Source organism: Macaca mulatta, chromosome 5 (genome assembly GCF_049350105.2).
Source record: "Macaca mulatta isolate MMU2019108-1 chromosome 5, T2T-MMU8v2.0, whole genome shotgun sequence".
Taxonomy (NCBI): Eukaryota; Metazoa; Chordata; class Mammalia; order Primates; family Cercopithecidae; genus Macaca; species Macaca mulatta.
Window position 1 is genome coordinate 137,512,794 of NC_133410.1, and position 129,297 is coordinate 137,642,090.

Genomic DNA, 129,297 nt, shown 5'->3' on the forward strand with positions numbered 1-129,297 from the left:
ATATCTCTCCCTGGATGTGCAGCTTTCTTATTTCATTCCTATCTCCATTCCTGTTCCCCTTGCCTCTTTGTCAAATCTTTTGCTGCCTTTTTTTTTTTCTGTTAATCACTCCTCTGCCTCTGCTTTTCCTCTGAATTTCTATACCTTAGTCACTCTGAAACTCTGTGCCTTGTTCTCTTCTTGCCCTTGTCCCCTCTAGTGCATATAACGTCCATGAAAGGATTATGCAGCCGGAAGCTCTCAGAGTAAGGTCAGAGTGTTCTGATGTGGAAAAGCTTCTATAGTGACTGCACTTTATTGGTGGAGGTTGTTGTCCCTTTTCATCCTCCTGGAGCATTTACTAGGTATAATGTCGGGATCTTTCTTTGTTTTGCTCATAAAAATCTCTCAGGACTCTGAAAGTCGGGTTGCTTTTTCCTTCCTAACTTGTGTCTCAATTTTATTATCACCTTAAGTGGCATCTGGTTGACAATGAGAAGAAAGAATTCAGAGAAAGAAATAGAATGGGGGAAAAAATGACCTGTGTCACCTACCAAAAGCTGGCTTGGGCTTAGCTTAGCTAATGTTTTTCTTGGGAAATTGTGGTACACCAACACAGTAATACATTTTTATAACGATGGAGATCTAGAACTGTTCTAAAAAGGAAACAACAACAACAAAAAAACTATATGAAAGAAAAATTTTTAAAAATTAGTATACCAAGTGGTAGACCCACAAATTATTTACTTGGATAGCAATACGTAAACTTACTATGTCAGCACCATCCTACATATTTTCTATATATTCACCCATGGTTTTCTCAACAGATTATGGGCCAGGTACTATAGGCCCAATTCTGCAGGTGAGAAAAATGAGGCACAGAGAGGTTAAGTTTTTTGTCCATGGTATTACACAGTTAGTAAGTAGTAGCCTCAGATCTGATCCCAAGCCATCTCACTACAGAGTTCATGGAATTCACTGCTGTAGCGTTTTGAATTTTTATAGCAATTTTTACTTGCTTTCATTAGTAAAGCTCTAATTGAAGTTTAGCGCTCCAGTGTTTCAGTAAGAAGATGAGTTTCAGGATTTGGACCACATAAAAATTTTGTAATAACCTCATCACATTCCAAAGACTTCTACCTGATATCCTTAGGTAACAGGCAGTGGGAAGCCAGAGGGAAGCCAGAGAAAAAGGTGTCCAACAATAAGGCAATCTTCAGGCCGGCCGCAATGGCTCACGCCTGTAATCCCAGCACTTTGGGAGTCCGAGGTGGGCGGATCACAAGGTCAGGAGTTCGAGACCAGCCTGACCAACACGGGTTCAACAACATGAACCCGTCTCTACCAATAATACAAAAATTAGCCAGGTGTGGTTGCACATGCCTGTAATCCCAGCTATTCAGGAGGCTGAGGCAGAAGAATTGCTTGAATCCAGGAGGTGGAGGTTGCAGTGAGCCGAGATCGCACCGCTGCACTCCAACCTGGGTGACAGAGCGAGACTCTGTCTGAAAGAAAAAAAAAGAGAAGAAGAAAGCCTTCAGTTCCTTTGTTTATTTGTTTGTTTTTGAGATGGAGTCTCAAAACGATCACCCAGGTTGGAATGCAGTGGCACCATCTTGGCTCACTGCAACCTCCACCTCCTGGGTTCAAGCGATTCTTGTGCCTCTGCCTCCCAAGGAGCTGAGGTTACAGGCACCTGCCACCACACCGGGCTAATTTTTTTTTTTTTTTTTTTTTGTATTTTTTAAGTAAAGACAGGGTTTCGCCATGTTGGCTGGGCTGGTCTTGAACTCCCGACCTCAAATGATCTGCCTGCCTCAGCCTCCGAAAGTGCTGGGATTACAGGTGTGAACCACCGTGCCTAGCCAAAATCCTTCAGTTCTTAAAGTACTTTCTTTCTTTTTTCTTTTTTGAGGCAGAGTCTCACTCTGTTGCCCAGGCTGGGGTGCAGTGGTACAGTCTTGGCTCACTGCAACCTCTGCCTCCCAGGTTCAAGCAATTCTCCTGCCTCAGCCTCCCGAGTAGCTGGGATTACAGGCACGCACCATCATGCCTGACTAATTTTTGCATTTTTTGTAAAGACAGGATTTCACCATGTTGGCCAAGCTGGTCTCAAACTCCTGACTTCAAGTGATCCTCCCCCATCGGCCTCCCAAAGTGCTGGGATTACAGGTGTGAGCCACTGTGCCTGGCCCAGTTCTTAAAGTGCTTTAAGTAGTTAGTTGTTCCTAATTATTCACCACTAGACATAATGCTAATATATTCTTATGGCTTAATCTTTGTTTATATCCATGATTCTAAAAAAATTATAATAAAGATAATTTAAAAATAAGTCATATAATTTTCACCAGTATCAGTCAGAAACATCATAAGATCATTGTTAAATGATAGTTTTCAGAGAAAATTATTTTATGTGAAAAATTCTAAGTAGAACTATTGCATAGACTACAATTCAAAAATTTTAAAAAGAACAAGAAGAGACTCTATTAAGGTTAAATTTTAATGTAATCAGAAATCAGATTGTATATGCTGGAAGTAATACATGATTTTAAAAATCAACATGCATGACCAGGCGTGGTGGCTCTCACCTGTAATCCCAGCACTTTGGGAGGCCGAGGTGGGCAAATCACAAGGTCAGGAGTTTGAGACTAGCCTGGTCAACATGGTGAAACCCCATCTCTCCTAAAAATACAAAAAATTTGCTGGGTGTGGTGGCATGCAGCTGTAATCCCAGCCACTCAGGAGGCTAAGCAGGAGAATCACTTGAACCCTGGAGACGGAGGTTGCAGTGAGCTGAGATTGCACCACTGCACTCCAACCCAGGCGACAGTGCAAGACTCCATCTCAAAAAAAAGCAAACAAAGAAACAAACAAAAAAACAAATCAACATGCACAACTTATTTTAGAGGAATTTTAATATAGAATGATATAAAAAATAGAAAGATGTAGCTGTGACATGAACGTGCTATTCATATATTGCAGGCGAATTGTCAAGATGATATGGTAAATTTACATATGCTGGTGGTAGCAAGTATAAAACCCAGATATATAAGTCAAGGTAGGAAATATCTATCATTTGAGAAGGAATTATCTACAAAATGTAAGATTTTGACCAGGAGCCAAGAAAAAGGCTGTTGAGCCTCACTGTTAGCTCTTGCTCCTATGAGACTACAGAAAAGCTGTCTCTCTTCTGTTGTTTACAGTGAATTGTCTATAATCTTTTAATAGTTGGCAATGAACTTGCTGGAATAGCTGAGTGATTATCAATCCTTATACTCCACAGATCAATACTCCATCATTAAACTTTGGACATAGCTTTCAGTTGGCTGGGAGGAGGAAGAAGCCGACCAAGTTGCTTTTCCAAGATGCGTCATAGCAGGCAGTGTGGGAGACTAAGCTGAGATTTACCGTATGCCTTAATATCCTTTGGACTCCAAAGTTTTGAAGATTACTGCAGGACATTGAAGGTGACTGAGACCCACACCTTCAGTAACTAGTTTCTGGTCTGCCCTATTTATATCAATGTATCATATCAATGATACGTAGCCTGGAGGTTTTGATAACTGACTTGGAAATTCTGCCATAGTCTCATCCTTTTATTCCCCTTACTAATATAGGGTTGAATTAGTGGCATTGTGGTACCAAATTCTCTAGATGCATTTGTGCAAGTGTGTACACATGCATACTCACTACTTCTTTCTTTTCTTTTCTTTTCTTTTTTTTTTTTGTGTGTGTGTGTGTGTGTGTGCGCGCGTGAGACAAAGTCTTGCTCTGTTGCCCAGGCTGGGGTGCAGTGTTGTGATCTCAGCTCACTGCAACCTCTGCCACCCGGATTCAAGTGATTCTCCCGAGTAGCTGGGACTACAGGTGCCCACCACCACAACCGGCAAATTTTTTGTATTTTTAGTAGAGGTGGGGTTTCACCATTTTGACCAGGCTGGTCTGGAACTCCTGACTTCATCTGCCACATCCAGCCCATACCCATTATTTCTATTTCATATCATACACATTCTGAAAATTCACTTTTCTTTTATGTACCCATCAACTTTAAAGTGTATTAATCTTTAAATAGATAATTTACATGATTCAAATTTTAAAAAATATAAATGTATACACTAAGAAGTCTTTTTCTCCTCTCTGTTCCCATTCTAACCTATCAGTTCTTATTTCTGCAAACAACCAATGTTGTTAGATTTTCTATATCCTTCCAGACATATTTAAGGTATGTATATATAAGAAAAAATAAAGGCCGGGCGCGGTGGCTCAAGCCTGTAATCCCAGCACTTTGGGAGGCCGAGACGGGCGGATCACGAGGTCAGGAGATCGAGAGACGATCCCGGCTAACATGGTGAAACCCCGTCTCTACTAAAAAATACAAAAAAATAGCCGGGCAAGGTGGCGGGCGCCTGTAGTCCCAGCTACTCGGGAGGCTGAGGCAGGAGAATGGCGTGAACCCGGGAGGCGGGGCTTGCAGTGAGCTGAGATCCGGCCACTGCACTCCAGCCTGGGTGACAGAGCAAGACTCCGTCTCAAAAAAAAAAAAAAAAAAAAAAAAAAAAAAAAAAGAAAAAATATATAGCTGCATTATTGGTTTGGTTTTTTTTTTCCTTTTACTCAAGTGGCAGTCTATTTTACATACTTTTGAGCTTACTTTCATCAGATAAAATTAAATTTTAATGTGTTCAGATGCTTTATCTATCCTGGTTATCTCTCTTGTCCTACTGTCCCATTTCTCACTCCCAATATGCATTTACTCTGCACTTGTATGCTAGAAACACATTAGTTCATTTCCTGATTAGTCTAGGTTTTTTTGTCTTTTTTTTGACGGGGTCTCACTCTGTCACCCAGGCTGGAGTGCAGTGGTGCGATCTCGGTTCACTGCAACCTCCATCTCCCAGGTTCAAGCGATTCTTGTGCCTCAGCTTCCTGAGTAGCTGGTATTACAGGCGTGTACCAACACACCCAGTTAATTTTTGTATTTTTAGTAGAGATGGGGTTTCACCACGTTGGCTAGCCTGGTCTCAAACTCCTGGCCTCAAGTGATCTGCCCACCTCGGCTTCCCAAAGTGCTGGGATTACAAGTGTGAGTCACTGCACCTGGCCATATGAAACTGATTTTTTAATTTATTTGCCACCCGCTTAGTGTTCTGAAACTAGTTCTATCTACTTTGGTGACTATTCAATTAAATTTCAGCTTGTTAATATACATGGATTGGCCAGATACTGGTAGAAGAGATATAGGACCATGCCTTTATTGAGTCAGTATGTTATAAAAAGAGATATAAAATAATTATAAATATCTGAATTCTTTAGAATTCTACCTACGAACTTTATACAATCCAAATCGAAATACCAGTTAGATTTTTTTAGGGCATTAAAAATACAGTTAGGCCAGGCATGGTGGCACATGCCTATAATCTCAGCACTTCGGGAGGTTGAAGTTGGAGGACTGCTTGAGCCCAAGAGTTCAAGACCAGCCTGGGCAACATACTGAAACCTCATCTCTAATAATAAACAGCAACAAAAAGCATAAATAATAAAAAATAAAAATTTAATTGTATAAAAAATGAAATATATAATACATCATTATTTGTGTAAGTTAATAATACCTGAGCACAAAATCATATATATTTTGTACCTACAACCAAAATAATACACATTAGAATGTGGGGCTTGTGGGGAGGTAAAAAGAATCAAAATAGAGTATTGGGGTAAAGGAAAATAAGTAAGTAGAATAAAAGCAGATACTTGCACAATCCAATGATGGTCATGGACCATGAGCTGAGAAATATAATTACGTCATCTTTCTATGCCCAGGCAAGGGGCAGGATTACGAGGTGGATAGCAGAGACTTTATGTCTTCGGGTGAGCCTAAATTGATGGGACCCTTCCACATAAGATTTGAGACACTAGACCCAGATACCTTAAAAAAATATATATCTCTTGGCCGGGCGCGGTGGCTCATGCCTGTAATCCCAGCTCTCAGGGAGGCAGAGGCGGGAGGATAGCTTGAGCCCAGGAGTTCGAGACCTGCCTGGGTAATATAGCGAGACCTCGTTCTCCACAAAAAGGAAAAAAAAAAAAAAAAAGACAAAAAAAAAAAATATATATATATATATCTCTTACAGCCTGAATCTCAATACTGGAGACTGATTACAGATTCTTTCTTAGAATAAAAAGGGGTCATGAAGAGATCAAAGAACAAACAAAAACAGACCAAAAATCTGCCCTCATTGATGGGAGGATATCAGAGGCACATAGGAGCCAGCTGTAGAACTTCCAGTAGCCAATGGGAAAACAATTTAAGCAACTAAATAACAAAGTAGTATTGGACTATAACTCAACATATCAGAGGCTGGGCGCGGTGGCTCACACCTGTAATCCCAGCACTTTGGGAGGCCGAGGTGGGTGGATCACAAGGTCAGGAGTTTGAGACCAGCCTGGCCAAGATGATGAAACCCCATCTCTACTAAAATAAAAAAAAAATTAGCTGGACATGGTGGCATGCACTTGTAATCCCAGCTACTCAGGAGGCTGAGGCAGGAGAATTGCTTGAACCCTGGAAGTGGAGGTTGCAGTGAGCCAGAGGTTGCAGTGAGCCAAGATTGAGACATTGCACTCCAGCCTGGGTGACAGTGCAAGACTCTGTCTCAAAAAAACAAAAAACTCAACATATCAACATTCATGAGTCCATACTGATAAAAATAAATGATTGAATAGATTAATAAATTGAGGAGAACAGACAAATCTTTCATGCTCTCCTGCAGAAGAATGACAAATAATGTATGTAGATACTCCACCCATAATGAGGGGAGAATAACTCCGTACTCCTTGAGTGTGGGCTGCACAAGGAGTGGGGAGCTATGCTTCCCAAAGGGTAGAGTGCGCAAAACGGGATAAGGAGCAGCTGCCTGCTGGGGAAAACAGACACTCCCTCAGCCAGGTGATCGAGTGTCACATCAGCAATAATAGATCGTGTTAATAGATGTGCCTTTGTGTGATGTGATGAAATGGCACTGTATCTCAGTGATCTTCCCAACACCACAGAACCCCAGGATAATCAGGTGAAAAACATCAGAGAAATTCCAACAGAGGGGCACCCTACAATATACCTGACCAGCACCCCTCAGAACTGGTAAGATCGTCGAAAATAAAGAAAGTCTCAGAGGCCAGACAGGGTGGCTCATGCCTGTAATCCCAACACTCTGAGAAGTTGAGGTGGGAAGGTGGGAGGATCCTTTGAGTCTAAGAGTTCAATACTAGCCTGGGCAACATGGCAAAACCCCATCTCTACAAAAAAGACGAAAACTTGCCAAGCCATGGTGGCACGTGCCTGTGGTCCTAGCAGCTCAAGAGGCTGAGGTGGGTAGATCACTTGAACCCAGGAAGTCGTGGCTGCAGTGAGCCATGATTGTGCCACTGCACTGCAACATGGGCAACATAGTGAGACCCTGTCTCAAAAAAAAGAAAGAAAAAACTTTTTTTTTTTTTTTTTTTTTTTTGAGACAGAGTTTTGCTCTTGTTGCCCAGGCTGGAGTGCAATGGAGCAATCTGGGCTCACCACAACCTCTGCCTCCCGGGTTCAAGCAATTCTCCTGCCCCAGCCTCCCGAGTAGCTGGGATTATAGGCATGTGCCACCATGCCTGGCTAACTTTGTATTTTTTTTAGTAGATAAGGGGTTTCTCCTCGTTGGTCAGGCTGGTCTCGAACTCCCGACCTCAGGTGATCTGCCTGCCTCAGCCTCCCAAAGTGCTGGAATTACAGGCGTGAGCCACCATGCTGGCTGAAAAAACAGAAATTCTGAGACTATCATATCCAAGAGGTGCCTCAGGAGACATGAAAATATAATGTACTATCCTGAAACCAACAAAAGACATTAGGTGAAAAGTAAGAATATCTAAATAAATATGGACTTTAGATATTAATCGTGTTTCAATATTTATCATTAATTGTAATATACAGTAATAAGTGAACCTGAGGGAGGTGGTAGAAGTGATATGGGAACTTTCTCTACTGTCTGAATTTTTCTATAAAACTGAAACTGTTCTCAAAAAAAGGGTCATCACACAATAAAAGGGCGGGTCATGAAGTCACTGGTCTATGAAACCTTGTAAAAATGTGACTCATCCCCCTCTATGTATAACAAAAAAGTTTTCTTTTTTGTCTTCCGGCTGAGGAAGTATTTGGTTGGTTCGGTTGGTTTTTGCTAAACACAGAAGAGGTCTTTGCTCCGAGACACAGAAAGTGTTTCTCTTCTCTTCCTTTGGTGTTATGAGTGAGCTTGCCAAATTTGAAGACAGATGTCTTAGCACCCTTCAGTGTTAATATAACTATATATCTTGTTGGAACCTGCCCCGAGGCTCCCAAGGCAGCTAATAAATGGCCAATAATGAACACTGGTGGCCAGAGGCTTCTAACCATTAGGACAGTGGACCCATTCTTTCCCAGTCCTCAAAGTTCAACCACATGCAATGAGAAAGATAGTTTTAACCAAGCCAAAGTAACATTGGTTACAGCATCTCTAAGAGGACACCAGTGCTCAGACAGGATTACATGTTGGGGTTCTCATCTCCTGATTCTAGCATGGTACCTAACACTTGGTAGGCACTTAACACATGTTCATTAAGTAAATGGCAATGTGTTCCTAGAGTTCAGGGCAGAATTTTAATATTTCATATACGGGTCTAATAAAGCAAAGATCCATATAGCCTGGCTGGCAAAATAATTATCACCTTAAAAATTTATTAGGCATTTTCTAATTCATGAAATGTATCCGTTATTAGTTCATCTACTGTAAGTTTCAAGCCTCTGAATAGCAGAACAGTTCGTGTTGTTATGGGAGTGTTGGGTCATATGTCACTTGAAAGGGATCTTTCCCTAAGTATGTATTAATGTGCTAGCTTGGACTCAAAACTGGCCTATCAGGAATATTTAATGTTTCTCTCATGACGAGCCTTGAAGCAGTCAAATTTTATAATTTTTTGTGTATTTTTTTATTAGTTACAGAACCTCACCAATTCACTCATGCTAATCTGCAAGTCCTGTAATTATCACAAAAAGGTACTCTGGCAAATTAACCCCACTTCTCAATGCAGGCTTAATAGGAAAGAGAGCTATTTTGAAAGCTCAGTGGATTACAAGCACTACTTTACAAAATGTACTGCAACACACTAGACTGTGAGATACAACCTTAAATAGTTAAGCAAGTCCATCGACATAAACTGGGTACATTTCCATCCTTGATTCTTCCCTATTGACTTCATTACTTAAGATGTACCTTACTGGAAGCCGGCAAAGACCTCTGGGGAGTGAGCAGCCCTGGTGGAGGGGAGCAGAGGGAGCCCCCTTGTTTATGAGGGAGAGAAGACATCGTTGGAAATGTGTATGATTTGAACAACAAGCTTCACTGGAATATTATTGAGAGAGCAATACTTGGTTATATAGTTGTAATGAATCTGTGGAAAGGTAACCAGTAATTGCTTAGTATAATCTAAAACTCTGAAAGGCTGGTGATAAAATAACTACAAAGAAATCAAATCAAAACACAGTCTCAGACATTTTGATCATTGAAGTTGGAACAATAAGGATAGCCATGAAAGCTTATCTCTAAAATAAGTTCTTACAGAACTCCGTGAGCAGAGACCAAAAGCAGACTTTTAGAAGAACTAACTTCAAAAAAGATTCCCTATATAATAAGAGTCATTTTAAACTGAAATGATCAAGACCTCCTAGGGATTCTAGGTCATGCCTAAACCATCACGGTCAAGTTGGACATGTATAGAGACCTGGTACTCTCACTCTTCCACCTTCGGCCCCACTTATATCCCAGGCTAGGCATTGAAGTTCCCTGCCAGTCAGTTGAACAGGGGTACAGGACAGGTCCCTTTAAACACAGAACTCCCTCAATACTGCAGAACACTGGAAGAGCTCTTGTTCAAGTGGGTAAGTGAAGCCTGAGTGTCTGGTGAGATCAAACCTGAAGAGAGAGTGAGATAAGGAGAGAGTTGAGTCATTAGTCATCTCTTTTAACTAACTCTGAAGTTGGACGGCTTCACACTGGACCTGGTGATTAATGGTAAAGAGATAGCTCCTGCAATTCAACTTCTGTAAGTAGAAAGAAATTTAAAGCTCCCCCTGAGCATTTGCTTCCTCTTTGAATGCTTCAAAACAAATCTCAGCATCGGTAGGCTGATGCCAGTTCTCATCGTGCCCCACAGGCCTTGATGAGGGATACGGAGAGAGCCTGGTGTGTCCATTGAACAGACCCCAATGGTTCTCTGCCTTTTCATAGCAATCTCTTGAAGGGAGAACCAGAGTCACCAAATCTCAGGACAAAATGGCAGCCCTAAGAGGGCGATCCACGGTCAGAAAGCATGCATAAGCTATTACTCTGAAGAGAAGAAAATTACTTTCCATTCACTATAGGGCTAGTCTGAAGCTTGCAAAGAAGTCCTTTTCATTCAGTTATCCCTTGTAGGAAAGTATGTATGTAAAAGTTAAGAAAATTCAATATCAAAAATAGTTTTTGTTTTGTCTTTGAACATTTTCTTGATATGTAAGCAAAATTCTTAGTTCTGGAGTTGCAGTTACTCAGTTATCAAAAATGATACACATAAGATAACCAACCCCATTAACCACCCAGTTGCTCAAACAGAAATCTAGGATTCATGTTAATTTCTTTCTTTTTTTACCCCTCACACCCAATCCATTTGCTTCCTTAGTTCTTCCTTCAAAATACCTTAATTCATCCACTTTCTCCATTCCCATGGCACCATTCTAGTATAAATCATGTCTCACCTGAATTGTTATTATAACCTCTTAAGCAGAACTAACTCTTGCTTCCCTATCATCTATTTCATGGCAGCCAGAGAGAGATTTTTAAAACATCCATAAGATCTGGCCAGGCACGGTGGCTCATGCCTGTAATTTCAGCACTTTGGGAGGCTGAGGCGGGTGGATTGCCTGAGGTTAGGAGTTCGAGACCAGTCTGGCCAACATAGTGAAACCCTGTCTCTACTAAAAATACAAAAAATTAGCTGGACGTGGTGACCGGTGCCTGTAGTCCCAGCTACTAGGGAGGCTGAGGCAGGAGAATGCGTGAACCTGGGAGGCGGAGGTGCAGTGAGCCGAGATCGCTCCATTGCACTCCAGCCTGGGCAACAGGAGTGAAACTCTGTCTGAAAAACAAAAAACAAAAAAATTGGCTGGGTGTGGTGGTGCATACCTGTAATTCCAGTTACTAGGGAGGCTGAGGCAGGAGAATTGCTTGAACCCAGGAGGTGGAGGTTGCAGTGAGCCCAGATGGTGCCACTGCCCTCTAGCCTGGGTGACAGAGCAAGGCTCTGTCTCAAAAAAATAAAATAAAATAAAATAAAAAGATCTATTGTGTCAGTAAATCTTTAATGGCTTCCTCACAGGCCTTACATAGTTTGGCCCCTTGCTACCTTTCAACTTCATTTCTTACCTTTTCTTCCCCTGCTAACACCACTGGCCTGTTTGGGGTTTCATGACTAAGCCAAGCTCTTATTTCCCCTTGTGTCCTCTGGCTGTAATGCTGATCTTTTCATAACTGGTTCTTCTTCATTCTTCAGGTCTTAGCATAAATCATCTCCACATTTAAGATCTTCCTGACTGGACCTGATGCAGTGGCTCTCACCTGTAATCCCAACACTTTGGGAGGCTGAGGTGGGAGGACCACTTGAGCCCAGGAGTTTGAGACCAACCTAGGCAACATAATGAGACCCTGTGTCTACCAAAAATAGAAAAAATTAGTTGGGTGTGGTGCTTTGTGTGTCTAGTTCCAGCGACTTGAGAGGCTGAGGTGGGAGGATCACTTAATCCTGGGAAGTCAAGGCTGCAGTGAGCCATATTTTTACCACTGCATTCCAGCCTGGGGGACAGAGTGAGACCCTGACTCAAAAAATAATAATAATCTTCAGGGCGGGCACAGTGGCTCACACCTGTAATCCCAGCATTTGGGAGGCCGAGGCGGGCAGAGCACCTGAGGTTAGGAGTTCAAGACCAGCCTGGCCAACATGGTGAGACCCCATCTCTACCAAAAATACAAAAATTAGCCAGGCATGATGGCAGGCGCCTATAATCCCAGCTACTTGGGGGGCTGAGGAAGGAGAATTGCTTGAACCAGGGAGCAGAGGTTGCAGTGAGCTGAGATCATGCCAGTGCACTCCAGCCTGGGCAATAAGAGCGAAACTCCACCTCAAAAAAAAAATCATCATCATCATCACCATCTTCCTGACCAACCCATAGCCTCTCCTTCCCTGGCTATCTTCTCTTTGTTACTATCATCCCCTGTTTGCTTTATTCACAGCACTTACAATCTGAAATTGCACTGTTTATTTAACGAATATGCCTATTGTTGGTCTTTTCCTACCCACAACAAAATCTAATCTCCTAACCACATCTGTCTTGTGACATCACCACATCTCCAATATGTAAAACAGCACCTAGAACGATGAAGAGTCATTAAATGAATGAAAAAAGAAAAGAAGGAAATATATCACCAAGAGCAGATTGGCAAGCTCTTTTTTTTTTTTTTTTTTTTTTTTTTTTTTTTGAGACAGAGTTTCACTCCTGTTGCCCAGGCTAGAGTGCAGTGGTGCGATCTCAGCTCACCGCAACCTCCGCCTCCGGGGTTCAAGCGATTCTCCTGCCTCACCCTCCCAAGTAGCTGGGATTACAAGCATGCGCCACAACGCCCAGCTAATTTTATATTTTTAGTAGAGACGGGGTTTCTCCTTGTTGGCCAGGCTGGTCTCGAACTCCCAACCTCAAGTGATCCACCCACCTTGGCCTCCCAAAATGCTGAGATTACAAGTGTGAGCCACCGTGCCTGGCGGGCAAACTCTTTTGGCAAAAGGCCAGACAGTAAATATTTTAGGCTTTACAGGTCACTTAAGATTTTTGTCGGCCGGGCGCGGTGGCTCAAGCCTGTAATCCCAGCACTCTGGGAGGCCGAGGCGGGCGGATCACGAGGTCATGAGATCGAGACCATCCTGGCTAACACGGTGAAACTCCGTCTCTACTAAAAAAAATACAAAAAAAAAAAAACTAGCCGGGCGAGGTGGCGGGCGCCTGTAGTCCCAGCTATTCGGGAGGCTGAGGCAGGAGAATGGCGTAAACCCGGGAGGCGGAGCTTGCAGTGAGCTGAGATCCGGCCACTGCACTCCAGCCCGGGCGACAGAGCGAGACTCCGTCTCAAAAAAAAAAAAAAAAAAAAAAAAAAAAAAAAAAAAAAAAGATTTTTGTCACCTATTCTTCATTTACAATAATTCTTGGCTCTTACAAAACAAAACAAAACAAAACAAAAAAACAGATCAAGGGCTGGATTTGCTCCAAGGGCCGTAGTTGCCAGTCTTGATCTAGATTAAGGAAGAAGTTTATCTATAACCCTAGTTACCTCTAATGTCTAAATTCTGCAAACCTGCCAGAGTTCTAGGTTGTAGTATAATAGAAATTGGAGTAGAAGGCCAGGCACGGTGGCTCACGCCTATAATCCCAGCATTTTGGGAGGCCGAGGTGGGAGGATCACCTGAAGTCAGGAGTTCAAGACCAACCTGGCCAACATGGTTAAACCCATCTCCAAAAAAATACCAAAATTAGCCAGGCATGATGGTGGGTGCCTGTAATCCCAGCTACTTGGGAGGCTGAGGTGAGAGATTCACTTGAACCCAGGAGGCAGAGGTTGCAGTGAACCGAGATAGTGCCACTGCACTCCAATCTGGAGAACAAAGTGAGACTTTGTCTCAGAAAACAAAAAAGAGAAAGAAATTGGAGTAGAAGTGCCAGTCATGACTTCCTTACCCATGATCCCTTCTTAGTGAAACAGTTCCATCCACCGTTCCTGGAAAGGCAGCTCTATATACCTCCTGATTCCTCAACATGTCTTACTTGCTATTCATGACTGATTGTACCAGATCACCCAATCAGATAACCTCTCTGTGGAATTTGAAATTGGGCCACTGAAATAGAACTAACTAGATGATGATGGACTCTTGAAGTAAAATATGTAGTTGGGTAGGTCCGTGACAAACCAAAGTCAAAGGTAAACTCGTATTTTCAGAGAATGAAGACAGCACAATAAAAAAGAAGTCAGTTTGCTCAAGGAAGCTTGAGAAAGGAGACACACAGATAGAAGCACACACCTGTTGCCACAGAGCCCCAAGAAGGGTGAAAGGACTAGCCTTGGGTCCTGAATGTCCAGCTCCATGTCCTATACGGTCTAGGTGTGCTTCACTGATGTCCTTGTATATCTGAAAAGTATTCTGTTGTATCTCTTCTTTTATTTTTGAGACAAGGTCTCGCTCTGTCCCCCAGGCTGGAGGGCAGTGGTGCAATCCTGGCCTGCTGCAGCCTGGACCTCCTGGGCTTAAGTGATCCTCTCACTTCAGCCTCCAAGTAGCAGGTACTACAGGCCTGTGCCACCACACCCAGCCAATTTTTTAAATTTTTTGTAGGGAGGGGCTCTCATTATGCTGCCCAGGTTGGTCTAAAACTCCTGGGCTCCAGCAATCTTCCCATTCAACCTCCCAAAGTGCAGGCATGAGCCACTGTGCCCAGATTCTCTTCTTAACTTACTTAATTTGAGACAGTTTCTATTCCTGACCAGAGGAATGGGTGTTTCAAGTTACCGTCAAACCTATCAATGAACACACACGTGTTTAGTGGGTGCCTGCTGTTTAAGACACTGAGAGACAAGATGGGGCAACAAATACATGCGAAAAACAGTAATTGTTTCCAGGAAGAGTAAATCTGGTGGAGGAATGAGACATAAATAACATAAAATGATAATTAACGGTATAAGGCAGTGCATGGTAAGTACCACGTATCAGGGTTTTATGTGTCTAAGATGTTTTAAAATTTAATTTTAATGGTATTTAAAACAAAATGAAAATAGATGCTGAGGAAATAATGACTACTATTTCAAAAGAACCACAACAGTGAATTTTGACAAATAAAATTATTTTGATCAGAATTAACAGAAAATTGTTTTGATCAGAATCATTAACATTTTAACAGAATTTCAAAACTGCTAAACATGAGTCAAATCTATTCAAATGAACCGAGAATAAGCCATTCTAGTGTTCTTTCTGAAAGAGATAATGACTATCCTCAGAGTATCTAAAAAGTGTTTGGTCTTAACAACAAAGGACTAGATGAAGTCCCTGTTGTGTCAAAGTAAAGTCCCCAGTATTTCATCAATACAGACATCATGCTACCAGTTGCTTTAAAAATGCACTGCCTGATACCATCTCTGTGCTGACAAAATATTCACTAGGAAGAGCGATCTCTAGAGATCTATGTCTGATGTGAGTTCGCATAGGAATTAATTTTTCCTGAACCAAGATTTGTAGAGATACCATCTTCTAGAGATGCTTTCTGCAAAATTTGCTCAACCTGAAGTGGAAATAAACTTCATGGTAAAGGCAGTAAATTTACCAGGATTTGTTATTTTTTTAAAGTAAGTTTGTAAGGGCAATACATTTATCAGGATTTATTATTTTTTAAAGTAAGTTTATATAAAAGAATTATTTTAAAAGGAAGTAAAGATGGTAGGGAAGAGAAAGAAAATGGGTTGCCTGCTCTAGCAATGCACAGAAATTCAGCATATGTATCATAATCTGCTATTTAACCCCTAAACAGTATTTTTATTCAACCACTGGGCATTTACACTTGACACAAAGAAGGTATGAGTCAGTAATTAATTTATGTCCATGTGCCAATATTGATAATACTATACCATTAACTAATCAGTGACTCTCAAGCTTAAGTGTAGATCAGAATCACCTAGAGGCTTGTTGAAACACAGATTACTAGGCCCCATTCTGAGTTTCTGATTCACTAGGCCTGGAGTGGGGCCTAAGAATTTGCATTTCTTTTTTCTTTTTCTTTTTGGGACTAGGTCTTGCTCTCTCACCCAGGCTGGAGTGCATGCAATGGTGCAATTATAGCTCACTGTAACCTTGACTTCCTGGCCTCAGTGATCCTCCCACCTCAGCCTCCCAAGTAGCTTATGACCATAAGTACCTGGCTAATTGTTTTAACTTTTAAACTTTTTGCTATAGACAGGGGTCTCACTATGTTGCTCAGGCTGGTCTCAAGGATTACTGGGCTCAAGCAATCCTTCCCCTTGGGCCTCCCAAAGTGCTGAGATTACAGTCATGAGCCACCACCCCCTAGCTGAAAATTTGCATTTCTAACAAGTTCCCCAGGTAATACTGATGCTGTTAGTCTGAGGACCATGGAGAGAACCAATGAACTAAAAACTAGTATACTGACATCAGTCCTGTCACCAGTCTGGTCTTTCCTGCTGTATATACCTAGGGAGACAACTACAACTGTATGAAGAAACAGTCTAAGGTGGTTTTCTTATGAATTCTATTGCTGAAAAGTCATACAATGGTCTGGGGGATTCTATCTCTAATTCTAATTAATTTTTAATTTCTTCTTCTTCATATAAGGTCAAAGGCCAGCTGCCAGTATTTGCTTAAGAAGCACATATAGCAGGCACAAGCAAGGAATGAATTCAAGTGAAAATCTCACCAAAGTGAAACCTATTGGTTCACACTGATTGTCCAGTGACAGTGCTGGGACTGTTCAGTTTTGGTGCTTGGGAAGGATTATCCAAAGGAATAAAATACTGACACATGCTACAACACAGATGAACCTTGCAAACATTCTGCTAATTGAAAGAAGCTAGTCCCCAAGACCACATTTTACATGATTCTGTTTATCTGAACATCCAGAGCAGGAAAATATATAGAGACAGAAAGTAGATTGATTAGTAGTTGCTGGAGGCAAGGGGTGGTTCATTAAAGGGCAAGAGTATTCTTTCTGAAGTGATGAAAATGTTCTAAAATTGTGGCAATGGTTGCACATATCTGTGAATATACTAAAAACCATTGAATTGCATATTTTAACTGGGTGACTGTATGCTATATGATTTATATCTCAACGAAGCTGTCTTTTAAAAAAGGATTGAGCCAGGAGTTCACGACCAGCCTGGACAATATAGTAAGACCTCGTCTCTACAAAAAAAAAAAAAAAAAAAACTGGGAGGGATTGCATTGGGAGTTATACCTGATGTAAATGACGAGTTGATGGGTGCTGACGAGTTGATGGGTGCAGCACACCAACATGGCACAAGTATACATATGTAACAAACCTGCATGTTATGCACATGTACCCTAGAACTTAAAGTATAATAATAATAATTTTTTTAAAAAAACTGTAAAAATTAGCTGGGTGTGCTGTACACACCTGTAGTACTGGCTACTCAGGCTGAGGTGGGAGAAGCCCTTGAGCCCAAGAGTTTGAGGTTGCAGTGATGGTGTCACTGCACTCTAGCCTAAGCAAAAGAGTGAGATCTTGTATCTAAAAAAAAAAAAAAAAAAGGATTGTCCATGTGCATACTTTGTTCATTCTCATACTTCATACCGTGCTGTCTTCTTTCCTTAATACTTGTACAGGAACCACTATGATAAAAGACACTCTGGAAGCACAATGAGGGCTCAGAGGCAGCTTCCTGTAGAGAGTGACTCTCAAGTTGAACTTTATTTATTTATTTATTTATTTATTTATTTATTTATTTTTTGAGACAGAGTCTCGCTCTGTCGCCCAGGCTGGAGTGCAGTGGCGCGATCTCGGCTCACTGCAAGCTCCGCCTCCCAGGTTCACGCCATTCTCCTGCCTCAGCCTCCTGAGTAGCTGGGACTACAGGCGCCCGCCACCGCGCCCGGCTAATTTTTTGTATTTTTAGTAGAAACGGGGTTTCACCGTGGTCTCGATCTCCTGACCTTGTGATCCGCCCGCCTCGGCCTCCCAAAGTGCTGGGATTACAGGCGTGAGTCACCGCGCCCGGCATTCAAGTTGAATTTTAAATAACTAGCATAAGTAGCTAGCTAGAGAATGAGGGGATAGGGTGTGTCAAGTGGGAGTTAAGAGCATTACCAATGGAAAAGCTGTGGAAGGCACCATTGGCAGTATTGCCCCCTTCCTGGTCCCAGCACCTGCAGAACAGGCCCATTCTGGTTCTAGATTTTCCTGGGTAACCTTGACCCCTGGGGTCTGGTGACTTCATCTCCTTCTATTCCTTCAGCCTTAGGATTTGCTATTGATGGTGGTTTGCTGTTGTTGTTAATTTCTGGATTGTCTTAGCATCCTTACTGATTTCTCAGCTCTTTCATCTCTGCTCTGAAGACAAAAGAAAAAAAAAAAAAGAAAAAAGAAAGAAAGAAAATGCAGCCTGTGGGAGGCATGGAATAACCAACACCATTTCTGATGGGAAACTTGGATGAACTGTGAATGGCTGGGGTGAAGGATGTGTGTAAGAGGAGAGGAACAAATAAAATTAGAGAAGTAGAGTGTTAGGTATTAAGCTAAAAGCTGCAGGGAGCCATTGAAGGATTAAGTAGGGGATCTGATTAGCATTTAGAAAGATCATTCTGATAGCAATGTAAAGAATGGGCTTATTGCAGTTGGCCATGAATAGATTAGCAATAAGAAAACAAACAAACATGTAGGAAACTGTTTCAGTGAGGGAGGGTGGACTAGTCAGCAATTCTCAATCATTTTATCCTTAGGTGCTCTTCATACTCTTGAAAATTAATAAAGGCACCAAGACTGGGCTCAGTGGCTCACGCCTGCAATCCCAGCACTTTGGGAGGCTGGTGCAGATTGATCACTTGAGGCCAGGAGTTTGGGACTAGCCCGGACAACATGGTGAAATCCTATTTCTACTAAAAATACAAACATTAGCTGGGCGTGGTGGCTCGTGTCTGTAATCCCAGTTATTTGGGAGGCTGAGGCAGGAGAGTCGCTTGAACCCTGGAGGCAGAGGTTGCAGTGAGCCGAGATCACGCCACTACACTCCAGCCTGGGAGACACAGCGAGACTCCATCTCAAAAAACAAACAAACAAACAAACAAAGGCGCCAAGATAGCTGTACAGACACAACAATGTGATAGAGGAGAAATTTTTCCATTAATGAATATTTCTGTTTAAGAGCCAGGATAACCTTTTTCAAAAATTCCTCAGCTGACTCCCTCCTAGTGCTTAAATCACAGAAAAAGGAAAATGAGCTGTGTTTGGTTTAAACCAACCATGATTCACTCCTTGGAGCCAGGGTTGGGCATGGGGCCAGCCTCTTCTGAAGCTTATAGGGGCTCCTGCTAGCAAGGAAGAATATGAAGAGGGTAAGTGCTCTTGGGTAAGGAGCTGTCAGCAGCTGCTACAGGATTCATCAATGCAGAAGTTGTCAGTGTAAGTCCGATGTCTACTGATGATTAACCAAAGAGTACTGAAGTCAGAAGAGCTGAGGACAGGACTCTAAGGAATGCTGACACTTAGGAAAATGAGCAAAGTAAAATGAAGATCTGGAAGAAACTGACCCGGGACAGACGAGTGCAGTGATTAAGAGCATGCGCTCTGAGGTGAGACTGAGTTAGGTGCTACTAACGTTAGCTGTCGGATCATGGGAAAATCACTTAGTTTTCTCATCTATAAAATGGGGAGGAATTATACCTACTTCATTAGTGCTGTTAAGAGGTTGGATTAAATAATAGTAATATGTGTACTTCACACAGAACCCTTAATAAATGAAGGCTACTCTATTATTAGTTTTAATATTCATGAGGATCTGCTTCAGAGATGGAAAGATAATCAGATGGAACAGAAGACAAGAGAAAACAATTTTTTAAAGTGTCTATAGTGATAAATACTGGAAAGAAGTCAAATAAGGTAAGGACCATCATGAAATGCTTATAAGTGGTCCTGTTCACGTTTTTGGCATCTACTATTGGCTTATATTAAACTAACAGCTAGCCAAATCCACAAAACTGCTTTTACACAAAATCCAGCCAGACTAGTTGCCTTTCTTTCTGTACCCTTATAGCTAACTGCAGGATTTCCATTTTATACACTATGCTGTATCTAGCTCTTGGTTTTAGTCTAATGTTCTAGCCTCAGAAGACCAGTTTGAATCTTTGATCTATCTTTATTACATTAAATGGCTTTTCCATTGATAGTGTCATCTGTATATTTGATGTGCGTGTCTTGTATATTTTTATGTAATCTTTTTATAACAAGTAAGTGGTAAGAATACTTAAAAGGAAAGTCACTTTTCTCCAAGCTCCATTCAGTTTTCTCATCTGTAAATTGAGTATAATTAACAGGCCAGGCACAGTGGCTCATGCCTGTAATCCCAGCGCTTTGGGAGGCTGAGGCGGGCGAATCACGAGGTCAGGAGATCGAGACCATCCTGGCTAACACGGTGAAACCCTGTCTCTACTAAGCACCTGTAGTCCCACCCATCTGGGGGGCTGAGGCAGGAGAATGGCGTGAACCCGGGAGGCAGAGCTTGCAGTGAGCCAAGATCATGCCACTGCACTCCAGCCTGGGCAATAGAGTGAGACACCGTCTCAAAAAAAAAAAAAAAAGAGTATAATTATATTTATTTCAGATAAAGTATCATAAATAAATAAATGCCTAAATGTTCAAACCTCAACTGAAGCCTGTATCGGGCACATAGAAGATGCTCATGAATTCTTTCTTGTCACCTCTCTTTCCTCCTCCCTGTGTTACTCCTTCTCTTCCTTTCTCTTTAAATTTCTTTAAACATTGCTTTAATATACTGTCTTGCCTAACAAAAGAAACTGCATATAGAAGGGTGCATTGAGATTCAACTGGACAGAATAGATTAAACTGAATTTCATGCTTTAAGTCGGTGGCAGCTCCCTAAAGTGAGGATAGAGACACAAATAACAAAGATACTTCTGTCTCTTTTAAGGGAGAATCTTTAATTCCCACTCATATACTGTGGTCTTCTCCAGGTCCAGCCCTATACCTAACATCTCCTCTGGGTCTCACATCCCTTCTAGCCCCTCAAAGCAAACTATAGTTATTTCACTACTAATAGAAAAATATGAATTTAGTATCAACAATAGGCACAGCAGAAGGCCGGGCGCGGTGGCTCAAGCCTGTAATCCCAGCACTTTGGGAGGCCAAGACGGGTGGATCACAAGGTCAGGAGATCGAGACCATCCTGGCTAACACGGTGAAACCCCGTCTCTACTAAAAAAATACAAAAAAATAGCCGGGCGAGGTGGTGGGCGCCTGTAGTCCCAGCTACTTGGGAGGCTGAGGCAGGAGAATGGCGTGAACCCGGAAGGCGGAGCTTGCAGTGAGCTGAGATCCAGCCACTGCACTCCAGCCTGGGCGACAGAGCGAGACTCCGTCTCAAAAAAAAAAAAAAACAATAGGCACAGCATTAAATTAGGACCAAAGATATGATTCTAGAGACAGAAAACAACCTCTGTGCCATTTAGAACCTAATGAACTCTAGTACCTGGGTTTAATTCTTTTGGTCTCCATTTTCCTGAAAATCTACTACCTCATCCTAACACCCTGGGGAAATAAAGAAAATTTGTTTCTGAATTGCTGCCCCCTCTCCCAGGTAATATGGTCATGCCATTGATGTATTTGGTCACGCTGTCAGCAAACATTTATTAAGCCCTTACTATGTTTTGGGAACATTTATAAATACTAGGGATACTGTGATGAGTAATACAGACAAGGTCTCTGTTCTAATGGGTTTTACATTCTAGAGGGGGAGACAGACCATCACGCAGAAAAATATACCAACAAGGCAACAGTAGAAATAAGTAAGCTGGGTGCAGTTGCTCATGCCTGTAATCTCAATGACTTGAGAGGTTGAGGTGGGAAGATTGAGGCAGCTGGGCAACATAGAGGTGGAGACTAGCCTGGGCAACATGACAAACCCCATCATTACAGAGAGGTTAAAAAAAAATGTTAGCTGGATGTGTTGACATGCACATGTAGTCCCAGCTACTCAGGAGGCTGGGGAGGGTGGATTACTTAAGCCCAGGAGTTCTAGGCTGTAGTAAGCTGTGATTGTAATCATGCCACTGCACACCACCAGCCTTGGTGACAGAGTGAGACCCTGACTCTGAAAGAAAAGAAGAGAAGAGAACAGAACAGAACAGAAAAGAAAAAAGAGATAAGTAAAGCAAAAACAAATGTGATTTGGGCATTTGAACAGATGACATGCTAGAGTGGAACCGTACAGCTCCTTTAGAGTGGGTAAGCAGGAAACCCTCTGAACAGGTGACATTTCAGCTGAGACCTGAATCACAGGAAAGAACAAATCACAGTAAAATGTAAAGAACATTCCAGGCAGAAGAAACACCAGCACAGAATCCCTGAGACAGGGATAAAATTGCTATGTTCAGAGGATTGAGAGGAAGAGGAGAGTGGTGTGTGATAAAGTTGAAGGGCCAGGGTCAGGTCACACTGTCAGGACCTCACAAACCTGAGGGCTGTTTAGAATTTCCTGCGGAGCTTTAAGAAACATGTGGGGCCTTCCTCCAGAGATTCTGATTCACTTAGTCTGAGGTGGGGCCCAGGCATCAAAAGATCCCAGGGGATTGCTGTGTGCAACCTAGTTAAGACTTGCTGATGTCTGGGGTTCACACGCCATGGTAGGCAGCCTGCATTTTCTCCTAAGTGGGATGGGAAGTCACTGAAGGGTATGGAAGCAGAGAAGTGCTGAGATTTGAGTGATTTATTTAAAAGATCCCTCTAGCTGCTGTAAGGAGAATGGATTGTAATGGATCAAGAAAGAAAACAGGCCATTGCTGTTCAAGTCTTTTTGTAGACATATGCTTTCATTCCTCTTGGGTAAATATTTAGGAATGAAATTGCTGGAAATACCCCAGTGTCCATCAAAAGGTGACTAGATAAACAAATTGTGATATGTTCATACAATAAAATATTACTCAGCAATAAACATAAAGAACTACTGATACACAAAATAACATAGATGCATCTCAAAACCATTATGCTGAGTAAGACCAGCCAGACACAAAACAGTATATGCTGTACTATTTCTTTTATGAGGTTTTAGAAGAGGTAAAACTAATCTCTGGTGATAGCGATAGAAGTGGCTGCTTCTAAGGGCACAAGGATTGACTGAAAGAGGGTTATTAGGGAATTTATGAGGGTAATAAAAATGTTCTGCATCTTAATTATATGGGTATACATGTTTATAAAAATTCTTTGAATTGTACACTTAGGATTGGTACATTTCAGTGTATGCGAAATAAAAAAAAAAAAGAACTACTACACACATAATAAAATGACTTAAAAAAGAAAAAAAAAATACCAAGTGTTGGAGAGGATATGGAAATCCCATATGTTACTGATGAGAATACAAAATGGTATATCTGCTTTAAAAAATAGTTTGGTGGCCGGGCGCGGTGGCTCAAGCCTGTAATCCCAGCACTTTGGGAGGCCGAGACGGGTGGATCACGAGGTCAGGAGATCGAGACCATCCTGGCTAACACGGTGAAACCCCATCTCTACTAAAAAATACAAAAAACTAGCCGGGCGAGGTGGCGGGCGCCTGTAGTCCCAGCTACTCGGGAGGCTGAGGCAGGAGAATGGCGTAAACCCGGGAGGCGGAGCTTGCAGTGAGCTGAGATCCGGCCACTGCACTCCAGCCTGGGCGACAGAGCGAGACTCCGTCTCAAAAAAAAAAAAAAAAAAAAAAAAAATAGTTTGGTATGGTGGCTCATATCTGTAATCCAAGCACTTTGGGAGGCTGAGGAGAGCCAATGGCTTGAGCCCAGGAGTTCGAGACTAGCCTGAGCAATATGGTGAAACCCCATCTTTACTAAAAACACAGAAAATTAGCCAGGCATTGTGGTGCACATCTGTACTCCCAGCTACTTGGGAGGCTGAGGTGGGAGAATCACCTGAGCTGGCGAAGTCAAAGCTGCAGTTGAGCTGTGATCACGCCACTGTACTCCAGCCTGGACAATGGGAGTGAGATCCTGTCTCCTAAAAAAAAAAATGTCTGGCCTTCTCTTTTTTTTTGAGATGGAGTCTTGTTCTGTCACCCAGGCTGGGGTGCGGTGGCGAGATCTTGGCTCACTGCAACCTCTGCCTCCCGGGTTCAAGCAATTCTGCCTCAGGCCTCCTGAGTAGCTGGGGCTACAGGCACGTGCCACCACGTCCAGATAATTTTTGTATTTTTAGTAGAGACAGGGTTTCACCATGTTGTCCAGGATGGTCTCAATCTCTTGACCTCGTGATCCGCCCGCCTTGGCCTCCCAAAGTGCTGGGATTACACGCATTAGCCACCCCGCCCAGTTTCTGACACTTTCTTATAAAATTAAACAGTACTTATCATATGATAGAGCAATCTCAGTTCTTGGTATTTATCCAAGAGAATAAAATATGTCACAGAAAGACCCCTATGTGACTGTTTATAACTGTTTTAGTCACAACAGTAGATTTTTGAAAACCAGAGAAAAGCATCAGGGATTATAGTTGGAAGACTATTGCAGTAGTCCTGGCGAAAGACGGTACCTAAGTCTAGGCTGCTAGGAATGAAGATGAAGAGAAGTCAATAAATCCAGGTTGTATCTGGAGAGTCTGAGGGCATTGCCAATGGTGTAAGAAGAAAGGAATCCAGAATGACTCTAAGGTCTTTGGTAAGAGCAACCAGATGGATGATGATGCCGTTTATGGGGCTGTGAAAGACTGGGGAAAGTAGGTGAGTATAGACAAAAATCCAGGGTTCTCTTTTAGCCATGTTAAGATGGTTTATTAGACTTCACAAACAGTGGAGCAGTAGATTTGGGAAAAAGATGCCTCCATCTTTTATTGTTAGAACATAAACTGTCAATCTGGTCACTAGGAGGAGGCTGTGATGATAGGTGGCAGCAGAACGCCATGGTTTGGAGTTGTGATAGTGTGTTAGGAATAGGCTGACAAGCCAGAGAATTAGGTATGATCTAGAATCTCTGTAGAATTGTGGACCTAACAGATAGAAGGAATAGAAAAAGAATTCAGGATGGGATGAAACAATAAATAGCTTAATCCAAACAAATGGTGTAATCACTGAATGGAGGTTTATAGGAGCTAATCAGGCTTGGAAATTAGATAATGATATGATGAAGGTTCAAGGATGTGGGCTAATGTGATCATTTTTTATTAGTTATGTATTGCTATGTAACAAATTACTCCAAAATTTAGAGGCTTGAAACAATAATAAATGTTTATAATTTCACAGGGGTTCTGCGGATCAGGAATTTAGGAGCTGATTGGTGTTTCCGGTTTTTCGTTGTTGTTGCTTTGGGGGAGGAAGAGGGCAGAATGGAGCGGCTCAGTTGTAATTCAGAATCCCTCATGAGGTTGTCATCAAAATGTTGGCGTGGGCTGCAGTTATCTGAAAGCTTGGCTGGGGCTAGAGGATCTGCTTCCCAGATGGGTGATTCATACTCATGGCAAGCTAATGCTGGCCATTGGTAGGAGGACTCAGTTACTTACTATATGACTGCTCCATAGGACTGCATGAGTAGCTGGCTTTGTCCAGAGCAAATGATTCAAGAGCGTACAAGGTAGAAGTAAAAATGTTTTTGATGACCTAGCTTCAGAAGTCACTCTACATCATTTCCACACTGTCTTGTTGATTTTCCAGGTCAGCCCTGTTCAGAGTGGAAGTATCTGCCCAAGGGAGTGACTATGAGGTGTGAGAATCTCTGGGGGTTATTTTGGAGTCTGGCTACAACTCCTTTTTAAGTTCTAAAGTTCATGACATATTAAGAGTAAAAAGGAACTCATCTCTTGGTAGTGGTGTTATGAACAAAATTCCCTAGGTATTTGTTTTTGTTTGTTTGTTTTGAGACGAGGTCTTCCTCTGTAGTCCAAGCTAAAGTGCTGTGCTCACTGCAGCTTTAACCTCCTGGACTCAAGTGATCCTCCAACCTTAGCCTCCCAGATAGCTGGGATCTCAGGCCAGCACTACCACACCCAGCTAACTTTTAATTTTTGTAGAGATGGGGTCTCCCTATGTTGTCCAGGATGGTCTCGAACTCCTGGACTCAAGTGATCCTTCCACCTTGGTCTCCCAAAGTGCTGGGATTACACGTGTCAGCTACCACATCCACCCCCTAGAAATATGTGGCTCTAGATGTCATGCAATACCAGCTTTGGAAGGTATATTCAAAAGAATTTGAGAAAAACTTCTGTTATTTAAAGCAATAAGTATTTTATTTATTTATTTTTTTTTTTTTTTGAGATGGATCTTGCTGTGTCACCCAAGTTGGAGTGCCCTGGTGCAATCTGAACTCACTGCAACCTCTGCCTCCCGGGTTCAAGCGATTCTCCTGCCTCAGCCTCCTGAGTAACTGGGATTACAGGCACGCACCACCATGCCCGGCTAATTTTTGTATTTTTAGTAGAGATGGGGTTTCACCATGTTGGCCAAGCTGGTCTCGAACTTCTGACCTCAGGTGATCGGTCCACCTCGACCTCTCAAAGTGCTGGGATGACAGGTGTGAGCCACCACACCCGGCTTAAAGCAATAAGTATTTAAAACCTGGTTAGGTTTACAATTAAATATAGAAATGATTAAGAAAATCAAACATGCTGGGCGTGGTGGCTCAGGCCTGTCATCCCAGCACTTTGGGAGGCAGAGGCGGGCGGATCACAAGGTCAGGGGATGGAGACCACCCTGGCTAACAAAGTGAAACTCCGTCTCTACTAAAAATACAAAAAAAAAAAAAAAAAAGCATTAGCGGGCGTGGTGGCGGGCGCCTGTAGTCCCAGCTACTCAGGAGGCTGAGGCAGGAGAACTGTGTGAACCCGAGAGGCGGAGCTTGCAGTGAGCCAAGATCGCGCCACTGCACTCCAACCTGGGCGACAGAGTGAGACTCCATCTCAAAAAAACAAACAAACAAACAAACAAAAAGAACGAAAAGAAAAAAGAATCAAACACACTGTATTCGTATTTTTGTGTAAGGGAATCTGTATATGTATATTTAGTGTCTTAGGTCTTTATAGTGTTTAAGAGAATGCGATCTATTAGAAAAGCATATTAGGGCCAAGCGCAGTGGCTTGCGCCTGTAATCCCAGCACTTTGGGAGGCTGAGGCAGGCGGATCACGAGGTCAGGAGATTGAGACCATCCTGGCTAACACGGTGAAACTCCGTCTCTACTCAAAATGCAAGAAATTAGCCAGGTGTGGTGGTGGGTGCCTGTAATCACAGATACTAGGGAGTCTGAGGCAGGATAATCGCTTGAACTCGGGAGGCGGAGCTTGCAGTGAGTTGAGATTGTGACACTGCACTCCAGCCTGGGTGACAGAGCGAGACTCAGTCTCAAAAAAAAAAAAGAAAAGAAAAATGAAAAATATATTAGTCATGTAGTACTTATTTAAAACATATGATCTAAGTAATTGACTTACGTTTGTGACTTTAAGTGGAAATATTTCAAAATGTAAATGTAATATTAGACATCTAAAATAACCTAAAATTAACACATTTTTAAGATTAATCGATTGCATATATATGAATCACTTAAGTACTTGAAAAGGAATTTTTGCCATACAACTGAAGTACTTGACAAAATTAATTACTTTAAGTTTACAAATGCAGATAAAAAACTTTAAGTAGGTTAAGTAAATTTTATTTATTTATTTATTTATTTATTTTGAGATGGAATTTCACTGTCGTTGCATAGGCTGGAGTGCAATGGCGTGATCTCAGCTTACCGCAACCTCCGCCTCTAGGGTTCAAGCGATTCTCCTGCCTCAGCCTCCCGAGTAGCTGGGATTACAGGCATGCACCACCACACTAGGCTAATTTTGTATTTTTTTGGTAGAGACAAGGTGTCTCCATGTTGGTCAGGCTGGTCTCGTACTATCCACCTCAGGTGATTCACCCCCCTCAGCCTCCCAAAGTGCTGGGATTACAGGCCTGAGCCACTGCACCTGGCCTATTTTTTATGTTTTTATTTTATTTGTTTATTTTTTTGAGATGAAATTTCGGTCCTGTTGCCCAGGCTGAACTGCAATGGCATGATCTCGACTCACCACAACCTCCGCCTCCCGAGTTCAAGTGATTTTCCCGCCTCAGCCTCCCCAATAGCTGGGAATGCAAGCATGCACCACCACGCCCGGCTAACTTGTATTTTTAGTAGAGATACAGTTTCTCCTTGTTGGTCAGGCTGGTCTCACACTCCCAACCTCAGGTGATCCTCCTGCCTCAGCCTCCCAAAATGCTGGGATTACAGGTGTGAGCCACCACACCCAGCTCTTTTTATTTTTTTTGAGACAGAGTCTTGCTGTGTCGCCCAGGCTGGAGTGCAGTGGCATAATCTCAGCTCACTGCAACCTCTGCCTCCCCAGTTCAAGCAATTCTCCTACCTCAGTCTCCCAAGTAGCTGGGATTACAGGCATGTACCACCATGCCCAGCTAATTTTTATATTTTTAGTAGAGATGGGGTTTTGCCATATTGGCCAGGCTGGTCTCAAGCTCCTGGCTTCAATTGATCCATCTGCCTCAGCCTCCCAAAGTGTTGGGATTACAGGCGTGAGCCACCACGTCCCACCAATTAAGTAAATGTATAAATTTGACCAAACATTAATCAAAACCCTCCTCAAAAGTGATTGTTTAAATTTAGCTATATCTATACAATTTATAAGTTGAATTTTTAAGCTTACAGAAAAAGCCTCTTGGGTTTTGATTTTGTAAAGTCAAATATTAATTTTCAAAGCCAGGCAACTTCTAAATAATTTCTTTCTTTTTTTCTTTTTTGAGACAGAGTCTCACTCTGTTGCCCAGGCTGCAGCATAGTGGCATGGTCTGGGCTCCACTGCAACCTCCATCTCTCAGGCTCAAGCAATCCTCCCACTTCAGCCTCCAGAGTAACTGGGTCTACAGGTGCACACTACCATGCCGACCCGAATATTAATAATGTTTTCTATTTCCAAGAGCCGCCTTTGAGGGAATATATTGCATTGGATGGCAGATAAGGAAGGGGAGGTTGGGGAGATATTTTGGCTGATGGGTCAGGCCCTGACTGAATAATCTGGGTCCTGTCTCTAGCTGCCTTGAGAGCCTAGCTGCTCCACTGCTATGAGCCCCTCATTGCTGAAGCCGGGGGAAGGAGGAAGGGAAGCAGGAGCCATGCCCCTGTCTGGGTTTGTCTGCCCCCAGCAACCCCTTGTCCTCACTGTGCTCTGTGCATGTAACAAATGATGCACTGGCCTTAATACCAATTCACAGCATGATTCTTGTCTCTCCAAAGGAGCTGAGCGCATGGTATAATGGTCTTTCTTTATTAACTTGCTCTTTGATTGTCCAAGGGACTCCTAACTGACCTGCAGAACTAACTGTGGCTGTATTAACCCAAAGAGGGTCCTGAGCATAAAAGCTGCAAATTCACCACATTGTAGTGATATGACTGATCAATATAGAACGAAGACATAGCCAAACACTGATTAATAGTGAGTGGAAGAGCCTCACATTGCATTTTTGGTTGTAATATATTGTAGTTTTAAAATTTGCTGTAACTGGGCCGGGCGCGGTGGCTCACGCTTGTAATCCCAGCACTTTGGGAGGCTGAGATGGGTGGATCACTTGAGGCCAGGAGTTCGAGACCAGGCTGGCCAACATGGTGTAACCTGTTTCTACTAAAAATACAACAAAAATTAGCCAGGTGTGGTGGCACATGCCTGTAATCCCAGCTACTCATGAGGCTGAGGCAGAATTGCTTGAACCCAGGAGGTGGAGGTTGCAGTGAGCCAACATTGTGCCATTACGCTCCAGCCTGGGCAACAAGAGCGAAACTCCAACTCAAAAAAATAAAAAATAAAAAATAAACTTGCTATAACTGGTCTTATGCCTAAACTCCCTACCCAGCTTGGATGTGGGGCAGGAGTGTTCTTAAATTTCCTATTAACTGTATTTTTTTGTCTCCTATCAAAGTCCAACTCTCAGTCGGTGCTCTTGGCTTGGGATGGTATCCAGATGCAGGAAGGGGGTCTCAAAAGCCTGGAGTGCTGGAGTGAGGTGGCCTGCTCTCCACACTGGCATGTGCGAGGTTCCCGACTTTGCTGCCCAGTTTTAGCATCCAAAGATGAGCTGCCCTGACCTCTGGGTTGCAACTTTTCTCTGCAGGCCTCCTATTCCCCACCCAGGCCCTGTCAGACCAGCAGTCCAGGGCACAGCTTCAAAGCACAGCTCCGACATTCAGGGCCCGGATACAGTACTGCGGTCTCCAGCCACAGCTGTTCCTGGCTGGCCCAGTGGATAAGGCTTCTTCTCAAATCCTACCCAGCAGGCCCAGGTCACGAGTCCAGGAATCGCTAGCCGATCAAGGCTAGAGGTATTACTTGTCTGATAAGTGACCCAGACCATGGGTGGAATCTTGGCTTGATAAGATCTACCGCCTTTCTCCTCCCCCAACTTCATTTTCCCAGTCTAACTGTACTTGATTGGGTTCACCATTTGACAGTAAAACTTGTGCACTCAGCCCCGAATCACTGGTCTCTTAGCATTTTTCTCTGTAACACGGGCAAAAGCTCCACAGCTCTTGTTGTCTCTTGTATCCCAGTGGGCGATCTCCCCTCCTGATCCTTGGCATTGTGCCAAGGCTCCTTTTTTTTCCCTGCTTCTGTCTCTCACTCCTTCCTGTAGTACTCAGGGCCTGAATGGATGAGCTTCCGGCAGGATGTCTTTCCTCTGGTCACTAACCTCCAGGGCTCAGCCACGATGGTAGACTAGGGGTCTTCACTACATTATGCAAGAAGGTGTGATACAAAAAAAATAGCCAGGTGTGATGGCGGGTGCTTGTGGTCTCAGCTACTCAGGAGGCTGAGGTAGGAAGATTGATTGAGCCAAGGAGACAGAGGTTTCAGTGAGCCATGATCTCCACTGCACTCCAGCCTGGATGACAGAACAAGACCCTGTCTCAAAAAAATAATGAAATAAAATAAAATAAGGGGTGTGGTTTCCAGCCTGGCCAATATGGTGAAACCCCGTCTCTATTAAAGATACAAAACATTAGCCGGGCGTGGTGATATGCACCTGTAATCCCAGCTACTCAAGAGGCTGAGACAGGAGAATCGCTTGAACACAGGAGGCAGAAGTTGCGGTGAGCTGAAGTCGTGCCATTGCACTCCAGACTGGGTGGCAGGGAGAGACTTTGTCCCAGAAAAGAAGGTGTTGTTTGAGCCCCTCATGTGAGTTGAGAATAGTAGAAACTGGGACCTATACTGGGACTCAAAATACATTAGCATTATATATGCAATTATATTTCCATTGAAACTAACTTTACATATTATTAATAGGACTTTTGAGGGGGTGGGGAGGGGGAATTATGTTTAACAAAGAGTTACTGCCTGACTGTCATGTGCAAAGTACTGGACCCTGTCTACAATGACCTGACACCTTGGAGAGGAGGGGAAACATGTTTAGAAGTATCTTCAAAAAAAAGACAGGGCCGGGCACAGTGGCTTACGCCTGTAATCCTAACATTTTGGGAGGCTTAGGCAGGTGGATCACCTAAGGCCAGGAGTTCGAGACCAGCCTGGCCAACATGGTGAAATCCTGTCTCTATTAAAAATACAAAAATTAGCCAGGCAGGGTGGCACGTGCATGTAGTCCCAGCTACTCAGGAGGCTGAGGTAGAAGAATCGCTTGAATCCAGGAGGCAGAGATTGCAGTGAGCTGAGATTGAGCTACTGCACTCCAGTCTGGGTGACAGGGCAAGACTCCATCTCAAAAAAAAAAAAAAAAGGGCCGGGCGCGGTGGCTCAAGCCTGTAATCCCAGCACTTTGGGAGGCCGAGACGGGCGGATCACGAGGTCAGGAGATCGAGACCATCCTGGCTAACATGGTGAAACCCCGTCTCTACTACAAATACAAAAAACTAGCCGGGCGTGGTGGCGGGCGCCTGTAGTCCCAGCTACTCGGAGGCTGAGGCAGGAGAATGGCGTGAACCCGGGAGGCGGAGCTTGCAGTGAGCCGAGATCGCGCCACTGCACTCCAGCCTGGGTGACACAGCGCGAGACTCCGTCTCAAAAAAAAAAAAAAAAAAAAAGACTCCATCTCAAAAAAAAAAAAAAAAAGGGCCGGGCGCGGTGGCTCAAGCCTGTAATCCCAGCACTTTGGGAGGCCGAGACGGGCGGATCACGAGGTCAGGAGATCGAGACCATCCTGGCTAACACAGTGAAACCCCATCTCTACTAAAAAATACAAAAAACTAGCCGGGCGAGGTGGCGGGCTGCTGTAGTCCCAGCTACTCTAGAGGCTGAGGCAGGAGAATGGTGTAAACCCAGGAGGCGGAGCTTGCAGTGAGCTGAGATCCGGCCACTGCACTCCAGCCTGGGTGACAGAGCAAGACTCCGTCTCAAAAAAAAAAAAAAAAAAAAAAGAGAGAGAGACAGAAGATGTCAAGAGCTACAAAAGATGTTCAAAGAAGTTCATAGAAGCCTGGAGATGGGTGGTGGGATGAACTCTGAATTGGTAGACCCAGGAAGGCTTCAAGGAGCATCCACAAACATGTGAGGCTCGCTTAGGGAAAGAGAATATGGGAAGGAATAAGACATATTTTATCTGCTTTTGAGGATTCATGATCTAGTGACAAAGACTGACATGTTTTGTGGGAAAGGTGATGTTTAAGCCAGACCTTGAAAGACATGTACAATTTCAGCAAGCAGAGACAAAGAATAAGAGAAAGAGAGATTTCCAGAAAAAGGGAAGCATGAATATCACAGACCTATGGTTTCTTTCCCTTCCCACCCCAGCACCACTTCATCCACAGGGACGAATCATCTTCTCCATACCATGAGATCCCACCTCCTGACCACATAGTACTGGCTAGTGAATATTGGCAGAATTCTTACCCAGCAGACCAATCAGTTCTTCCCTGAGACTTTTGGAACTGAAACTGAGAAAAAGTAGTGAATTTGCTTTTGGGTATGAAAGGTAAACCTGGAATTTACTGATAACTGTGACTGAGAAATGCAGGGAGAGAGATGAGAGAGAAACGAGAGAGAGAGAGAGGAGTGAGAGAGAGGAAAAGGGAGAAAAAATTGAGGCAGATACAAAGGGGAGAAATGTCATAGAGAGAGAACACTGGTGGCCTGTGTGTCTCTGATTCTGGACGTTCATGAATCTTAGCTGCACTTCTGACCTTGGGTTCCCTGGAATACAGTAAGATCTTTATGATACATTTTTCTAAATTGAGGTTTTTGCTTTTTCTTCTTTGTCACTAAAAAATTCCTAACCAATTGTATTATTTATTTATTTATTTATTTTGGTAAAGGGTCTCACTCTGTCACCCAGGCTGGAGTGCAGTGAGCTGGATCATGGCTCACTGCAGCCTTGACCTCCTGGGCTCAAGCGATCCTCCCATCTCACTCTCTTAAGTAGCTGGGACGAGAGGCATGTGCTACCAGGCCTGGTTAAGTTTTGATTTTGTGTAGAGACGGGGTTTCACTATGTTGCCCAGGCTGGTCTCAAACTTGTGGCTCAAGCCATCCTCCCACCTCAGCCTCCCAATGTGCTGGGATTACAGGTGTGAGCCACCGCACCCAGCCTGTGTTAGTTTTCTACAACTACTATAACAAATTACCATTAATTTGGTGGCTTAAAACAATAGACGTTTATTGTCTTATAGTTCTAGAAGGTGGAAGTCCAAAATCAAGGTGTCCACAAGGCCATGCTCCCTCTAAGGTTCTAAGGAAGAATCCTTTCTGGTCAATTTCTAGCTTCTGGAAGCTGCTGGTAATCCTTGGCATTCCTTCGCCTGTAGCTGCTTCACTCCATTTCTACCTCCATCTTTACATGGCTGTCTTCACTCTGTGTGCCTCTGTCTTCAGATGGCCTTTCTTTTTCTTTTTCTTTTTTCTTTTTTTTTTTTTTTTAATTTGAGTCGGAGTCTCTGTTGCCCAGGCTGGAGTGCAGTGGCTTGATCTCGGCTCACTGCAACCTCCGCCTCCCGGGTTCAAGTGATTCTCCTGCCTCAGCCTCCCAAGTAGCTGGAATTACAGGTGCATGCCACCTCACCCAGCTATTTTTTAAAAATTATTTTATTTTAGTAGAGACAGGGTTTTACCACGTTGGCCAAGCTGGTCTCAAACTCCTGACCCCAGGTCTCAGCCTCCCAAAGTGCTGGGATTACAGGTGTGAGCCACTGCACCCGGCCATGGCCTTTCTTCTAAGGGCACCAGTCACTGGATTTGGGGCCCACACTAATCCGACTAGACCTCATCTTTTTTTTTTTTTTTTTTTTGAGACGGAGTCTCGCTCTGTCACCCAGGCTGGAGTGCAGTGGCCGGATCTCAGCTCACTGCAAGCTCCGCCTCCCGGGTTCACGCCATTCTCCTGTCTCAGCCTCCCGAGTAGCTGGGACTACAGGCGCCCGCCACCTCGCCCGGCTAAGTTTTTGTATTTTTAGTAGAGACGGGGTTTCACTGTGTTACCCAGGATGGTCTCGATCTCCTGACCTCGTGATCCGCCCGTCTCGGCCTCCCAAAGTGCTGGGATTACAGGCTTGAGCCACCGCGCCCGGCCCTAGACCTCATCTTAACTCCTGACATCTGCAAAGACACTATTTCCCAATAAGGTCCCATTCTGATGTTCTGGGCAGACATACATTTTGGAGGAACACTATTCAACTCGGGACACTGCTTCAATGCACAAAGGCACCAGGGCTGCAAGTTCAGTTCCTGTTTAGAGCCAGGTCCTCAGAAACCTGGAGTGTTGTGCCGGGGAATGGGGTTTGCTCTCTACCTAGTGAGGAGGCATCAAGTGTCCTGGACAGGACGGTATCATGGTCGTAGTTTCATGGAGGACTGCTGATCACAGCGTGTAACCTAACTTGGAACATGGAGGGATAAAGAAGCAGGAAAACTGGCCAGGCACGGTGGCTCACGCCTGTAATCCCAGCACTTTGGGAGGCCGAGGCACGTGGATCACCTGAGGTCAGAAGTTCGAGACCAGCCTGGCCAACATGGCGAAACCCCGTCTCTACTAAAAATACAAAAATTAGCTGGGCATGGAGCCTGTAGTCCCAGCTACTTGGGAGGCTGAGACAGGAGAATCACTTGAACCCGGGAGGCGGAGGTTGCAGTGAGCTGAGATCACGCCATTGCACTCCAGCTTGGGTAACAAGAGTGAAACTCCATCTCAAAAACAAAACAAGACAAAAACAAAACAAACAAACAAAAAGAAGCAGAAAAACCAGTTACAATATTCGATGTCAGGTGAAAGGTAATACAGTGTCCAGTCAGGACAGCAGGTGTAGGAATGCGGAGAAAAGGACAGGTGGCAGATCCAGAGTTAACCAGACTTGGTCATTTTTAACATAAATGTATGATGGGGTGGGAGGAAGAGAGTGAAGAAAGGGAAGAATTTAGATGCATTGTACAATATGGGGGTCCATAAACATCATTGAATGGTTACCAGATGAGAGATGGTATGACCTGAAGGGCTGGTATATAAAGAGAAGGGCAAGGCTTGAGGATCACGGAGTTGGGCCCCCATAGACATTGTAGGAGGGGTCAAGGAGTTCGAAATAAGTTCTCTCCGTTTTGATTATTTCCATGAAAATTATTCTGTGTTTTCATATGAGGAGTCTAGAGCATAGTCCTTACTTGCTTTTATTTTTTTTAGGAAAAAAATTTTTGATACTCTTTGATTACATCAGGCTTCTTGTTTGAATAGTATATTTCTTATTTGAATAGATATTGCCAGATTACTTTTCTAAAAGGCTATAACAATTTACTTTTCCACTGGTATCACATGAATTTCCTTTCCTCCTTTTTCCTACCATTAGTAGGTATTTCCACTCTTTAATTTTCACTATTTGAAAATGTGACTTCTCTTTTTTTTTGGAGACGAAGTCTTGCTCAGTCGCCCAGGCTGGAGTGCAGTGGCACAATCTTGGCTCACTGCAACCTCCATCTCCCTGGTTCAAGTGATCCTCCTGTCTCAACCTCCCAAGTAGCTGGGATTACAGGTGCCTGCCACCACACCCAGCTAATTTTTTGTATTTTTATTAGAGGGGGTTTCGCCATGTTCGCCAGGCTGGTCTCGAACTCCTGACCTCAGGTGATCCAGTCACCTCATCCTCCCAAAGTGCTGGGATTACAGGCATGAGCCACTGCACCGGGCCGAAATGACCGTTTTTATATATAAATCTTTGTCCATCCAGTGGTGCTTACAATGATGTTTATAACTAGAAAGATGACATAGGTGAAGTTTTCTCAGATTCTTTACTTTGTTGTTTGTCTTCCTGTGTGACTTTCTCTCACTTCTTTGCTAATATTTTAGGTGGAGAGGGAGAGATATGAGAAAGGGAAAGGGTTAAAGCAAATAAATGTTTTATTATTTTTGAATTCTACTTATATATGCCTTTCTTGTCCTTTATTACAAAGTGATCTAGAACTGCTAGTAAGCCGTTATTCGTTCTCTAATTTTACTTTATGCATAAATAAAATTTGTCATTTTATTGAGGGAAGAACAAATGCAAAAAAATTCTAACATTATCTGTAACCTACAAAAGCAGCTTGACTCTTTCTTTTCTTTCTTTTTTTTCTTTTTTTTAATTAATTAATTTATTAATTTATTTTTTTGAGACGGAGTCTCGCTCTGTCACCCAGGCTGGAGTGCAGTGGTGCGATCTCGGCTCACTGCAAACTCCGCCTCCCGGGTTTACGCCATTCTCCTGCCTCAGCCTCGGAGTAGCTGGGACTACAGGCGCCCGCCACCTTGCCCGGCTAGTTTTTTGTATTTTTAGTAGAGACGGGGTTTCACCGTGTTAGCCAGGATGGTCTCGATCTCCTGACCTCGTGATCCACCCACCTCGGCCTCCCAAAGTGCTGGGATTACAGGCTTGAGCCACCGCGCCCAGCCTTTTTTTATTTTTTGAGACAGAGTTTTGCTCTTATTGCCCAGGCTGGAGTGTAGTGGTGCGATCTCAATCCACTGCAACCTCTGCCTCCCAGATTCTAGAGATCCTCCTGCCTCCAGCCTCCCGAGTAGCTGAGATTACAGGCATGTGCCACCATGCCTGGCTAATTTTGTGTTTTTAGTAGAGACAGGGTTTCTCCATGTTGGTCAGGCTGGTCTTGAACTCCTGACCTCAGGTGATTCACCCACCTTGGCCTCCCAAAGTGCTGGGATTACAGGTGTGAGCCACCACGCCTAGCCTGACTATTTTTCTCAGACAAAGAAATTCTGCAAAGCGTCAACTTTTTTTTTGCCACAATGAAAAAAAAGATGAGATTTATATCTCAATACCATGGGTTTATATAATAGTATGTGAGTGGATAAATAAACATCCTTTTCTACAGTTTTCTTTAAACTTTAGCTATTAGAGTCAGAATGCTTCGATTGCAGAATTCCCACTTGAGCAAGGTTTTTGTATAACATTATTCATATTCTTGGCCTTGGATAGCAATTAAGTCTCTCAAGTCTAAAATTGCTTTGTTTGCTTTTTAAAGAAATCTGCCCACCTTACAGACCTACAAGTTAACTAACCAATCTGTTTTTCCCCCAAGAGGACTTTGCTCTGTTGGTTTCCTGCCAGCTCTTACTTTCAAATTGAAATAGTTCAGTTTCACTGTTTCTAGAACGTAGAATTCATTACCCCTGGATTTTTGCCAACAATGTCCCTCTCATGTTTTTTAAAACTAAGATGAATGTTACAGAGTGACCTAAAGGACTGGATCCACGACTAGAAGTCAGGCAGTGATATATTAGATGTGTGCATGGATGCTCCCTTCTGGGTAGTGGGGTGGCTTGGGGGGTGGGATTCTGGGAGGGTGAGGAGGGCATTCAGGGTGAAGCCTTGGGGACTAGAATGGAGGAATATGTGCGAGAGATTAGGTAAGATTTGGCATATGTGAGGCAAGACTTAGATTCTTCCCTTGCCCTCGGGTCTCTGGTGGGTCTCTACCACAGAAAGGGCACAGTCATTTATTTCTTTTGGTCATTTGGGTAGAAAACAGATAGGTGACAGAGAATATTTATAAAGGGCTCTAAGAAGAACCATTCTCTCTGCTGTTTCCATTTTTTCTCTCTACCTCTGCAACTCTGCTTATCCCTCTGTTTCTACTAGTACTGAAAGGGCCTGCCTTCCTGCAACAGAACAGAAGTCTCAGGAATGTATACATCAGCACAACCTATGGCCAACATGAATTTTTCATTCATGTGGCTCTGTTGAATGAAATAATGAAATTCCTTTATCTTTTAGGTTACTTTCTAGGAATATGTTAGTGTTTAAATTTTTTTCTCTTCTAATTCACTATATATATATTTAGTTAAACTTTTAATTGTGAGACAATTGTAGATTCACCTGCAGTTATAAGAAATAATGCAGGCCGGGGGTGCTGGCTCACACCTGTAATCCCAGCACTTTGGGAGGCCGAGGGGGGTGGATCACTTGAGGTCAGGAGTTTGAGACCAGCCTGGCCAACATGGTGAAACCCTGTCTCTACTAAAAATACAGAAATAAGTCAGGCATGGTGGTGCACACCTGTAGTCCCAGCTACTCGAGAGGCTGAGGTGGGAGAATCACTTCGGCTCGGGAGGTGGAGGTTGCAGTAAGCCAAGATTGTGCCATTGCACTCCAGCTTGGGCAACCGAGTGAGATTCTGTCTGAAAGAAAGAAAGAAAGAAAGAAAGAAAGAAAGAAAGAAAGAAAGAAAAAGAAAGAAAGAAAGAAAGAAAGAAAGAAAGAAAGAAAGAAAGAAAGAAAGAAAGAGAGAAAAAAAGAAAGAAAGAAAGAAAGAGAAAGAAAGAAAGAAAGAGGGAGGGAGGGAGGGAGGGAGGGAGGAAGGAAGGAAGGAAGGAAGGAAGGAAGGAAGGAAGGAAGGAAGGAAGGAAGGAAGGAAGGAAGGAAGGAAGGAAGGAAGGAGCTGAAGCCAGAAGCTACCTATTGGGTGAGGAATGCTCTCAGCACTTAAGAGGTTTAAAAATAATAATAATAATAATGCAGAGAAATCTCATTTACCATTTACCCAGTTTCCCCCAATAGTAACATCTTCCAAAACTGTAGTACAATGTGACAAGGATATTGACATTGATAGAGTCAAGATTTACAAAAATTTCATCATCACAAGAATCCCTCCTGTTGCTCTTTTACAGACGTGTATACTTCTCTTCTTCCTGAGCCCCTGGTTATCCCTGGCAACCACTAATCTATTCTCTATTTCTATAATTTTGTCATTTCAAGAATGTTAATTAAATGGAACCATATGCAGTGTGAAACCTTTTGGTATTGGCTTTTTAAAAAAAAACTCAGCATAATTCCTGGATTCATGTATATATCAATATTTAATTGTTTTTTAGTTCTGAGTAATATTTTGTGGTATGTACTACAGTTTGTTTATTCACTCATTGAAGGATAAGTGGGTTATTTCCATTTTTTTGGCTATTACCAGTAAAGCTGCTATGAATATTTGTTTTGTGTGTGTGAGAGAGACGGAGTCTCGCTCTGTCGCACAGGCTGGAGTGCTGTAGCATGATTGTGGTTCACTGCAACCTTCGCCTCCCGGGTTCAAGTGATTCTTGTGCCTCAGCCCCCTGAGTAGCTGGAATTACAGGTGCCCACTACCATGCCTGGGTAATTTTTGTATTTTTAGTAGAGACGGGGTTTTGCCACGTTGGCCAGGTTGGTCTTGAACTCCTGACCTCAGGTGATCTGCCTGCCTCGGCCTCCTGAAGTGCTGAAATTACCTGAGCCACTGCGCCTGGCCTGCTATGAATATTTGTGCACAGCTTTTATATGAACATAGATTTTGTATCTCTGGAATAAACATCAAAGAGTACAATTGATGGGTCATGTGGGAGTTGCATGTTTAGTTTTATATGAAACTGCCAAACTGTTTTCAAGAATGGTTGCACCATTTTAAGTTTCCACCAGCAACTAGGAGTTACCCAGTTTCTCTACATCCTTGTCTGCATTTATTGTTCTCACTATTTTTATTTTAGCCATTCTGATAGTAAATGTAGTGATTTCTCATCGAAGTTGAAATCTGCATTATTTTCCTGATGGCTAATGATGTTGGAGATCTTTTCATGTGCTTAATTGCCATCTGCATATCTTCTGTGGAAGTGTCTGTTCACTTTTTTAAATCAATTTTCTAACTGAATTATTCCTTTTTTTTTTTTTTTTTTTTTTTTTTTTTGAGACAGAGTCTCACTCTGTCGCTCAGGTTGGAGTGCAGTGGTGTGATCTCTGCTTATTGCAAGCTCCGCCTCCTGGGTTCAAGTGATTCTCCTGGCTCAGACTCCCAAGTGTCTGGGACTACAGGCATGTGCCATCACACCCAGCTAATCTTTTGTATTTTTAGTAGAGATGGGGTTTCACTGTGTTAGTCAGTGGTCTCAATCTCCTGACCTCGTGATCTGCCCGCCTCGGCCTCCCAAAGTGCTGGGATTACAGGTGTGAACCACCGCACCCTGCCTATTTGGTTTTTCAGTTGTTGAGTTTTGACTGTTCTTTCTATAGTCCAGATAGAAGTTTTTTGTTGGATTTGTGGTTTGTGAATATTTTCTGTAGCTTGTCTTTTCATCTTCTTAACACAATCTTTTGGAGAGCAAAGTTTTAATTTTGAGAGATCCAATATATCAGTATTTCATTTTATGGGTTGTGCTATTGCAATCACGTAAAAGAACACTTTGCCCAGCTCTAAATCCTAAAATTTTTCCCTTATTTTTTTCTAAAAGTGTTATAGCTTTGCATTTTACACTGAAGCCCATGGTCACATATTTTTAAGTAGGTGTTTAGATCCTGCTTGACATGTCTGATGTTTGAAGTAAGCCTTAGCATGTGGAGTTCTTTCTGTCCTCATTTTTTTCCTCAAGCATCTACTGAGTGCCAGCTATGGCTCAAGTCACTGATACCAAATCCTGTGTACAATTACTCGTTAGGTAAATGTTTCAGACTTTGCAATGAGTCAATTGAGTGATGTACTTCAGGGTGTGGGCTTTGGAGCCCAACTATCTTGGTCAAACCTGGTGCCACCTCTCAGCAGCTTTGTGATCTTTAACAAGTTACTTAATACCTCTGAACTAAATGTTTCACATCATTCACATCTGGATGAAAATAATAATACCTACATCACAGGATTGTTGTGAGAAGTAAATGAAACATTATGTGTAAAATTCTTAGCACAGTGCCTAGCACATACATAGAAAACATTCAATAATTTTTAGTCCTCCTCCTTCCCATCCCCGCCATGCAAAGATTTTCTGGATACCTTCTCCAACTCATCATCTGTTTCCCAGAGTTTCCATTTCTTTCTCTCTACTTCTGGTCTTAATTATTCTACTTTGTTTACCAAACATTCTCAACAGACTTTGGCATTTGATAGGATTTCCTATCTCCAATTTGTTTGTGGTATTCTTATATGCATCAAACTATTGTTTCCTGTATGTGTTATGTATCTCACCAACGACGTATCTCCTCAAGGGCATGCCATGGCCCTAGTCTTCCACAGAGTCCAACCCTATGTTGGGCAAGTGGCCCCTAATACACTGATATGGAGAATTTAAATTAAAACATGTTTGTAGAAAGCAATTTGGCAAAATGAATCCAAAACATTAAATACTTTGACCTAGTAATTTACCTATTTCAGAATCCATCCTAAGAATAGTCAGATACTTGAATAAAAAAATGTATACATGGCTGGGTGCGGTAGCTCATGCCTGTAATCCCAGCACTTTGGGAGGCCGAGGCAGGCGGATCACCTGAGGTCAGTAGTTCGAGACCAGCCTGACCAACATGATGAAAACCTGTCTCTACTAAAAATACAAAAAAAAAAATAGCCAGATGTGGTGGCCCGTGCCTGTAATCCTGGCTATTCAGGAAGCTGAGGCAGAAAAATGGCTTGAACCTGGGAGGCGGAGGTTGCAGTGAGCCAAGATCGCACCACTAGGCTCCAGCCTGGGTGACAGAGCAAAGCTCCATCTCAAAAAAAAAGAAAAAAAAAAGAAAAAGAAAAGAAAAAAAAATACATATATATGAATTTTTCCTACAGCACTATTTGTAAAAGTAAAAATTTAGAAAAATGAGGCCAGGCGCAGTGGCTCATGCCTGTAATCCCAGCACTTTGGGAGGCTGAGGCGGTCAGATCACGAGGTCAGATCACGAGGAAGTTGAGACCATCCTGGCCAACATGGTGAAACCCCGTCTCTACTAAAAATACAAAAAAAAATTAGCTGGGTGTGGTGGTGGGCACCTGTAGTCCCAGCTACTCGGGAGGCTGAGGCAGGAGAATGGCATGAACCCGAGAGGCGGAGCTTGCAGTGAGCCAAGATTGTGCCACTGCACTCCAGCCTGGGCAACAGAGCGAGAAAAATAATAATAATAATAATATTTTTATTATTATTTTCTCAAAAAATATTATTATTATCTCAAACTAATAAATAAATAAATAAAAATTTAGGAAAATGTAAATGCATACTAATTTTAAAAATCAGGAATCAGGGGTCCAGCACAGTGGCTCACGCCTGTAATCCCAGTGTTTGGGAGGCCAAGGTGGGCCGATCACCTGAGGTTAGGAGTTTGAAACCAGCATGACCAACATGGTGAAACCCTGTCTCTATTTGTATTTTTGTAAAAATACAAAAATTAGCCAGATGTGGTTGCACATGCCTGTGGTCCCAGCTACTTGGGAGACTGAGGCAGGAGGAACGCTTGAACCAGAGAGGTGGAGGTTGCGGTGAGCTGAGATCACACCATTGCTCTCTAGCCTGGGCGACAGAGCAAGGCTCTGTCTCAAAAAGAAAAAAAAAAAAAAAAATCAGGAATCAAGGTAAATTCCATTTATAGATGGAATATTATACCATCAATACAATTCTGTAGCTAAAGGTGCTGGGTAAGGTGTCAGAGCCCCGACACTGGAAAGTGGCGGACTACCAGGTTGATAAAAAGAATGTACCGACAACAGTATAGGTTTGAAAAAGGAAAGTTTATTAGAAAGAAAATGCTGCAGAAGAGTGCAGCTGGGCACCTCAGGAAGAGGACTGAGTGCAGTGGTGGATTTTTCCTTAGGAGCATTATAGGTTATTTGGACCACATTAGCCATGTAGGTCATGATAGATGATTCCATTTGTAGACATTTTGGTGCCTTAATGTCAGCAAGGCTTGCACAAGGAGTTTCGGCATGGCATTCTGGAGATGTATAGAAATTCTAGTTACTTATAAATTTTTTGAGGGAAAGAATCTGAAACCAGATGCCTGCTTTAGATAATAGGGAAGTCGAATTACTTCTAATTTTCCCCAGAGAAGGAGTTTTGCCCCTGGATGGCCTGTTTGATAGTCACCAGGTGGTCTTTGCTGCCTTCTAAATTCCTCAGGTAAGGAGTTTTTGTCTCCCGGGCCTGTTCAATGGCCACCAGGTGATTTTGCTCTCTTCAATAAGGATATTCACTAAAGCACTCTTTTTTTTTTTTTTTTTTTTGAGACGGAGTCTTGCTCTGTCGCCCAGGCTGGAGTGCAGTGGCCGGATCTCAGCTCACTGCAAGCTCCGCCTCCCGGGTTCACGCCATTCTCCTGCCTCAGCCTCCCGAGTAGCTGGGACTACAGGCGCCCGCCACCTCACCCGGCTAGTTTTTTTGTATTTTTTTAGTAGAAACGGGGTTTCACCGTGTTAGCCAGGATGGCCTCGATCTCCTGACCTCATGATCCGCCCGTCTCGGCCTCCCAAAGTGCTGGGATTACAGGCTTGAGCCACCGCGCCCGGCCTTTTTTTTTTTTTTTTTTTTTTTTTTTTTTTTTTTTTGATACGGAGTCTCGCTCTGTCGCCCGGGCTGGAGTGCAGTGGCGCGATCTCTTCTCAATGCAAGCTCCGCCTCCCGGGTTTACCCCATTCTCCTGCCTCAGCCGCCGGAGTAGCTGGGACTACAGGTGCCCGCCACCACCCCAGCTAATTTATTTTGTATTTTTAGTAGAGACGGGGTTTCACCGTGTTAGCCAGGATGGTCTCCATCTCCTGACCTCAGGATCCTCCCGTCTCCGCCCCTCAAAGTGCTGGGATTATAGGCTTGAGCCACCGTGCCCGGCCTAAAGCACTCTTTATACTAGCAAAAAATGTAGAAATAATCTCAAAGCCCAACCCTATGGATAAATTAAATGATCACAAAATAGAATTACAGTATAATCACATTTGTTTTAAAAAAACTTAGGTACATATAGATACACTTACACAAACATACAAAAACCAGGAAAAATATACAACAAAATTTGAGTGGTGATAGTCTGTGAGTAAAAGATTTTTGGTGATTTTCATTTTAACTATGGCTTCTTTAAAACATAATATTTGGCCGGGCGTGGTGGTTCATGCCTGTAATCCCAGCACTTTGGAAGGCCAAGGCAGGTGGATCGCTTGAGACCAGGAGTTTGAGACCAGCCTGGGCAACGTGGAGAAAGCCTGTCTCTACTAAAAATACAAAAATTAGCTGGGCATGGTGGTGCATGCATATAATCCCAGCTACTTGGGAGGCTGAGGAATGAGAATTGCTTGAACCTGGGAGGGGAAGGTTGCAGTGAGCCAAGATAGTGCCACTGTACTCCAGCTTGGGCAACAGAGCAAGATTGTCTCAAAATAATAATAATAATATTTATTACTTTTAGCATGAGAAAACAAGAATGAAAGTTACAATCTGTTTTTAAAATAATGTTTTAGAGACTAATTACACGGATATAATGATCATTCATCTCATTCAAAACATTTATTAAGCGCCTATCAACTGTTAGGACCAATACTAGGTACACAACTGGAGGGCACAATTGACAAAATCTTTGAATCACAGATAGTCTAATGAGGGATATAAAAAATTTACAAAACAGTGAGAGAAGCGACAATACAGATATAGTGCTGAGTGTCATGGAAGCACAGAGAAGGGTGGGGGTTAGGGAGGTAGGATAAGGTTTTTTGTTGAAACTTGAATGAGCCCAAAGAAACATTGTAAATAGGGAAGAACTACCCAAGCTTAGGTAGGGGTAAGCATTTTCAAAATTTCTCAAGGGATTCCATGAAGAAAAGTAAAAAGGCATGGGACTGGAGGAGAGTTTGGAAGGAAGGCTAGCGAAAGTGAGTAGGAATCAGAAAATCAGTTCTGTATAGTCTGTGTTGCTGAGTTTGGAGTTTCTATCCTTAACAGTAAAAAGAAAAAAAAAAAAAAGGAATTAAAGGCTTTAAATGGGAATAGCATGATCATTTATGATTCTGACCAAATGACATGGTTTTTGCTCTAAAAAGATCACACTGACTACTGAGTAGGAAACGAATTGGAGGAAGATAAGTCTGGAGGCAGCAAAGCCAGTTAGGCAGTGGTTTAGGTCGCTGAGACGATGACCCTGTCTGTAGGGATAGGGAGATGAAACCTGATGTAGAAGAGACTTGATGATAGTTTGAATTGCTGACAGTAGTGGAGGAGGTGTCAGGGAAAAGCAAGAGTCAAGAATGATGTTTTGGCTCTCGGGTTGGCAATTGCGGATGGTGGTACCACTAACTGAGACTGGAGACAGATGAAGAGGCACAAAGTGGGAGGGAAAATGAGTTCAGATTGGGATACACTGAGTTTGAAATGCCTGTGGGAAGTCTAAGGGAATATTCGGGAGACTTTTAGATATACAAGTCTGAAAGCCAGGTGTGAAACTGGTTGTGTAGACATGTGTTTGGGGGGTCATGGGAGTAGATGAGATCACACAAGGGATATATGTAGAATTAGAGGATGGCTTAGGACAGAACTCTAAAGAAAACCAACGTTTAAGAGACTAAAAGTGAGAAAGAAAATGGACTCAAACCTGGTCTGGGACAGAAATTTTTTGTGTGATGTAATTTACAACTCCTTCTGGGAAGCAATTAGCATTCCTGATAAAGTGCGTGAACAGTTTTCTGACAGACTTTAATAAGACTGAGAACTCCTTCTGGGAAGCTAGGGTTACCCATCCAGCTGATTGACTAGCCTAATAATCTTTAACCAGATGTTCTTTTTTTTGTGTCCATTCTAAACATGGTTAGGGAACCATTCTTTTTTTTTTTTTTCTTATAAAATATCTCAACCAAAATTACTCCTTCAGTTGGATTTTCAAAAAGCCTCTTCTCATGTGCTCAAAGCCAATTTGTCAGAAACACTACTTTAACAAAAGAGAAACAGAAATCTGCAAGGGAATGAGCGGAAGTCAGACAGGTAGGAGAGAAATCATCAGAATGTTGGTGTTATGGACGCCAGGTGAAAATAAGAAAACAGGGCATGAATGGACAACAGTGTGAAATGCTGGTGAGAGTTCAAATAAAACAAGGGTGAGAAACTGCCATTGGGTTTAGCAATAAGAACATCAATGGTGATCTTGGCAAGAGCTGGGTGGGGTGATGGAGAGCGTAAGTCAGATTTCAGTACATTCAAGTGTGAGCGTAGACCATTCTTTTTAAAAGTCTGGCTGTAAAGGGGAGGGGGCTTTTTCAGTGGGGAACATAAGTATATTTAAATGTGTTTGAGAAGGAGTGAGTAGGAAAAGAAGTAGAAGGGACCTGAGAGAGAAGGGCTAATCTTGAGTTTGAGACCAGCATCTTGAGTTAGGGTGTCTCAGGGACTTGGGAGGGGAATCTGGGCACAAGTGGAGGGAAGGTCATCTTCCCACAGGAAAGAAGAGCAAGGACAGACCTGTAAGGAAGACTGTCTGCAAGTTTGGTCTGAGAAGGCTGAAGGCATTCTTGTCTATTGGCTTGTTACCTCTGTGATAGTGATGTAGGTTAGGAGCTCTAGTGAAAGCGCCGAGGCAGGTGGCAGTAAGGGAGGAGACCACCCCTCATATCATCTTATACCCAATTTCTGCCTCCAAAGAAAGAAGTAGTAAAAACTAAAAGGCAGAAATGAAATCCACAGGCAGACAGCCCGGCGCCGCACCCCGGGCCTGGTAGTTAAAGATCGACCCCTGAGCTAATCGGTTCTGTTATCTATAGATTACAGACCTTGTATAGAAATACACTGTGAAAATTCCTATCTTGTTGTGTTCCGATCTAATTACCGGTACATGCAGCCCCCAGTCACATACCCCCTGCTTGCTCAATCAATCACGACCCTCTCACACACACCCCCTTAGAGTTGTGAGCCCTTAAAAGGGACAGGAATTGCTCACTCAGGGGGCTTGACTCTTGAGACAGAAGTCTTGCTGATGCCCCCCGACCGAATAAACCCCTTCCTTCTTTAACTCGGTGTCTGAGGAGTTTTGTCTGTGGCTCGTCCCTTCTTTAACTCGGTGTCTGAGGAGTTTTGTCTGTGGCTCGTCCTGCTACAGCAGGAGAATGCAGACTGAACAGACTAGGAAAACAGAGTGATTTCAGGACATTGTGGAGGTGGGGGATAATAAGTATATCCTGGAACAAATCAGCACAGGTCTGTGACTTTCTCCAGTAGCTTAGAAGTCCAAATTCAGGCATGAAGAAGGCTAACATGTTTGAATTATTCTAGGACTGCCTTCAAGGAAACTATTGCAGCTTTGCAGCTTTCTTTGCCCATTCTTTAAATACTTCTTTTTAGTTTCTAGCCTAGGCTCTGTTTTCTTCTCACTTTATAGAAACGTCCTGTTGATCTCATCCACTCTGGTGGCCTCAGTTAATCTCTCTATGCTGATGGCTCCTAATCCAATATTTGCAACCCAGCCTTTCTCTGCAGCACCAGACTTCTTCTGGTTCCCATCTGCCTTCTGGGGCATCTTCAACTGGGTGTCTCCTGGGCACCTCAAATTGAATTCATCATATTCCCACTGTCTCTGAGAATAAATGTAAGCACTAGAAAGACAGGGTTTTATTTGTCTCTACCATTATAGATCCTGAACTCAGTGCTCAATGAGTAACTGTTGGTTGAGTAAAAAAAGAAATCCACTCAGTTCTCTAAGCCACAGACTTTGAATTCATCTTTTACTCCAACTTCTCCTTCATCTCTGACATCTAACCCATAAAGTCTTGTCTACATTTAAATATGTTTCATGGCAGAAACACACACACACTCCCCCCGACATGCACACACACACACGCAAAAGTGAATTTTCAAGCAGTTTTAACACAGAAACTTAGCTGCTTTACCTCCTTTTTTTGCTTCATTAACATTAGAACTAAACGAGTGGGAGACTACCTCCCTCCCTGCTTCCTCTCGCCCCTCCCCACCAAGCCAGCTCTGCCTTAGAGAAAAGTGAACCCGGTTTTTCATTTGCTAATGATTTGGGCTCAGGTTATAATGGGCCATTAAGGTGCATTGTGGAAGAAAGTGGGGAAAAATGAAGCTTTCAGGTGGAGGGATAAAGAAACTACGGGGTGGTGACCCCAGCATGCTAGGGAGGCCTGGGATCTGATCCAGGCCTTTCGGAAGAAGGGGGTTGGAGAAGAAACCCTATGAGGGGCCCTAGTCCTCCCCAGGCACCATCAGGGACACCTCCTCTGCTCAGCCGTGCTGCTTGAGCCTCGGCTCTGGGTGCTGGGCGGGGACTTGGATCCCACCGTACCAGGGCTTCCACCTACTCACTGCCCATCAGGAGCTTTGCTTGATTCCGCTACATGTTGCTTTCTGCCCAAAACACTGCCTCTGCCTTGTGGACACCCTCCTGACATGCCCCAGGGACTCTGTAAACCCCAGAGACATCCCCCAGGTACCCCTTAGAGGAGCAGCTCCAGAACTGGGGGAGCTGGAGGCCTCTGAAGAGCTGAGAGTGTTAACGATGCCTTCATCGCAGGGTGGTTTGTTTGCCTGTCTGCACTCCACAATCAACGACGACAGTCCAACCTGCTTTCAACTGTCACCTAGCCTCCTAACGAGCTCTACTCTCTCCAGTCCCCAAACTCACCACCCTCCCAACCCATCCAGTTCTCTACCCTGAAGCCAAAGGGCTTGTAAAAAGTCAGCATTTGGCCCCCATCCTCCTCCTCACCTGGTTGATGCCTTCAGGTTTCAGCTTTAGTGTCACTTATTCTTAGACCGATGTCTTCTCTGACCACCCTCTTCCCACCACGCAGATCAGGTGCATGCTATATGCCTTCCCCAAACCCTGGAGTTTATTGTAATCACTTTTTAATATTTTCTACTGGCCTGTGGACAGAGAATAGGCCTACTTACCTGTTTTACCTTGTTTCCAGTGCCTAGCCAGCCCTGTCCCTGGGACATACTAATTGCTTAATACATTTGTCTGAGGAATGAAGAAACATTAGACAAGAAAGTTCAGAAAACAGTTGGTTAGAGGTGGTGGATGGGACTGAGACCTACATAAGTGTTTTTCTGATTGAGTGCGGATCAGAACTACCAGGAAGGGTTGTTAAAACACAGATTGTCGGATCCCACTTTCTGCTTCAGTAGGTCTGAGATGGGGCTGGAAATAATGCAGTTCTGATAAGTTCTCAGGTGCTGCTGCTGATGATTAGAGACCTTATGAGTTACATCTATTCTGTTGTTGGTAAGAAGAGAAGGCTGGAGGGGTAGATTAGAGGACTTTCAGATAAAAAGAAGGGTAGGGTGGGATGTATAGACTTTGGAAATCTGAAAGGTAGTGGTCAAAGTGGGAGATCTTTGAGTTTGATAATAAAGATGGCAGAAATTTCCAATAGTTGACAAGGTCCAGGGAGAGTAGCTATGAGGATGCATAGCCAAAGTAACCTGTGGAGGAAGGTATAACATGGAGGGGGTCAAAGACCTGAAATGCATAAATATTGCATAAAAGTATTTAATACCCAATGGAAAATTGAAAGATGTAAGTGAAAAGGAAGGATGTAAAATGGAATGTGTGGCATCATTCCAATTTTATGAAAAATGCATAGAAAAAAGACCAAAAAAAGACATTGTTTATAATAGTTATCCATATGGTTGAGTTTTATTACTTCATTTTTCTAAATTTTCAAAATTTCATTATCATGTATTCCTTTCATGATTAGGGAAGAGCTTCACTTATTTTGAACCTCCTCAGCTTTGGTCATTTCCATCTGGTGGAATTATCTCCTCTTATCCCATTTCATACTTATTTCTCGTTGACATCTTTACTTTCACTAAAAGTATGGAAATCAACAGAATTAAAATAACCAAAATGAAAAACAAGCAAAGGAAAACAAAAAGAAGGGCAAGAAAGAATCTCAAGAAAAAAATAATTTAGTTGGTACTGACACCAACAAGAAACAATCATTCCATATATTTGGAGGTTGTAATGACTTACCTGGAGGAGCTAAAATGTTGCTGAGGACTGGAGACCTCATCGACAGGTCAGACAGGGAATTCTAGTCCTAATCTCTTACCCTACATCTCCTGTGTCACAGAGTTCAGATAGGTGTTGACTGTGGCTCTCGACTTTTCTTGTTTAGAATTATATGTACCATGCATTAGGACAAGGGGTGTTAAAAAAAAAAAAAAAAAGAATTATATGTACTTATTCCTCTTTCAACTACATTCCTCCCTCATACAATATTACTCAAAAAAGTTAATAAAAAGTTATTATTATCATTATTTTGAGATGGAGTTTTCTCCTGTTGCCCAGGCTGCGGTGCAATGGCACAATCTCGGCTCACTGCAACCTCTGCCTCCCGGGTTCAAGCAATTCTCTTGCCTCAGCTTCCCAAGTAGCTGGGATTACAGGCATGCACCACCATGTCTGGGTAATTTCTTTCTTTTTCTTTTTTTTTTGAGATGGAGTCTCGGTCTGTTGCCCAGGCTGGAGGGCAGTGGTGAGATCTCAGTTCACTGCAAACTCCACCTCCCGGGTTCAAGCAATTCTTCTGCCTCAGCTTACTGAGTAGCTGGGATTACAGACATGTGCCACCATGCCCAGCTAATTTTTGTATTTTTAGTAGAGACAGGGTTTTACCATGTTGGCCAGGCTGATCTTGAACGCCTGACCTTGTGATCTGCCTACCTCAGCCTCCCAAAGTGCTGGGATTACAGGCATGAGCCACTGTGCCTGGCCAATTTTTATATTTAGTAGAGATGGGTTTTCACCACGTTGATCAGACTGGTCTCAAACTCCCGACCTCGAGTGATCCACCCGCCTTTGCCTCCCAAAGTGCTGGGATCATAGGCGTGAGCCACCATGCCCGGCCGAAAAAGAAAAAGTTACTTTCTATCATTTAGTTATTAGAATTACTTTTAAAAACGACAATCTAAGCCCTCTTTAGTAACAAGACTTATTTTTGGCACAAAATTCCAAAAAATTAAAGTACATGCAAATAAACTTTTAGGATACAACCCATTTTATCCAGGATAGCCCTTTACAGTTAAAAAAAAAAATTCTTCTCTCTGGGTCCAGGCGCAGTGGTTTATGCCCATTATCCCAGCCCTTTGGGAGAGCGAGGAGGGCAGATTGCTTGAGTTCAGGAGTTTGAGACCAGTCTGGGAAACATGGTGAAATCCTGTCTCTACAAGAAATATGAAAAATTAGTCAGGTGTGGTGGTTTGTGCCTGTGGTCCCAGCTACTTTGGAGGCTGAGGTGGGGGGATTGCTTGAACCCTGGAGATGGAGGCTGCAGTGAGTCATGTTGGGACCACTGAAATCCAGCCTGGGTGACAGAGCGAGACCCCGATCTTGAAAAAAAAAAATTATCTCGTCGGAATGTATACCAACTGACAGTTGTATCTGCCAGTAAGAATTTCTTGCTCATTTCCCTAAAGGAATGAGATAATACAGGGCTTTAGTGTATGCATCCCTTCATTTCAAATATGAACAATTCTGAGTGTCTTATCAAGCAAGGCCTTATAATTCTTTACCTACAGAGAAGTAGATGAAATGAAATGACTAAGTAAACATTCAGAGATTTAATCAAGTCTGGTTTCAAAATCAGGAATGTGAGTATAAATATCCAAATTTTTATTTCATAAAAATCCATTATTATGGAAGAAAATAATTAAACTGTATATGACTACAGCAGAATGTACAGGATATATAGAATTGTAATTATCACCACGAACATTGATGGGATCAGGAAAGACTAGAATCTTGATATTTCTATTACACTGAGTACCTTGTAGCTATTTTGTTGAATGTCTTTTCATCTCTGATAATAAGGTGTGAATTAAAAGAACTATTCCAGAGACTAGGATATGATGATCCTGAATGATTTGGCAAGGTAAGACAGTAAGTGACAGAGTGGAATCAGAAACTCGTTTTCCTAATTGCCAGCTTAGTACTTCTTATTCTAGGCTGTATTATCTGTGCTGCCGCAAGGCAAACCATATCATTGCCTTTCCCATTTTAGAAATAGGTTGTATAGGAGTTTCCTTTGTGGTCTGATGGCAAGAAACACCTATTATTTAAGAAATGCCAACTGCTGATCATTGATGACAAAATATTTTTACATGTTCCTTATGGATTCAAGTTGTCCGCCATTTCTTCAAATAATCATCACGTTTCTAAGTTTGGTAAGAAAATCAGAAATGACTGAATGTTAAAGAGAAAGGGGACTTAGACATTATTTTTCCTGTCATCTCAGTGGGGAAACTAAAGCCCAGAGAGTCATATTCGGAGTTGGTGGGCGTCTCCTGACTTCTTGTCCAGGGCTATTTATAGCACATAGCACTATCTCAGTCGATGAGTATTCTGAAGTCATGGCATAATTGAGACTCCGTACATGGCACCTTCAGTCCTGTTCAGTGTGTCAGTGTGTGAAGTTTGTGTGCCATTTTATCCCTTTGTTTTTGTCATTCATTTTATTCAATACTTTTGTTGGTGCCTAATGTTTTTGATAGAAAAAGCAAGTAAAAGAGTAAGCAGCAAATGTGAGTTAAAAATTTTCTTCAGACAAATGCGTGAAGTAATGCTGTTTGGAATTTAGAAAAGTTGCAATTTTTGATGGAGAGAAAACCAAGAAAGAGACCAGTGGTGGCCGAGGGAATGGACAACCTCCTATTGCCAGGGCCTCTACTCCTGAACTGTTATGAGGTTGCCTGTTTCCTCTTAACAACCCTTCAGGTTAGGGGCCAGCTGTTAACTTCATTTTATTACCAGGAAAGAAACTGAGGCTCAGATAAAGTTCTTTTATCCCACAGGCACACAAAGTGGTAACTGAGAGAGCCAGATCCAACCATGTCTGGCTACAAAGCCTGTGTACTTCAACTTCTACAGAGAGTATGTGCAAGGCGAACCAATGAAAATAGCAATAACTGAAGTGCAATACTAAGAATAGTAATAATGATAGTTAACACAGTGCTTTACATGTGTGATCGCTTTGAACAGGATTAAGTGAACACATGAATAGGACTGGCAGGGACTCTTTCTATTCTTCATTAGTGAAACAGGAGAGGACACATACACTACTTAGGATTTCCACTGGCTTACTTTGTTTTCTGAAAAATAACTGAAAGGCTCAATTAGTTTTGTTTTGTCGCATTTATCAGATTATAATGTTTTGGATGTGGGTCTGAATGTGGGTGGATGGGCTGGTGTGGGATTATGTGAAATCAAACCTGATATATTCAGAAAGGTTCTTCCTGTGGATACATATGCCTTTTGGGTTCGATACTTAGTTTGGTAATTAGTGATCACTGTTCCTATTTACTGAATGGGAGTTTTTTTTTTTTTTTTTGAGACGGAGTTTCGCTCTTGTTGCCCAGGCTGGAGTGCAATGGAGCGATATGGGCTCATCACAACCTCCACCTCTGGGGTTCAAGCGATTCTCCTGCCTCAGCCTCCCCAGCAGTTGGGATTACAGGCACGTACCACCACGCCTGGCTAATTTTGTATTTTTTAGTAGAGACAGGGTTTCTTCATGTTGGTCAGGCTGCTCTCGAACTCCCGACCTCAGGTGATCCGCCTGCCACGACCTCCCAAAGTGTTGGGACTACAGGCGTGAGCCACCGCGCCCGGCCTGAATGGGAGTTTCTAATCCGTACTTTTTTCCTTTTCAAGCTGAATGTCATATACCCCTCTATTTCCCTAGGCGAATCCATGAAAGAAGTATGTTGCCCTCCATATGAAAAAGCAAGTTTGTCTTCTGCATAAAATCAGTAACCACTCATTTTTAACACATTAATACCCCCCAAATGAATCTCTGATGACTGATCTGATACTAGCTTGTAATTCTAGTTTTAGCATTAGGCTCACTGCTCTTATTTGGGAGAAGATGTCCAATTCTGCAGTAATGTGTAACATAAAGTGGTGTCAATTTATAAATAATATCTTCTAATGGATTAATGCTCATTTGCAATGATCACTTCCATACAAATTTAGGTAAAGATGTTATTCAGAATTGGATTATCTATATTAAAAAATGTCATCCTAATGTGCAACTCCCTAAAACTGTTACTACAAACAACTCTTTTGCCACTCAGCCTAAAAATAAAACCTTTCACCCAAATGACACATCTCAATAGCCACATTTTAATCTACATAAATTTTTAAACTATTTTGAAAGAATCCATTTCTAGATGTCAGACAAGAGTTGAAATTGGGACAGCAGTTTGAAGGGGCTAATTTAAAAACCCACTTCCCTGCTTGGAGACACCTCAAGAATTTCTAGGCTCACAAGGTGGGTGAAGTAAGGAAAGAGACTTTTAAGAGCTAAACAGTGCCGTTCTTTGCGAGTCCCGACTGGCGCAGGCCGAGCCGGCTGCGGCGAGGGCTGCGAAGAGTTAACGAGGGACCGAGCCCCCCAAGTCGCGGGCTCCCCGCATGCTCCCTCCGCCCTCCCGTCCCCACCCTCTCGTTTTGGCAAGGGATTAAAGTGCTCCCCCCTGTGGCAGCAGTGACCCAGAAATGAGTTTGATTCACACAGTCCTTCCTCCATAACAAGCCAAACCAGACCGAGAGTGCCTCCGTGCGCGAGTGCCGGGTGTGTGCGCGCCGGCTAGAGCACGGGCCCGCCCGGCTCCCCGCCCGCTCGCCCGCCGCGGCCCGAACTCATGCAGCTCCGAGCGAGCGAGCGGCGCCCAGCCCAGCGCCTCGGCCGAACCCCTCCGCAGCAGGTACGCGCGCGGGCCGCGGGGGGCGCGCGGGGTGGGCTCGCCGCGCGTGTGTCCGCGCGTGGGTCCGTGTGCGCGTCCCGGTCCCGCGGCGGCGACGGCGGCGGCGGCGGCGGCGGCGGCGGCTGCAGGACGAGCCGAGAGGCTCAGCCATATTTGATGGTTTTGTTGCTTTGCTCGGGAGTTCTCGGGAGTAATTTAATGCCGAAGGTCGCTGCCTAGTGGAAATAATATAGTACGTCATTAATATGGCGCCAAAAGATTGGGTTCTCGATATGTAGCTAGGAGGGAGGGAGGCAGCCGCTGAGCGCAGCGTTACTATCCCACCAGTAACTTGGGCATTGCCGGGGCGGGGGCCAGAGGAGGAGGAGGAGAGGATGATTTTTGGATCCTGAGAATTGATCTATGTTGGATCAGTAAGTTTTATTATGATTTTTTTTTTCAAATTTGGGGGGCTGAAGACTTAGAGCTGTTTCTTCTTTTGGATTTGCGAAGAACATGCGGTTTTCAGGTGAATCATCAATTAAACGCGTTTAGGAGCAGAAGCCCAGTTTAAGTTGCTTTTAGTTTATAGGTTTTTTTTTTTTTTTAATAGAAAGCCAAAGTGCATTAGGCTGCATGAAAGTGGAAAGCATAGTAGCAACTTGGTAGACAGATGGCAATGGCAGAACGCAGGTTCGCGTACATATATGAATCCAGAGTGTGTGAGACCGTGTGTGTGGTGGGACTGTATTTGTCCAAACATAGGTGTGTGTAGGTACATTTGTGTGTGGTGGCCGCAGCCCTGGCTCTTGTCACCGCGTCGCCACATGTCCAAAATATTCATTGCATCAATTCAAGGGCAGTGAGAGGGGGGTGGGGGGCGGGGGTGGAGGGACAGCTTGGCAATTCTTCCGAATTGGGCTTCCAGTGGTCAGATCTTTTACTTACAGCGCGACAGCTTGTAAAGTGTAAAACCCCTTCATCGATGAAATGGGGTAGGGGTTGGCGGTTGGTAGAGCAAAGTACCGATTAATCATGAACTTAAAGGGGATTGCAAATTGCAACCTTTGGCACCATCTGCAAATTGTGGGGGTGGGGTCTCTTGGTCTCCTTGCTTCCTTAAATGAACGTGTAGTGTGTACCCCGGGACTGCAAGTTGCAGAGCCCTTCAGTGCACGTGTCTTGTGCCTGTGAGTCTGTGTTTGCGAGTTGGGGGCTGTTGTTCGGTAGCCAGCAGGCTTTCCGGGTTGCTCGGCATTGGCTTGCAAATGCGGGAGAGGGATGGAATGTGGAATGTTGACCGGGGAACCGAATCCTGTCGGAACGGTCCCATTTGCTGGAGAAATTCGATCCCTTCCACCTCCTTCCCGCTCCCCCCCGCCCGCCTTCGGGCAGGAGGCGGGGCTGAGGACGCGGCTGCTGCTCAAAGTGGCGGAGCGCGGCGGCGGGAGGCAGGTGCACGGCACCCGCCAGTGGGGGTGCCTCAACTTCCGCGGGCGTTTAAATAGCAGCCTCTCTCCCCTCCCACCGGTAATAGGTGACCTAGCGGCGGAGGGCGGCGGGGGGAGGGAACCGGGGAAGACCCGGGAGCGAGCCTCCGCGGCACGTGGGCAGGTGCTGGGTGGCCCCGGGGCCAACTTTTGTAGCCCGCCTCTGGCGTTTGAGGAGAGGCGGCCCAGTGTGGAAATGGGGGCGGGCGGCGGCCGAGGCGCTGCTTCTCCGTCGCTGCCGGAGCGTCACCTAACGGTCCCAGCTGCGCCGCCCGGGCCGGGGTGGGGGATTGCGGGGGCGGGGACGCCCGGCCCGCCGCACCCGCCCCGCACAAAGCCCGCGGCGCGGGGGTGGCCGCCGCGCCCCCGCCCCGGGAACGGCCCTAAGCCCGACGCGGTCCCCGCGCCGGTTCCGGCGGGCGGCCGCAGGCGTTTGTTTGTTGGTTCCGCGCCGCCTTCCTCGCCGGATGGCTTCCTGTGACAGAGGTGATACACAGTTTCCAGAACTGTCTGGGGGCGGGAGCGGGAGCGGGAGCCGAGCCCGCTCGGAGCTTCTCGCCGCCGCCGCCGCCGCTCCCATCTTAAAACCGTTTCTCGCCGGCGCATCCGCCCCAGACCGAAGGTGCCGCCCCGGAGGGACTCGGGGAGGGGGACGGCGCGGCCGTTTCCAGCGGCGCAAGTGGTTTCTGGACGCGAGGGAGCGTTTGATTTGCAACTGGGGCCGAGCGGATTGGTGCAGCTGGCGGCGGCGGGGCGGGAGGAGCTGCGGCGGCGGGGGGTGGCCACTTTCAAATGGAGAGGGCGGCGGCGGCGGGGACGCCGCTGCGGAGGGAGCGGGGCTTGGTTGCGCCACGAGAAGGTGTCATCACTGCACCGGGGCTAATTCCGGCGGAGGTGCCGGGAGTTACTTTCCCCTCCTCCCGCGCTGTTGTTTCTGTCGCCTCGGGAGGAGGAGGAGGAGGAGGATTGGGAGAGAGGGAGGGGGCGGCGCCGCGCGGAGCCGCGGCCCTGCGTATTCCCTGGCGGGCGGCGGGAGCCGCGCGGAGTGTTCGCCGCTGCGGGGCGGCGTCCCAGTTCCCCCCCAACCCCGGGGTGCCCCCCTTGCTGGGATCCTCAGCCTTCTCACCTCCCCCCGCACTCCGCCACCCTCCCACGGGAGCTCTTCATCCTCGAGTCCTCAACCCCGGCTCGGCGCGTCCCGGGTCTCACCCCGCCCCCGGTCTCCCCCCCGCCGCCCCAGGCAGTGCTGGCCCCAGGTTTCCCACCCCAAGCGGGCGGGGGCGGCCTCAGTCCCGGCGCCGGTGAATGCTGAGAGCAAACAAAAAAGCGGGCGATTTAAACATGCCTTCGAAACCCGTTAGGAATGCGTCGTCTTCCGGAGACCGTTTAAAAGGAGCTTTAGCTTGCCTTCTAGTAACGAGAAGGCCGGCGCCCTGCCTAGCCTCGGCCGGGGCAAGGGGCTGTCGCCCTCTATTTGCCCCGGCCAAGAGGGAATTTAAATTTTCTTTTGTAAAATGACAGCTGCAGTGAATGACCTAAGACAGCTACGTTTTTAGGAAAGTAGAAGAGGATCTGAGGTTTCCATTAATGGGAATGCTTAGGGGGTTCTTTCCCAAAGGTTTTTATTAGGTGAACTATTTTTCCTTTTTATAATACCCGCCATGGCTCTCTTGCTACTTGTAGCTCAAGGCTAATACCTTTCAAAGCTAATGAACTAGTTTTAAGATAGAAATTATTTCCCTGAAAGCTGATTTAGGTAGTGACTCACCAGTGGTTAGAGATTTTATAGTAAGTAGCATTTTGATCAAATCACAACTGATCAAGATTTAATCATTTATAGGTGGAGAAAGGAAGCATTCATTATGCCCATACTTACATTGACTCAACACTTTTGATGTAGTAATTTGTTGTAGGTGGGCAACATATGTGGGAGGAGTTAAATGGGATGTTCTGTGAGTAACACTCTAGCAAGTACATGCAACCCAGAATTTTTATTGTCCTTTTGTCCCAAAGATCTTAGTCTCATTTACTTACGGTCACTTTTAAATCAGATGGCTTTCTTCTTGGTATTTTGCTGTTTTCCTCAAAGTTTGCATACTTTTGTAAGTGTCTTTTACTTGGCGTTTTCATTTTAATGTGTAGAATAAATGTAATTTTAAGCTGTTTAAGTGTTAGGTTTCCTCCTATTTCCTTTCGTCCCTATTTAGCAGAGATAATGGGAGTGTCTGAAAGTAAGGTAGGACTTGAACTTGATTCTATCTTTAAGACTACAGACTGCTTTCTAGTAAAAGTTGGGTTGGTTGCACATGTACTTTAACATATGTGTTCATTTAAAAGGAAACAAAACACACCTTCTTAGTTCTCCCCGCTTCACTTGACCGGTTTTCTTCTGCCTGTAAACCAGTGCTTTACTTATATTAGTTATCAAGGTTGAAAGAGTAGCTATACAGTGACAACAATGAAAAATAAGTGTGTCTGGGTGAAACTAGAGGGAGAAAACATATTGGAGTTTAAGGAAAGTGTTTTGTTGCTTAGCCTAGGGAGTTGGGGAAGAAAGATGACCTAAAAAGCGAACTTGGAGGACTAGGTGAGAGTAAAAGCAGACTTCCATTGCATCTCACATTGCACGTGATCGATACTGATTTTTGACTTTAAGGAGCTGTTAATTAAAAAGTTATTACACAAGTAGTGTTACATGTACGTTTTTGAAAATTAGAAAATACAAGGAAACAAATATAAAAAATTGCTACTATCCATAGATGACTACTGTATTACTTTTCAGATAATTTTCTATATATATACATGTGTGTTTTAATAAAAAGGAGATGCATGTACATACCATCTGTAAGGACTTTTTTTTTTTTTTTTTGAGGCGATTCACCCTTGTTGCCCAGGCTGGAGTGCAATGGTGCGATCTCGGGTCACTGCAACCTGTGCCTCCCAGGTTCCAGCGATTCTCCTGCCTCAGCCTCCTGAGTAGCTGAGATTACAAGCTCCTGCTACCACGCCCAGCTAATTTTTTGTATTTTTAGTAGAGACGGGATTTCACCATGTTTGCCAGGCTGGTTTGCAACTCCTGACCTTAGGTGATCCACCCGCCTCAGCCTCCCAAAGTGCTGGGATTACAGGTGTGAGCCACCGCACCCCACTGTGAGGACCTTTTTTTTTTTCCTGTCAGCTAGCTTGGTTAGTTTTAATATCATCTATTACTGTGATGTGTCCAGATTTCCCCATTTAGCCCCGGAATGTAATAGAGAAGCTTTGTCTAAACCACTGCTTAATAAAGGACCATTTATTGCATTTGGTTGTTTGCCTTAAGTCGATTCCCTTAAGTAACTTTTTGACAGAATATCTGACACTGAGGAGGCAAACCTTTGGGAATAAAGTTGCCTGGATTTTAAAAAAGCAGGAAGTCAAAATGGTATTTATTGTAATTTGGAAATCTTAGATTTGGAGATCATCTGTTAGAAAAATAAGGAAATTTGCTTACTTGATGTTATTTTCCACAGACTTGTTGGAAAAAGATTTCTCAGATGTTTGTGTTTCAGTACTGAGGTAGTTGGAACAGTAAACATCAGGATATCAAACACGGATTACATCCTGTCTCTTTAGGGTTTGGTCAGAGTGAAGAGGAGGCACAGGAATCTGTCACAGTTCTGCTTGCTTCTTTACTTTCTTGTTTGTGAAGCTCTTCCCTGTCATTTAGTATTATGGGGCACCTGTTACAGCATTACAGTTAATGGTCTGTCAGACTTTGTATTATAAAACTGGTTTTCCCATGAGGTTTATTAAACAGATATCTTGTGGAGGGAAATATGACATATTAGCAAACACACCTTGCTTTTTATTTGGGTTGGCATTAAGAGGTTTAGCTTGATTGTTAAAACAGTGAAAGTTACGTCACGTTTAAACTTATTTCCTCTCTTGTAAAGCCTTTAATTTGTACGAGAATTGGCACCATATTCAACAATACCTTTTTTTTTTTTTTTTTTAAAACATGAAGGGTGGGTTTGCTTGGAGTTTCTGGTTTCTTAGAAGGTATCAGCAATCTTAATTAGGAAAGTATTTTAATTCCTGAGACAGGTAAGTTGTTTCCTTAAAAGTCTTAAATCTGTTGTCTCCATTTTCAAGTCCTTACAGCACTTTATATGACCGTGTGTTTACAATCTGGACAATTACTATGTTTGTTCTTTTTATCTTTGTGGAATGTAATATCTCAGAAAGTTGAGATTTAATTGAGTCTATTGTCCTTTGTCTAGTGTATTTCTCATATGAAAACTTCGGTTTGTGATCATGAGCGTGTATGCATTATTTTGATTTTTTCTTTTTTTGCAGTTCGTAGCCCTGATGAAGCAAGTTACTCTGCGCTCCTAATAAATGCAAGAAAATGACCTTGGAGGGCCTATTTTTTTTTTTTGAAACAGTGTCTTGCTCTGTCATCCAGGCTGGAGTGCAGTGGCGCTATCTCAGCTCACTGCAAGCGCCGCCTCCCGGGTTTACACCATTCTCCTGCCTCAGCCTCCCGAGTAGCTGGGACTACAGGCACCCGCCACCACACCTGGCTAATTTTTTTGTATTTTTAGTAGAGACGGGGTTTCACCGTGTTAGCCAAGATGGTCTCGATGTCCCGACCTTGTGATCCGCCTGCCTCGGCCTCCCAAAGTGCTGGGATTACAGGCTTGAGCCACCGCGCCCGGCCGGAGGGCCTTTTTTAATTACACATAGGAGTAACAATTTGTAAGTTTAAGGCCGGGTGTCATGGAATAGAATGGAAGAAACTGATGCTAAGCTTTGGCTATAATGGGACCTTTCCTAGCGCAGGACTTGAATGATTTATTAAGGATCCTTTCCTCACCTCAAAGCACAAACATAAAGATTACCAGACTTGGAATGGAAAGCCTTTATCATTAGGAAAGGGGCCATGTGTTTTTACGTTTAATCTCCTAGATCCATAGTATACGATGTGCACACAATAAATGTTCAGTGACCAAATTTTGGTTACTCTAAAACAAATTCAGTATTTACTTTTTGCCTTTGGTTCTTCGGGTAGAGGTGAGACATAATGTGATAGAGAGCAATTGAAGAAAGTTAATTTTTTTTTTTTTTTTTTTTTTGAGAGGAGTCTTTCTCTGTCGCCCAGGCTGGAGTGCGGTCCTGCAGTCTTGGCTCACTGCAAGCTCCGCCTCCCGCGTTCACACCATTCTCCTGCCTCAGCCTCCTGTGTAGCTGGGACTACAGGCACCCGCCACCGCGCCTGGCTAATTTTTTGTATTTTTTAGTAGAGACTGGGTTTCACCGTGGTCTTGATCTCCTGACCGTGTGATCCGCCCGCCTCGGCCTTCCAAAGTGCTGGGATTACAGGCGTGAGCCACCATGCCCGGCCGAAGAAAGTTAATTTTTAAAACCTTAGATTCTTTTGGACTTATTTGCTGAGGGAAGTAAACTACAGTTTTCTCTCTCTCTTTTTTTTTTTTGAGACAGGTTCTCACTCTGTCACCCAGGGTGGAGTGCAGTGGTGGGATCTCGGCTCACTGCAGTGGGTTCAAGTGATTCTCATGAGTCAGCCTCCGGAGTAGCTGGGATCACAGGCGCATGCCACCGTGCCTGGCTAATTTTTGTATTTTTAGTAGAGACGGGGTTTCACCATGTTGGCCAGGCTGATCTCGATCTCCCCACCTCAAGTGATCCACCTATCTCGGCCTCCCAAAGTGCTGAGATTACAGGCGTGAGCCAGTGTGCCTGGCCAGTTTTCTATTCGAAAGTGCTCACAATTTGCGTCTGTTTGTCTGTCTGTCTCTCTCTCTCTCTCTCTCTCTCTATATATATATATTTTTTGAGACGGAGTCTCACTCTGTCCCCTTGGCTGGAGGGCAGTGGCGCGATCTCAGCTCACTGCAAGCTCCGCCTCCCGGGTTCCCACCATTCTCCTGCCTCAGCCTCCCGAGTAGCTGGGACTACAGGCAACCGCGCCCGGCTAATTTTTTGTATTTTTAGTAGAGATGGGATTTCACCGTGGTCTCGATCTCCTGGATCTCCTGACCTTGTGATCCGCCCTCCTCGGCCTCCCAAAGTGCTGGGATTACAGGCGTGAGCCACCGTGCCCGGCCTATCTATATTTTTTGTTAGAGAGATGAGGTTTCACTGTGTTGCTCAGGTTGCCCAGGCTCGTCTTGAACTCCTGAACTGAGTCCTCCCACCCTGGCCTCCTGAGTGGCTGGGATTACAGGTGTGCACCAGTGTGGCTGGTGGTAGTATTTTAAACTATTGATCATTTAGTGTCTCCTGTGCAGGAGATTTTATTAATTTGAGAATTCATGGCATTTTCCATGAGAGTTTATAAGCACTTACTTTAACGGAAGAGTTCAGCGGTGTGGGTCCACACTGAGGAATAAAATAATCTTTTTTTCTTTTTTTTTTTTTTCACTTACACTAGGGTAAGGAACAAGAAATAGCAATGTTATTAGCAAGTTGCTTGAAGTTGAACGTCATGACTTGCTTTAGTTTAGCACAAAGTACACTAAATGCAATTTAAAATTTTTATTGATTACTCTGTCATCTTTATGAGTATCAGTTATTTCTGTGTGGAAATGTAATGATGCACTTAACATACAGAGGCTGTGTGTTGATGATTTGTAACTTTTTAAGTTGGGGACACTTGAAACTGAAAGCCATGGATTCTCTCCCCCAGAAAACATGAGTGTTCCCTTAAGCACATCCTTGGATTCTAGTTTAAGTGTTTAAATTCTGGTGACAACTTTTTATGATTTCTCTGTGATCCTTTTACTGCCACTGTTACCATGTATTGTAGTTAAAATGTCTGTTGAGAACAGTGATTTTTCTGCTTATTGGTCATTAACTTGAAAAATAAGAAGCTTGTTAGAAGTTTTTAAAACTTGTGTACACTAGCCCCAAGTAGAAGCCTCAGGGGTTTTCTTTTGAGAAAAACCCACAGGTTTTACTGTGGCCTTTATTTAAGTTGCTTAGAGGTCCCCTCAATGCCCTCCTTTTGATTATTGCCTGCTCTAAGTAGGGGGGAATTTTTTTTTTTTTTTTTTTTTGAGATAGAGTCTCGCTCTGTCACCCAGGGTGGAGTGTAGTGGCACGATCTGGGCTCACTGCAACCTCTGTCTCCTGGGTTCAAGCAGTTCTCCTGCCTCAGCCTCCCGAGTAGCTGGGATTACAGGCGCGTGCCACCACGCCCAGCTAATTTATATATTTTTAGTAGAGATGGGGTTTCACCACGTTGGCCAGGCTGCTCTCGAACTCTTGACCTCAGGTGATGCACCCTCCTCAGCCTCCCCAAGTGCTGGGATTAGAAGCGTGAGCCACCGTGCCTGGCCATAGTTAGGGATTTCTTAAGGAGTGATTGTGTCTGATCCTTAATTTTGTAAGCTTTCGGGTGCTTGTCCAGCACCTGGTAATTGATTCACATTGAACTAAACACACATAATGGTGGTTTAGAAACATCATACTACTGATCTGTTGATTTATAGGAGAGATCAGTTGACTTTCTCTGTAAAGAGCCAGGTAGTCAATATTTTAGGTTTTGTGGGTCATACGGTCTGTCACAAGTCTGCAGCTGTGCCAGAGCAACCATGGGCAAAATGAATGTGACCGTGATATTTATGGATATAGAAATGTAAAATTTTTATAAACTTCATATGTCATGAAATGTTCTTTGGCTGTCTACCCTCAACCATTTAAATATGTGAAAATCACTCTTAGCTTAAAAACCATACAGAAACAGGCTGTTGACCCCTGATTGGTTGGTTGGTTGATTGATTTGAGACAGGGTCTCACCCTGTTGTCCAGGCTGGAGTGCAGTGGTGTGAATTCCAGGGCTCACTTGATCCTTCCACTCAGCCTCCCGAGTAGCTGGGACTGCAGGCATCCCCCACCAGGCCTGGCTAGTTTTTTGTATTTTTTGTTGACATGGGGTTTGCTATGTTTTTTTGTCTGTTCTCGAACTCCTGAGCTCAAAGATTCTGCCCACTTTGGCCATCACTCCCTGGCCTCCCCAGATTTATAGTAAGACACAGCAGCTACTTGATTGTTTCTGCCGGTGGCTGAACTCCCTTCTAGGAACCTGATAATACAAGTTGAAATTAGAAGTTTGTTTGGAGGTAGTTGGCTGTGCTGAGGGCTCTGGGTTGTTTTTGTTTTTTCGCTCTTCTTGCCCAGGCCAGAGTGCAATGGCAGGTTTTTTTTTTTTTTTTTTTTTTCCTTCTCTGGGACAGGGTCTCTCTGTTGCTCAGGCTGTAGTGCAGTGACATGATCACAGCTCAACAACCTCCTGGTCTCAGGCAGTTGTCCTGTCTTAGCTTCCAGAGTAGCTGGGATTCTGATCCTAGATCCCTTTTTAGGATAAAATGTGTAAGAACAAATACCTTGGTCATCTCTCACACCCTCCAGGGGGGTCAAGCTAAGAAGCCCTGTGTAAGAGGATATGTATTGTAAGATTGGGTTCTGCTACAGAGGGAGATAATGTCAAGTAGGGTGTATGTGTCACACCAATCAGAAGTTAATGCCTGCCACTCCGGGAGAACTCATTCTCCTGTGGTAGTGTTTAAGGAACTGCTGACACATTCGTCTTCCAGCTTTACCTTTTGTGTGTTCCACTAGGCAAAATGAATGGCATTTGTGACCATCTTGCCATGAATTTGTGTTTCAGTTTCCAAGTTAACAGACTATTGTTCATTGGTTACATTTTCAGTTTTTGCTCCCTGATAACATATCATGGCCTTAATCATTCACATGACCTCTTTTTAAATCCCAGTGTACATCCAGGAGGAAGAAGCCCATGGTCCAGGAATCTGGGAGGAGGTGGCTGGCCTGCCCTCCCACCTGGGGAACTGGTCTTTGGTTCTGCTACTACCTTTGCACTGGATCTACTTATGTGTGTTTGTGCAAGTTGATAAACATCCAGAATTCCATGTACTCCTCTTTAAAAGTAGGAATGGTGGATTAAATTATTTTACATTGTTTTTGAAATCCTTTCTAGGTCTACAGTTATTTATGATATTATGGGTTTCTTTTGGGAAGATTTCTTGTAGACACAGTCTACATTGTGAGACTTCAGCCTCAGAGAGTGCTTTCTAGACCTTGCTGCTAGGTTTGAGACCAGAGACCATCTTAGGTTTCCATGATCATAATAACAAGGCTTATACAATTGTGATGAAATGTTTGTTTTCATATGTAACTTGGATGATTGTATAAATGCTGTTTTTGTCAAGTGTGTCATCTAGATCTTCAAATATACAACATTGGGAGTCTCTCTCTTTTTTTTTTTAAAAACAGTACTTTAAAAATTTTTGGTGACTTAACATTGTTAGTGGTAACTGATAGTTTCTGACAACCGGGTATAATCAAGGAACAAAGTTCCTGAAAAACAGCTGCATTTCAATCTGTGCACAGTGTAATTGTCATTAGCTGGTTGAGTCTGGTTTCTGCAGAAGCTGCTTTGTATATCCTGTATAAGAGCATCTGGTTTGAGCATTTAAAAATCTTTTAAAATTACCCTGTAGACATTTAGCATTTATTGGCTTATTCCACCAAGGATGGAATAATGGGTTGCAGAATCCTTTCTCATGCTTACTCTTACCTTCGTTCATTCAGAAGCACTTGGTTTTCCTAAAGTGTCTAATGATTAGAGCTTTTAGAGTTTGACATGAAGATTTGGGTGTGTATGTTTGTATTATAGAAATTAGTACCTGGTTCAGAGACCCCCAAGGCAGAATGGAACACAAACTCCTGATTTCAGTGAAATGCTTTAAAAAATAAACATTTCATTTTTATATATTCTGAAGAGATTAATCTGACTCTAGCTCTCCCTGATAAATTGTCAGAAAACTGAGACCAGGAATAAGACATATAGGGCAAATGGGCTTTATTTCTCTGGGTGGTAGCACTGCATTAAGAAGGATCCTGAAGATATATGCCTGGGAGTGTGGAAAGAATGGCCTAATTTATCAACCATGCCTGCCATAGGTGGAAGGAATGGCGTATTTGCCAGCTACCTCTTGAACGTAGCCTTTTTTATTTTTATTTTTTCCAAAGTAGTACTACTGTGGAAATGGATAAGGAGTTGAAATGGATTCTTTTTTTTTTTTTTTGAGATGGAGTCTTACTCTTTTTGTCCAGGCTGGAGTACAGTGGCACGATCTCGGCTTTCTGCAACCTCCGCCTCCCGGGTTCAAGCGATTCTCCTGCCTCAAGTAGCTGCTAGGTTTGAGACGACCAACCTGATTACAGGCACCCGCCACCAGGCCCGGCTAATTTTTGAATTTGTAGTAGAGACAGGGTTTCACCATGTTGGCCAGGCTGGTCTCGAACTCCTGACCTCAGGTGATCTGGCCTGCCTCGGCCTCCCAAAGTGCTGGGATTATAGGCATGAGCCACCACGCCCGGCCTGTGTTTGTTCTTTAAAGATAGCTTAAACCCTAATTTTCCTGTCTGGGTTAGTTTTTTTCTATTATTATTGCGTATATTTTAAGTGACCTCCTACTAATGTTGGCTGTTTTTACCTGTTTCAAAAACTTGAGCTTTTGAAGTATGGGATGACCTAATCAAGCAAATAGGGGATAATAGCATTTTATGGCATTATTACCTTTTCTCTTTTTTTTCTTCTGCACCTTTGCACCAGATATTCTTTTAAAGCAAGACAAGTCTTTGCTACTGCATCTCAGGAAAGAGGTGGCATATACATAGTTTATTGATGGTTGCTCGTTATAGGCTGGTGCTTTGCATTGGGGCAAGAAGTTGTGCTTCCAGGGTCTTTTATATAGTGAGGAGCAGGGAAGAAAGAAGTCTTTACTATTGGCTAGGCATGATGGCCTGCGCCTGTAGTCCCAGCTACTTGGGAAGCTGAGGCAGGAGAATCGCTTGAATCCGGGAGGCTGGGGTTGCACTGAGCAGAGATCACACCGCTGCAATCCAGCCTGGGCAACAGAGCGAGACTGTCTCTCAAAAAAAAAAAAAAAAAATCTTTACTATTATAAGTCTAGTACACAATCATGGTGAAAAGTTAAAATCATATTAAAGATCATGAAGAGAAGGAAAAGTTCCCAACTCAGTCTGTCTTGGAACCCTTTGGTCACATTTCTCAGAGATAACCACTATGAACATTTATGTTCTTGCAGAAATGTTCTGTGAATATACAATCTATTGCTGTAGGTATTTTCTCTCCTCCTGTTATATATAAATGGCTTTGTATTTTGGGTTTTTTCCCTGCAGTTTGCCTGTTTTTCTCTCCTAATATGTCTTGGGCATCTTTCCACATCTGAGCATTTAGATGTAACAGAAAAGAATTCTGAGTAGATGGAAATAGGGATAAAAGCTCAAGATTGGAGACCATGGTGACTGACTGCCTTTTTTGTTTGGTTGTGATTTCATTTACTCCCATGTCAAGGGAAGTTAAAAAAATACATTCCAAGTACAAATGATAGGAATGTTTTGTCATAGCTGCTCTTATTCAGTTGCTGACTCTTAATTGAGTCAGCAATTACAGAGTCCTGGAAGGGGTTTAATAGATTGTCTTAGAGCTCATAAGCTGTGATTGGATTATTTATAAATTGGCAAATGAGAGCTGCTTGTGATTCATTCAGAACCACTCAAATTTATAAATTCCTTAAAGTCTTGAAAAATGCTTTCTTGATTTTTAAATCTGAGTTCAAAAATAACTTAAAGAATTTACAGTGAACTAATGTATTATAGTACATGGGCTTTATGAGTAATGCTCCTAAGAGTAAATATTATAGTTATTTATTATCTGGTCAGTTATCATAATTTTTTCCTTTTGGAGGAGGTGGCTATTTATTGCTAATGTAAACTTGTCATCTGAATATTTGTAAGTTTTACCTCTTTCCAGAGGTTCTGTATTAGCTTGGGCCAGCATTTTCCTTAAATAAGTGATGTATGACGTTATAAAGAGCACTTTTTTTTTGCTTGAGATATTTAGACAAGATTAAAACATTAATGCTTACGATTTAAGCTATTTGTCAGTTAAATCTATGACTTTTTTTTGACTGGATATAACCCTTTAGTTAAATTGAGAATCTGGGTTTGAGTTATAGTCATAGTAGTATTTTTAGATTCTGTGAGCATATGAATTAGATAATGTTGCCAATTTGAAAACTTGATATTTAGGCGATTAACGTTTACTTTAAAAACTGAGGTAAGAAACCAGCTGGGTTTCCTTCACATTCATTTAGGGACAGGTGGACAGATTTTATTGTTAAGTTATAGGTCATTATATTTGGGTATTTAGAACTGTATATTCCATAGAAGACAAAAGTGACCTATTAAGAATGTAATGTATCTTTTTGGGGGAGTGTTCTATCATCAGTAATTTAGGAATCAATTTATTAGGTACCTAGTGTTTAAAAATAATTTGAACTATGTGAACTTAAATAGAAAGGAGTGGCAGGGCGTGGTGTCCACACCTGTAATCCCAGCACTTTGGGAGGCCGAGGCGGGCGGATCATGAGGTCAGGAGATTGAGACCATCCTGGCTAACATGGTGAAACCCCGTCCCTACTAAAAATACAAAAAAAAAAAAAAAATTAGCCAGGATGTGGTGGCAGGTGCCTGTAGTCCCAGTTACTCCGGAGGCTGAGGCAGGAAACTGGCATGAACCTGGGAGGTGGAGCTTGAAGTGAGCCACTGCACTTCAGCCTAGGTGACAGAGCGAGACTCTGTCTCAAAAAAAAAAAAAAAAAAAAAAAAAGAAAACAAACAAAAAACAGGAGTAGCTCATGAAATACTTAGTTTTACATAAGACCACCTGGTTTCTGAAAATACATTCTTTAGTATCTTTAGGTATTTGATTTTAGCTATTTGACAGAATGGAAGAGCATCAATAAATTTAAAAATGAATACAGTAGAAGTTATTCCAGTTAAAGGTCAATTAGATATTAAAGTAAAAGCATCTCAAATTCAGTAAAGTGGATTTGAACGTAAGGTAACAGTACGGGAGCTAAGGCATTCATCCAGTAGGTTATTTTAATACATAGTATTGCATTGGGTGATATATAAAAGTATGTAGAGGTCTTTAATTGAGTACCTTCTAGAACTTTATGAGTGAAATAAATAAAAATGGAAATAGTAGATAAAATTGATACTTTGAGAGAGAAACCAGTCTTTCTGCATATGTGCCATAAGACAGTTAAAATCACTAGGGTGTAATCCTTATTATAGCTATAGAGTTTATGGCCTGATAAATGAGCCCTGTTCCACCACAGAGAGTAAGTAATTCTAGTAACTGGACAGTTTGTTTTCCTCAAATCAGTCCTTGTTTCCCAGGAATAGCACTGAATAAACATCTTCAAATTCTTAATTATCTTGTTCTTTTTTTTTTTTTTCTTTTTTCGAGACAGTCTTGCTATATTGCCCAGGCTGGAGTGCAGTGGTATGATCTCGACCTCATTGCAACCTCTGCTTCCCGGGTTCAAGTGATTCTCCTGCCTCAGCCTCTTGAGCAGCTGGGACAACAGGCATACACCACCAAAACCTGGCTAACTTTTTGTGTTTTTAGTAGAGACGGGGTTTCACCATGTTGCTAGGCTGGTCTTGAGCTCCTGGCCTCAAGTGATATGCCCGCCTTGGCCTCCCCAAGTGCCTGGATTACAGGTGTGAGCCACTGTGCCCAACCCTCTTATTCTTTTGTAAAAGTCCTTCTTTCCTTGTCCATGAGGTTCTCATTCTTTCTTAGAATCATCACATCAGTCAAGACCACGCCCAGGTCACTGAACTTGTTCACTCAAATTCCAGAGCCACCCTAGGGATGGGTTCCTTCAGATAGTCGCTCCTCTCAATCTATTGCGTGCAGATTTCTCCCAGTTTCAGTCAGAGGAATGTGAATTTCAAGGTTTTCAGGTGCCTTGCTGTCTCGTGTGCATGTGAGCAGTAATCTGGTGACTTTTATAGCACTTACTGCACTGAAGCCACTTGTCTGGTTATTTGATGTTTCCTCCAAGTAGACCATGTGCTCCTGCAGCGCAGACATTCCATATCTTGTTCATCATATCTCTGACATCTACCTTGATAACATTTTCCTCAAATTAATATGTTAGCTAATATACTGCATTTTAACCCATATGACAGAAGGGATCCAAGGAGAGAGTGATCCGCATGTAATCTAAATAGGGGTTTGGGCCAGTGGGTAAAGCATGAGTTTGCATTTCCCGAGGAGATAGATGGTTCTCCAGCAGCTGCCACAGATGCTCAGTTGTCTTGATGCATCTCTTCATGCAGTGAGTGGAGTAGAGACACCAGAGGATTGTTAAGTAACTGGTCCAGCCAGGGTCTTTGGCCAGTGGCCTTTCCAGGCAGTGTTCTGTTTTTAATCTAACTTCCTAGGTAGTCTTCCTCTTTTTGGTCAGACTCCCAAATGCCCACTAACTAGCACTTTTGTCTCTGTAGCTATTATGTTTCTCATGGCAAGTGGACACTCCAGGCTCCGAAAAACTGGATAACTTTGCATCAGTTTTGAGGAAATGTAGACACAATGTCAGGATGAGCCGTGTCGACTGGATCCAGAGTTCTGAGGGCATCTGTTGTAGCCACCCTGAGAAGCCTTGTTTCTGACCAGGCTGAGTTGGGTTCAATCTCTGTTCTCTACTTCAAGGTCTCATTGCAGTGCTCTCTGTACCTACCATCATGGTCCCCCTTCTCTGTTATGTCTTTATTTTTTTGAAACGGAGTTTCACTCTTGTCGCCCAGGCTGGAGTGCAGTGGCGCAAGCCCAGCTCACTGCAACCTCCTCCTCCTCGGTTCAGGTGATTCTCCTGCCTCAGCCTCCTGAGTAGCTGGGACTACAGATGCCATGCACCACCACGCCTGGCTAATTTTTGTGTTTTTTCAGCAGAGACGAGGTTTTTCCATGTTGGCCAGGCTTGTCTCGAACTCCTGACCTCAGATAATACTCCTGCCTCAGCCTCCCAAAGTGCTGGGATTACAGGCAGGAGCCACTGCGCCTGGCCCTCTATTCTGTGTTTATTTCATATTTGAGTTGAGAGAATCTGTGTTCTCCAGAAATTGCTGTAATCTTTAGAGACACACACGAAACATTTAAGTCATGATGCAAGGCTTTAGTTGATTGAATACTGAGAAAGACTCCTTTGACCAAAACTTTAGTCACGCTCCTCTGGTCCTCCACGTGAGTGGGCACTACCATGGCCTTCTCTTTGTATTATTGTTGAATCCAGTTGAAGCAAAAATCCTGTTAAAATCAGTTTAGAGAAAATTCTTCACCTGGGTATCTGACTGCTCTGTCCTATCTTATCCTGGCCTGTCTTCAAGAATAGTCCTAACAAATTAGTTTAGCCATAACCCCCTTATCCTTGATATTTCTGTTTAATAATCTTCTATCCACTGGCCCCACCCTGCTCTTTGGTTATAGATCTCCACCTCTGTTGGGATCTGAGTTGCGTTCAGTCTCCGTCCCCCACTGCAGGATCCCACTGCAGTGTTCCCTGTACCTACCACCATGGTCCCCCTCGAGTAAAATCTGCTTTACCATTTCTAACAAGTGTCATGAGTAATTTTTTTCAATGATACTATTAAGGTAACGGTGCATTGAAAAGCAAAGTGAAAAAGTTCTAAAAGAGGAAGAAAGTTGAACTGAGCAGTACAGAATATAAGTGTTTGGAGTTGGAGTGGTTAGTGACTTTGAGCTGAGCCCCAGAAAAGAGGTGGGATTAGGATAGGTAGGGAGCAAGAAGCAACAGGAGCAGCATTAGCAGAGAATGAGAACTGAAAGAAAGTGGAGTGTTCAGGGAAGAGGCCTGGCCCAACCAGTGCGAGCTCTGGGTCTTGGGGCTTGCTAGAACAGATGCCTGAGTAAAGCTGTGAGAAGTCAGAAAACTTCGTTTTTGGCTGGACAGTTTGGACTTAGACCTATTTGTAATGTGGAATGGAGGGAGAGATCTGCATATAGTAGTTTGATGAGGTTACCTCATGGGGTGTAATTAATTTGTTATAGTATTAATTGGAAGTGGGAAGAAATCATAGTTTGGAGAATAGGTGTTTAAAGCTTTCTATGTACACGTAGTTGAAGGACAAACCTACGGGGCATACAGGGACTTCAAAGAGTCATAGTGTTATGAATCAGTAAACCTTGGCAATTGGCTATAAGGTGAGAATGGATGTGTATAAAGATGCTACCCAGAGTAATATGCTGTGTTACACATGTGTTGGTAAGTACAGTGCTCTGCCCCAAACATGCTCCTTTTTCTCGCTACCTCCTCTTTGTTCTTCAGGACTCAGCTCAGTCTTATCAGCCTTCTCTGACTTTTATCCACCTCCTGTATTCCTGTAGAACTCTGTATTTACCACTGTCAGGCACAAACAATATTGAATTTCTGTTGCTTGCCTATCTCCTCAAGTAGGCCAGAAGCTCTATGAGGTCAGGGATAGTAATTTTCATCCAGCACCTCCTAATATATGAGATACTCAAATGTTTGTCGGCTGCATTATGTGCCATTATATCTTCTTGCTACTTTGGGGTGTTGTGAATAGCCATTTTAATTGGTTATTACTTACCTTACTACCGTCTAGATAGTAATTAGCCATTGCCCTAAGAGTCAGCAAAGGTGATGATGCAGATGCTGGCTTTTTTTATTGGGGCAGGTGTTTGCAGCATACAACCACTGTATTGTGTAGCTTAAAGATAGTAACATATATTTTGATTTTCTGATACAGTAAGTAATCCTGGGTGAGATAAATCAGCTTGATGTCAAGGTTTAAGTACTTTAGAGCCACAGAGGAGGAAATTCTGCCGAGCACTAACCCCCATTACTGTGCCAAGTTCCCTGGAGAAGCAAATACAGCACTCTCAAACCCTCATTACTCAAGATCTTCAGGGTGGATGAAAATGGATTTCATTAGAAAGAAAATACTATTTTTACTCTTCTTTTACTTGAATAATTTTCCTTAAGAGAGTATTTATGTTTGTTTAGGTGCATCATTGTATTTTGGCCAATGCTCGCGTTCTTTATTTAGTGACTGTTGAAGTGCTTCCTCAGGGAGTTGTGTTTGAAAGCTGGAAAGTAAGTATTTTGATTCAAAAAGATTTTTAAAACTACTCTATTAGGTAAATCTAATTTTTTATTTTTTTTGTAGAGATAGAGGTCTCCCTATGTTGCCCAGTCTGGTCCTAGGTTCAAGTATAGTCCTCCTGCCCTGGTGTCCCAAAGTGGTAGGATTACAGGTGTGAGCCACCACGACCAGCCTAGTACCAATTTTTTTTAGCACTCTTTTGTAATGTTGGCTTTGGGGAGCTGAAGCTGTTAGGAGTGAGTGGTCCTCTGCCTTTCCCTTTTCCCTTTTACCTCTTGCTGGATCCTGAGGGGACCCGGGGTGCATTCTCTAGAAGGTTGGAGAGCTTAGCTGTCTGCAGTTGGTGTTTTTGACACACACAGGGCAGAGAAAACAGTCGAATAGGGAGTGGACCACACATGTTTCTTGGTTATGGAACCTGAGGGCTGGAGTGGGCTTGCCCCAGGCCAAGTTGCAGATTGCCTGGCTGTGGGTGAGTGGGGCTCTTGGAAAAGGGATGGAGTGGGTTTTAGGATTTGACTATGCCTACAGCATGAAACCCCAGCTTCCAAAGCATGTCCATAATACAGCTCATGACCCATATTGATCAGGACTCATGTTCAGGCTTTCTCTTGGTACATCGTTTTAATGGCTTTTGAAGAATCAATTGATAAAAAACCCACAGAATTTAACTGGGTGAGTTTCTCAGGAAGGAAATATAAAATATTGCAGTTATAGATTAGGGACCTAAATATTTGAGTGAATTGTGTAGATCCACTTTTTAAGTGTAGTATAGGAAAAACTTTTCATCTACTCTTTTAGGTTCAGTTCATGCGAGTCTAAATTAAATGACAAAAGACATTACAGGAGAAAAGGCAAGCAAACTTCATGATGTTGATATTTTTATGTGCCACGTAGGGGTAAAGGGAAGGAGACTTCACAGAAGAGAAAAAACCCAAAAAGAGTTAGACCTGAAGGCTTATATACAATTTTAACAAAGGGTGATAAACTGTGAAATGACCTGTCAAAGGAAAAGGGAGTTTAGGGTTTTTTGACTGCTCTTTTATAGGCCTTTTTAGAGTGGAGTTTTAGTTTTTTAAAATTGCTTTCTTATTCAGTCACAGTGGTTCTCTACATTTTTCTTTCTTTTTTTTTTTTTTGAGAGGGAATCTCACTCTGTCCCATAGCCTGGAGTGCAGTGGTGTGATCTCCACTTATTGCAACCTCCGCCTCCTGGGTTTAAGCGATTCTCTTGCTTCAGCCTCCTGAGTAGCTGGGATTACAGACGCGCGCCACCATGCACGGCTAATTTTTGTATTTTTAGTAGAGACGGGGTTTCACCATATTGGTCAGGCTGGTCTCCAACTCCTGAACTTGTGATCCGCCCGCCTCGGCCTCCCAAAGTGCAGGGATTACAGGTGTGAGCCACTGCGCCCGGCCCGGTTTTCCACATTTTTTTCTCCACACCATTCCTATGTGCCACACTTCTGTTGTTGTTGTTGTTGTTGTTGTTGTGTGTATGTGTGTTGAGACAGGGTCTCTGTTGCCCAGGCTGGAGTGCAGTGGTGTGATCTCAGCTCACTGCATCCTCCGCCTCCTGAGTTCAAGTGATTCTCCTGCCTCAGCATCCTGAGTAGCTGGGATTACAGGCACCCGCCACCATACCTGGCTAATTTTTGTATTTTTAGTAGAGATGGGGTTTCACAGTGTTGGCCAGGCTAGTCTCGAACTCCTGACCTCAAGTGATCCTCCTGCCTTTGCCTCCCAAAGTGCTGGGATTACAGGGGTGAGCCACCACACCTGGCCACGTTTGCATTGTTAACACCACATCACACATATTGTGATGAGGAGGAGGTTAGGATGTACTTTTCTGAGAGGGTGGATGCGTAGGTAGGTGATGAACTACCATACTTTTTCTGACTTGAAAAAGTTCCCTTTCCTCTTTCGGATTCATTGAACTGACAGACCAGTGCCCTGAAGATGTCAGATTGATCAGTAATCTTAATTCGGAAAAGCTTTTTGTATTTGTTTAGAGAGCTGCCCTGTGTGAATGTAACCGTGAAATCATCTGTATACGTTCATTGACTGGCCATTCTGTCTCAGTCCACTGCCTTCTTACCTAAATGCAGCCTTTCTCATACTTGAGGGTAGTGCTAGAATTCTGTTATCATCAGCTACCTGGGAGGAATTGGCCAGGTGCGCTGGGTCTTTGTACAAACTGACTTCTTATTTTGGCTGGATTTGGTTGTATTTGTCCTGAAGGGAGTTGAGGTGAAGTGGAGGGGAAATAGTATTGGATTTGGAATTAGAAGCTCCATTCCCACAACATGACCTTGGGGAAGTTGCTGCTTAACCTTTCTTGGCTTTAGTTTCTTAATGTGAAAGGGAGGGGTCTGGATCAAAATTGTATAATGTCTGTGGTTCCTTCCTGTTCCATCTGTGGGGTTGGAGATGGCTGGAGGAGACATTTGCATTCCTATTACCCCATTTGTTTTGTTTCTTTCGGCTTTTAGGGTTATTTAATATAATTTGCCCGAGAAGCATAATCATGCCCAGTGCAGTGTAAATATTCACACATCCAGGCACAACCCCACCCCCAACATGTACGCATAAAATATGAATCTGTCTGTAGTGAAGAAGCACAGTACAGTGTTCATTGCTGTGGATTTTTTTCTGCAGTGCTTGCTGCCAGTCAGCTAAATACTCCTGGAGTAGTTATAGTAATAATGTCACAGGAATATAGAAAGAAACCTGGCACCTTTGGGAGACCTACTGATACGTGACTTCTCCACCCTTCCCCCTCCTTTTTTAACCTGGTCTGTTAATGATTGTACCTAATTATGTATCTTTGGTCTTTTTACTGTTTACAATTCAAATGCTACTTAAAGCCTTTTGTTTGCTTTTGTTTGCTGTGAATCCTGGGCTGCCATCTGAAGCACAACTTGATGATTGTGTATTATCATCTTGGGTTAAGTGCTGTCTCATTGCTTTGCAGGCTGCCTGCTGTTTCCCGGGGAGATCATGAAACGAGGTCGCCTTCCCAGCAGCAGTGAGGATTCTGACGACAATGGCAGTAAGTCCTGCTTTGTTGTTCTTGGAGCCTACCAGGGTTTGGGTCAGGGTGAAAACATGATTTTTTAATGTAATGCTTTAAATAGCCGAGGCCCTTTGCATATCAGGCAGGTCAGAGAAAGCCAAAGCCTGGAGAAACATACCTGAGTGTGATACTGCAGGTCTGTAACCAGATCTTGCTGGGTAAGGTTGATTGCAAGCAAGCATTCCTGAGGCTTCCTATTTGTTATCCTGGGAGGAATAATCCAGTTCTAAGGGTCACTGGTGTGTCTGGTTTTCCTAAACATCATTTATGGTACTTCGCAGTTGCGCTTTGTGAAAGGGGAACTTAATCAAAGCCAGGTAATCATTAACTGGTTCAACTCAATACAAGGGGAGGTTGAAGACTGCCTAGTGTGATGTGAAAATTATTAAGTACAGGTTCTTAATAGGTCGAAAGTCCCTGCTCTTCACTTGGTTTTCATGTGACTGTATTTAATACTACTACTGTCTGTATCTCAGCTCTCTGGCAACTTCATATTTTCACAGTGCAGCTGAGAACCAGAAGTTAGTTGGCTTCCAGGCAGTCAAAACAAATATCACACAGTGTCTGTGTATTGAGAAGCTAACAGACTACTCAGAGAAGAGCTCCTCTCAGATAACAGGGAAATTTTGTACCTAGCACAGTGCCTGAGCTCTAGCCTGTTAGCTTCTGTTTTACATTACAGATTAAACCCAGTACGCCTTGAAAGAATGCTTGTGTGATGGGAAAGGAGCTGGGCCTGCTTTCAAGGAACTGTGCTTTAGACATATATAAGAACAGCTCTGATGGGAAAGTCATCAGGGCAGTAATAGAGATGTCTTTTTGATGCACTGTGGAAACAGATGCAGATACAGATTCAGAGGAGGGGAGGGCAGTGAATCCTGTAGAGGAGATGAAGGTTGTATGGATCCTTAAAGGTGAAATACTTTTTAGGCAAATAGGGTTATTTTCAGTTTTCTGTGCTCCAAGTTTTCAGCAAATTAAAAGCTGCACATTAGAAAGCAAGGCTTTGCTTTCTAGGTGCGACCCTGTTCAGAAGAGGGGACCAGGAACGTGAGAAACAGAACTCAGAGTGGTATTTCAGTTGGTGTGCTTGGCACAGCCATGGGGCTATTGGGGAGGAGAACTGGCCGTTATGGGAGAGTGTCAGGTGTGAAGGGCTTGCGATGAGGAGCTCTAAGGAATTGAGAGTTTTAGGGCTGACTGCTGACGTTGGCAGCAGGAGAGAAGTGAACTAGTTGAGAGAGGGTGTAGGGGCTCCAGAGGGAAAGACCTTTCCTCTTATTTCAGAGAAAGGTATTGAAGGTCTGTTTCCAAGTGCAGGCAGGTAAAGCCGCCCGTCCAAGCCTTTGGGTTTGGGATGCCCCCTTCCGAACTTCTGAGGCGCTTGTCGTTTCATAATCCTCCCTACCTGTTTTCTGATGTTTACAGTTTTAGGCATTTTACTCCTTGAGGCAAAAACATGCTTTGAAATTTCTTCTCTGCCCCTGTGTGGCGCCTGTCAAAGTGTCTTCGTGAGTTATAAGTACTCCATAAATGCTGTTTGCTTGAGTACATAATTTTGTCCTGCATTAATTTAAAAAAAAAAAAGTCTTGCCTGGCCCGGTGGCTCATGCCTGTAATACCAGCACTTTGGGAGGCTGAGGCGGGCGGATCACAAGGTCAAGAGATCAAGACCATCCTGGCCAACATGGTGAAACCCCATCTCTACTAAAAATTAGCTGCGCGTGATGCTGCACACCTGAAGTCCCAGCTGCTCTGGAGGCTGAGGCAGGAGAATCACTTGAACCCAGGAGGTGGAGGTTGCAGTGAGCCGAGATCGCAGCCCCTGTACTCCAGCCTGGCGACAGAGCGAGACTCTGTCTCAAAAAAATCTTGCTTTTAGAGTCAGAATTAGTCAGAAGACTGCTTGATGAATTACCTCCACATAAAGATAATGCCCAATAAAAGCTTAAGAGCCCTATTTAAATATTTTTCTCCGCGTTGAGCATCAGGTATATGCTCACTCTGTCTGCTCTCGTCACTGCCTCTCTTCCTCCTTGGGAGAGCTGGGTTAGAAAACTTTCTCGTGGATGTTCTCTCAGATTTAGAGCCTTCTCTTTTCTGGACCAGCATTGTTCCATAGGATGAGAATGTCCTAACATAGTGCAACCGAGGAGCTGAATTTTAAACCTTTGCTAATTTTAATGAATTAAAAAATTTGAAGACACGTGGCTAGTGTCTACTGTATTGGACAGTGTAGTTCTGGACCCTGGCTTAGTTTAGTCCCTCTCAGTTGTCCAGAGGCTCCTAGTAGCCCAGAAGGCCCCATATTAGTCAGCTTAGGATGCTACAGAAAAGTACCACAGCCTGAGTAGTTTAAAGCAACAGAAATTTGTTTTCTTACAGTTCTGGAGACTAGAAGTCCAAGGTGGTGGCAGGTGTGGTCTCTTCTGAGGCCTCTTATGGTTTATAGATGGCCTTCTTACTGTGTTCTTACTTGGCCTTTCCTCTGCGCAGGCATCCCTGGTGTGCCTCGGTGTGACTAAATTGGATTACGGCCCTCCCTAATAGCCTAGCCTCATTTTAACTCAGTCACCCCTTTCAGGGCCCTGTCTCCAAATTATAGTCATATTCTGAGATTGGAGGTTAGGACTTCAAAGTACACATTTGGGGATGGGGGGTACAATTCAGCCCATAAAAGCCCTAGAAGACCAAATATTTCTTTCTTTTTTTTTTTTTTTTTTAGACGGAGTTTTCGCTCTGTCGCCCAGGATGGAGTGCAGTGGCACGATCCTGGCACACTGCAAGCTCTGCCTCCTGGGTTCATGCCATTCTGCTGCCTCAGCCTCCGAGTGACTGGGACTACAGGCGCCTGCCACCACACATGGCTACTTTTTTGTATTTTTTAGTAGAGACAGGGTTTCACCATCTTAGCCGGGATGGTCTTGATCTCCTGACCTCGAGATCCGCCTGCCTTGGCCTCCCAAAGTGTTGGGATTACAGGCGTGAGCCACCGCGACCGGCCAAATATTTCATCTAAAATATATATGTTCAGGACAGATACGGTGGCTCATGACTGTAATCCTGACACTTAGGGAGGCTGAGCTGGGAGGATTGCTTGAGCCCAGGAATTGGAGACCAGCCTGGGCAACAAAGCGAGAACGCATCTCTGTTAAAAAAAAAAAAAATTCCACCTAGAATTCTGGTTAGAAATGAAGGAAGAAGAGAGTGTTCACAGTCCCAACCAAAAGTGTGTCTGTCAAGTCACAAGTCTGTACTGGCCTCTGTCAAGAAGCTGGGCGTGGAGAATTAAGGTAAATATAGGTTACCAAAGGGTTAGCCTAGGCTTAAACATGGAAATCTGGTGGTGGAGGAGAGGAATGATAGTTGCTAGTAGAAGGTTGGTCGTCCTTTTGTCATACAGCTGGTTCAATATAAAGTATATGTTGATGCTTTATGGCCATGCTGTCTGTCCACGCTCAATGATTTGATAAGGTGGATGATGGTAGTGGTAAACACAGAGTTCTCATTAAGAACTTCTGGAATGCCAGGCTTATAAAAAGATGCACATGCTCATTTCCATGGAACACACCCCTTTCCATCCCGTCTGAAGGCAGCCGGTTCACAGTGTAGGCCTTTGCCACCAACCCACTCATTTGCATTGGAGCCTTCCTTTTGTATATAACTGGGTGGCCAGCGTCGGGGGGGCATGCCTTCTGTCCCTGCATTCAGGTCCACAAAATGAGCCCTACCTGGGTTAACTACCCATACCCTGCCTGCCTTCAGCCGGGCCTGTGCATTTGGAAGGTTCTGCTTACAAGAAGGACAGGGTCTATGCAGTGGCCACACCTCAGCCTCTCCAGCCTGCAGGCCTGACAGAATTTTGGCAGCACTTCCCAGCCCAGTGCAGACCATGTCCAAGTGAAGGAGAGGCAGCTGCAGACGTCAGCATGGGGCTGCAGCACCAGCCACAGCCATGGCTGGGACTTGCTGGCCTCTGGTCTGGAGCCCTTTGCCTTGTTTTCTGGCCTGTTCCAGAGGAGTACCAGGGTGGTATTTACAGTTGGGGATGGACAGGCATTTTCTGTGCCAGGTGCAAGCCCTTATACAACTGCAGTCATAGTTGAAGCCTTTCTCCAGGTGCCCTGGAGGTCCAGCCCTGCAGTTGGATGGAGTAATGTTGGGGTGTTTGCAGGCAGCGTCTGAAGTTGCTGGGCTTCTGGTACTGGGTGGCTCAGCCAGTCTCTGAAGTTACACATTGCGCCAGAGTGTGGCCAAGGTAAACCCTTAATTTTCTGCTTTCTAGCCCAGGATCCTGTCGTTAGGGATTTGGCAAATGTGGGAATGGGGTCCACTAACTACTTTAAGTACAGTTGACCCTTGAACAACTCCCCCCACCCTGCAAATCAGAATTCTTTGTATAACATTTGGCTCCCAAAAACTTTTTTTTTTTTTTTTTTTTTTTTTTGAGGCGGAGTCTCGCTCTGTCGCCCAGGCTGGAGTGCAGTGGCCGGATCTCAGCTCACTGCAAGCTCCGCCTCCTGGGTTCACGCCATTCTCCCGCCTCAGCCTCCCGAGTAGCTGGGACCACAGGCGCCCGCCACCTCGCCCGGCTAATTTTTTGTATTTTTTAGTAGAGACGGGGTTTCACCGTGTTAGCCAGCATGGTCTCGATCTCCTGACCTCGTGATCCGCCCATCTCGGCCTCCCAAAATGCTGGGATTACAGGCTTGAGCCACCGCGCCCGGCCAAGGCTCCCAAAAACTTAACTACTAATAGCCTACTGTTGACCGGAAGCCTTACTAATAACATAAATAAATATATTTTATATGTCATATGTATTATATATTGTATTTTTACAATAAGGTAAGCTAGAGAGAATATTAAGAACATCATAAAGAAGAGAAAAAATATATATGTGTGTGTGTATATATATATATATAAAATATACTATTCAGTGAGTAAAAGTAGATCATCATGAAAGTCTTCATCCTCGTCTTCATGTTGAGTAGGTAGAAGAGGAGAAGGAGGAAGAGAAGGCATTGGTCTTGCTGTCTTAGGGGTGGCAGAAAGAAAATTCTCACGTAAGTGAACCGGGCAGTTAAAACCCGTGTTGTTCAAGAATCAACTATATTTCTAAAACCTAAAGGACATTTCATTTTATCTTCAGTAAACTTGTGGAGGCTAATTAAGACATCAAGTATCCTTGTTTTTATCAGGAATTATATATTGTTGGTTATCTCAGGCCAATAGTAGCTAGCTCTGATCAACACTGGGGTTTTTTTTTTTTTTGAGATGGAGTCTTGCTCTGTTGCCCGGGCTGGAGTACAGTGGCGTGATCTCAGCTCACTGCAACCTCCACCTCCCAGGTTCAAGTGATTTTCCTGCATCAGCCTCCTGAGTATGATCAGCATCTTTATATATATGTAGCAAATGGTGTTTTTGTTGGTTTTGGTTGTTTTTAAATTTGGTGTCTCTCTAAAGTCCAAAGGGAGATTGGTCTCATTCCTTCCTTCACACAGAAAGAGAGCAGTGTGCTGATACTGTTAAGATTTTCCTAACGTTGTAGAGCAGGGCTTCTTGTTCTTGTCTGACTTCCTTTAAGTTTCAGAGATTTGTTGACTTTCTGTGGGAAGAAGGCCTGGAGCCAGGCTCTGTGTGGGCCCTCTCTGGTCTCCCTGCTTCTACACCTGAGCTAGGGTGAAGTGCTCTGTCTCCCCACCTATCAGAGCCAGGCTCTGCCCCATCACCTGTGATAAGGAATGGGCAGAAAGGAAGCCAACTGAAATTTAAAATTAGTAATTTTCCCACTGACTTGTACTTGGACCTCAGCAGAAATGGTGGGTGAGTGTCAAATGTTTGTGTGTCAGTTGGTTGAAGGCCTAAGTATATTTAAGTATGTTGAAACATTTATGGGCCAGTTCTTTGAATGTATGTATGACGCCTTTGTTTGTTGGAAGTAGAAGTGAGTTGGGCTGTAGAGCTGGGCTATGTTGGGGTAAAAAACTATGGTAGGTATAGGGTCAGCCGCTGATCTAAATGACAGTTATATCAGATGCTTGTCCTCTATCATGCAGCTAAAGCAAATAAACAGTAACTGGATTAAATTTGCCTAATTTGAGATGAGAGTTAACACAGCCTTGCTTTACTCAATACAAGGCTAGCTTGGCTTTTAGGTAACTTGTAGGTGCATTTGTCAGGTCTGTGTGCCCTTGATGTGACACCAAACTGCTGGACTCGATACTTGCCAGTTTTAAGCATCTTACTTTGTTAAGCTGGTTTAACACCTCTAAAGACAGACACCAGCATATTATTTAGTGTCCAGAGCAGTGACTGGGACAGGAGGACTACCGTTTGATCAGTGGCAAGGTTCTTTCATAGTTTGCATTTTGTAGTGCAGCGAACACGAAGACTGCCATTCATTCTAATTTCTGAACCTTTTGTGCATGGCACAACCTGAGAAGCTTACCACACACTAGCTACCAAATGTGGAAGGTGTGTGCAATTGTGTTAGATTTACTCCTGAGGTTTTCCTTATTTTAGATCTAGGGCAAGACAACATGGCTATTTTTAATATTTCAAAGGGAAGTGAGTGTTGGAAGTGAGTGTTGGAGATGACCGGAAAGAACGTTATGCCCGGGCAGGGTCCATGTTCACGGTGCTATGATCTATGAGCCTTTTATAACTTTATATTAACCCAAAGGATTCTGTTTTAATGGAAGTTGGGGATATTAAAAACAAGACAAAATGTTTTTCCCCACTCAGTCTTTCCCGTGTTTAACATGAGGTAATGTAACATAGAATTGTTCTTAACTGAACAGTGTATGTCAAGAATTTTAAGTCATTTAAATTTGTCAGTAAAGTGAACTTTAGGTAATAATTTTACCTTGTGAATGGCAGTAAAATAGTTTTAGACATTATTAGCAGATTTTTAGAGTTCCCAACTCCTTTCCTGAAAGCGACAAGAAAATAAAAAAAAATTTTACTCGTCATATGCTTAAATTAGTTTGTCATTAAATATCAGCACTCTGGAAACAAACAAAATGCAAACCAACCCAGCGTAATCTTACGCAGTTTTTAACAGTAGCAAGCACACTGTTTTTAATGTTTTGCTGTAGCATAAATCGCTGACTCCTGGTCTTTTCAGTATTTAAAATACTCTAATTTCTGGTTTAACCCCACTGTCCTACCCCTAGTATTTTCCAGATGTTTATAAATTTTGTTTTAATTAAAAGGGAGTGTTAATTATTTTGGTTTTAATAATATTCTGGTAGCTTCCTGACTGCCTGGGAGTGTCTGAGGAGAGCCTGGCTATAGAGTGGTGTTGGTGTAGCAATGTCAAGACACGCCCTTTGAGTCTGTAGCCTGTGGCCTTCCATGAATGTTTCTGTAGATGTAGGTGCATTCCAAGCAGGAAACAGTGGCTCCACAAATCTATCTTTAAATGTATTATTGCTTTATTTTCCTTGAGCTCAAAAGTATATCTTCTATTAGGTGAAACAGGAATAAATTCTTAGTGCCTGCCACCTTGAGTTCATGGGTTACAGTGACGGTTAGAGCATGATTGATTGTCCTCAACAATGACTCTTAAAAAAAATTATCTACTTTTCAGAGAAATATTGAGAATCTGCTGTGTGCACAGCACTGACTGACTTAGCTATGCTCTATGTTGTAAATTCTGTTGTCTTATACCAGTGGCTCTTGATAGATTAACTTTTTGATACAGTAAGAAAATGAGAAGGAATAGATCACAAGTGCTCCTGGACATGGAAGGCAGAGCAGTTCCCTTGGGTTCACAACCCCCTCTTTGGTTCATCAGCAAAGTCTAGGTTTTATACAGACCACTTGTGTGAAGTAAAATAGAATTTTTTTCTCCTTACTGTTAATGGATGGTATCTCAGTGATAAATGTTTAATAGCTTTATTGAGAAATAATTGACATACAGTGAGCCTCTGAGCCTCATATATTTAAATTGTGTACTTTGATACGTTTTGACATGTTTACACCCATGAAATCATTGAAATCAAGATAATCCTTCCCTCCCACTTTTCTCTAGTCTTCCACCGATCTGTCACTATAGATTAGTTTGCATTTCTAGAGTTGTATGTAAATGGAATAATACAGTATGGACTCTTGTTTTTGGTCTGGCTTCTTTCAGGAGAATTACTCATGAAATCATTGAAATCAAGATAATCCTTCCCTCCCACTTTTCTCTAGTCTTGCATTGATCTACTTTCTGTCACTGTAGATTAGTTTGCATTTCTAGAGTTGTATGTAAATGGAATAATACAGTATGGACTCGTTTTTCGTCTGGCTTCTTTCACTCAGGAGAATTACTTCAGCATTCATTCATGTTTGCATGTATCAGTAGCTCATTCCTTTTTATTACTGCAGGGTGGTATTCCACTCTATGGATATATACATATACATATACCAGAGTTTTTTCATTCACAGTCTGTTGGTGGATGTTTAGGTTGTTTCTGATTTTTGGCTTTTCTAAATAAGCTGCTAAGATCATTCCTTATGCCAGTGATAATTTAAATTTAGTTTCTTTATCAGTTTTTCCCTATCTGCAAAGTGCGTTTAATAGGATTAATTTCACTTTTCCTCCTGTATTGTATCAACACTAGGTAAATTAAGAGGAAAAGGAACAGACTATTTTTGGGTGGACTAGAGTTTCTCTTGGTTATTACTATTGGATACCAAGTATGTAGCATCTTTGTATCTCTGTTTTTAAAAGCAAATGTGGCGTAGACAGCAGTTTTCAGGATTTATAAAAGCAATCCTAGGAAAAGCTTTCAAATGAGTGTCATTATTTGGGTTGTGTTCTATGCCAGCAAAGCTGCAAGCTTCCTGGGAACCTTGGAAACTACTTAGGAGGGATCCTGACAGTTCCTCAAGAAGAGACAAGAGGGTCAGAAAACCTGAGAGTGAACAAATTTGTTGTTTCTGCTTTAACTCTGAAAGTATTTGACTCTGGAGACCCTCTTCTCCCAAGTTCATGTTAATTTTTAAAGTATAGCAATGGAGTGATTATCTAAATTTCTGGCTTCGTTCCTTATCATTTATAACCTTTTCCATAGTAATTCAAAGCAGAGGAGGATCATCCCTTTTTGTTCTGCTTTTCTTTCCTTCCCCAAACCTTCTGGGAATTCCATCCAGACACTGCGTGTGCTTTTCCTCCTCTCTTCTTTCAGGCTGTGGACCAGCTGGAGGATGGCCTCCAGGACAAGAGGGAGAAAGAGAGGCCTCTTTATAGACCCTAGGAGCCACCCAGCCACCTTCATCTCCAGGTTCCTAACTTGGCATCTGTCTTCTTTCTTTCCAGTAATGACCAGATTTAGAACTTCTGCAGGTTGGGCTCACCCCAGTGTGCCCAGAATATTTCTTTCGGTGTGGGGGTGAAATATTCTTGTTCATTTAGAGTCTAAAGAGGCACACTTGGTATTTATTTAAAGAATAATTTTCTAAAACATTTACTGAAATGCCATGGGGCCACCAGCGGGAGGTCCAGTTCTGCTGATTCTGCTGGCGGAACAGCAGTCAGTCAGTTGACCTAGTAATGAGCCTCAGAACTGGTGCTCAAGGGTAGTGCCGACGTTGTCCCTGTCAGGGAAGCGTGGCAATCCCATTTGGTCTTGGTCATTGCAAATCTGATGATAGGCTTATGTGCAGAATCTATTTCTTAAGGTCCCCAAGGTTTTAAGGGTGCTTTGATTCTCTGTTCCTGTCTGTGGAATCTGTAGAGATAAGAGCTTCCTGTCTGAGTGACAAATGATTTCACCGGAAGAATGGCAGCTAACCTTAACCTTTGGCTTTTATTTTTCTGGATTTTGTTAATTTTTGGAAAATGGTACAGTACGTATTCAGAATTGGGGTGATGATTATTAAAAACAGGAGGTGGAGGTGAATTATCAGAAAGTTGGACAAATACTACATGTGGGTGTTAGGGCTCTTTCAGATCTCTGGCAGCAGTACGGCACCCACAAGTGGAAGGTTTTGCACTTAAGTTGTCTTTGTAACAAATTAACAGGAGGCAGAGGCAGAGATGGAGAAAAGGGACTGGAATTATTGGGAAGTTGAATTGACCCAGCCATTGATTGTGTCCTGAGTGAGAGGAGTCTAGGATGACTCTTAGATTTCTGATGTCAAGTAGAAATGGTGGTAATAGACATCAAAGTAGGAATGTAAGAGGTAGAACAGGTTTGGGTAAAATGTTGAGCCCAGTTTTTATAATACTGAGTTGACAGATAGATAGAAGGAATACCTTAGGGTTGATGTCTTATGTGAAGGTGAAAATGGATCTGGAGCTTGGAAGGGAGGTTAGTCTGGGAATGTAGGTCTGGCAGGTTCCTCTGGGTGTGCTGGGGTAAGACTGTGGACATGGGTGAGCGCCCCCTGGGGAGAACATTTGGAGCAAGAAAAGAACAAAGAGTTCAGGAGAAACCCATGTTGATGGGATACATGGAGAGGAGGAGCCCACAGAGTGGAAAGAGAATTGCCACTGAGGCTGAGGGAGTATTTCAGACAGGATGGAGTTGCTGGTGCTGAGAAGTGTCAGGGCAGACACGAGCTCAGACTTGGCAGCAGTTGGGAGATCCTGTTAGGCAGCAGTTAGGTACCGTGTTATGGGGGAGGCCAGATGATAGGTGTAGACCCCCTTTGTAAGAAAGGCAGAGAACAGAGCCAATTGGCATTTTTTGGGAAAGTGGAGCAAATTTTAGGGGTTATTTGGCAGTTGACCCCTTAGTCTTCACTAAGTTTGTTTACCTACCATCCTCCCTACTTACGGCACTATACTACCTACTTCGCACTATACTACCTACTTCGTCTACCCCATAGGCCTGAGGTTCCCTGTCTAGGGATTGCTAAATTTTTATGCCTTGTCGAGTCAAACCTTTTTTTAAAAAAGTGTTTTAGAAAGCTTCCTGAAAACTCAGTAAGATGTTTTTCTTTTCTTTTGTTTTCTTTTTTCTTTTCTTTTTTTTTTTTTTGACGGAGTCTTGCTCTGTCTCCCAGGCTGGAGTGCGGTGATGCAATCTCGGCTCGCTGCAGCCTCTGCCTCCTAGGTTCAAGCAATTCTCCTGCCTCGGCTTGCCGAGAAGGTGGGATTACAGGTGCCTGCCACTATACGAAGATAATTTTTGTATTTTTAGTAGAGGTGGGGTTTCTCTAAGTTGGCCAGGCTGGTCTTGAACTCCTGACCTCAGGTAGTCCACCTACCTTGGCCTTCCATAGTATTGGGATTACAGGCGTGAGCCACCACCCCTGGCCTGTTATTTTTTCAATTTGTGTTTAGCAGCATGAGACTTTGAACCTCTTCAGTGCAGGCTTATGGGTGAAGACTACACCTGCATGGTATTCTTAAAAGTCCTTTCTCCTTTTGGGTGCGGTCCTTGATATAGCATCCCTGCACAGAATGAGCACATTAGGCCTGCTTATGAGAACTGAGAGTGAAATAACTGATGGAAGTGGAAGAGCTCTGTGAGAGCCAAGAGGGCATCACAGGTGGTCTCATGGTGCAGTGCTGAGGTGAGCCTGGGATGAGTTTGGGTAAGAAAACCCCTAAGAACACTCAGTAACTCCTGTAGTTTTTAATGGTTCTTATTTGGATGTTTGTTTCTTTAGGCCTGTCAACTACTTGGTCCCAGAATTCCCGATCCCAGCATAGGAGAAGTTCCTGCTCCAGACATGAAGATCGCAAGCCTTCGGAGGTACTTCTTGACTGCTTGCCTGACCGTGCATGAATATATGTTGCCCCATATACCTAATTGAGTGGTGTCTATTTGTGCAGTCCTGGGCAAAGTATTCAAATCCTTGTGCCTCAGTTTCCAAATCTGTAAGATGGGGAGAACACAAGTGTCTACCTCATAGGATTGTTGTGAGGATTAAGTGGGTTAATACACATAGGCTAATACATGCAAAGCGTGTGAATAGTTGCTGACACATAAAAAGTGCTCAGTAAGTGTTATTGTTATTCATTACATTTTTTTTTTTCCTTTCCTGTTGTACCATCTCTGGCTCCCAATAACTTTTCCTCTGGCCAGGAGATCAGCGGGTTCAGCTGCTGCTAAGTCACTGCCAGCCTCAAGTTAGTTTTAGCCATGAATTTGTGGCTTATTTGGCAACAACCCAATGTAACTGCGGGAGTTTTGTTTTAGGGATTATGCTGAAGGTTTTCCCCCCTCTTTCTCAATTTCTTTCTCATCTTATGTTTCCTCTGCTCCCAAACTTTTGTTATCTGTGTATCTAAAGTTGCTTTTAGGTGCATTTCTTTCTGCTGGTATTTGTTTAGGGGCCCTTATAAGGCCTGAGGTCTGTTTATTCTAAAGACCTTTGACAGGCTTTAAATCATTGAAGAAAAAGCATTTTATTTTATCACAGTTTTCAAGTGAGAAGATTATAGGAAGAGTTTCTTTGGTTGAATGCTTTGCTTTGTGCTGCTTCTCATGGGATGAGTTCACAGACAGCCTTATGCTGTAATGGCAGTGCAGAGGCAGTTATTCCACAGAGGCAGATACTCCTCAGAGGAACTTTCCAGGCTCTAATAGGGAACGTCAGAAGGCTGCCCTGTTGTGGAGTGGAGAAGTTATTTGGTTGTGGAATAGCTTCCTCCATGAGGAAGTAGTTTACATCCTTTAGAATTGTGGAAAACCATCCCAGGAGGCACTTTAGCATGAGATCAGATGTGCTTGGGAAGGTAGCTACTTCCTCCCCTTACTTTATTTCAGGCCTTTTTTCCTTTGAACCTTTAATGCTCTCTTCCTTTTCTTTGCCCAGGAGCGTCTCTGCTGCTCTTTATTTCTTAATTCCTTGTGCTGTGTCCATAACCCCCAAAATACCTTTCTGATGTTCACACTAAACTCCTGTTACTTCAGCACAGGAATACAAGGGGGACTGAGGAGCTGTGACCTGGTGTGACGGAGGCTGGTGCCCAGTGGTGGAGTTCAAAACCTGCTTCTGGCACTGACACCAAGCATTGAGGAGGGGGCCCAGCAGCACAGGTCGCTGTGCTGGCTTTGTCCCAGCCCCACATTTTGGTCCAGATGTTTTTCTCAACCCTGAGTCCAAACTATATGTAAGGCACTAACATACTCTACTAGAGACTCCAGAGTTGACGTCCATTTGAGGGTGTTTGTTTCAGTTCTTGACCGAGTCTTTGAGCAAAGGAATAGCAGGCTGCCTTTTTTCATTTCACTGCTTCAGTTTGATTTTTCTTTCTTTTTTGGCAGACTCCTTTGTTTTCCATTTATACCACTTAGTTGGAATATGTTTTTACCTGATCGGCTTCTTGAAGATATAGGACCATCTCTTAGGTTTTAAAGTACTTTTCTCTTGGGGGCCAGGGAGTTGGTGTCCACTGGGCTGGGCACCTGCTTCAGCGGCTCTGTGCTTGAAGGGAAGGATCCTGGTATTACATGTGATTTTTGTGGGAGGTGCATGGCCTAGTTCTTGCTTGTTAATAGGTCTTTAGAAATCAGGAGTGGCATACTGGGGAATAGTCCGTATTGAAAATGGCAGGCAGGAGAAATGGCCTTTTTATTCAGACACTGCCTCAGAGTTTATTATGGTGAAGTTTATTAAAGTGATCACCAGCCTGAAAAGCCCCCAGAAAAAACAAATATGGACCTATTAGCGGGCGTATGTGTGAACTGTGTTTAGTAGCACAAGAAAGAACTCCCTGTCCTGAGAAAAGAGAGTTCAGCATTGTGACTTGTGTAAACAGACAGGACAGCTTACAGATGCAAGCTTGCTCGATGCCAAACACAACTTTGGGCTGGTCCTGATGCCAAGGTCAGAGCTTTCTTATGCAGCCTTAGACACCAGTGGGCCAAGGACGAGGCTTGAGAGGGAGCCAGCTGTGCAGCCCTGGCTGGGAGGCAGTGTTGCGCTCTACCCCAGGGGCAGGCCTCATTGACCAAGGATGAATGCCAGGGGTCCAGGAGTCTGCAGTGGCATAGGCACTGGGAGGGCTGCCTTTCCTGCGGTTGCCTTCATTTGGCCTGTGGTAAGGAATTGGGGAGCTCTCTTTGTAGAGGGGCACTGTTGGGTCTGCCTGTTTTTGGCAGAGTGGGAAGAGGGTAGTGACTTTCTCTATTTCCTTTCCCCACAAATAACTCTTCCCAGGTAGAATTTATGCCAGGTGAAGGTGTGCAAACATGTTCTTTGCAGGCCCATCCAACCAAGTGGCCTGTGGTTGCTTCTCTTCCAGATTTTTCTAGGCCAGCCCAGACCTTGACCTCACCAGCTGCCATACCATAAACCCTGGTGCCCTGGGAGGCAGGGCCTGGGTGGGGGCAGTCTCGTTATAGAAGATGAGTCCCTGGCCAGGAGCATGGCTCATGCTCGTAATCCCAGCACACTGGGAGGCCGAGGCAGGTGGATCACTTGAGGTCAGGAGTTTGAGACCAGCCTGGCCAACATGAGGAAACCCTGTTTCTACTAAAAACACAAAAATTAGCTGGGCATGGTGGCACGCACCTGTAATCTCAGCTACTCAGGGGTGCTGAGGCAGGAGGATAGCTTGAACCCGGGAGGCAGAGGTTGCAGTGAGCCAAGATTGTGTCACTGAACTCCAGCCTGGGGGACAGACAAGATTCCATCTCAAAAAAACCCCAAAAAACAAAAAAACAAAAAAAGCACAGGAGATGAGTCCCTGGCGGTTCTGGGTTTTGGCTTGAAGAAGTTGTTACATGGTTAGTGGAGTTATATTTCTTTTTTTTTTTTTTTTTTTTTTTTGAGACGGAGTCTCGCTCTGTCGCCCAGGCTGGAGTGCAGTGGCCGGATCTCAGCTCACTACAAGCTCCACCTCCCAGGTTTACGCCATTCTCCTGCCTCAGCCTCTAGAGTAGCTGGGACTACAGGCGCCCGCCACCTCACCCGGCTAGTTTTTTGTATTTTTAGTAGAGACAGGGTTTCACCGTGTTAGCCAGGATGGTCTCGATCTCCTGACCTCGTGATCCACCCAGCTCGGCCTCCCAAAGTGCTGGGATTACAGGCTTGAGCCACTGCGCCCGGCCTAGTGCAGTTGTATTTCTAGAGCACCCTTGAGTGCAGTATCTCCCTTCAGAGATTTCCAGGTACATGTTTTCAGCAGCCCTTTTGGTGAACTGAGAGACATTTTTCAGAGATTTTTTTGTTGAAGTTGTTGTGGACACTATGGACTGAGGCAGTGAGAGGACAGGGTTCCCTCAGCACTGCCACCCCCCATGCCTGAGTGAGGTAAAAGGCGTGTCAGGCAAAGGTTTTCTGTAATAGGTCAGGCTTGTTCTATGTTGATACAGTGACCTTGTTACATGGCAGCTCCATGGTTACATTGCAGCTGCCAGCACTCTGAATAAGAATGCAAATATCAAATGTCAGTGTCCCTTTCTCTTCCTTTCCAGGTGTTTAGGACAGACCTGATCACTGCCATGAAGTTGCATGACTCCTACCAGCTGAATCCGGATGAGTACTATGTGTTGGCAGATCCCTGGAGACAGGAATGGGAAAAAGGGGTCCAGGTGCCCGTGAGCCCAGGGACCATCCCTCAGCCTGTGGCCAGGTAGAGATGCCCTGAGGGCAGACGCCTCTCCACCCACCCTCGCTCTTCTTCCCTGACAGCAGGCATCTGAGAAGAGACAATTTCTGAGTTAGCAATAAAATATCATGAGGCCTCAAGTGGAAATAGAAATGTAGGAGCAGCACACTTCAGGCATACAGGGTAGTGGTTTTGAGGGCCATGAGCCTCCATACTTAACATTACAGCCACCACTGTGGGGAGGTGCTGCTGTCTTATGAGAGGAAGGCAAATTCCAAGACATCCTGGGAAGTGATGGGCTGGGGGAGGAAAATTTGGGTGTTCACATGTCTTCATCCTCTTTTCCTGCCCTCCATGTTCACTCTGGAGAGTGACTCTCCTGGAGAGAAGTGTGTAGTTGCCTCCGCCTTTGGAGGAGGACAGGTGTGAGGAGACCAGACCTGCCAGTTAGGGTTTGTGGAGAGGGGAGTTTTGGAGGGATTTATTTTGACTGGTCACATTGTTCTCAGGGTGCGTTCTCTGAATTTACTGACTTTAAAGATCCCTCAGGGCTGAGTCCCTGCCGACTCTCCTCACAATCAGGTTGCAGCTGTTTACTCATTTCCTCACTGCCCTGCTTCGTGCCACCTGGAGAGTCCTCTTAGGAGGGAGGATTGAGTGCCCTCTGTGCTCAGCTGGCACCTGGCTTCTCGGCCATCATCAGTTGGCTGCTGCTTTGCGAAACAGTGTCTTTCTCCACGCTGAGTCATGACTGAACTTGCTTCCTGGCCGTCACCCACTTTGTGTCTCTTGTTTTGGGCACTTAAGATGATCAAATTTGAGTTGTCATTTTGGGATCTCTGGGGCGTCTATCCAGTGGTGACATATGCCCCTGTCTTACTCAGGCTTAGGTGACCAATCAGAAGTGCCAGGATGGCCCCCACAGGCTAGAATCGGGACCTGTGGAATGGAGCGGTCACGGGGCTCTGCGGGGCAGACCAGGTATCTGCCTCAGAGCCTGTGTCTGAGATGTAGCACCACCTGATTCAGCACTGGCAGCCCCAGCCTAGGAGTCACTTGCTGAATGCTTCACTTTCAGTGGGGAACCAGGACAGAAGTGAGCATTAATACAGCTTGTGGAAGTTTTCAGTTGGATCCCTGCTCTTGGTTGAGTAGGAGAAATAAATCCCTTCAGTTTGTCCATCTCAGCGTCATGTAGATAAAATCACTCCCATAATATAAGGGTGATGAAGGTACTCTGACAGACTCTGGGCAGCCTGTTGACAGTAATTTAAACTGCAGAAATGCAGATGTGGAAGGACTTTGTTGAGGCCTGGGGCCTGTGATTAGGAAGATGGCCTTTTCTGGTCCAAGTTGGGAGTGATTTGATCTTCTTGCGCATGCTGTCTTATTTTGAGTGGGGTGAGTTGGAAAGCACCACTCCAGGTGTTAAAGGTTGGGGGAGAGTGTGTGGCAGTATCAGGAGGAGAAGAAACTTGTGCTTTTGTTTCTGGGATCATAGGTATATGTTGGGAGAGTCAGTCTGCCTCTTGGCTGGGACTCTTGATTCTTAGATTTGTTGATAATGGCCGAGGTCTAATTCCTTTTTTTTTTGTTTGTTTTTGAGACAGTCTCACTCTGTTGCCCGGGCTGGAGTGCAATGTTGCAATCTTGGCTCACTGCAACCTCTGCCTCCTGGGTTCGAGCGATTCTCCTGCCCCAGCCTCCCAAGTAGCTGGGATTACAGGCGTGCGCTACCATACCAGGCTAATTTCTGTATTTTTAGTAGAGATGGGGTTTCACTGTGTTGCCAGGCTGGTCTGAAACTCCTGACCTCAAATGATCCACCTGCCTCAGCCTCCCGAAGTGCTGAGATTACAGGCTTGGGCCACCGTGCCCAGCCCAAGGCCTAATCTTCTTTTCCCTCTCTCCGGCTTTTTTTTGTGAGGTGTCAGCGTTGGCGGGTATCTCCCTCTGGTTCTCAGAGTCTGCTGTGCCTGCCCTGCCTGTGTGGTGCCCTGGTTCTAATGGCCTCCAGCAGAGATGGGCAGGTCTGGTTAAGGGAAAGTGATTAACTCTTGAAATGTAAGGGTCAGTGTGTTTTGGTGTTGGCTGCAGGCCAGAGTGGTCAGAGGTGGTGGGCAGGGCACAGCAGTGTCCTGGGAAGCAGATTTGAAGGCTTCTACAGTGTTTTCATTCATATCTATTTCCTGTTCACAGGCTTTACCAACTTCTAGTTAAGGTTTTATTAGCAGTGACATTCAGGTTTTCAGCCTCTAGTGATGACCTGTGGCTCTGAGGGTTGGAAGAGGAAGCGACACCTGGGGCCTTGTGGCATACTTCATTGTCTGTGACTGAAAGGGTAACCTAGCTGCCTTGTTTTTTGTTATGCAGGGTTGTGTCTGAAGAGAAATCCCTCATGTTCATCAGGCCCAAGAAGTACATCGTGTCATCAGGCTCAGAGCCTCCCGAGTTGGGCTATGTGGACATCCGGACGCTGGCTGACAGTGTGTGTCGCTATGACCTCAATGACATGGATGCTGCATGGCTGGAACTGACCAATGAAGAATTTAAGGAAATGGGTGAGAGACCATGTATTATATTATTTTATTAACCAATAATGAATAGAAACGTATTTTAGGCAGGTAGGTGAGTAGCAAAAAGCTCCTTATTGCCAGTTGAAGGCATCTCCATCATAGCTTCAGTTAGTCAGAATGACAGCCCTGCCTTAGAGCTCAGCCTGTTTGGCTGTGTCAGATGTGCTGAGATGGATTCAGAGTGGAAGCAGGGCTCCTCGGCTTAGGCACCAGGGATTCCCATGTCCGCTCTGATCTAACTCCCTCATTCACTTACCTTAAGGAAGCTGAAGTCCAGGACTAAGTGACAAAAGGGCATACTCCAGTTACTTGCTCTAGTGTTTTTTTTTCTGCGACACCATTCAGATTCCTTCTTCAGCTGTGGATTGCTGCTTCTCTAAATGAACACTTTTCCAGGCATGCTCCCCATTTCCAAGCACATCACACGTGTTTTAACTTGAGTGATTTTCCTTATGTCATGCTGCAAACCTGGAGTTCTTTTTCCCTCCTGTTTGTCTATGTCCTGGCTTTCCTTTAGTGAAGCCTCACATTAGCTGAGTGCCCAGCCCTTTTCAGCTTCTTTTCTGCAAGCTCATTTTAGTGTATGTAGAGGTTGGAGCTTCTGCATGTCATGTACTTGCATCTCACGGTGTTGAGACTGGGATGGTGCGTAGGTCTCATTTCACATGCCAGTCCTGATTGCTAAGGGTTGCCTTGAGCGTCTTGATGAACAAGACAATGGAGTCAAGTCTGGGATCAGTGTGAAAAACTATGAGGATTAATTAGCTTTTGTACTGTAGGTACACGGTGGGGAAGTGGTGGCAAGGGCTGTGTATTGTAATCTAGGACATAGTAAATAATCACAAGATCAGCTGGGCTCATTGCCTCATGCCTGTAATCCCAGCACTTTGGGAGGCCGAGGTGGGCAGATCACCTGAGGTCAGGAGTTCAAGACCAGCCTGGCAAACATGGTGAAACCCCGTCTCTACTAAAAATACAAGAATTAGCTGGGTGTGGTGGTCCCAGCCATTCAGGAGGCTGAGGCAGCAGAATCACTTGAGCCCGGGGAGGTGGAGCTTGCATTGAGCTGAGATCGTGCCACTGCACTCCAGCCTGGGCAACAGAGCCAGACTCCCTCTCAAAAAAAAAAAAAAAAAAAAAAATTCACAAGATCTTTGGTCATGGTGAATTTCACAGCCTTGAAAGGGCCAAGATCTTTTCTTTTGTGTCTTTCCAGGGAACCTAGCATAGAGTGTGGCTTGCAGTAGATGCTTGTCCTGCCATTAGGCTCACCATCCTGTTGAATGGGAGTGACAGTGTAGACTGAGCTGAGCATCGTGTTATTTTCTACTTACTCAGTTACTCAGGTGTTTTTTTTTTTTTTTTGAGACGGAGTCTCGCTCTGTTGCCCAGGCTGGAGTGCAGTGGCCGGATCTTAGCTCACTGCAAGCTCCGCCTCCTGGGTTTATGCCATTCTCCTGCCTCAGCCTCTAGAGTAGCTGGGACTACAGGCACCCGCCACCTCTCCTGGCTAGTTTTTTGTATTTTTTAGTAGAGACGGGGTTTCACCGTGTTAGCCAGGATGGTCTCGATCTCCTGACCTCGTGATCCACCCGTCTCAGCCTCCCAAAGTGCTGGGATTACAGGCTTGAGCCACCGTGCCCGGCCTACTCAGGTGTTTTTATAGACAAAATAGATTTCCTCCTTCTTGGTCCTGCTTTAGGTATTAATGGCCAAAACATTAGCAGGCCACAAGGTGGTTTTATGGCATGTGTTCAGGAGTTCTCAGAGATCTTTTGGAACTGGATACTAAATTTTAGCTTCAAAGATACACAGTTTCTGCTTTGTTGTAAGCACATTATAAAGACCAGTGTAATGCACTTGACTGGAATCTAGGTGTCCTGTGTGAAGTCAGAGGACTCAGCCCAAAGACTCTTGGCATTTATGAATGGTTTAAATAATAAGAACTGGGCTAATCCATATTTGAAGATACTGTTGAATACATTGGCAGGATTAATTTTGTAATTTTTTTTTTTTTTTTTTTTTTGAGACAGAGTCTTACTCTGTCGCCCAGGCTGGAGTGCAGTGGCGTGATCTCAGCTCACTGGAAGCTCCGCCTCCCAGGTTCACGACATTCTCCTGCCTCAGCCTCCCGAGTACCTGGGATTACAGGTGCCCGCCACCTCGCCTGGCTAATTTATTTTTGTATTTTTAGTAGAGAAGGGGTTTCACCGTGTTAGCCAGGATGGTCTCGAACTCCTGACTTTGTGATCTGCCCGCCTCAGCCTCCCAAAGTGCTGGGATTACAGGGGTGACCCACGACGCCTGGCCTAATTTTGTAATTTTATAACATAAATGGAACACATGCTTAAAGATGTTTGTCTTAGCTGTTACTGATCTTTTTTTTTCTTTGTTTTTTGAGATGAAATCTCACTCTGTGGCCCAGGCTGGAGTGCAGGGGTGCAATCTTGGCTCACTGCAACCTCCACCTCCTGAGTTCAAGTGATTCTCCTGCCCCGGCCTCCCAAGTAGCTGGGATTATTGGCACCTACCACCATGCCTGGCTAATTTTTGTATTTTTAGTAGAGAGGATTTCACCCTATTGGCCAGGCTGGTCTTGAACTCCTGACCTCAAATGATCTACCTGCCTCGGCCTCCGAAAGTACTGGGATTATAGATGTGAGCCACTGTACCTGGTGTTTCAGTCTTTTTTTGCATTTGGTTAACTATGTTTTTCAACTTTGTAGAAGTCAGAGTATGAGGAGGGATACATCATTTAAAAATATTAGAGTATCCAAAGTGTAATCTGTTTTGAGAGAACTTTTTTACCTACCAAGAAAGGCAAATGTTAAAAAACATCCAAACCATATCTGAGGTCATGGTTTTGAAGTCCCTTACGTGTTAGTTGTTATGTGTAATGAGTATAATGAAATGTCGTATTCAACAATGTATGTATTTAATATCCTTGAATCCTTTTAAAATTTACCTTTTGCTTTCCCATTTACTACACTGCATCTTTACTACCTGACCACAAGAACATAACAGTTTCCTGGAAGACTCTCCCCTTTGAAGATTGTTTCTTAGAAGGATCTGATAAGGATTTAATAAAAAATTTTGGGGCCCTCAGGGATGGATGCATCAATGGGTTGATTGATTGATTGAGACAGGGTCTTGTGTCACTCAGGCCAGACCACAGTAGCACAGTCATGGCTCACTATAGCCCCAACCTTCTGGGCTCAAGCAGTTCTTCCACTGCAGGCTCTTGAGTAGTTGGGACTACAGGTGTGTGCCACCACACTTGGCTAATTTTCATATTTTTTGTAGAGATGGGGTTCCACTATGTTGCCCAGGCTGACCTTGAGCTCCTGGGCTCAGGTGTGAGCCACCGCGCCTGGCCAGTGATGGATTTATTTATCAGACTATTGTTTATTCATTGTACATTTTTTTAAGTATAAATAAACCAGAACTATTTTGTAATATTTATTAATACGGATTTATTAAAATGGGTTTGTGGCATTTTTAACTTCAGGAATGCCTGAACTAGATGAATACACCATGGAGAGGGTCCTAGAGGAATTTGAGCAGCGATGCTACGACAATATGAATCATGCCATAGAGACTGAGGAAGGCCTGGGGATCGAATATGACGAAGATGTTGTCTGTGATGTCTGCCAGTCCCCTGACGGTGAGGATGGCAATGAGATGGTGTTCTGTGACAAATGCAACATCTGTGTGCACCAGGTATGTGGGGCAGGGAGGCCAGAACGAAGAAACCTGGGACATGAGCCTGTCTGCTGTGGGAGTGTATGCCTGGAGTCCAGGATTCTTCCTCTGAATGGGGTCTGTTTTTCTACAATTTAAAGAAATGTGCCCTATAGACTTTCTTTTTCCCTGGTAGGTTCTTACAGTGATTGAAATATATCCTCTGCTTTTGCAGCCAGAAGGATAGCACCCTCTGTGGAAATCGTCTTTCTTCACGTGTTTTATTCTTATCCATAGAAGTCAAGTTTATTTAAAAAGAATGTATGAGCCCCCTCTGTCCTACCGTAATGCCTAAGTTTAGGTATTAAGAACACTGAGAAAACAAACCTTTGAAAAGGTGGTTAGTGTGCTGTATTAGTTTCTTACAGCTGCCCTGTGTAACAGAAAAATCACTACAGACTGTGTGTGCTTAAAACAACAAAAATGTATTGTCTTGTGGTTCTGGAGACTAGAAGTCCAGAATTGAGGTGGTGGCAGTGCTGTGCTTGCTCTGAAACATGCAGTTCCTTGCCTCTTTGTAGCTTATGGTGATTTGGGCAATCTTGGGCATTCCTTGGCTTGCGGCTGCCTTCGTCATCATGTGTGTTCTCCCTGTGTCTCTGTCTTCACATGGCGGTCTTCTTCTTAATTTTTTGAGATGGAGTTTCATTCTGTCACCCAGGCTGGAGTGCAGTGGTCCTGGCTCAACCTCTGCCTCCCAGGTTCAAGTGATTCTCCCGCCTCAGCCTCCCGAGTAGCTGGGACTGCAGGAGTGTGCCACCACACCTGGCTAATTTCTTTTTTGTATTTTTAGTAGAGATGGGGTTCACTGTGTTGGCCAGGCTGGTCTTGATCTCCTGACCTTGTGATCTGCCCGCCTTGGCCTCCCAAAGTGCTGGGATTACAGGTGTGAGCCACCGTGCCCGGCCCACATGGCAGTCTTCTTAGAAGGGCACCAGTCGTATTGGACTAGGGACCCACCCTACTTCACAGTGAGCTCATCTTAAATAATTACATCTGCAATGACTATTTCTAAAGAAGGTCACATTTTTAGATATTTGGAGTTAGGACTTCAGCGTGTCTTTTCGAGGACACACTTTGCCTGTCGTGTTTGTGAACATGGGTTAGAGTATAAGCTGAGCTGTTAAAGGAGAGGAAAGCAGCCCCTTTTCTTGAAGGCGATTTCCTGCCTTAAAAAAGAGGACAGTAGGTTTTGGTGGTTGCTTGCTTAGATTTCAGGAGGATGGGCGTTTGGTAACTTAAAAAGTTTATGACAATCTCAGTGCCTCTTTTCTTTTTTATTTAGTTTTTAATGCAGTAATGAAGAAATTTGGATTTGGGCGGGGACATGTGCCCACGTATATTCTTAGGATTTAAAAGGCTATCCTGAAGTACTTTCTTTGAATTCACCTGTTGATGCTGAGATTTAAAGCACACTTAAAAGAAAGACTTGTATGGAATAGGTGCTTGGTGACTTCTTGGGAAGAAGCAGCACGTTTGCTCCATGAAGTTCCTGATTACCCTTTGCTTCATAATTTGTGACCTCTTAGGCTTTCCCTCTGAAGACCTCCCCAGCTGTGGCCCAGTCCTGGTTCTTTGACAGGGAGATCTGCGACTCCTGCTTCAGTCATTGCCGTCTGTTGCTCTGGATCTCACACTGTCTGGGAAATCTCCTTACAGTAGTGAGAATTCCTGTGGTGGCTTTGTTCTGTGACATGAGCACCCTGGTGACCAGTTGATTTTTGGTTGCTGGTGCTTCTTGTATTTACTTGGCTGACTTCTCAATCTTTTTCTTGTCTTAACTTGCTATTTTTTTTCCCCATGAAAAATTTTTTTGAAAAAAAGCGTTCTGCTTGAAAACTGGTCAACCCCTGTTTTATCAGTGAGTTAACTGATGTCAGGGCAGGGTTGTGCAAGCTCTCACAGCGGGCGTGTGGCAGAGTTGTAACTTAAGGCTTTTGGATGCCCCCTTCTTCACCTTCTGTTCTTTCTGCCCTATCACCTTGTCTTTTTTCCTCAACATTTACTTCATTTTTCCTTTGAGAAATCCTTCATGGTTTATCTTTAAGGCATACTTTATGTAATCTCCTAAATTAGCTTAGACCTGCTTTTCCAGTAAAAAAAATTCCTTCCTTCAGTTGTGATTGTAGAATATCTGATACAGACCTTTAGTATTTTGAAACCTTTATAGTGTCACTTAACTCTGTTAAAATTTTTTTTCTAGTAAGTCTGCATTGACAGTAGCTTATTCGTGGCCCTGACACAGTGCTCCGAGGCGTCCATCTGAAGTGTGACTTTTCTTTGCTTAACTCTCATCCTTGTGGTTTCCTCTTTGCATCGTCGTGGGATTCAGATTGCATAGTGGCTGTGTTTTTTCTGTCTGAAGAATTAGAGCTATGCTACTGTGACTCTCGACTTCCTGACTTCCAGGTCATTTAAGGACAAAGTTCTGAACAGTTGGGGTTTTAAAGGGCTCTCTGAATATGCTCCTGGTACCATCGTGGTTTTTATTTATTCACTTACTTAACATTAACCTTTTTTGTCTTTGAACTGTCTTAATTACTTTAGTTGTAAAAGCCTTGATTTCTGTAGTTTATGCCATCTTGTGTAATTTTGCCATCTTGTACAAAACAGGCTTTGTTTTATTTTTTAATTTAAATTATTTTTTGTCTCCATTTCTGAAAGGCTGAATTTGTTTTAAATATCAGCTAAGGAGACGACATTCTCTCTGTGTAAAAGGTCTTCTTTTTCTGCCCTGTCGTGTCCACTGGGAGAGTACTGGGATCTAGTTGGTGTGGAGTTTGCTTAGCCTAGGGGGTGTGCTTGCTTCTCTCCCGTTCCCATTGCCATCTCATTCAGCAGCTTTGGGAGATTCTCTCAACTGCTGTGTGCTTTTTCTCCACACTCTGTATCCCACCTCTGTCAGGAAAGTAGAGGAATAGCTTCTCTCACGGAGCCCTGTGGAGTGTTTCGAGGACTTACTGCTCAATATTTAGAAACTTGGTATGGATGGGTTTCTGCGGCAACACAGCAAAGCGGATTTCACATAAACCTTTCTGTCCTCAAGTAGTTTCCAGGACCACCCTCTGCTAAGTAAATATGTATTGTATCAGCAGAGCTCACATACCTCCTAAATGCTACTGTGAGGCTGCCTGGCATTTTTCCTAAGGGGAGAGGATTCATAGCCAGGAAGCTATGGGAGTGTCTCTACTTTGGTGGTAGTTCTGTTAAAATCTTTCTAAGTGTTTTAAAATGAATAGATATAATGGGAAAAATAATATTTTCTCTTTCTCTCTATTCCTCTGGGGTGTGCTGTGGATCACAGGCCTGTTATGGAATCCTCAAGGTACCAGAGGGAAGCTGGCTGTGCCGGACATGTGCCCTGGGGGTTCAGCCAAAATGTCTGCTGTGTCCGAAGAAGGGTGGAGCTATGAAGCCCACGCGTAGCGGAACCAAGTGGGTCCACGTCAGCTGTGCTCTATGGATCCCTGAGGTAAGTGTGGATCTTTTTTGTTGTTTTTACTTTTTTTGAGACAGAGTCTTACTCTGTCATCCAGGCTGGAGTGCGGTGAGCTGGATCATGGCTCAATGCATCCTTGACCTGCTGGGCTCAAGTGATCCTCCCACCTCAGCCTTTTGAGTAGCTAAGATTATAGGCATGTGCTACCAGGCCCAGCTTATTTTTTATTTTTTGTAGTGAAGGGATCTCTCTTTGTTGCCCTGGCTGGTCTCAAACTCCTGGGTTCAAGTGGTCCTCTTTCCTTGGCTTCCCAAAGTGTTGGCTCATGCTTGTAATCACTGTGCCTGGTCAAGCATGGTTTTTAATAGCACCTTAGCTCAGAAGATCCTGGCTTTTAACTGGTATTCGGTGGGTGGGTGGAGAACCATGCATAAATAGGCAGCGTTGTAGCTGATGAGTAAAAAGACACCTTTTAATTGCTACCTTTTTCCTTGGGGAAAAAACTGAATCTTAAGCACACTGTCATCTTGTCATGGAATGTCAATTTGTGGAAATGTTAGCTGGAAGCAGCAGTCACTTGGGACTGTAAGTTGGTGGTGGGCAAACTTCGCCTCACCCTTCCATCACAGTGAGCCTTCCCATCGCGACCCTCGCTCCCGGGAGCAGACCCGCAGCACTTAACCAGCTGTGGCCTGGGCGTGCCATTCCCCAGGGATCAGCTGTATGTCCTGTGTGTGGCAAGCTGTACATGAGGCACCACCATGGTTAAAAAAAAAACCACTCTTAGTCATACTTTGGTCATTTTTTTTTAAACTCTTATTGTGCCTCAACCTTTTTTTTTTTTTTTGAGACGGAGTCTCGCTCTGTCGCCCAGGCGGGAGTGCAGTGGCATGATCTCAGCTCACTGCAAGCTCCACCTCCCGGGTTCACGCCATTCTCCTGCCTCAGCTTCCCAAGTAGCTGGGACTACAGGCGCCCGCCAACACGCCTGGCTAGTTTTTTTGTATTTTTAGTAGAGACAGGGTTTCACTGTGGTCTCGATCTCCTGACCTTGTGATCCACCCGCCTCGGCCTCCCAAAGTGCTGGGATTACAGGCGTGAGCCACCGTGCCTGGCCAGCCTCAACCTTTTAAATTTCAGGTCTGGTCTAATTTATTTCTGGTCTCAGACCTTGACTAATATAATTTGCAATTCAAATTCCAGCATTTTTGGGGTGTGATTTTGGTACATTTTCCTCCCAGGGAAAATCATTTGAGGATGATTTGGATTGAGGTTTCATGATTCGGGTCTTGGTAGCACTGGGTCTCGTGGTTTGGTATTGATGGGATACAATTTGGTGATCCAGGCTGAATGCAGATTAATACCTTATTTATCTTTGTAATTTCCCATCTTGAACGTAGTCATGTTTCAGACTGAAGAAAATGGTTTTCTTTGGCGAGAGATTAAAAACAGGTTATATTTACTTACCCTGTTGTTGACAACCTGTTTGAATATATTTAAGATGGATTTTTAGTCTTGACCGATTTGTCATGGGCTAGAGATTATAGATGGCATTGTCCTGGTACATGAGTGTTTGTCATCAGACGCTCTGGTGAGAAGTGAAAACTCAGTTATCTAAGTGTTTTTCACAAACAGGGATGTCTGTCAGATGGGGACTGGGCTCTGGGCTCAGTTGGCACTGGGGCTGTTCTGAGGCTTTTAAAGTAAGGGTTTGCTTTGTTCCAGGTGAGTGAGTGCCCCTTGCCACTGTCTGGTAGGAGAGTTGTAGGAAAGTAATGGATCTTTTAGTTTGTGACATTCATGTTCAGCCTTTGATGACCTGTGCCACCCTGTCTTGCTATTTTCGGACCTTTAGGTGAGCATTGGCAGCCCAGAGAAGATGGAGCCCATCACCAAGGTGTCACATATTCCCAGCAGTCGGTGGGCGCTAGTGTGCAGCCTCTGCAATGAGAAGTTTGGGGCCTCTATACAGGTAATTAGCTTCCTAAGAATGGCTTCATTTTCCTTTCCTGTGTGGTGGGGAGCAAGTGAGGGAAGGCTCTGTGAAGGGTTTGGAGAGGGGACTAGAATCCAGGAAGCAGGTCGAGGCTCCCAAGGGGTGACTCCATCCCCAGTTCGCACACCTTTAACTGTATCCGGTGTAACCAGAACCCAAGCTTTCACAGTCACAGGGTAGTTCAGAAGTTCCCCTGAACTGTGAGGCGGTTCTTGTCTCTCGCTACCCTCTTTCTGCCCAAAGTCTAACATCGCAGCTTCTTTCCATAGGCCAACGCCTCCTAGGAGTCTTAGTGAGAAGTTCCTTGACATGGCATTTGAGAGTTGGCCACCCTCCCACCTGCAGTCACTGAGTGTAGCTGCAGACCCTGGCCCAGCTCTGTGGTGGCCTCCTGAGATTGCAGGTTTCCGTGGTGCGCGCACAACTGTTAGTAATCAAGGGGACATGCTGATGCATTTGCATTTGGAAAAACAAAGACTCTTTGAACACAGCCTGGGTAGATGGGCATCTGTGAGGAGCTCCTGTGTATGCTGTCAGCCGATTGGAACATCATCTGGTTGTCTGATTCTTTATGGCACTTCGTGTGCGTGCATGCGTGTGTGTGTGTGTGTGAGAGAGCCTGAGCGAGAGAGTGCATGCACACCTGTGTGTAAACATGTTGCCTGTCTGCTTTTGCATATCCAGGTACAGACAAGCATAGGATGTCTTGAGATAGGGGAATTAAGGAGGGAATATAGATGGCATACTGTTTTTCACATGGTCTAAGACCCTACCTGAGGAGTTCATTTTTAGGTGTCACATTATTGACATCTTGCCAGTCAGGATTAGAGAGGCCTGCAGTGCTGTGTGTGGCTGATGGGGGCCCTTCAGGCTAAGTTTGGATCTTTTGGGATGTACCAGCACAGGCCCCAGGCTCTTCTTCCTTGGTTTCCTCATTGAACTCTGGGAGCAGAGGCACTGTTTTGGGATGGCTTCTTTCTCAATGCAGAAAACACAGCAGCTCAGCACAGGCATAAGCTCCAAGAGCATGGTCATACTGTCAGCCATGGGTTTTAAAGAAATGACCTCATTTGGCAAAGTCAGTTTGTATTTTGGCTGATAAATACTTCTTTTGGGAAGGTGGTTTTAAAATTTTTTCTTGGCCGGGCGCGGTGGCTCAAGCCTGTAATCCCAGCACTTTGGGAGGCCGAGATGGGCGGATCACAAGGTCAGGAGATCGAGACCATCCTGGCTAACATGGTGAAACCCCATCTCTACTAAAAATACAAAAAACCAGCCGGGCGAGGTGGCGGGCGCCTGTAGTCCCAGCTACTTGGGAGGCTGAGGCAGGAGAATGGCGTAAACCCGGGAAGCGGAGCTTGCAGTGAGCTGAGATCCAGCCACTGCACTCCAGCCTGGGCGACAGAGCGAGACTCCGTCTCAAAAAAAAAAAAAAAAAAAATTTTTTTTCTTTTTTCTTTTTTTGAGACAGTCTCACTCTGTCGCCCAGGCTGGAGTGCAGTGGCATGATCTCGGCTCACTGCAACCTCCGCCTCCCGGGTTTAAGCAATTCTCCTGCCTCAGCCTCCTGAGTAGCTAAGGCGCACGCCAGCATGCCCGACCAATTCTCATTTTGTATTTTTGTATCTCATTTTGTATAAGTAGAGATGGGGTTTCACCATGTTGGCCAGGCTGGTCTCGAAATCCTGACCTCATGATCCACCCACCTTGGCCTCCCAAAGTGCTGGAATTACAGGCTTGAGCCACCGTGCCTGGCTATTTTTTTTTTTGAGACGGAGTCTCGCTCTGTCGCCCAGGCTGGGGTGCAGTGGCCGGATCTCAGCTCACTGCAAGCTCCGCCTCCCGGGTTCACGCCATTCTCCTGCCTCAGCCTCCTGAGTAGCTGGGACTACAGGCGCCCGCCACCTCGCCCGGCTAGTTTTTTGTACTTTTTTAGTAGAGACGGGTTTCACCGTGTTAGCCAGGATGGTCTCGATCTCCTGACCTCGTGATCCGCCCGTCTCGGCCTCCCAAAGTGCTGGGATTACAGGCGTGAGCCACCGCGCCCGGCCAATTTTTTAATATTCTTAACAAGCCAAGTGCTTCTACTTTTCTTCTTTATCACTTCGACTGGTATTCAAGAATCCAAAATATAACAGAAATATTTGGAGGGTGGGTCATGAGACAGCTGGTAGGATTTGGCTGGGGACCTTGAAATAGTGGAGATATTTTTGGCATGTGAATACATGACAAACGCCTCTGACCCGAGTTGGATTGGGGAAGGAGGAGGGAAGAGTGGAGAAGGAAGAGAAAAGGGCAGGGAGCTGATGTACTTAAGTGTGTGTGTGTATGCATGTGTGAGTGTGAGTGTGTGTGAATATGCGTATGTGTGATTATGCGTATGTGTGTGAGCATGCAAATGTGAGTGCGTGTGGGGGTGTGAGTATGCATGTGATTATGCATGTGTATGTGTGATTATGCGTGTGTGTGTGAGCATGCAAATGTGAGTGCGTGTGGGGGTGTGAGTATGCATGTGATTATGCATGTGTATGTGTGATGCGTGTGTGTGAGCATGCAAATGTGAGTGTGTGTGGGGGTGTGAGTATGCATGGGATTATGCATATGTATGTGTGCATGCATGTGTATTTGGTTATGCATGTGTATGCTGTGAGTATGCATTAATGTGTATTTGAGTATGCGTGTGAATGTATGTGTGTGTGAATATGCATGTGAGTATGCGTATGTGTGAGTGCATATGTGTGTATGCAAGTGCGTGTATGTGTGAGTATGCATGTGAGTATGCTTGTATGAGTATGCATGTGTGTATGCATGTATGTGTGCATAAAAATGCGTGAGTATGCGTGTGTATATGTGTATGCATTTGTGTATGTGTATGCATGTGTATGTGTGTGAGTATGCATGTGTAAGTATGCGTATGCACGTGTGCACTGGCAGGAAACAGGCTGCAGCAGACCACGTTCCCTGGTGTTCTGAGCGTAGGATTTATGCCCTTTCCTGAGTATGCCAATCCTGGTCCATAATTAATGTTTAAAAGAGGTGGGCGAATGGGATCTTTGTTTCCCTTTTGAAGAGAGATGATATAATGGCTTTTTTGTTGCCATTGACCTCTTTTTCCCAGAACATTAATCTAAAGAAGAGGCCAAAGAAGGCTGATGATTTTTCATATCTTCACAGAATGGATTGATTTTATTAAAAGAATTCCTCTCTGAAATGTCTGCAGCTGTGAAGGCTCTGGTTTACGTTTCTGAAACATCTGTTTGCTGAGTCAACCTGAATGGGAAAACCCAGAGGAAGGCCATTTGGCGTTTTTACAAAGTCCTGTATAAATATTCTGCTGCAGTTCATTTCTCTTTAGGGTTAGAGCACTTGGGTTAAGTGTAGTTTAAGCCAAACACAGATAGTGTCTCAGTCATCTGTTCCCACTTTTGCTTCCCACTTGGCTGTGTGCTACAAGGGAAGACACTTTGTCTTCTCATGACAGTGGCCAGGTGTGTGTGTGTGTGTGTGCGCGCGCGCGCGTGCGTGTGTGTTCTGCCACCAAAGCTGATTTCACACATTTCTTAGAATTCAGGTTATTTATAGAGAAAACACAGATTTATGTCAGTCTGTGTGGTTGAGGTGTTTGTAAGGGTGGAATGGTGAAGGGAGCTGGATTTTCTCCTCTTCTCAGTAAAAAAGACCTCATAGTAATGGAAGAAAGCCTGGCTGGCAGCGAGTTTCCTCTTAAATACTGAAATGATTAGGGGGAAATCCTTAGCTCTAGCCTCTGCCATCCGTGGTGATGTGATTCAGGATCTGTTGAATGAGTTGAATTCAACTTCTCAGTTGGCTTGAAGCCACTGAATTCTACAGCTCTGTGCAGCCCCTGGCATGCCCTGGGGATCACTTGGCCTCACACAATGCAGTGCTGCTTTTCAGGGACTGGCTTCAGTCACCATGAGGAACCACCTTCTAGGGATTTGCTCAGCGAGATCAGTGGAGGAGGAGTGAATCACTTTGCTCCTGCTACACCAGAGACTTGCTGTCTGGATCAAAGGCACTAAATTGTGGCTCTGTTAGGCAGTGAGGGGGAGGTGTTCTTCTGTATAGGTGGCTGACAGCTGGCCTCTAGGTTGACCTCCCTGTGACCCATGGGAAGGGTCTTTCATGGTTCTGCCTCTCTTCAGTGGCCAGGCGCGGCGTGCACAGATCTCAGGGCTCAGAGCCCTCCATGCATCTGGTGAAGCTTCTTCACAAGTGTGAAGACCTTTCCCCACCTTTCCTGTGCTGGATTCCTCGTCTCCTATTCTTCGGGGTTTTTATTCAGTTTCTCCTTGGTGCTGCTTCAAGGAAGTGCACTGTTCATTTTCTCACTTGTGTTGGGACTCTTCCTGGCTGGGGAGTCAGAATGAGGATTTGTGTTCAAACTGTGAGTAGTAGTCATTCTTCCCAAGAAGGTTCTTACTCAAGTTTACACCAAAGAGCTCAAATCCGTAATAAAACGAAAGTGGACTTTGCATATTGAGTACAAATTCTTTTGAATATGATCCTAGTGCCACACCTCCTTCCTCTACACATGTTATTTGTATAATATGTCTGCTTCAAGATGGGATTTGGATGTAGTTACTTTTCCGAGGAACTTAGGGTTTGGTTGATTAAACCTTTCGTTTGAAGAGGGCCCTTAAATTCCAAGACTTGGCTGGGTGCAGTGGCTCACGCCTGTAATCCCAGCACTTTGGGAGGCTGAGATGGGCGGATCTCTTTTGCCCAAGAGTTGGAGACCAACCTGGGCAACATAGGGAGACCTCATCTCTACAAAAAAATCCCAAGCCTTACCTCTTTTAAAACATGACATGATCTTCCAGGGTTAATCCACGTACAACTTTCCTGTCACAGCACATTCTTGAAGCATGGCTCTTCTCTGTGCGTGTGTACATGGGTGCCTAGCACTGCGGGTCTTCCGCCATGGTTGCTCTATAACGGTCTATTATCATATTCTTTGTGTGTTCTTACCAGTGCTCTGTGAAGAACTGCCGCACGGCCTTCCATGTGACTTGTGCTTTTGACCGGGGCCTGGAGATGAAGACCATCTTAGCAGAGAATGATGAAGTCAAGTTCAAGTCCTATTGCCCAAAGCACAGCTCACATAGGAAACCTGAGGAGAGTCTTGGCAAGGGGGCTGCACAGGAGAATGGGGCCCCTGAGTGTTCCCCCCGGAATCCGCTGGAGCCCTTTGCCAGCCTTGAGCAGAACCGGGAGGAGGCCCACCGGGTGAGTGTCCGTAAGCAGAAGCTGCAGCAGTTGGAGGATGAGTTCTACACCTTCGTCAACCTGCTGGATGTTGCCAGGGCTCTGCGGCTGCCTGAGGAAGTAGTGGATTTCCTGTACCAGTACTGGAAGCTGAAGAGGAAGGTCAACTTCAACAAGCCCCTGATCACCCCAAAGAAAGACGAAGAGGACAATCTAGCCAAGCGGGAGCAGGATGTCTTGTTTAGGAGGCTGCAGCTGTTCACGCACCTGCGGCAGGACCTGGAGAGGGTAATGATTGACACTGACACCTTATAGTGACTTAGAGAAGAAGATGCAAAGAGGCGAACGCTTGCCCAGAGCAAGAAATGATAGCCAGTCATATACTGTCAGATCCTTGTACACACCACAGCATGAGGTTGTGTTGGTTAAAAATATTTATGGGCTGGTAAACTCATTGTACATATGTGCAAAACTGCCACTGAGTGGGGAGCTTCTTTGTGATTTTTTTTTTTTAAACACTTTCCCATTAATCTTTACTGGTTTATAAGATCAAATGGGGTGTGTCTTCCCTACCCTACCCCCATTTCTTCATTCTAGAGCTAGAGTGAATGAGCCCCAAGAAAATGACCCAAGGAGTTGACTCAGGATTGTTTACAGACTGATTTAGAAAACCAGCATGGATTTCATTTCTAAAGGAGGGGCCAGAGAGGGGAGAATTGCTTGTTGAGTCCGAGGAAACACTAGGTGCTGGTGATGGGCTTGTGAAGGAAGCTAAGACCGGCTGCTCACTGGCCCCGGCTTTGTTTCTTGGGTAATTCACAGGGGAATTCCCGGTACTGTCACGTAGCAGAGCAGGCAGTGGGTGCTGATGTGTGTGCATGAGCTGTATGTACACATGCATATATCTGTTACAGAAGATACTCCTGGCAGTGAGGTGCTAAGTCATCACTGAGGGTGTGTGTGTCCCCGTGTCCATCCGTGTCTCTGTTGTGTGTGTGTGTGCAGCTATGGGTGGGATTCCTGGTACACAGCGGTGTCAGATCTGTCTGAGGAGCCCCAGTCATGCTCAGCACGCTACAGGTGTTGTTTGTCACACTGAGATTGCTGAATGTCGTGGCTGTTGGCTGCCGAGCCTCAGCTGCTGGCACTTCCTTCCGCTGTTTGCTGCTTTTGTGCCTCCCCGACTTTCCATCACCTCTGGAGTCCCGTCTGGAAGTCCCTTCCTGCTACAGGAATAATGAGGAGTGGGCTGCCTCCCCCTTGGGCCTCCTACTCTCTGTAGGTAGTTTCTGGCTGAGGCTTGCTAATTGGGGATGCTTCTTAGAGCATCTTCCACATCAACTCCCCTGGCTGCTGGCTACCGATTAAATTCATCAGTGTGAACGAGGTAGGAGCGAGGTTTTCTGGCCTGAAGCAGTCTGCACTGAAAGGTACCCAAGTAGCCTGAAACAGTTAACACATCTCCCCCAAGCCGCTCGCTTATTAGTGGGGAGTGATTCACCTGCCTGGGAGAGACTCTTGACTCATAGATGATTTGAAATGGGAGTGCGGGCAAAGAACAGGGAAAGACCCGGGAAGCACTGGACCAAAAAAGTGCGATCTCATGGAGACCTGCGTAGCCCTGTTAGAGATGGCGTAGAAGTGAAAGTCTTTTAAAGGGAGCATTAGCGATCCTTTTAGTACACAACTGAGTGCCAGCTTATTTGTGATGCCCCTTCTCAGACCAGGTTAGGATTCCTGGGAAGGCGGGGGATTCGGGCCCTGGAGGAGGCAGGAGCCTGGAGCAGGTTTGTGAGGCTTTTGTGCTCCCCTACGCCCCCTGGTGGTGAGTGTAAAGAAGACTTTGCCTCTCACAACTACATGTATGTGTGGCATTTTTGTTAGAGATGAGAGAAGGATTGAGAAGGATAAACTGGAATCCTGGTGAGAAGCCTTTATGCCAGCCCGACACCTGCTGTAATTGGGGTGCATGAGCTGTGGAGTCAGATAGTTGTTGGGAGGGGGAGGACAAGAAGTCTATTGTTTGGACTGTGTTTGTCTCACAATCACCACAAAATAAAAGTGTAGAAAATGCTTGTGGTGTACTAACTCTTTTCTGTACTTAAGTTACTCAGATTAACATGCACTTCTAATTCTAAACATTTTTTTTGGAGTCATCACTGTCGCTGTTTAAGTAGAACAATGCCAACAATGTATGAGAAACAGGGAATAAATCAGGATTTGTGTGTGTATGTGTGTGGCATTACTTACATTTACTTTATTAAAAAGCCTAAGGAACTTTAGGGAATTTGTATTCAGTTTATTTTTATTTTTTTGAGACAGAGTCTCACTTTGTTGCCCAGGCTGGAGCGCAGTGGCGCGATCTCAGCTCACTGCAGCCTCCGCCTCCCGGGTTCAAGTGATTCTCCTGCCTCAGCCTCATGAATAGCCGGGATTACAGGCATGTGTCACTATGCCTGGCTAATTTTTGTATTTTTGGTAGAGACCGGGTTTCACCATGTTGGTCAGATTGGTCTTGAACTCCTGACCTCAAGTGATCCACCCACTGTGGCCTCCCAGAGTGTTGGGATTATAGGCGTGAGCCACTGCACCCAGCCTTAGACTCAGTTTAAAATGGGCTTATTGTCATGAAAAAAATACGCTACCCCAAATTTGCCATGATGCCTGTGATGGTGAAGGCATTAAAAAATTGAAATCTTTGCCTTGCCCAGAAAGTTGCACAGTTATTTGTAATTGTAAACAGTAAGTGTATCAGGGCAGGGGTGACAATAAAAAAACAATCATTACTACCAACTTGTTTTCTCAAGTAAGTTAGTTTTCTATTTAATTCACACAATATCAGCTTGTAGCAGATCCTCAAAAATCATTTAATACATGTGACTACAATCAAGGCATATGATCATTCTCAGACTGACAAATGAGTGGCCATCATTAGAAATGCAGACAACTGATTATGGTGACTGCTCTTCCTTCAAACACACACCTCGGGGCATTGCACACCTGGGTACCAGTTCTGGATCTGGAAGTTAGGTGACAGGAGTAGATTTCAGGAGGGCTTGGGAGCACACAACTTTTAAGAAGACAAAGTTGTTGATGTGGTGGGTAGCCATGTCATTCCCAAGGCTGCCACTTCACTCTCATTCCTTTCCCTGAAAATATGCAGTAAACGTGAGTTCAGCAAATGACTATTTATTTAGATAAAGACATGCTACCACTGCACTCTGGCTAGCATTATGGAAAGTGGCCAAGTCCTGGGGGCAGTCCTGTAGTCACTCAGTGGAATGGTCACCTTTGAAAATCTGGTAGTGTCTACAGTGTCCCCTGAAAAAAAGGCACGTTGAACTTTAGTGCTGCAAACAGTTTTGAATTCAAGAAGGCACACTGAAACCACTTTTGGATTTCTTAGAGCAGTGGTCCTCAGGGTGTTGTGTCTGACCCGGAAACTTAGGAATGCAAAGTCATGGGCCCCACCTCCAGAGGGTGGTTCTGTTTTGTGGGTACCCCATGTCCCCTGTTTAGGGACACTGCTCTAGGGGAAAGTGATGATCAGGTTTAAGGTGGTGTGAGAGTGCACCTGGAGATGGTTTAAATGGTTTTTTTCAGATACCTCCTTGCAGGCAGTTGGGAGAAGAGAAAGCAGGGTAGGGAGCTTGGTGCAGTGGGTGCAGGAAGGGACAAGTTGGGTGTGTTTTGAGGATGGGAGAGCATCAGTCCAGCTCTGCAGGTGGAGGTTGCTGAGCGTTGTCCTACCGGGAGCATAAGGGAAGTCAGGTTTAGAGTCCTCACTACTATAAAGTGGAGTTAGGGCTGGTTTGTTCCAATTGAAAACCATGCCCTTTGCTTTTTGGGTTTACATTTAGATATTTCCCATCAGAGATCGTGAGGAATAGGAGTGGGATTTTTCTATGTAGCAGCCATGGTTTGGTCAAAGCTACCAAAATTAAATTTGAATAATATACAAAGTTCAAATTCCCTGGCTTCCCCGTTTTCCATTTTCAAGGATAATTTCAAGTAAGAGAGATATAAGTGTCTCTGTTACACATCTGATTTGAATATGAGAGCAACCTGTCTGCTCCTAAGATGTCAGAATTTGTTTCCATTTTTTATTTCCAGGAGTGAGATTCCTTGTTAATGTAAAAATGGCTCTGTTTCCTAGAAGTTTTGAATCTGCTATGGATCTAGGTCTGGCCCCTCTTTCTTGAGCTTCACTCTTAATCTCCCCTGGGTAGAACAATATTATCAAAGAGAGTAGTCTGTTAACCACTTCCATTCCCAAGTTGGTGAGAATTTCTATAAAGGACACTGCTTCTTGGATTGAGGGTGTGCAGCTGTCAGAAAACAAAAGAGACTACCTTAACTAGGCTGATTGACATCCGTGTAATATTTACTATGAGACAGGGAGAGTGTTTTTATTCTCAATTCTTTAATTTTAAAATAATTAAGACAGGAAATGTTAGTGACATAAGGGATTGATACAGAAAAAAAGACGGGAAGATCCTGAAAGTGAATTGGTTAGGGGCAGGAGAAGCCTGACTTGGCATTTTCCTGTTGAGGCCAGGAGATTTTACTGTGATGCAAATGGGAAAGCCCGTGTTCGGTCTCTCTTAATGCTTCATGTCCTTTTGCAAATGAGACTGCCTTTAGCACAAGTGGAATTGTTAGGGTTTAGTCTACACTTAGACTACACCAGAGTGCAAAATCTTTTGTGTCTTCACAAGGCTTGTTGATGCTTGTTGATGTCCTCAATGCCAAAAGAAAAGGTTGGTGACCTTTGGACTTTTTTCACTTAAACTAGGGTGATACTACTTTTTTGAGTTTATGGGGAAAAATTATAAAGGTGGCAGGGGAAGAGTTTGCTCATAATGGGATTTTTTAGGAAAGTGAAGGCCAGCCTGTAGGAGCTAATGGGAAAGATGTGGTCAGATAAAGACATGCAACCACTCCTGCCAGTGAGATTACTTAGGAAGTCTTGTCTACATATTCCTGAAGAAGGGTTTAATTGTGTATTTGGTGTGCTGTGTCTGACATCTGTGGTTTCAGGCCCATGTAATCTAATCAGGTTGACCAATAGATTTTAGGACTGAAGGATTAAGGGAGTTTAGAGACTAATTCTTTAAATTTTGTATATTGAGTCATGACAGGTGGGGAACAAATCTGAATGTTGATTACTGAGCATACGTTAGGGTTATGTGATCCAAAGCAGTCGCACATCAGATAGGAAGTAGAGCCAACTCTCAGCACTGAGTCTTTTCAGTTACAAGTGAATCAGGAGAGGGCAATACCAGTTTTTCAAGTGATGATACGAAGAACTGGACTGGAGATGTCTAACCAGCACATCATTGGCAAAGCTGGAAATTTCCTAGGCATTTGCACACCTCATAGCAACACATAAACTACCTGCTAACTCCAGGCCTTTCAGTGAGTTCAGTGTGCAGTTGACAAAGACATTCACTAGGATTCTTGGTAACCATTTGGTCTTCCAGTGGGCCTGGTGCAGGGGGCTCCACTTTGATGACCCTTGGCCCCATGTTGACCTAGTTCAGCCTTCAGAAGATAGTTGATAAAGTGCAGCGGAAGTGGCTTCTGAGCTGCTTTAAAGCCATTGGCCATCCAAGTAATAGAAGATATTGATGCAATAATAATCAAAGACTGGCAAGAGGTTGCAAGTTTTGACTTGGACACGAATGGCCTCTGTGCCAGGATGGGTTAGGTGTGGTGGAGGAGGCAGGACTTTTGTACCAGTTCTCTAGGTGTCCCTCCCACTCCTGTGGGTCCCTGACCCTCTTCAGTGTTGCTGCTGCCTATATTCAGGGGTATATGTGGAATCCTTACCAAAATGAGATTAAAGATTGGATGAAATGTTTAAAGTACATATTGATTTCAAGTATCTGTCAAGGCCCTAGTAGGAGTAATTTCTCTTAGGTAAAGAAATTTAAAAAGCACCAAAGTACTGTTATACTGTATTGCTTACTTAGAATCTTTATTCTCTACATTCTAGGTTCGGAACCTCACTTACATGGTGACCCGCAGGGAAAAGATTAAACGGTCTGTGTGCAAAGTCCAGGAACAGATATTCAATCTTTACACTAAGCTTTTGGAGCAAGAAAGAGTTTCAGGTATGCATTAAGCCCTGGTAGGTCAAAGTATAGGGCAGGAGTTTGTAAGCTTTAACACTGTTGAGGAAGAAATAATGATTTCTTAATTTTCTTATAGAAGAATTTAAGAAGCATAGACGTTCATATTTAAAGGCAGTCTTTAATTTGAGGCATCATGTTTAAGGGAAAAAGCTATGAATTTGCCCTCTATAAATATGGGCGGAATCCTATGTTCTCTGCTTACTGAGCAAACACATGAAGGTCTTTGAGTCTCCCCAATTTCTTCATGTGCAAAATGGGGATATCTCAAGCTACCTCTTGGAATTGAGAGACTAAAATGAAACAGTGACTTATAGATGACACAGTACTTGGTAAACACATCATGGGGGTACCTAACAGGTTTATATTCAGCCATGGGTTCTATCTGTAACATGGTAAATATGGTAAATATCTCTTAAGACTGTACTTAACACAGTTCATTTTTAGATAATGTTTACAGTAGGCTTTTTTGGTGCAGATGGGTTGTTGAATATTTCTGAGATTGCGCACCAAATATTTATTTAGTGTCTTCTATTTTATATTGCCCTGGGCTAGGCAAACAGACAAAGAAAACTAGGGTATATACTTCCTCTACTCTGGAGAACATATCAGTTACTTGGAGATCAAGGGCAAAGATCAAGTTGGGCAGGTTGTTTAACCTCTCTGAGATTCCGTTGATCTTAAAGTTTCTTTTAGAATCAAGACCCCTTAAGTGCGTTTGACTACATTCTGTGATCATAAGCCCCAAAAGTAGGTAGTATAACGATTTCAGAGAAGGAGAGCTGCTGAGTGTGGATCAGGCAGAATTAGGGACCCATGGAACAGGTAGGTCTTAGACTGGACATCATTGGAAGATAGCGTCTCTCTCCTGCCTTGGACTGCCCTTTAAAGTTATAGCAGCACCATTCTTGGTGCTTGCATTGTGCAATCATAGTTGATTTACTCTTGTTTTTGTGCATTTGTGGCTTTTTGTCACTCCATCTAGATTATTATGGTGCACAGAGACAACGAAGTTGTTATAACCTGTTGCGTTGAAATCCAAATTCTGGTTTCTCTAGCCAATTATGTGCGACTAGAGGGAGCTGGTTCATCTGAAGAAATAAAAAACGGTTTAGGGAGGTTTAAATGATGTTTTTGAAGTGTTAGTTTGAATGCAATAACTTATTGACATCCTTGATATTTTCTTCCCAAGATTAAGTATTTTCCAGGTGAATCAAGTGTATATTATTAGCTGGAACTTGGAGTTTAATTGTTAAGATTTTAAAAATAAATTTTCTAAGTAGGGTGTCATGTAAAAGTAGTTCGATTCAGACTCCCTAAGGTGAGCTCTTTCTTCATGATTCCTACCTGAACACAAATAAGTGAGATCTGTTTAACTCTCTTGGAAGACTGTCTGGTGCAGATCACCGAGCCTACAGCAGCAAATGCCGAGCTGGGATCACTGATGTAAGTTGTGCCTGTGGAGTTGTGCCATTGGAGGGCTTTCTGCAACTCTTAAGTCATTATGTAATGAGTGATTCCCTGTAAAAATAAGCCATAAAGAGCATTTTCATCTGGTTTCATTTGAGTTATTTCTCATGGATATTGCAGGCAGGTTTTTGCATTTCATGGCTGAGGTTTTTACTGGGTGAGCGAATGATATTCTTAATAAGGCTGGGAGTAGTTTTGTGGTAACAGAGCTGTAATGTAGATCTGCATTCAGAAATCCTACTATTTCAGAAAAGGAAAACAAATCCTCCTTTCATTCTGAGATAAGAACCATAGGTATGATCAGTTGAAAACATTTATCTTCCTGTAGGATACTGTTGAGTAATGCAGTTGAAACCCTTTAGGGTGCTTTTTTTTCTTTTTCCAGTCCTAGGCTTCAGTTATGTTCTTATTCATGCCTAAAGGCTGTCTCCTGCCTGAAGTAGAGCAGATGGTCATGATTTATGTGTCATTTAGGGTCCGTGGTTTAAACTGTGTGATTCTGAGAGTGGGTAGGGTCATTTGGCTGAGTCCTCAGTGGCAACAGTGCTTATGGGGGGGGGGTCATGAGTTGGAGGCTCTCTAGAGACATGGGTTACAGTTAAGGAGATAGAAATCAGAGTTCAGAAAATGTTAGCCTCTTCTTACCATTCTCCTTTCCCGTGGCAGGTGATTGAGTAAAAGAAATATATTCAGTGTGATGTGAAGGTGGATTCTAATGATTGATTCTTGAGAAAGCAGCATTTCCAAACCAGCAGGTTGTGAAATACCTCTTCCTGTGGTCATGACGGCTCTGTGTTCTGAGTCGCTAGCTATGTTTCATTTGCTCGCAGTGTCTGTGTCTGGTGAGCCTAGGTTCTCATATGGCCTCCTGTCTCATACCCTGGGGCTGAACCTTGTTTTCTTGGTGGTTCATATCTTATGGGAGACAGAAAATATGAGAACTGCTCTTCTAGATGTTCTTGAGGCTGTTGTAGAGTCATGGTCTTTATGACAAACTCTAATGAATTCACCCACTAGGGGTAACAACTCATTAGTGGGTTGTGAGATGAATTCAGTGGATCATGACCAGCATTAAAAACAAGTAAAGTATAATAGGAAATGTCAGAGTGTATTATCAAGTGATGAGGGTTAATATTATTTCGTGAAATGTGAACTCTTACTAGGTCATGCTGTGGAATTTAGTCACTGTGATTTGCATCAAAAAAATTTGAAAAACATCAGTTTAACTTACTTCCAGTTGAATGACAATTCAGTTGAATCCCACAAATGTATTTTGCACGTAATAATGAATATTTTTTGGAACACTTACTATGTGTCAAGAATTATTTTAAGGCCAGGCACGGTGGCTCATGCCTGTAATCCCAGCACTTTGGGAGGCCGAGGCGGGCAGATCATGAGGTCAGGGGATCGAGACCACGCTGGCTAATAGGGTGAAACCCTGTGTCTACTAAAAAAGTACAAAAAAATTAGCCAGGCGTGGTAGCGGGCACCTGTAGTCCCAGCTACTCTGAGGCTGAGGCAGGAGAATGGCGTGAACCCAGGAGGCGGAGCTTGCAGTGAGCCGAGATCGCTCCACGGCACTCTAGCCTGGGCAACAGTGCAAGACTGTCTCAAAAAAAAAAAAAAAAAAAAAGAATTATTTTAAACATTTCGTTATTCATTTCACATGTTTACATGTATTTGTCCTCCTAATAACCCTGTGAGGGTATAGACACTTAGAGATAGAAACCCCGGACCCTGCTTTTTGGGTACTCTTAGTCTCGTACTGGAGGCGGAAGACTGGACCGTGGAGGAGCGCGGTGCAGTTGCTGCTCTGTAACCAGGTAGAGGGAGCAGAGGCAGCCATCAACCACCTGATGGGTTCTGCATGGAGTCCCCTCTGAAAATCAGATCAGTTATTTTGTTCGGAGGAACATGTATTTATTTGAGGAGGTACAGTTTTTTGAAAAATTATGTGAGCTTCAGCTGTTTCAGAAAATGTTGCATATTGAGTCTGCAGATTGAATGGAGATTCTCAAGGCAGGTCATCTCTTCACTATAAAAACCAAATTTGTACAAACTCGGTGGTGTAAGTGTTGTGTTGTTGGGTGGGGAGTTCACATAAATTGGGCCACACTGAGGGTCTAGAATTTTATTCTTATGGATTTGCTTCTGTTGTAATTTTGCTTTATTTGTGGTTTTGTTTATAGGTGTGCCTTCTTCTTCCTGCTCCTCCTCCTCACTGGAAAACATGCTTTTGTTTAACAGTCCTTCTGTGGGCCCTGATGCTCCCAAGATAGAGGACTTGAAGTGGCATTCCGCGTTCTTCAGAAAACAAATGGGTACTTCCTTGGTTCATTCGCTGAAAAAGCCCCATAAGCGAGATCCTTTGCAGAATAGCACTGGAAGGGAAGGCAAAACCCTGCTGAAGCAGCCAGACCTCTGTGGTAGAAGGGAGGGGATGGTGGTCCCAGAGAGCTTTTTGGGTTTGGAAAAGACCTTTGCAGAAGCACGTCTCATATCAGCACAACAGAAAAATGGTGTGGTGATGCCAGACCACGGGAAAAGAAGAGACAATCGTTTTCATTGTGATCTCATTAAAGGAGACTTAAAGGACAAATCTTTTAAACAGAGTCACAAGCCTCTCAGGTCCTCAGATGTGTCCCAGAGGCATCTGGACAACACAAGAGCTGCCACCTCCCCTGGAGTGGGGCAGTCAGCACCTGGCACAAGGAAGGAGATAGTGCCCAAGTGCAATGGCTCCCTAATCAAAGTAAACTATAATCAGACTGCAGTCAAAGTGCCTACAACACCTGCCAGCCCAGTGAAAAACTGGGGAGGATTCCGGATTCCAAAGAAGGGGGAACGGCAGCAGCAGGGAGAGGCCCACGATGGGGCCTGCCACCAGCACTCAGACTACCCATATTTGGGCTTAGGCCGAGTTCCAGCCAAGGAAAGGGCAAAAAGCAAATTAAAATCCGACAATGAGAATGACGGGTATGTCCCCGATGTGGAAATGAGTGACTCAGAGAGTGAGGCATCAGAAAAGAAATGTATACACACCAGCAGCACTATCAGCAGGAGGACAGACATTATCAGGAGAAGCATCTTGGCTTCTTGATGCAACAGAGATGACACGGAAGCCCTTTGGGCTCGTCACTGGGTGTGCTAGAGGAGACCTCTGATGGAGGGAGAAGCAGAAACCCATTAATCCTGAGCTACACAAACACATTTACTTGCAATTCAGATAAATTGTTTTCCAGTCATTTTTAAATCATTTTTGTGAGAAGTTTGTGTTATTTGCAACTTGTTGAGGAAACAGAAGAGTAGATTGTAACCGTAAGACATTGCTAAGACTAGTACCTGAACTAAACACTAAAATAAGAATGAAATAAGTTTTAAAGAAGGCAAGGCTTAAATAAGCGTCATGAATTTTTATAGCCCTCTGCATTCTTCCCAAAGCACAAACTCGTGGTTACCTGAATATAGGGAACCAGATACGGTTCTTGAGAAACCCTCATGGCACCATTCATAGCCCATAAAGTTTATTTTCTAGGACTGTGGTCGATCTTGAAATCCTATTTATATTTGGCCCTCAAGGCTATTTTTGTTGCATTATAGTATACAGGCAGCAGCTCTGAAGCTTCAGTAACACTAGGAAATTTATGTGTAAATATAGCAGTCAGGGAAGAGAATTTTTAAAAGGTCATTATTGAAGGAGCTGAGGGGACAGGGTAGAGCTGCCTGCAATGTGGAGATTTAGGGTAATATAGCAAGGTCCTGCTGCTTGAAGCCTGTGAGTGGGTTGTGGATATGGGACTGGTGGAGAGTGAGACTGTTAGGAAAGTTGTATCTATGAATAAGGGCAGTTGAAGTACAATTTTTACCAGTCCACTTGACCTTCTTCTTCCCTAACCACTGGCTCTTGAGCCAGCTTGGGATTTCCCTGGCCATTGCCAATACCTGGCCATCTGGCTTCCAATAGTACAATGGCTACTCAAGTTCAAGTGAAGAACTTCCAGACTCTGGTGACTCTTACTTCCCAGAGCCAACCACTAGTGCATATGTCAGGGAATCCGGGCTTCCAACATGAACGGATTCCTTAAGAAAAAGGAAAAAAAAAAAAAAAAAAAAAAAAAAAAAAGGAAAAAAGAGAAAAAGCGAAATAGGTTATATTTTAAAAACAATAGAAAGGCAATAAGTTGCGATAAGCTCTTACTATTGACCAAGGTTATACAGGAAAGAGACTGAAGTGTACCCTTGAATAGGTTTTCTGTAGTCAGAGTTCTAAACTCTAATTTGTAACTTGGACTTTCTAATTGCAAATGGCAATAACTAGTAAGTTATCAGCAATAATAAATTTAGCATTAAATTTGAGTACAATGTTTTGTTTTTGCACTCACTGTAGTGCATATGTATTAAGACAGTGGATAGTGTTTAGGTCCTGTTAATTTTCTTTGGAATTCAATGTGGTTGTGAATCAAACTTAAGGAAGGAAAGTTTAAATAGCAATGAGATACAGAATTATGGGCCTTTGGAACAAGCCCGACTTCCCCTAAATTCTCTTTAGTTTGTTAATACCAGTATTCAGATTCCTGATTCATTTATACATCTGTTTCCATATGGCAGGGACATTATGATACTTAATGAATAATGCTTTGAGTTCTGCAGTTAACTTTCAAGTCTTCCAGATGATTGTCAACAACAAAAAAGGCTTATTGAATTCCATCTTGCTATGCAAGTTTTATCAGATGATCAAATAGTAGATCTGATGCATCCCTATTGTATGTATGACATTTTCAAACCAAGTCTTAACTTTTGAAGTCATTTTAGTAGCTAATTCAGGGGAGGGGAAAGAATGACGCAGGTTTTTAGACTGACAGACTATTTTTGAGCTATGGGGCTCATTTTGAAAGACTGCTGTCCAGATCAGCTTGTTGCTACAGATAATAGAAGGTTCTTATGAATCCAAGTTGTATATTCACTTGTAGCATAATTTAAAAATTAGATTTTTTTTGCATATGAGCAAAAACCTTTTGCTGGATACAGGAGAAGGTTGGACTTTATCTACAGTTATCTTTTGACTACAGCAACAGCTCTGGGTGAGAGTAGAATTTATAGAGGGATAATTTGTCAAGCCATAGAAAGAAAATCTAAATTAATAGTATCACCTCTCACCATTTTAAGAGGTATCAGATTCATTTGCACTATTAGGAATGCTAGTTTTGTGCAAAAATAATGCCTTACCTGTTTTTTCCCCACATTTAGGTTGAAAAGCTTTCAAATGTTCCAAGTTATGCTGAACCAAAAAACAAAACAAAAACAAAACAAAAAATATTAAAAAAAAAAAACCCACACAAAAACAAAACACACAAAAATAAAAAGCCCACACTTTTTATTCCTGCTTCAAAATGCAAATGGTATAGAGCACGGTTTCTCTGACAGTATAATGATAGCTTTGTGAATTAGTTTCATGTCATGCTGGGAACTCTGTATGAGGTGGCCATAAGCAGCAACCAGCCCAAACACCCACTTGCATTCTATTAGTATGGAACCATTTGCATTTTTTTTTTAAGCTTTATCTTTCCTTGTGCATCCTGACCAAGAAATATCTTTGATTATGATTAATGTATTATGTCAAAATGTAGGCTAGTTAAACTTTTGTAAAGTTGCCTGGAATGTCATTTGTTAGGTTTTAAACACAAGATCTAAATGAAGGGTTTTATGTGTTGTGTACAAATCTTAATTATTTTGAAATGGACAAACTTGTCATTACATTTGTAACCTTGTACAGAGGATTTTTCACTATGTGCCTAGCTTGGTGTCCATTCAGCTAAAATTGAAAAAAAAAAAAGGTGCATGAAGAGTTAAAAATCAAATTAAAGTATATGTAGAGATGACTATTTTATATTACATGACCCAATCCTGTATTTATTTCTACCCCCTTTTTGAAAGTATTTATAAAACTAGTTGAGGACAGCTGTATTTTTTTGTTGAACTATTTAGTAGAATTGTGCCTTTTTGTCTGTATGTGAATAAATGCTGTACATTTTGCAATACATTTTAAGTGTCTTCTGAAATCTGCTTTTGCTAAATATTTAAAGGTATATATGACTTAGCAGTCCTGAATCAGTTGTTTACTGTTCCCCAATTTAAATCAGGAATGAGAACTGTAGAGAACATATCAAGATTGTGCAGAGCATAGATTCAGTGCGCTGCTTTCTGGCTCAACTCTGATGGTGGAACTGAAAAATAACGGTTTGGTTTTAGTCTTCCTCACCTGGAGTTCTTTCCAGAATACAGTTTTGGATCTGAAAATATAGAATCGTTGAAACAACATAGACTTCAGGGTCAGAGAGAACTGTATTTAAAGGCTAAACTATAGTTTACCAGGCATGTGACACTGGCCAAGTCACTGAACCGTTTTAAGCCTCAGTTTTCCCAGAAAGAGGATAACATCTTAGTATCTTAGATACTGAAGTAGTTGTGATTATTTAAAGCAAGTCCATTGAGCACCTTACAGAGAGCATATATTAGGCGTTTAGTAAGTGGTAGGCTATTATTTTTATTAGGAACAAGACACTGATATTTGCAATGTTATTTTAACTGATGAGCTTTCTGAGGTGAAAAAATACTCCTGAATGATGGGAAGGTTGTATTTATAATACAACCTTTAAATAATTTTAAAAATAATTTTTCGAAGAGCAGTTTCATTAAATGCTTTCTTTTGATCACAGAACTCTGGGACAATAGGGCAAAAAAAGAGATTATCTGCATTATACACCTTAAGACTTGGCCAAGATCGCAGCAGTAGGTACTGGCAGAACTGGGCCTACACTCATTCTCATTTCTAATTTTGAGTTCTCCTTGCCTGAAACAATCTTTTGTACATCCACTACATGCAGAAATTAGCATATAGTGAAATGTACCTTTTTCTTTATGTTGGGAACAGCAAAACTGGTGTGAATTATGTATTCTCATGTAGATTATAATGATTAGGATCCAAAACAGGATAGCTATCTTAGTCTAATTTATAATTTTTGTAAGGATTTGGCCAGTTAAAAAAAAATTGTTCGTACATTTTGCTAAAAGCTTATTTCATGTTTCTCCTTAGTGACTATTTACTTCCATATTGCTTGCTGTAAGACCCCTGAGAGAAATAACTGATTCTTCCTACAAGGTCTTAAAGTTGAATAACCACAATAGTTCCCTAGGGAAATTAAGTCCCCAGGAGCCAAAGGAAGGGCCTATCATTGGCAGTTGTGCAATCTGTGATGGCAAATGTAGCACCAGGGACTCATGTTCATGTTTTCACCCAAATCACTGAGAAAACAATTTCTACCTTTGAAGCATTAGCCATCTGCAACAAACTTCACAATTAACTTCGAGGTTGAAATCTTCAATATGATTTCCCTTTAATGCTCAGAACTGCATTAGATGACGTGTTCTAGTCTGAGGTAGGCTTTGATTGCCTGGTCATTGAAAAAGAGGATAAATGCAAATTCAATGTTACCTACTTCCTTGACTTCAACTGTTCCCTGTACTACTTATTCAGTTTGGCATCTCTGCAATCCAGCTTTTCTGGAGTGTGAAGAGATTGCTTATTGGGCATCCCCTCTTGGATGTATACAGGTACTTGAGATTTTGGACCTCTTTCTATATCCTGTTTTAGAGAATGTCCTCCTAGACTGAAACCTGGGAGTCCTTTATGAATTCTTCAGCTCTCACAGCCAAAGAGTGATCAAGGCCTGTGTATTATATTTAATACTGCCTTGATATTTTTTGTTTTGGATCCCACCACCATTTGCTATATAATTCAGGCCTCTTCATTTTTTGCCTGGATTACTGACGCAGCCACTTATCTGGTTTCCTTGACACAAATCTTACTGAAATTAATCTCTCCAGCATTTGGCTGAAGCCTTGCCAACGGTATCTCCATAGTGATAACTTCTGAAATAAAAGCTGATTTTGTCATTCCACATAGCCTTTGGGGAAACCGCCTGACTTCTGCAGATAATTACAAAGGTTTATCAAGTGGCAAGCACTGCTATGTAATTATGTTAATTAGTTTAATCCTTATAATGTGAAGTAGGCACTATTCTCTCCAATTTGCAGATGAGGAAACTGAGGCACAGAGAAATTAAGTAATTTGCTCAAGGTCAGTAGGGGTAGATCTGGGATTCAATCCCAGCCCGTCTGGGATTGAGACCTGTAGGCTGTACTGCCTCTCAGAATATAAAAATAGTTCACACACGGCCGGGCGCAGTGGCTCATGCCTGTAATCCCAGCACTTTGGGAGGCTGAGGTGGAAGGATCCCGAGGTCAGGAGTTTGAGAACAGCCTGACCCATATGGTGAAACCCTGTATCTACTAAAAATACAAAAAATTAGCCAGGTGTGGTGGCGTGCGCCTGTAATCCTAGCTACTCAAGAGGCTGACGCAAGAGAACTGCTTGAACCTGGGAGGCGGAGGTTGCAGTGACCTGAAATCACGCCACTGCACTCCAGCCTGGGTGACAGAGTGAGACTCGGTCTCAAAAAAAAAAAAAAAAAAAAAAAAAAAACCAGAGTTCACACAAAGTAGTTCGCATATTTTTGAGTATACTGAGGACTACATGTGTAAACTTCAGTTAAATGAATTGGTAAAGTTAAATTTATTTGTAAAGCCAATAAACTTGGTTAAAACATGTTAATGCACTGGTTAAAAGACTTTGAGTATAACGTAATAGATAATGTGCAGGATAGTCTGCTTATGGTCAATTAGTTCCTGCCTTATTCTAGGAAGAATGGAATTAATTTAGTCACATGCATATTTATATAACACACATACATACAAACATATTTACAGATCAAATATATGTATATGTGATCAAAGAAAACAACACTGCTATCAAAGAATAAAGGGAATAACTGAATTCTCTCTATATCCTAACACTGCTTGGAAAGTTACAGAATTATTTAAAATCACAGTTTCTTGATGTTGAGAACTAATATCTTAACACTAAATTAAAGCTATGTAAAACCTCCAAGTCAGCATTTTTGTGATATAAAGTATAATAAATCCAGTTATTTTTACAAATGAGTAAGCAATGCTGAATTAAGTAGCAAAGATAAAAATAATGTGTGTTGTCATTCCTAATGTATTGCCAATGTGTCCTGATATTCTCACTACTACTTGGCTTATATATGGCTGAGTTTTAAAAATTACATTTATAATTATGGGTTAATGTGATTATTTTACTCACTAATCTGGGTGATAGTTCTAACTTCAGGATCATGACCAGTGTAAAACAATTTCTTTATGAAGCAAATCTTTTTCTCTGGTGTTTCCCTTCCCATGCAACAGTTTCAAAGAGAGCTTTTCTCCTTTTTCCCACCAATTTTGGCTCTAATTCAGTTCTATCCTTGGAGCTTCTCTTTTTTATATCAAACGCTTGTGATGATATCTTTGCCTCAACTAGTCTCAAGTACTCTAAGTAAATACCTTTCAAACTCCATGCTTTAAAATATCACACTCTGAAAGGAAATTATACATTATATCACTTTACAATAACTAAACACAATTTAACATTTTTTTGGTCGATTAAAATTGGTGAAACTGTCATCACTCATTGAAGAAACCTGGAAACTTTCAAAGGAGGTATTAAGCTAATTACTATAACTTCCTTTGCTTCCATCTATTTTTTTCTACTACTTATATTTAGGTTGTGGCCAATTTCTTTTCTAGGTCTGAAAAATTTACCAAATCCCACTAGATATGAGGATACTTTTTTCTAGCAAGTTTTTTAGGTATATATACATAATCTGAAAACCAAAAGAGCTTTTTGGGTAGTGCCAGTCAGAGAGGGAATTAAAACAAAAAAAGAGGCTCATAGCTCAGACTTGTTTTAAGGTTGATGAATGAAAAAGTGCAAGTAGAATTTTTCGAAATCTATTTGGCATCTATATATCTAATCAAGAATGCTGATCCTTGAACTGCAAGGACAGAGTGGACACAGGTAAAATCATGAGGGTCACTTGAAGTCTAGAATGTGTGAAGCACTTATATGACAGCATCTAGATGTTTACAGTAGTTCAAGCCTCCTAACCCAGATGAATTACATCCCATGACACTTGGAGAACCTATAAAGGTTATTTTTGAATCACTGTCAGCAAATGGGAGAGGTGTCAAAATTATAGATTCCTCAAACTCTAAAGATACAACGTTGCACAATAGTACAATTCTAGTGTTGACCAGATCTGGTCTGAAATCCAGCTGTGCCACCTGCCAGCTATGTGACCCCGAGCAAATGACTTAACTTTTACTATACCTCATCTCTTTGGAAAGGAAATAACACCTACCTAGAAGGGCTGTCGGACTATATGAGATAATAATGCAAAATATTAGCATGATGCATAGCATATGACAGATGCTCAACAAATAGACATTATTAATACACATAAGCATGCTACCATAATCCAGAGAAACTCTCCAATGGATTGGTTTAGTTATTTGAAGAAATATGCTTATAACTTCTCTTATTCTCCTTTATCCCATAGAGTAGTTTAAATGAAAGGAGATCTAGTCTCACTTTTAATCCTCCTAGATGTAAATATTAAAGGTTTCCTTATACTTTATATTATGCTCTGATAGCTTTTTCATTCATTGATAAAAGGACTGTGCTGCCATAGAATGAAAACATTGAATAAAAACTTCCATAATGCCTTATCAAAGGAATTGAAGAGTTTTAACAAACATAAAAGGAACCTGCTGTGATCACTAGGATGCTACATGGATTTATTAAGAAGGCTAAGTTACTTTTCATTTTGGACAGGATTACTGGATTACATCTGGAGAATATGACTAGTGTGGCATAAATGAACTTTTGCTTGGCAGAAGGCTGGATCTTTCTTGATGTTCTTATGATAGTGCACAAGCAGCCATATGGGCCATATTAAAACCAGGTTGAATTACTACATCTGACATGTGCTGATCAGTTACCCATTTAAGGGAGGTGGTGCTCGGTATGCTCTGAGACTGTCTATATTTCAATCTGTCTGTTTCTTTTCTTTTTTTTCAATGGTTCAAATGAAAATATGGGTAGCATGTTTATCAAATGTGTGGCTAGCATTCATTGTAAATAAAAAATTGTCTGTGGTGCAAGAAATATAGCAGTAAATAAAGACAGACATGGCTCCTATTGTAGAGCTATCAAACGAGGTAACAGAATTAGGAGCTAAAATGACCTCAGAAGTTTCTAATAATTTAATTAAATTTAATAGGGATAAATAGTCTTGTATTTAGGCAAAGATTTGGCTTAGCAACAAAACCTTTGAAAAAGACTTAGGATTTTTTGGCCGGGCGCGGTGGCTCAAGCCTGTAATCCCAGCACTTTGGGAGGCCGAGATGGGCGGATCACGAGGTCAGGAGATCGAGACCATCCTTGCTAACCCGGTGAAACCCCGTCTCTACTAAAAAATACAAAAAAACTAGCAGGGCGAGGTGGCGGGCGCCTGTAGTCCCAGCTGCTTGGGAGGCTGAGGCAGGAGAATGGTGTGAACCTGGGAGGCGGAGCTTGCAGTGAGCTAAGATCCGGCCACTGCACTCCAGCCTGGGCGACAGAGCAAGACTCTGTCTCAAAAAAAAAAAAAAAAAAAAAAAAGAAAAAGACTTAGGATTTTAGTTGACAACATGCTCAATATCTGTCCAACAGTGTGATTCAACTTTCCCTCCAAAACTCCAAAAAAGCTAATAATTTTAAGCTGCATTAATGGAAGTGTAAACTATGGAATAAGTTCTATAGAATAAACTATAGAATAGTAATTCATATTTTTTCCTCATCCTAAACACTGAAAAATATTACATATGTATACTTCAATGAATCACTAACTACAGTGACCCCCTAAGCATGATTTCCTAAGAAACTTTCAGAATCTTCTTGGGGTAGGGAGAAGACAAAGGGTACATAGTTTGAAGCCATATCTATTCTCTGGAGATCTAATAAGTTGTCGGCTTACACATAGGCAAATATCACACATGGGGGGCACCTATGAGAATGTGGAACACATGTGAGTGTTTTGCGGTGAATTCTTGAGCTAGAGGATACCAGTGTTGTAAAAAATTTCTTTTAAGATGCCTTTCTGTCCAATGACTTTTATTATCTAAGCATATTTTTCTTCCTTATATAAATATATAGCTTTGTCCCCAAAGCCATATATTTTTCTAAGGTTTAAGGGATGGTAAGGGACAGGTTTTTATCTGCAACCTCAGGGTACTGCAATGTCTCTGTCTACATGTTTATGTGTATATAGGTATGTTTTAGGTAATCACTAGACAAATTTAATTATTTTTGATAAAAATTTTTGCAAAAAAGTTCATTACAAATTTATTTTGAAAAAAATGATAAAAGACATTATGGTTAAAGAATAGAATTTATAGTAAAATGTTTAAAGTGTTTTTTCACTCTTTCTTGATTTGAGAGTTGGTTTGGCAAGACTATGTAGCTATGAAATATTTAATATTTGCAGACTTAATGAGTGACTCAATTGCTGCTAATGTTTTCCCATGTTTGGGGTAGTTATAATTCTCACACCAGAGAAGAAATTAGAAGATTGTTGCCTGCCCTAGTTTGCATATTTGTATACAAAGGGAAGAAGAGATAATCACCTCCTTTCTTCTTCAGGGAGAAACAATCAAGAAACATGAATAAATAAAATGAACTAGCTGTGTTGTCCTCAATAGCAGATCTATGTCACTTCTTACCTCTTTCCTACTCATTTCTCCTGTATAGTAAAATACAGTTCACAGAATAAATGATATTGTTTGTATCATTTATAAATGAAGACTGACCTATATGAGAAGTGTTAAAAACTCCACTACATTTTTACATTGGAAATTATTAT

The 129,297-nt window shown here is 43.4% G+C and overlaps 1 protein-coding gene across 7 annotated transcripts; it reads left to right on the forward strand.

Moving 5' to 3' along the window:
- Positions 1-54,615: 54,615 nt before the first annotated feature.
- Positions 54,616-120,502, forward strand: JADE1 (jade family PHD finger 1). Of its 7 annotated transcripts, none has more exon segments than NM_001266133.1 (11): positions 54,616-54,753; positions 76,252-76,329; positions 87,961-88,046; positions 91,719-91,876; positions 94,226-94,413; positions 97,937-98,148; positions 101,474-101,641; positions 103,464-103,580; positions 108,600-109,121; positions 114,832-114,949; positions 118,627-120,502. In NM_001266133.1, coding segments are annotated over 10 exon segments (2,532 nt in total). In that variant the 5' UTR covers positions 54,616-54,753; positions 76,252-76,277; the 3' UTR covers positions 119,538-120,502.
- Positions 120,503-129,297: the final 8,795 nt, after the last annotated feature.

Bases quoted from the DNA above. Each gene is read 5' to 3' on its own strand.
- JADE1 (XM_028847943.2), top strand. From the start codon at position 56,014: ATGGAATGTGGAATGTTGACCGGGGAACCGAATCCTGTCGGAACGGTC. The intron at 76,330-87,960 runs GTAAGTCCTGCT...TTGTTTCTTTAG, and splicing joins GGATTCTGACGACAATGGCA to GCCTGTCAACTACTTGGTCC. The intron at 103,581-108,599 runs GTAATTAGCTTC...TGTTCTTACCAG, and splicing joins AGTTTGGGGCCTCTATACAG to TGCTCTGTGAAGAACTGCCG.